General features: G+C 49.3%; 1 protein-coding gene across 1 annotated transcript; it reads left to right on the top strand.

Moving 5' to 3' along the window:
* Nucleotides 1-46,078: 46,078 nt before the first annotated feature.
* On the top strand, nucleotides 46,079-85,807 carry LOC116952492 (zinc finger protein ZIC 4-like). The gene is made up of 2 exons (XM_032971883.2): nucleotides 46,079-47,539; nucleotides 73,647-85,807. The coding sequence occupies exons 1-2, from the start codon at nucleotides 46,324-46,326 to the stop codon at nucleotides 74,171-74,173; spliced, it is 1,743 nt and encodes a 580-aa protein (XP_032827774.2). The 5' UTR covers nucleotides 46,079-46,323; the 3' UTR covers nucleotides 74,174-85,807.
* Nucleotides 85,808-144,179: the final 58,372 nt, after the last annotated feature.

Genomic DNA, 144,179 nt, shown 5'->3' with positions numbered 1-144,179 from the left:
CCAGTGACGATTATCTGAACCGATCCTGGGCCTCCTCTAGGTCGACTCAGCCTCGAATGAGTACCTGGTGCGCTATGTATACATCGCCACTGGGGAGACAAAGGCGGCCGGACGTGGTGTTGACCACCCACCCCCTCGTGTGCCGTGCCGGCCTTCGTAGGCGCTCGCTAACAACACTTGCCCGAACAGCCTGTTAATGCTGTACGGGGGATCTTTGTCATAGTAATAATGCTGCTGCTGTTGATGATGAAGCTGGTGCTGCTGATGATGCTGATGGTGATGATGGTGGTGCTGATGATGGTGGTAGTGCTGATTATGATGGTGATGATGATGCTGATTATGCTGACGGTGATGATGGTGGTGCTGATGACGATGGTGGTGCTGATGATAATTGTGTTGATGTTGATGATGCAAGATGATGGTGGTGGTGCTGATGATGGTGGTGCTGATGATGATGCTGATTATACTGACGGTAATGATGATGGTGGTGCTGCTGATGATGATGGTGCTGATGATGGTGCTGATGACGGTGGTTGTGGTGCTGATGATGATGGTGCTGATTATAATGATGCAGATGATTGTGGTGGTGCTGATGATGATGGTGGTGCTGATGATTCTGATGGTGGTGTTGATGGTAGAGAGGCGAGCGCGGCTCGCGAAAGGGCGTGGTAGGGATGAGCGATGCGAGCGCAACGCGCGGGCATCCCTCGGAATTTGCTGATTCCGTCTCCGTGTCGGAGTCCCACGCGGCTTTGGGCAGCAGACAAAGTTTAGCAGCTCCTTCGCACGCAACCCTCGCCTACTCGTGTACCCACTAACACTCGTGTACCCACTAACACTCGTGTACCCACTAACACTCGTGTACCCACTAACACTCGTGTACTCACTAACACTCGTGTACCCACTAACACTCGTGTACCCACTAACACTCGTGTACCCACTAACACTCGTGTACTCACTAACACTCGTGTACCCACTAACACTCGCCTGCCCACTAACACTCGCCTGCCCACTAACACTCGTGTACCCACTAACACTCGTGTACCCACTAACACTCGTGTACTCACTAACACTCGTGTACCCACTAACACTCGTGTACCCACTAACACTCGTGTACCCACTAACACTCGTGTACCCACTAACACTCGTGTACTCACTAACACTCGTGTACCCACTAACACTCGCCTGCCCACTAACACTCGCCTGCCCACTAACACTCGTGTACCCACTAACACTCGTGTACCCACTAACACTCGTGTACCCACTAACACTCGTCTACCCACAACACTCGTCTACCCACTAACACTCGTGTACCCACTAACACTCGTCTACCCACTAACACTCGTGTACCCATTAACACTCGTCTACCCACAACACTCGTGTACCCACAACACTCGTGCACCCACTAACACTCGTGTACCCACTAACACTCGTGTACCCACTAACACTCGCCTGCCCACTAACACTCGTGTACCCACTAACACTCGTGTACCAACTAACACTCATGTACCCACTAACACTCGTGTACCCACTAACACTCGTCTACCCACTAACACTCGTCTACCCACAACACTCGTCTACCCACTAACACTCGTGTACCCACTAACACTCGTGTACCCACTAACACTCGTCTACCCACTAACACTCGTGTACCCATTAACACTCGTCTACCCACAACACTCGTGTACCCACAACACTCGTGCACCCACTAACACTCGTGTACCCACTAACACTCGTGTACCCACTAACACTCGTGTACCCACTAACACTCGTGTACCCATTAACACTCGTCTACCCACAACACTCGTGTACCCACTAACACTCGTGTACCCATTAACACTCATCTACCCACAACACTCGTGTACCCACTAACACTCGTGTACCCATTAACACTCGTCTACCCACAACACTCGTGTACCCATTAACACTCGTCTACCCACAACACTCGTGTACCCACTAACACTCGTGTACCCATTAACACTCGTCTACCCACAACACTCGTGTACCCACTAACACTCGCCTGCCCACTAACACTCGTGTACCCACTAACACTCGTGTACCCACTAACACTCGTCTACCCACTAACACTCGTCTACCCACTAACACTCGTGTACCCACAACACTCGTCTACCCACTAATACTCGTGTACCCACTAACACTCGTGTACCCACTAACACTCGTCTACCCACTAACACTCGTCTACCCACACCACTCGTGTACCCACAACACTCGTGTACCCACTAACACTCGTCTACCCACAACACTCGTGTACCCACTAACACTCGTGTACCCATTAACACTCGTCTACCCACAACACTCGTGTACCCACTAACACTCGTCTACCCACTAACACTCGTGTACCCACTAACACTCAAGAGTCCCTGACAGAGAGTGCGCGCGATTCGCTCGTCTTGCCCCCACGTGTGTGGTGTGTTCATGTTTCATACTCACGTGGTGTGTGTGTACATGAGTGTGTACGTGAGTGTGTGTACGTGAGTGTGTGTACGTGAGTGTGTGCACGCGTGTATATGTGAGTGTGTGTGTGTGTACGTGAGTGTGTGTGTGCACGCGTGTGTGTACGTGAGTGTGTGTGTGTACGCGTGTGTATGTGAGTGTGTGTGTGTACGTCGGTGTGTGTGTGTACGCGTGTGTATGTGAGTGTGTGTGTGTACGTGAGTGTGTGTGTGAGTGCGTGTACGCGAGTGTGTGTGTACGTGAGAGTGATTGTGTGTACGCGTGTGTACGTGAGTGTGTGTGTACGTGAGTGTGTGTACGTGAGTGTGTGTGTGTACGCGTGTGTACGTGAGTGTGTGTGTACGCTAGTGTACGTGTGTGTGTCTATATTGTGGGGAGCGGTAGTGTAGTGGTTAGCGCGCTGCGCTATGAACCCGGCGACCCGGGTTCGATTCCCGCTCACGGCCAACACCGGTGACGATGATCTGAACCGGTCCTGAGCCTCCCCTAGGTCGACTCAGCCTCAAACGAGTACCGCACTTTGTGCGGTGTGTAATAAACATCGCCACTGGGGAGACAAATGCGGTCGCGCGTGGTACTGACCAACCACCGCCCTTCGTATACAGTCTCGCTAACAGCACGTGCCTCTCTCTGTACGTAGCGGGGAGTCGAAGAATAGTGGTCAAGAGGCACTGCGCTTCAAACCCTTCGACCCAAGTTCGAATCTCGCTCAAGGTCAAGATCACAGACCCCCGCCCGCCCCGCCCCCCTGGCATCACGCATCCTCACACCGAGTGATGTGTGGGAAACAAAGGCGGTCGGGCGTGGTGCCACGCCACACCACCCACGTGTTTAGTTCGCCATTCCCTGGCTTTAATAGGTGCTCGCCAACAAATAATTTTCTACGGAGATATCTGCTTTTGTGTTTGTCGTTGTGTCCGCGTGTCCGTTTGCGAGTGTTTGTGTGCGTCTGTGTATAAACCGTGTCTGTGTCTGTGTCTGACTGTGTGTGTGTGTCTATGTGTGTGTCTGTGTATAACCCGTGTCTTTGTGTGTGTCTGTGTGTGTGTATAACCCGTGTGTGTGTGTGTGTGTGCTGTGGGGAGCGGTAGTGTAGCGGTTAGCGCGTCGCGTTACGAACCCGGCGACCCGAGTTCGAGTCCCGTTCACGGCCAACACCGGCGGCGATTATCTGAATCGGTCTTGGGCCTCCCTTAGGTCGACTCAGCCTCAAATGAGTACCTGGTGCGTTGTGTAAACATCGCCACTGGGGAGACAAAGGCGACCGGGCGTGGTGTTGGTCACCCACCCCCCTCATGTTGCCGTTCCGGCCTTCATAGGTGCTCGCTAACAGCACTTGCTCCAACAGTCTGTTGTTACAGGCTATACGGGGGATCTTTGACTTGCTATGTGTTTGCAGCTGTAAATAATCAAACCCAGAGTTTTTTTTATTCATCCGAGCATTGAAGGGGTGCTGGCCTCTAGTTTACAGAGCCCTGAGCCCGTGGAATAAATTCCACATTCCTATGACGGGGAAGGAGTCTTTACATAGCACAACGACTGTTGATTCTGCTGCTTTCCACCATAAAGTGGTACTAATTTATCGACCCCCGAAGTCAACCCCCAACACCCTTCTTGCTGTGTGTGTGAGTGTGTATCTGCGTCTATGTGCGTGCGTATGTCTGTGTGTTTATGCGTGTGCACATATGTTACGTGTGTTTCTCTATGGCTGGTAATGCGTGGTATTCGTGTGTGCATGCGTCTGTGTGTGTACACGTGTGTGTCTATACACAGCGATGTGGATGCGTATGCGCGTGTGCGTATGTATTTAAATATATGTGTGCTCATGCGTGTACCGTACACGTCTGTGTGTATATGAGTGTCCGTGTAGGTGTTCGCTAACAGCACTTGCCCAAAAAGGTTGTTAAGTCTATACGGCTGATCTTTGTGTGTGTATATATATATACACGCGTGTATACGTGGATTGCATACGCATTTGTGCCTGCATATACATGCAGAAAATGGTTCACATATCTGCACGTGTGTACACACTATACAGACACACCAACACAAAGACCCCCCACCCCGTATAGACTTAACAGACTTTTGGGGCAAGCGCTTTTCGCGAGCAGCTACGAAGGCCGGCACGGCACACGAGGGGGTGTTGGTAACCAGCACCACGCCCGGCCGCCTTTGTATCCCCAGTGGCGATGTTTACTACACACCGCACAAAATAAAGTTCTAATTTGAGGCTGAGTCGACCTAGGGAGAGGTGCAGGAACGGTTCACATACCCATCACTGGGTGTTGGTGGCCGTGAGCGGGAATCGAACTCGGGTTGCCGGGTTCGTAGCGTAGCGCGCTCACCGCCATACACACACAAAGACAAAGATCCCCCGTGTAACCTTATTAACAGGGGCAAGTGCTGTTAGCGAGCACTTAAGAAAGCCGGAACCGTACACGAGGGGCTGGGGAAGCCAGCCACACACACAAGGCGCGTGGAGCTGCCGCTGTATATATAGAATTATACCAATGCCTGCATACTCTGTATCAACATTAGCATTCGTGCCCACACGCGCCAAATCTTTTGTTTCCGAAACACAAACACAGCCAGGAGAGAGGGAAGAGAGAGAGGGAGGGAGAGTCTGTCTCTATTGACGGACTTCCAGAACCTCTCTCCTGTGCGTCTGGGTCGCGGACCAGGGAGTTTTTCACACGGGATTTCTCATCCCCTCTTATCCCCTTTTGCCACACCGTAAGTCGCGGGTCCCGTATGCCTCCCCCACCCCCTCCGCCGAGCGAGAGGGTACAGAGGTTGGAATTTACGATGTGTGTTTTGCAACAACAAAAATATAATAATCGTAAAAGTAAAATGTTGGGGGGGGGGTGGTGGGGGGTGGTGAGCATCGTTCGGTTGAGCGGACCGAAGATGAATAATTATAATCACACAACACGATCGAGTCCACATCTCATCGTGCGTAAACTCACACCGCGCGCGCGCTTAACGACAACGCGCGTGGCTCACATCTGCATAATCACCGCGACGGTGTGTGTCCGCGCGCGTGCGTAATTGTGTATGTGGGCGTGTGCGTTTGCGTGCGCGTGCGTGTGTGTCGAGGGGGGCTCTCGCAATGTACGTACGAAATGTCGTACTTAATTTGTCGTAATGTTAGTTAAGCGATCGTTCATCAATCACGTTTCGTTATACAGTACGGCGCTGTGTGTACACTGGGGAGACAAAGGCGGACGGGCGTGGTATTGGCTGCCCAGCCCTCTCGTGTGCCGTGCCGGCCTTCATAGGTGCTACTCGTCAACAGCACTTGCCCCAACAGTCTGTTACAGGCAATAAAGGTGGGCGGGGGATATTCATCTCTGTCCTTGGTGCACTGCATTCGCCGTCATCTGAGTTGGAATATCTGACAGCGCTAACATCATTGGCGTACGCATCCCCTTTAGGAAACTCCCAGCCACCCTCCCACCCTCCCTTCCACCCTCCCACCCTTCACCATCCCCGCAATGACCAGAGTGGTGAAGTATGCTAAATCAACTACCTCGTCTCCTCGCCCCACCAAAGCCTCCCCCACGCCTTGGCAGTCAGTGCGGAAGGCCTTCATCCAGTGGTGGATTGGCATTGATTTACATGTGTATATCAATCTGTCACTTATGTAGATTTTAGTTAATTGAGATATTGAAACACGCGGTCCTAATTAATTATATTACCGACCCTCCTTGAGCTGCGGCAGTTGTTAAAACTGCTCCGGTAAATATTTAATTCCATGCGATTAAAAGCATGTCTTCTTCACATATCTCTAGAATTGTTGGCGTTGTTATCTATAAAACGGTACACACACACACAAGACTATTTAACATCATTTTTCGGCATTGTTATTTAATGGCAACATATATGGATAACCACGGACGGCCTAAAGGCTGAATTTGTAATAACTAATATTTGAACAATAATTTGTTATATATATGTGTATGTATTTAAAAAAAAGTCTGGTTTGCGATTGAAAACGTGTTGCATTGTATCACCACGGACAGGCCCGTTTGATATCGCTATCCGAATAAAACTAAGCGCTCAGACACACATACACACACGCGTGTTCACGGATACTTACACGCACTCCCCGCACCCAACCAACACGCATAGTCATTACAGACGCACGCAAGTTAGCGGAAACAGCACACACGCATATGCTGTAAATACACACGCGCATACATATGCGCGAACAACCCCTTCACACAGAGACACACGCGTGTGGCCAGGTGTGCACATTCACACTCAAAGCACGCACACACACATACGAAGACAAAGATCCCCCTTACAGCCTTACGAGACTGTTGGGGCAGGCGATGTTGGCGAGCACCTATGAAGGCCGACACGGCACACGAAGGGGTGGGTGGCCAACACCACGCCCGGCCGCCTTTGTCTCCCTAGTACTGATGTTCCCACACACTGCGCCGGGTACTCATTTCAGGCTGAGTCGGCCTTAGTGGAGGCCCAGAACCAGTTAAAAATTGTTGTCACCATTTATTGGTCGCGAGCGGGAATCGAACTGCGGGGATTCGTAGCGCGGCGCGCTAATCACTGCGCCACCGCTCCCCACACGTGCACGCGATGTGGTCACCAGACCCCGACTCCCTCGATCCTCGCCGCACCCTGGGAACGGAGAGCGGGGGGGGGGGCGGCGGAGGAAAGGAGAATAGCGGAGCAAAGGGGGGAGAAGCCGTGAAATCTGTGAGAGAGGATAGCGAGGATCGGATATGGAATGGGCATCGGAGAACAGCAGAAAGCGGAGAGTGGAGAGGAGAGTGGAGGGCTGTTGAGAGAGGAGAGGGAACGGAGCGAGGGGAGACGCGAGAGAGAGAGAAGGGAAGAGAGTGAGAGAGAGAGAGCGGGAAGTCGGGAGTGAGTGCGGGAGGCGACCCCTGACCCGCGTGATCCCCCCTCTCTCCGGGAGCCTCTCACCTGTGAGTCTCCACGCCTCGATCGACAGCGAGCGGGATAATTACCGCCGGCGAATGACCGCGCCGAACAGCGTGGCCCATTTGTTTAAGCGTGGCAGACCAGCGTGGCCCACTTGGATGATGGAACGGGTTTCCCTCCACCGCGTTTCAGTCACCCGGCTACACGCGTTCCCCGTGTTGAAGTTCGTTGTCCTTCGCCGATCGGTTACGTGCGGTGCGAAAGAAGTTCGCCAAACAGGCGTACGTAAACATCTACGGGCAAAGGCGAAGATTCCACCGCCGCCCTCTCCGTATCGCTTTTTTAACGGGCTGTTGGGGGGGGTGAAGTGCTCTCAGCGAGCACGTGTGAAGGCCGACGGGGTGGATGGCCAGCACCACGCCCGACCGCCTTTGTCTCCACAGTGGCGATGTTTACACACCGCACCAGGTACTCATTTGAGGCTGAGTCGACCTATGGTAGGACCAGGACCGGGTTCAGATAGTCGCCACCGTTATTGGCCGTGAGCGGGAATGTAACTCGCATCGCTGGGTTCGGAGCGCAAAGCTCTTAACCACGGCACCAGCGCTATCCCAGAGGTTACACACCCGCCTTGTAGGTTACACACACAGCTACGTACACACACCCACACACCCGCGTTATAGATTACACATAGATACACACACGCGCACGCACTATAGGTTACACAAAAGGCAAACACAAAGATCCCCCATATAGCCTTTAACAGACTGCTCGGGCAAGTGCTGTTCGCGAGCACCTATGAAGGCCGGCGGAGCACACGAGGGGGTGGGTGGCCAGCACCATGCCCGACCGCCTTTGTCTCCCCAGTGACGATGTTTACACACCGCACCAGGTGCTCATTTGAGCCTGAGCCGACCTAGGAGAGGCCCGGGACCGGTTCAAATAATCGTCACAAATGTTGACCATGAGCGGGAATCGAACCCGGGTCGCCGGGTTCGTAGCGCAGCGCACTAACCACTACGCTACAGTTCCCCACATGGACTACAAAGACAAAGACCCCCCGTATAGCCTCAACAGACTGTTAGGGCAAGTGCTCACACAGCTACACACGCGCACTGTGGGTTATACGCGTATTCAAATCCCATCGCAATTGCGACTTATCCACTTTCCAATCATATGCCGTACCGTTTTAATATAACTTCGCTTTTTGCTGCTACTGCTGTTGTCAAATCTGTACGATGATGATTATTTAAATTTTGTTCTTTCTGAACTTTGCCAATTTTTTGTATTTCCACTCGTGTCTGTTTTAATCGTAGCCATGTATACACGCGGCGTGTACGCATGCGCCTATAAATGTACACGTACGCACGCACGTGTTCACTTTGACACGTCTATTGGGCAGCTCATTGAGCGATTTGAAGAACAGAGAACAAATTACAGTCGATGAGAATTTCTTTATGATGTAACAATAATATAATAATCACGCAATTATATTTTGCTCGTACTTAATTTTTAGCTTGAATGTAAGATTTAAAAAATACATGTTTTTACATGACAAAAAAAACAAACCTTGTATATAAATATTTTTTACTGTGGTTATTTTGAGGGTCGTCATTTATGTTTAAGTGAATACTGCGGTTTGTATGTGTTGCGGTGCACGTAATAGCGAATCTGACTGTGAACCACGTAATTTGCAATTCCTAATGCGCGTGACTTTTTTCTTAACGCACTGCTGGGTTAAGGTCGTGTTTTTCCATGGGAGGCCGGTGGGGGGTTATTTGACCATACTTCACCATGCTGGTCGGTGCATGTTGGTGAAGGGGGGCGGGGGATGGTGGGGGGAAAGGCAAAGTTCGCCACCGATGTGAGCCATCACCTCGGATTTGAACTCAGATGCCGGGGTCATAGAGCAGTGCGCCAACCGCTGCACCACCGCTCATCGCGAGTCTGTTAAATTATAATTTTTTTCCTTAAACAAAGACAAAGATCTCCGGTATAGCCTCGACAGACTGTTGGGGCAAGTGCTGTTAGTGAGCACCTACGATTGTCGGCACGAGACACGAGATGGGGCCCGACACCACGCCCGGCCGCCTTTGTCTCCCTCGTGGCGATGTTTGCACACCGCACCAGGTACTCATTTGAGGCTGCGTCGATCAATGGGAGGCCCAGAACCGTTTCAGATAAGCGCTGGTATTGGTGGCCGTGAACGGGACTCGAACTCGGTTCGCCGGAGCAGCGTAGCCCTAACCTCTGCACCACCGCTCCCCACACACACACCCACACTACCACACCAACAACCTTGCATATTGTGTGTAATATAGCTGGCACGAATTTTCTTGACAAACTGTCTGCAATATAGTCAAGAAATAGGTTAATCGCTCGCCTTTTTTTTATTAGCTCCAGGAAAATTAATTGCATTCCATAAATAATGCAACTTTGACGTGTATATATTTATTAATCAAACGCTGCAAGTGTTTGCGTGTTTTTATTAATTAATGTGGAAATTAATATATGATGATGATGAAGAATATAACGATTGATATCTGTGAAAGCATATATTAGTTAATAAGTGTGTCTGTATGTGGCTGTGTGTTTGTGCGTCACTTTAATAGGCGCTCGCTAACAGTACTTGCCCCAAAAGACTATTAGGGTTACAGGGGGAATCTTTGTCTTGTACGTCTATGTTGTTTATATCCGTGCCTATGTAATGCGTCTTCTTGTGTCTGTGTGTGTAAGGTCAACATCGGTGACGATTATCTGAACCGGTCATGGGCCTCCCCTAGATCTACTCAGCCTTAAATGAGTACCTGGTGCAATATGTTGTAAACATCGCCACTGGGGAGACAAAGGCGGTCGGGCGTGGTGCTGGCCACCCACCCCCTCGTGTGCCGTGCCGGCCTTCATAGATGCTTGCTAACAGCATACCGCCCTTAGTAGTGCTTGGCCCGGCATTCTGTTTAAAAAGGCTACACGGGGGATCTTTGTCTTTGTGATGTGTCCTGCTATGTCTATGGAAGCGAGCACGTGTGCGTGTCCACTGTATATATATTCGCGGGTATGTGTATACGTGCAGGTGCATCTAACTTACTATATCTCCATGCGCGCGCGTGTACATATATACACAAAATCTCACCGTTATCTACACGTACAATTCATTATCAGCCATGATCGATACACTGCTGGATGAACCCCCCCCCCTCCCCCCTCCATGGTGCCACCGCCTCTGACGATCTGGCGATTCGACGATCCACTCATCAGCAGCTGCACACCGAGATGGCTTCACCTCTCCATCTCTCCGAAGCGGCACGCGTCCTCTCTAACGACACGCATACACACACACATATATGTCACGTGAAAATAAAATCGAAATGTGAAAACGCGCACGTTGTAATGACTCGAGAAACTCCGTTCTTTACTCTTGAAAGCACGCACATATATATGTGCAGTATATTTAATGAAACGCTTTGTGCGGATTTTAAAATGTCCCCCCCCCATATAGCCATCACACCGGCGTGGTGAAGTATGAACAAATATCCCCCGCCCCCCGCCGCCGCCGCCCCTCAATAGCGATACGGCGTGGGGAGGTCTTCATCCAGCAGTGGATTGACAGTGGGGCTGTGAATTAATAACATTAAACATAACGGGAATTGTTAATAATATGAGTGTATGTGTGTGTTTAAGCGTGGGGAGCGGTAGTGTAGGGGTTAGCGCGCTGCGCTATGAACTCGACGACACGAGTTCGATTGAACCGGTCCTGGGCCTCCCCTAGGTCGACTTAGCCTCAAATGAGTACCTGGTGCGGTATGCAATCATCGCCACTTGGGAGTCTGTTAAGGCTATACGGGGGGTGATTTATCTTGTATATAGGCGTTCGTATACGTTGTATATTAATTACAAATGCGAAGACGAAAGATCCATCATGTGACCTCTATGAGCTCCTGCGGGCAAGTGCTGTTAGCGAGCACCTATGAAGACCAGGAGGGCACACGAGGGGGTGGATGGTCACCAACACGCCGGGTCGCCTTTGCCTCCCGAGTGTCGATATTCTTTTTTGGCGTCGGTGTGTATAAGTCCGTGCTTAAACGTACACGTGTGTGGAGGTTTACGGTGTGTCTGTACATGATTAGGTATGTGTTTGTGCACGTGTGGCTGTGTCGACTCAGCCTTAAGTAGGTGCGGTGCATTCACAAAACCGCATCCGCACTGGGGAGACGAAGGCGGTCGGGCGTGGCACACCACGCAATCCCCCATTCGTACACCGTTCCGGCCTTCATAGGTGCTCGCTGACAGCACCTACCCCAGCAGTCTCTTGAAGGCTATCCGGGGAACTTCTGTATTTCGTGAGCGCGTGGTGGTCGCCTGCGACTCGCAGCCGACACCCGCGCGCTCACCCACACAGGTGAGCGCTTGCACGCGCTCACCAACGCAGGTGAGCGCTTGCACGCGCTCACGCGCGGTGTGGCAACGTGACGCGCTATATAGGCGGCACGATGTCTCTGTGCCGCTGTCTGCGTGCTAGCGTGCCACTTGCCCCAACAGTCTTGTTGGAGGCTACACAGGGTGCGGTGTGGTAAAAAAAAATCAGTACTGGGAGACAGGCGACTGGGCTTATTGTTGCTCACCGATCCCCTCGTGTACCGTTCAGGCCTTAATAGGTGCTCTCTAACAGCACTTGGCCCCAACAGTCTGTTAAAAACTACATTGGGGGATATTTGTCTCCGTGTATTCGTGACTCCCAAGTTGCATCAATATACACACGAGCCACTTGCGGGACGTAAATACCCAGGCACGCACGCACATTTGCACAACTGCGCAGACACATGCCAGCGTATATACACACACACACACGCGCACACACGGACTCGTACGCACACACGCACACATACCCATACATAGACACGCAACGTACAAAGACAAGACCCCACGCTCGGCGTTTAGCTATCACAGAATTTTTTTTTGGGGGGGGGAGGTAATTAGCGAGCACGTACGAGGCCGTCTTAGTCTCCCCACCGGTGCTGATGATTTTTATTTTTATTAAGCACCTCCAGCGGGTACACTTTGCAGGCTGAGCCGACCTCGGGGAGGCCCTGTGCCCGGTTCGGATATCGCTTGCCACTGATGTCAGCCGGGGCACTTGCAAGCGAACGAAAGTTAATAACAAGCTGCGTAGCGCCACCGCTGCCCCAGAGGCAAAGATCACCCGTATAGCCTTAAAATACTGCGGGAGGAAGTGCTGTTAGCAAGCACCTATGGAGGCCGGAACGGCACACGAGGGGGTGGGTGGGTGGCCAGCACCACGTCCGACCGCCTTTGTCTCCCCAGTGGTAATGTTTTACACATTGCACCAGCTACCCATTTAGAGCTGAGTCGACTTAACACATAACACACACATACACACGCACGCACGCACCACCAATACGTCAGGACTGCTGCAGTTGCATGCGTTGCCTGGGCATCATCATCATCATCTCGAAGGGCTATTACCAATGTAAACAATTAAGGCGGCTTTACGATCCCAAGCACCATGGGGTCATTTACCGCAGCATAATACCGCGATTTATGCCACAATCAGCGCGCAGCGATATTTGCAAAGGGAAGAGACGCTCCTGCTCCTGCTGCTGTTGTTGTTATTGTTGTAGCTGTTAAATAATGAACGCTGTCTCGAAATTGGGTTTTGTTCCACGCGCGTTCTCACCCTCGAGCACTCACTCGCTCAAAGACAAAGATCCCCCGTATAGCCCTAACAGCCTGTTGGGGGCAAGTGCTGTTAGCGGCACAACATACATGGCGGCGCGTGTTTAAGCACCACGCCCGACCGCCTTTGTCTTCCCAGTGGCGACGTTTACACACCGACTCCAGGCGAAGGCCCAGGTCCGGTTCAGAAAATCGTCACCTGTGTTGATGGCCGTGAGCGGGAATCGAACTCGGGTGGCCGGGTTCGTAGCTCGACACGCCACCCGCTACGCGCCCGCTCTCCCAGATGTGGACGCACACGCACACAGAGGCAGGCTTCACCTTCCTCGGCTGAAAATTTGAGACGAGAACAATCAAACATTCTCACATCCCACCCCCTTCTCTCTTCTTCTGTGCTGTGAGTCCTACAAGAACAACAACATTACACAACCCCCGCGAGCGAGTTTACGCATTAGTCCAATCTGCCTAAATGTAACTTAATTAGACCCCATCCCACCGTACGAGTCTCGTTCGTACGGCGAAGAGTATGACACACGCCAACACACCCCATTAAAATGCAAAACGCAAAAGATACCGCCGTATATCCCTCAACAGAATGTTGGGGGGCGAACGCTGTTAGCCGATGAAGGTCAGTCACGGCGGTTCACGATGGGGTGGGTGGCCTAGCACCACGTCCGGCCGCCTTTGTCTCCCCTCGTGACGATGTTTACAGCACCACGTCCGGCCGCCTTTGTCTCCCCTCGTGACGATGCTTACAACACCGCAGCCAGATATCCATTTGAGGTTGCACCCCGCCCCCTCCCCCCAGGTGTGACCGGCTTCGATAATCGCCACTGGTGTCGATGACCCTGAGCGGGAAATCGAACTGGGATCTCTTTCCCGACTCGTGACATTCACGGGGCATAGTCCAGCGACGCATCCGTTGCGCCAAACCGCGTGGACGTCTACACGACAGCGTTGTTCGCACGAACTTGCTCTTGGCTATACTCTTTGGTTCTTTCGGTAAAGTCGCGTAGGTATGAAATAAAAAAAATAAAAATCACGACGTTTCGGGCGCAACACAAGCGTCCGTCATCAGGTGGGAAAGCATTGGTCTGCTGCCGATGCAGACTGTTTTAAAAGGTTTGAAATGGGTGTAGCCCAAGGGTCATAAAGAAATGAAGATTGCTCTTGACTGCCGCCATACACCGGTGTCTAAGAGTGTATTTGTTTGATCCGCGTTTCCACGCAACTCCGCTAACCGCTACGCTACCGCTGCCCCCCCCCTCCACCACCCACACACCCTACACCTATGGCACATATCCATACAGCAATCGCCGTTCGCCACTAAGTGGCGGCGACCTCACCGCGGAGCTTGTGCCAGGCTACGTGCACGTTGAGGCCACGTTAAATGTCGAACGCCCGCTGGCAGGAGGTCACGTGGCAGATCCAGCAGGTGCCATGGGTCGACTGACGGAGATGCCTGGCCGATGCACCGCCTCTGCCCAGGAACATGCTACACACATACCAACCAATACCCCCGCCATTCGCCACTAAGTGACGGCGACGTCACCACGGCGCCTGTGCCAGGCTAGGTGCACTTTGAGGCCACGTGAAGTGTCGAAGGCTCGCTGACAGGAGGAGGTCTCGGGACAGACCCTGCAGGTGCCATAGGTTGGCTGACTGAGATGACCGGTAGATGCATCACCAGCTGTACCCCCCTACTGTGCCAACTTGCTGTGTGCCGTGCCGGCCTTTAAAGGTGTTCGCTAACAGCACTTGCCCCTACAGTCTGTTAAGGATATACGGGGGATATTTGTCTTTGTTGCAAGTATACGTCGCGTTTGTATTCGTGTGTGTTGCGTGTGAATGTGCGTGTGGAGTATGTGTGAGTGTAAATGCGTATCATTCGTGCTCGTGTGCACTTTGGCACACGATGTGCGTCTGTGTAATATTCAAGCATGCGTCTGTGTTTAATGAACCTTGTGGCGGTACCCCGGGATTCCACAGTACCCCGGCTCTCGCACAATGTCCGTGATGCAGTCACTTTTAGTCTGTTGATGGTCGGCGATGCGGCAATCGACTCATCTCGACGAGCTGTGCACGATGCAACTATCCAAAGTTGCATTTTTCGATATCGGATTTTGTTATGCTAAAATGTTTGGCGTTTCGACATCGCGGAGTAGCACTGATTGCGGATTGATTGGTACCACAGTCGCGGAGATAAGTACCACCACTGGGAAAAAAATAGTGTCCCAGAAATAAAATATTTAATTTCCTCGGCCCATTTTGTATTATTTTATACCCCGGGGTACTGCCATGAGGATCAAATATGCACGTGTCTGAATGTGGACGGACATATGTTTATATATGTGTGTCTGTATGTATCACAAGTGCATAGGTACGTGTGCATATACCTAAATATGTGTATGTGTGCGTGCAATAACGACCGCCGTTCGCTATTAAGTGGTGGTGACGTTACAGGGCGCTTGTGCCAGGCTAGGTGCACTTTGAAGCCACGTGGAGTGTCAAATGCATTTGCAGGGGGTCACGGGACAGACGCGGGTGCCATGGGTTGATTGACTGAGATGACCGGCAGATGCTCTTCACTGTTCCAACTTGCTACGTTTTATCCGCCCGGCGCTCCGCTCGTTGTTGTGAGCGTCGCTTCTCCGTCTCCGTTGTTGCTGGAGGGCGACTGCCTCCAACTGCCCAGCAGCAGCAGTAGCAGCGTCCTTCACGAGCCTCCTCCTCCACAGAGGCCGATCTTGACACCGCTGGTAGCAGTCCATACAGGTCATCACAAAAGATAAAAAGATCACACGTATAGCCTTAACAGACTGTCGGGGCAAGCGCTGTTAGCGAGCACCTATGAAGGCCGGCACGGCACACGAGGCAGTCGGTGGCCAGCAGCACTCCCGGCCGCCTTTGTCTCCCTCGTGGCGATATTTCACGCACCGCACCAGCTACTCACTTGAGTCGAGCACTCACTCACCCTCTGACTCACCACACCTGCAAGTTGCAGCAACACGCCTCACCCCCACTCGCCCCCCCCCACTCACTGACCCACTCTTCCCCCCCCCCCCCACTGACCCACTCGCCGACACCGCAGCTAACCTCACCTCCCTTTGCGCATCTTCTGTTCCAAATCGGCTCGTTCCCCACGTGCCCACTACAACAACCCTCAACCCCTCGTTTGGTGCAGCTTGTTGCTGGCGCTCTGCGATGCTGCGTTTGGAACTCTGGCTCCGTAACCCATGATAATAATGATAATCGTAATAAAAACAGAATTATATACGGCCCTCTCTCTTTCACCCTCTCCAAAAGCGGGCACGAAGTTCCTATACACCCCTTCCACCGCACAAGCAAGCACGCGGGGTGCAACAGAATTGCTGGACAACAAACTGTGCACGGCGTGCGAGATGCACTCATGCTCGTGTGATGTGTTCTCTGCGGACGGGTTCGTTGTCATAGCGCACGCACACCTTCGCATTGTGCATATATGCGTGTTGTAATAGGCGACGTTTCGGGCACTGGACCTTCTTCATAGCGTGTGCTAGGCTTCGGGCACTGGCACGTCTTCGTAGCGTGGGCATCCAGCCGTGGATTGGACATGGCTGATGATGATCATGATGATGACGAGAATAATCGCGTGTGACTGTGATTCTAGCCAGTGAGTGTGCGTGTACGTGTATGTGTGTGTTTGTGTACGTGTGTGTGTGTTTGTGTTCGTGTGTGCGTGTGTGTGTGTGTACGTGTGTGTGTGTGTGTGAGGAATGTGCTGAGTGTGGCGGTCATCTTAAATAGCGGGGTTTTTTTGGGGTGAGATCGCGTAAAAATAAATGTGTCGTTAAACCCGCCACCACCCGACACGGCCAACTAGTAAGGTTTGTCACTTGAGCAACACATGCCAATTCGTCTCGAGCACAGCACACCGGTGTGTTGGAGAGTAAATCCACAACATTTGCAATTCAAGTACGACGTTTCGCCAGCAATTACAACGGGCATCATCAGGTGACAGGCAGATTTGTGGTGGTATGATGATGGTCACGATGGAAAGACGAATGCCGATGGTTCTGTGTGTGAGCTCACGGCCAATGACGGGGGTGAATATTTGAACCGGTTCTGGACCGCCCCTAGGTCGATTCGGCCTTAAATTAGTAACTGCTGCTGGTGGAGACAAATGCGAACGTGCGTAGTCTGTTGAAGGCTACACGTATGCACTCATGCGGGTGCATGTTTAAATATACATATATACAATGTACGTATGTGTCTACTCAATGTGTGAACAAATCTCTATTTGAATGTTAGTTCATTTGTGTGTTTACATATGTCTATATATAGTACAATGAACAGCACTATTCAAGATGTATGTATGCTGAACTTCTTTCGCACCGTACACAGCCAACCGTGCGAATCGGAGGTGCGGGGGAGGGACAGCAAACTAAACACACGAAAAAAAACAGTTCCCAAGATGCAGTAATAGATAAGAGTTGCCACGTTTAATTGAATTGAGCGTTGTCATGATTATTATTGCCATCATCATCATCAGATACTTGCGAATGGAGACAGCGGGGAGGGACTTAGCCAAGCCTCTACGTCCGTGCATGTATATTTGTGCGGGTGTGTGGGGAGCGGCAGCGTAGCGGTTAGGGCACTGCGCTACGAACCCAGTAACCCGAGTTCGACTCCTGCTCACGGCCACCAACACCAATGACCATTATCTTGACCCATGTCGCGAGCTTCCACGAGGTCGGCTCAGCCTCAAAAACGAGGACCTGTTTGCTGTGTGCAGACCTATGTTTGTTGTTTATATATCAACGATGGGGGGTGGCGATGGCTTGGGAAGGCCTTCATCCAGCGGTGGATCGAACCTGGCTGATGTTGACGATTCATTGATTATACTCCATATCCCGTTAAGTTGTTCTTCTCAAAGCATACCAATGGTGCATTTCGAATGACATCTCTCTCTCTCTCTCTGCATATATGATCCACGGCAATCTCTCACGGTTCTGCGATGCATTTAAAACAAACCTAAAATCCAGCGAAGTGTTTTAATCGCTCCATCTCCCAGACTAAGGTCCTCTCTGTCTCTCACACAGACGCGCTCCATTCCTCTCCTGCACTCCGCTATTAATCTTGACCATTGCCCATCATCATCGATCATCATTATCATGATACATCATCAATCATTCATTATCAATCATTATCATCAATCATTAATAATCATCAATCAGCATCAATCATACATCAATCTTCATTAATTATCAATCATCATATGTCATCAATCATTCATTATCAATCATTATCATCATCAATCATCATCATTAATAATCATTAATCATCATTCATCATACATCAATCATAATTCATTATCAATCATCAACATCATACATCCATCATCATCAATCGTCTTCATCATCATCCATCATCATCAATCATCATCATTAATAATCATTAATCATCATCATCATCTCTTCCAAGTCACGGCTCGTGCCCCTGTCCAAGCCCTACCGACTTTTCTCAAAAGTTTTTGACGACTTCACCGCGTCTGGCTGTGTTCTGTCATCCGCGTGCTTCTTCCATTGATGTCGCTTAATGCCGTTTTAAACGCGTTTCTCTCTATCTCTCTATCTCTCTCTTTCAAAGCTTCTTTGCGTACTCCTCAGCTTGTCTTTTATAAACAGGTTCCATGGCTTCGTGCGATTTCGGTCCGTGCGGTTTCGCGCTGTGTATGCGTCTAACATATTTCTACCCAAAAAGTATCTGCAGTATGCGGTTTGAATTGACTCGACATGCGGTTCTGTGGTGTACTGTGTGTGTGTACTGTGTGTGTGCACTTTGTACTGTGTGTGTGCTACTGTGTGTGCTACTTTCTGGGGAGCGGTAGTGTAGCGGTTAGCGCTCTGTGCTATGAACCTGGCGACCCGGGTTCGATTCCCGCTCACGGCCAACACCAGTGACGATTATCTGAACCCGTCCTGGGCCTCCCCTAGGTCGACTCAGCCTCACATGAGTACCTGGTGCGGTGGATAAATACATCGCCACTGGGGAGACAAAGGCGGTCGGGCGTGGTGCTGGCCACCCACCCCCTCGAGTACCGTTCTGGCCTTCATAGGTGCTCGCTAACAGCACTTGCCCCTTCAGTCTGTTAAGGCCATACGGGGGATATTTGTGTACTGTGTGTGTACTGTGTGCGCTACTCGGCAGGCAACTGGTTCCTCGTGCGATTTCGATTTATGTGCCCCTTATTTTTGGAACGCATCTACCACTCCTGCTACCCACATGAAGCAAGGCGCCCGTACACATTGATTATATATCTCGTCAATGCATTTGTGGCTATTTATATACACACACACGTTCGTTTTGTGTGTACATATCGAGTGAGAGCCGAACGTGCGTCGCCAAAAAAATGAATGATGAATTTGATTGCGTCACTTCAAGAACCGCGGCTGAGATTGTTCCAGGAACATGGGGCGAGGGGGGGCTGGCTGGTGGGGGGGGGGGGGCTGGGGGGGGCTGGCAGGGGTTGGCTGGGGGGGGCTGGGGGAGGGCTGGGGTGGGGCTGGTTCTGTATGGGAGCCGGCATCCTTTCATCATCATCGTCATCAAGGAGCAGCAGCAGCTTTTTAAACCGCGTGTGGTCATCTCAACAATGCGCGCTCCTAATTGTCGTAATGAACTCATATCCCTTTAAATGACTTTAACCTCTCGCTGATCCGGCCCATTGATTGAGCCGCGCGCCTCGAAGTAGTTTTGAGGAGCAGGGTGGAGCAGGGTGGAGGAGGGGGGAGGAGGGTGGAGTGTGAGAGATGGTGGAGTGTGAGAGATGGTGGAGTGTGCGCTACGGGCAGTGAGTGAGTTGATAAGGTCAATGCGAGTGAGTGACTGTTGGGGCAAGTGCCGCCTTTGTTTTCCCAGTGGCGATGTTTACACACCGCACCGGGTACTCATTTGAGGCTGAGTAGACCTAGAGGAGGATCTGTACAGATAATCGTCACTGGTGGCGATGTCCGAGAGCGGGAATCGAACTGTGCTCGGCCGTAGTTAGTTCACAGCGCAGCTAACTAAACACACTACCGCTTCCCACACACAACAGACACACAACACACACACACACGTGGGCACATGTACACGCGCTGGAGACACGCGTTTAGAGCATTTAGCTGCTCTAAATGTCCACGTGTTGATGAGCTGCTTGGTTCAGCTATCATCTCTGATGGCGAGGTCGCTTCTGTGAACGTGTTCAGTGGGGCCTTACCTGAGATCGGCTGAATAACAATGCTGGCCATCGCCGTCTCGCACCTTTACGATTCGCGCGGTTGGCGACGTAAGGTGCGAAAGAAGTTCTACGCGCACAGCCATCATCACACCACCGATTAGTAGGGTTTGCTACGTACGGCGCGAACGAAGTTCAAGGTACCTCGGGAGATGGGCAAGAGAATGGCCGGAGAGGCATTGGAGGTTGCTGTACCAGATGCCAGAGATGATCGTTTCAACCAAGATCCCCCGTGTAGCTTACACAGACTGTTGGGGCAAGCGCTGTTAGCGAGCACCTATGAAGGCCCGACCGGCCCCCCGGGGGTTGGGTGGACTACACCGCACCGGGCCGCATTTGTCTTCCTAGTAGGGACGTTCACGCGCCACGCCAGGTACTCATTCGTGGCCCAGGACCGGCAGGAATATTCTCCACTGTTATTGGGTCGCGAGCGAGATATCGAACCAGAGCTCGCCGGTGTTGTAGCGCAGTGCGCTAACCCATCACGCCACCGCTCCCCACGAGGATCGTCACACACACAACCCTCGTCACACACACAACCCTCGTCACACACACACTCACACAACCCTCGCCACACACACACAACCCTCGTCACTCGCACAACCCTCGTTACACACACACACAACCCTCGTCACACATACACACACACAACCCTCGTCACACACACAACCCTCGTCACACACACACTCACACAACCCTCGCCACACACACACACAACCCTCGCCACACACACACAACCCTCGTCACAAACACACACAACCCTCGTCACTCACACAACCCTCGTCACACACTCACACAACCCTCGTCACACACACACACAACCCTCGTCACTCACACAACCCTCGTCACACACACACTCACACAACCCTCGTCACACACTCACACAACCCTCGTCACACACTCACACAACCCTCTTCACACTCACACAACCCTCGTCACTCACACAACCCTCGTCACACACACACACAACCCTCGTTACACACACACACAACCCTCCTTACACACACACACACAACCCTCGTCACACATACACTCACACAACCCTCGTCACACACACACAACCCTCGTCACACACACACACAACCCTCGTCACACACACACACAACCCTCGTCACACACACAACCCTCGTCACACACACACTCACACAACCATCGTCACACACTCACACAACCATCGTCACACACACACACAACCCTCGTCACACACACACTCACACAACCCTCGTCACACACACACTCACACAACCCTCGTCACACACACAACCCTCGTCACACACACACTCACACAACCCTCGTCACACACACACAACCTTCGTCACACACACACAACCCTCGTCACACACACACTCACACAACCCTCGTCACACACACACACTCACACAACCCTCGTCACACACACACACTCACACAACCCTCGTCACACAACCCTCGTCACACACACACAACCCTCGTCACACACACTCACACTCACACAACCCTCGTCACACACACAACCCTCGTCACACACACACCTGCCGCACACAACTGGCTGCACACCCCGGCCGCACACACCGGCCGCACTGCAGTGAGACATTTTAATTGAAGTTGCCATCGGTGGAAGGGCCTGCGGGGAGGGGTGGGTTACGTTGTTTTAACTGCGAAATCTGCAGGGACGGTCACTGAAAATCCTAAGCCCTCAACGACTCCAAACTCTAGGACCCTGTACATACAGACGACGATCTGGAGCTTTAATTACGATAGTTTTATTTTCATGAGAGAAATACACATAGAGAATTTTCATAATACTTACGTTACTATGAGTAACAGAGTTTAATCAGTTCAGGTCATAGGCGGGAGTTTGACTTCTATACATGTGGGGAGGGGGGGGGGGGTGCGGCTGGGGGGTGAGGCTGAGGTTCGCTTTGTACTTCACATTAGGAATCTGGGGTGCATCTTATTGATTGAGTTTAAATCTCGATTATAAACTACTGAAAAAGACATTTATAGGTGTCCAGTTTGGGAGCAGCATTGCTCCCCTCCCCTCGTGATCCCCCCTCTCGTGACCCCCCCTCGTGACCCCCCCTCGTGACCCCCCTCGTGACCCCTCCTCGTGACCCCCCCTCGTGACCCCCCCCTCGTGCCCCCCCTCCCCAAACTGCGGCCATGCTTCAGGTAGCTTCGCGCGTGGGTCCATTGCAGGAGCGTGAACGCTGAGCGGCAGCATTGGAAGGCCGTCATCCAGCAGTGGATTGACCATGTCCGATGACGATTGGTAGAAGCCATTAGTATATATGTATGTAATATCGACGCAATTGTTGTTAAGGTTCTAGGAAACAACAACAAAACATTTAAATGTTTTGTTAACGCCATCAGGCCTGGGTGACCAAAATATGTATGAAGTCTGTTTAATCACAAACATTATGTGTTCTCACGACACATATATATATAAAATGAAGGCATATTTCATATATTTCTGTGCACCTTATAAACGTAGACTACAATTGGGCAAATTTCAGTAGTCTAGTCCTTCTAGAACATCGTTAGAATTTCCGTGGTGAAGTCACTCAGGTCATTAAAACCCCGGTCTATATCCGTTAACAAAAAGAATCAACACATTCGTCAATACCAAAAGCGCCGCGCGCGCGTGTGTGGCCTTAAAAGGAAGAACGATGAAAATAAATATAAAACATACGGTAATAGGCGACGTTTCGAGCAACCGTCCTTGTTCAGAAGCACATAAATCACTGTGCGTATTAGATCGCCACACCCCACTCACTTTGACGAGGCCGACGCATCCCGCCGCAGCAGCAGCAGCCTGCGCGTGACACAAATACCGACGGAAAAAAACCACCATGTACCACAAGCCGAAATGCAATCAAACCAACGAGAAATTATTACGGAAACAACAACAACAACAAACAAACAAACAACGTAATTTTATCGACACTTTGTCGATCGGAAACTACGACGCCGAATTGTGCCCGCCGCTAAATACAAAACCCGCATCGACGTCTCGCCGCGCATTGCTTCGTCGCTTCGTCCCCTTTGCAAATTCTCTCCCACCAACCCCCCCCTCGTCGTTGCCTCTGTGGCCGAGTTTCGAGGTCACAAAACCCGTGCAGGCGCGTCCCGTCCTCATCCGCTGCCGAGGAATACAACTCCCACGAGTCATCAGAACGTTGCCGGCATTGCGCTCAGCCTAAAACGCGACGATGCAAAAGAAGCCGAAGGACGAGCTGAACATGCAAACAAACAAAAGAACGCACACGATACGAATCTCACTGCCCCGATGAACTTCACCGCTGCTAATCACTGTGGGTCGGAGGTGAGCACCGTTTTGGGGGGGGTGGGGGGGGGTGGTGTCAGATGCGCGCGGTGTCCCACGTCTCGCCACGTGCGTCATCCACACACACCCAGCTGACGCCACGGCGCCTCGCTTGACGGGAATTGATGGCGCGTTGTGTTCCTAATTAGCGGTTGACAACTCCCATTTGCTGATAATTCAATTTAACGACTCGCGACCGCCTTCATTAACCCCGCTGACCCAACCGGGGCCACGACGATTTATGTTGTAATTTTGTACCACCACCACCACCACCACCCAGCACCACCACCCAGCACCACCACCACCACCCAGCAGTAGCACCACCACCACCACCACCATCATCATCATCATCATGGCTGCCACCCTGAATATTATCTTCATCATCATGCCGGCTATACTCGTCTTCGTCATCACCACCACAATCAGCATTATCATAACCATCACTAAATTCATTGTCATCAACATAATCATCATTGCCACGAACATTTTCACTAAAATCATTATCATCAGCGTCATCACCACGATCATCACCACCACCATCACCACCATCGTCCTCATCACCCCTGATATCATCGTTATCACCACCACGATCGTAACCAACATCATCATCATCAATCAACATCACCACTACCACCACCACAATTGACATCAACCGTTAATGCCATCATCACCATCGAGGCCAAGAGCTCCGATGTCAAAATACCGCGAGATCCCAATCCACTCTTAAGCCGTGCGTTTCCAGCTCAAAACCCCACCCCGTAGCTCCTCCTCCACCTCCTCGCTAAATCCTCGCTCACGGCCTGAGTCAAATACAATTGTTGAGTCAGGCGTAATGGATGGAGCTATTGTGAGCGATGCAACTTGAACTTCTACAAAGAGCCGTTCGGTTGAGCGCCCGTAATAGCCAAGCCACCACCCCCTCCCCCCTACCCCTCGGGGGGTAGGGGGGAGGGGGTGTGTGGGGGGTGGTGTGCGACCTCAAAATAAAAACCTCGACCTTGAACCCCGAGGAGCCAGAGGCCGGGTAAACTTATCCTACTCGCACAATCGTCGCCGCCACCGCTATTGATTACGGCGGACATTTTTATTGTAGCGATGAATTGATGTTCAACTGATCCCTGTCGCTCCCGCATAAAGGACAGCGCCGATTAAACTGTGTGGGTGGATGTGGATGGGGGAGATGCTGGGATGGTGGGGGGGGGTGCGTGGGGAGGGGGTGGAGATGGGGCGGTTCGGCTGAAATTCCCCACACGGACAGGAAACTATTAAAACAAAAGTCCAAAAAGCAACGCATTCTTGGCCTGTGAGTGATTTCCCCCTGGATCAAACGGACATTGGTTGCTCATCTCATGTTTATAGGCACCCGCAGAGCCAGTTGCATGCAAAGGACACCCGCTGTTGACTAACCCACAACGTGGTACTAATTTTATCGACCCGGGTGAGATGATGATGATGATGATGGAGGGCTGAGTCGAGCAGGATTTTGGACTCGCGACCTTGGGCTCACGTGGACAATTTATCGAGGGCAATAAAATAGTGCAGCCTCGTTGCTAACGTTTCAGGCGACGATGCTTTTCCATTGATACGCAACGTAAAATGTCCCAATTATAATGGTGCGTTGCAATGACGGTGATGATAATAATTTGTCAATCAACTGCTTTGATGAAGATCTCCCACGCCACGGAGGTTGCGTGTCCACACAACACCAAGGTCCCCCGTATACTCTGCTGTTGGTCGCTCTATGCGAGCGAGCGTTGTCACAGGGCAAGAAGTACAACCGAGTCGGCATCACACCCGGCCGCCTTTGTCTTCCCCAGTGGCGTTTTTTTACTCATAGCGTCACGTACTCATTTGAGGCCGAGTCGACCTACGCGAGGCACAGGACCGGCTCAAGTAATCGTCATTGGTGTTGATGGTTAGCCGCGAGCGGGAATCGAACTCCGGTCGCCGAGATTCGTAGCGCAGCGCGCTAACCCCTCCCACGTACATTACACACACACGTTACAAACACACACGCGTGTTATACACACACATACGCACGTTACACACACACACGTTACACACACACATACGCACGTTACACACACACATACACGTTACACACACGTTACACACACACACGCACGTTATACACAAATACACGTTACACACAGGCACGTTACACACACACGCGCACGTTACATACACATACACACACGCACGTTACACACACGTTACACACAAACACGCACGTTATACACATATACACGTTACACACACGTTACACACACACACGCACGTTATACACATATACACGTTACACACACGCACGTTACACGCACACACACGCACGTTACACACACATTCACACGCACGTTACACACACACGCACGTTACACACACACATGCACACGCACGTTACACACACATACACACGTTACACACACACACACGCGTGTTACACACACACACACACGTTACACACATAACACGTTACACACACACGCGCGTGCGTTACACACACATACACACGTTACACACATACACACGTTACACACACACACACGCGTGCGGTACATCTATGCACACTCGAACTTGTTGGCTGTGGAGGCTGATGATGGATTTAACACCAAACTTGTTCGCGACGCCCACGGGTGTTAATTGCCCGCGCGTGCATAATTAACGACGCGACAAACACCGACAAACACGGCGAATCATTCGCCACTAATGCCGCATGGCCACTTCAGGTGAAGCTCCTCTGGTACTTTTTGTTGTTGTTGTTGTTGCTGCTGCCATCGATCGTTTTGCACCGCGCGATATTTAAACAATTAAAGGAGAACGCAGTCTGAAAGTCTTCCGTTCGATCACACACCACGCGTCTGTACGCGCGTGTGTCTGTGTGTGTACGGAGTGGTTCGAGTGGGGAGCGGTGGCGGAGCGGTTAGCGCTACGCTGCGCGACAAACCCTGCGAGCCAAGTTCGATTCCCGCTCACGGCCACCAACACACCAGCGATGATTATTTGAACCGGTCCTGCACCCCCCCCCCCCGCCCTCTAGGTATGCTCAACATCAACTGAGTACCTGGTGCGGTGTGTACGCGTTGAGCGAACTCGCTAGTGAAAAGGCGACGAAACAATCCCCATACTGCGACCTTTCGTAGGTGCTCGCGAACAGCACTTGCCCCCCCCCCCCCCTTCCTCGGCAGCCTCTGCAGGCTACACGGGGGATCTTTGTCTTTGTGTACACAGCCACCGCGTCCAGACAATGTCACTTCCACGTGGAGGTAGGTGGTGGGGAGGGGGGTCTTTAACGTCGGCTTTTGCCGGGGAAGCTTTGCTCTCCGTGTTTTAACACGTGGTAGACTTTGGCGACCAATATCATCCATTATACAGGTTGTTATTTTTTGTGCTTGGGGTTAGATCGCGCAAAATATATAAATGTTTCGTTAAACCCGCCACCACCCGACACAGCCGATTAGTGCACCGGTGTGTGTTGGAGAGCATTTAGAATGTTGTGGCTTGGTGTGTTGGAGAGCATTTACAATGTTGTGGCTTGGCTCTCCAACACACCCGGTTAGTGGTGCACCGGTAACGAATTGTACACGTTCTGTTTACGTGACAAACCTTACTAATCGGTTGTGTCGGGTGGTGCTGGGTTTAACGACACATTTATATATTTATGCGATCTAACCCAACTCCCCCCCCCCCCGTATCCTCTGTTATTTTTGTTGTTGTACGAAAGTGATTAGGCACAACAATGGTTGAGATCAATACGCGCGGTCGAGGTTTTGACGGTCGTGGTGTCTTCACGTCGTGCCCCTTGACGTCTTCATCCGAAGACGCACATTCATAAGACAAAGATCCCCCGTATAGCCTGTAACAGACTGTAGGGGCAAGTGCTGTTAGCGAGCAGCACCTATGAAGGCCGGCACGGCACACGAGGCGGTGGGTGGCCAACACCCCGCCCGGCCGCCTTTGTCTCCTCAGTGCCGATGTTTTCTACACACCGCGCAAGGTACTCATTTGAGACTGAGCCGAGCTAAGGTCAGGCCCAGGACTGTGACTCGTTCAGATAACCATCACCAGCGTGACGCAGGTCGCCGGATTCTGAGCACAGCGCGCTCACCACTGCACTATCGCTCCCTAGTCATGCCACGCACACTGCTACTGGGTGTGCTCATTGCGCTTATATCTATACATATAAGTGAGGTCGGATATGCGACGTTTTGCTGTTAACTTTATTATCGATCTGGTAAGAGCCTGCTGATATTTTCCCCGACAGTCTGTTAATGTGTATGTGTGTGTGAGTCTGTGTACGTGTGTGTGTGTGTATGGGCTTGTGGGGAGCGGTAGTGTAGCGGTTAACGCGCAGCGCTACAGACCTGGCGACCCGTGTTCGATTCCTGCTCACGGCCAACCCCAGTGACGATTATCTGAACGGTCCTGGGCCTCCCCTAGGTGGACTCAGGCTCAAATGAGTACCTGGTGCGGTGTATAAAGATCGCCAATGGGGAAACAAAGGCGGTCGGTCGTGGTGCTGGTCACCCACTCCATCCTGTATCTTGCCGGCTTTCTTAGGTGCTCGCTAACAGCACTTTCCCCAAAAGTATGTGAAGGATATACGGGGGATCTCGAATGTATTTGTAGATTTTTTTGTGTTCCATTTTCAGTGAAGCATTGAGCGCAGTCTCGAACTATCTTACCTTTTTGTTGATCTCGTCAAGGAACATGAAACACCATCACGCGAACTCCGGTTATAGTCATCCTTGCAGCAGCAGCAGCTGCTGCTTTGGTCACTGCATCGGGCGGCGCTTTCAGATGCGCTTCTGCGGCCGTCTGGAACGCTCTTCCCTTCCGATATCAGGAAGCCGATGGAGCTGCACACTTTCAAATCATCATCTAGATTGACAAACTCATTTCTTTCGAACCGCTTTTTTTGTGTTTAGTTTGTTGTCCTTCTCCCGCACCTCCGAATAGCACGCTTGGCTACGTACGGTACGAAAGAAGTTAAAATACTTACGTGCATTTGTCGGGCAACCGTGTGTGTGTGTGTCTGTCGTGGTGGTGTTTAGATTTTAAGGCTACACGGGGGATCTTTGTCTTTGGTGTGTAGCTCCAGTGCCGGATGAAACTAGTGCGGGGCCTGCAGCATATGTTGTTATAAAGGGGCTCTAAATAAATAAAAACATAAATATTAAACACATTAATTTTTTACTTGCATAGTAAAGTAATTGTATTTTTTTATTTGCTATACAACCAGATAATACGACAAATCGCTAACCTTAAACACCCGGTCGTTCATACAAGTTGAAGGCGGTATAGTCCTATACTAATAGAGCAAAGTGCAGAATCACTGAACCGGAATTGATAGCTTGAAAGCAATTAGCGCGGGGGCCCTTGAAAGTGCGGGGCCCGTAGCTACTACATGTGTAGCTACTAACTGCGTAGCTACTTGTGTAGCTACTTTTGCTACGAGGATAATCCGGCACTATGTAGCTGTCGATTTATATCGGCGTTCAAATATCCGACACATTCACGTATCCGTCTGCAGGCTCGGCAAAGCCGGGCATGCGACGTTGTGCTTGTAACCGACTCGCTACGCGCATCACACACGGGCAGAAGAAGTGGATTTGCCATCATTCACAATCACCGTTACAATCTCCGTACTGTGGTCAAGTTTAAAGTATGTGTGTGTGTTAAGACATTGCTCGATACTTTAGTGTTAAAGCGACAACAAATACATCTCTTTGGCGAAAATTACATAAACTAAGAAAACCACGTTACGTGTATGTCAAATAATAATTTCACAATTTGCAATTACATTTCACGAGCATTTTGGCTTGCGGTCTGCCATGCGCATACAAAACTCGACGAATCTGAATCTATATGCACACTGGAGGAATCTGATGAGCTATAAAGCTCTTTTTCACAGATGTCCATTCCCAAGCCTACAGAGGTTGGAAGTTGTGCTGCTGTCACGGCCAACACACTCGATCTCTCGGCGCGGCAGGAAGAACATTGTGTAAATTTTCCTTAAATTCTTCCCGCCCACCCCAATCTCTGCCCCCCCCCCTCCCACGTCTATACTCTCACGCGTATTCACCAACCCACGCTGACCAGAGTGGTGAAGTATGGTCACACAACCTCCGCGAGCCACACGGCGTGGGGAGGCCCTCATCCAGCAGTGGATTTACAAATGTGCTGCGTCGCGTGCGTATGTGTGAGTGTTGAACTTCTTTCGCACCGCACGTTATCGGAGGGGGTGCGGGTATAGCCCGTGTCGTGATCTGCGCGTTAGGGGGGGTGGGCAGGGATTGGCGTAGTTGCGACACACTTGCCTCACAGCAAGGAGGGTCTGGGTTTGATTCGAGACTCGGGCTGCCTCTCCACGTGGACTGTGTGTCTGTTATCGAGCCCTATACGGGTTCCTCAATCTTTCATTATTTCACGTGCCAATGTCGCCCTCAATAAAGTAGTGCCTCGGTGCGCAACACTACAGCGGGACGGGAGCGGCGCAGGAGGGGACACGGAGCAACGGGAACGAGGAGAGAGAAACCCTGTCACGACCTAACACCGCGAACGAAAATATATATACGCACAGAAAAAAATAAATCACGCAGAGTAACTGACATTGGCCAAACAAATATCCATGCATCGTTTGTTGAACATTACCTCCAAGTTTCTCAATTGATGCTGTTCGTTGGCTCGGCACACAGTGAAAACTCTAATAATAATAATACGTTGGAATTACACGCAGCAGTATCGACATCTTGCCCCAACTGCAAAAAAAGAACCTGGCAAGGACCCTCTTGAAAAGTAGTCCTGAGGCTCAGCGAGGCTTTCCCGGGCAACCGAGGGTAGTAGCGATGAGAATCAAAATTACAACCATGCATTGTGTGTATGATGAATCATCGATCTGTGCCATCATCGAATTCAATATCCGTGTTCAGACAGCGCCTCGGTGGTGAGACAGACAACAGCAGGTGGCTAAGGATGCATCACATCATCGATTCATTTTTTTAATGTTTGATGCCAACAACTCACGCAATCACCTGTCGAATCGCTTGTGTAAGAATCATGTATGCTGCTGTTATATTTAGGCTGACATAGCGACCACGCTACTCCTCACCTGCTTCCCCAGTCAGTCATAGAAAGCTACCCTCACCTCCAGCCACCCGTGCTGCTGACTCCCTGTCCCATAATTCCCTTTCACTGCCTCGTCCTCGCCACAGGAGTGTGTGTGGCGAGATACGAACTACCTCGCCTGGTATGCAGGAGGTCGCAGGTGCCGTCCCGATCCTGATACCTGCTGTATATTTGGATGATTTGCATTTTCTCTCCGTGGTCGCGTGTATTTTTCCCCGGGTTCTCCGGTTCATCTCTCCACATTTAGAATCAACGTCACGCGTTCAGAGTATTTGGTTGCTATACATTTCCACGCGATGACAAGCCACTTCGTTGAGCTATCATTTGTGGCCAGGTTGCTTCTAAAAAAGAGCTGCATAGCTCTGTGGGGCCTTACCTTGTTAAATAATAAATAGCTTACTTCAATAGATTCCTCCAGCATCTAGAGACACGGTCGCATCTTTCGGCGCTACATTTACTGCTGCAAGTTAAATACTGCACAGGGCGTGGGCTGTTAAGTAGCCAGTGTGGATATTTGATGGTCGGATATGCGACGTTGCAATGTATATACAAAACCCACACTTGAAGCGTAATAAAACGAACATAACAAAAGTCTGCCTCTCCACGTGGACATAAACATAATAATGATTTTATCGCCCCGACAGCAATGATTGGCCCTCTGAGCCATTGCTATCCAGTAGCACGTGGGCCTCTAATTGGTCATGCGAACCATTGCTATCCTGTAGCACGTGGCCCTCCAATTGGTCCTCTGAGTCATTGCTATCCAGTAGCACGTGGGCCTCCGATTGGTCTACTGAGCCATTGCTATCCAGTAGCACGTGGGCCTCTGGTTGGTCATGCGAGCCATTGCTATCCAGTAGCACGTGGGCCTCCAATTGGTCCTCTGAGCCATTGCTATTCAGCAGCACGTGGGCCTCCCATTGGTCATCTGAGCCATTGCTATCCAGTAGCACGTGGGCCTCCGATTGGTCTACTGAGCCATTGCTATCCAGTAGCACGTGGGCCTCTGATTGGTCATGCGAGCCATTGCTATCCAGTAGCACGTGGGCCTCCGATTGGTCTACTGAGCAATTGCTATCCAGTAGCACGTGGGCCTCACATTGGTCCTCTGAGCCATTGCTATCCAGAAGCACGTGAGCCTCCAATTGGTTCTCTGAGCCATTGCTATCCAGAAGCACGTGGGCCTCCAATTGGTCCTCTGAGCCATTGCTATCCAGCAGCACGTGGGCCTTCGATTGGTCTACTGAGCCATTGCTATCCAGTTGCACGTGGGCCTCTCATTGGCCCTCTGAGGCATTGCTATCCAGTAGCACGTGGCCCTCCAATTGGTCCTCTGAGCCATTGCTATCCAGTAGCACATGGGCCTCCGATTGGTCTACTGAGCCATTGCTATCCAGCAGCGCGTGGGCCTCCCATTGGCCCTCTGAGGCATTGCTATCCAGCAGCACGTGGGCCTCCGATCGGTCTACTGAGCCATTGTTTTCCAACAGCGCGTGACCCTCCAATTGGTCCTCTGAGCCATTGCTATCCAGTAGCACGTGGGCTTCCGATTGGTCCTGCGAGCCATTGCTATCCAGCAGCACGTGTTTGTTTATATCGACCAAACTCAAGACCGGTTTCGACCTTCGAAGGGCTCATCAGAAAATCTATCCTGAAGCAGAAGATTCGTGCTGGATACGGTAGTCACATTTGCAAATGTCACTTGTAACTTTGATCATTACCTGTGTATCGATAGTTCAATGTTGATGTGCCATTATATTGAGGGACTACGACTAAGTGGTGTCATGTCGGTGTGGTCTGGGAATGTGTTGTTGCTTTTGTTGCCTTGCCCAATCTTGAAATGAAATTAAATAAATAAATAGGTGATTCGACGTCACCATTTTCTCAACTTTTTCACTCCTATCGGTTATTTTTGTATTGTTCGCTGCTGTAACTTGCTCACCCGCCCCGACTGGACATCTGTGAAAAGAGCTTCATGCCTAATCGGATTCCTCCTCCTCCTCTTCCTCCAGTCTAAATCGAGATTCTGACTCGGATACGTGTGTCCTGAGCCGTGTTCGCCCGTGGCTGATCAATGCCATGCGCGGCTTGTCCCCCACACAATTGAATGCTCTGCAAGTAAATAAAAAAATAAAAATATATAACAGGCGACGTTTTGGGCAATGGCCCTTCTTCAGAGGAGAGAGGAGAATAATTAGTATTGTCCGAAAGGTCGCCAATTATATAAATACAGTACTTTAGTTTCCCTCTTCGCGCTTTGTATTTGAGTTGTGTTTGGGTGATAATTTTAATCCGATAGGTGCGCGTACGTGTGCGTGTTGAACTTATTGCGCTACGAACCCGGCGACCTGAGTTTGATTCCCTCTCACGACCAACACCAGTACATGATTATCTGCACTGGCCCTGGGCATCATCTAGGTCGACACAGCCTCAAATCAGTAACCGACGCGATGTGTAAATCATCGCCACTGGGGAGACAAATGCGGCTGGGCGTGGGTTCTGACCATTCGTGTGCCGTGTCGGCCTTCATAGGTGTTCGCTCACAGCACTTGCCCCAACAGTCGAATAAGGCTATGCAGGGGATATTTGTCTTTGTGTTTGCGTGTGTGCCGTGGATCGTGTGCGGTTAATTGACTACATAGTAATGGCTCAACATATGAGTAACGTTGTGCATCGTCAGATTACCTGTCATGGGTGAGTGAACTCACCTGATCATAACCACCAATGACATCGTCTCTCCCGTCGTTAAACTCGTGCGATGCAGCAACGCAGTCTCTCCCACAGACTCTTTGTATTGTTTAAAAAGTTATTTCCACTCCAACTGGGCATCTCTTGTTTCATCATCATCATCACGATCCATGGGAAGATAGTCCCTAGGTGTCCACTGCAACATTTCGCCATTCGTGTTTTGCACTTTCCACTTGCGCCAATAGGCTCAAATGGTGCGCCATATATTTCTGACACCATCTCTTGTTCACAGCCCCGCGATGCCAATGGCAGCAATTCCACGTTCCTATGACGGGGGGGCAAGTGTGGCCATATGTACTGCCGGGTGTTCGGATCATTACTGTTGTTGCTTTTTTTTGCTCGCCATTTTGGTGACCCAAGGCTACTCTCTAAAATGAGACTATGGTGCCCAATTTTATCAACCACACGAGGTATGATGGGTCGAGTCAACCCCCCCCCCCACACACAGAAAAAATAAGTCGCAACTTTTCCGATCGCGAAAACCTTCTTGCACTATATCGCCGAGCCACCCGTCCCGTCTTTTTAATCACTATCATTGAATTACGCTCAACATGAAATGTGGGGAAACGTGAGCGCGTGATGCCCTCTCCCCGACAACTGAAACTTACATCCCAGCTGATCGCCTCGTGGTGGTCGTGGTGGTCGTGGTGGTGGCCTCACCATAGCGCAGATCACACAACGCTCTGTCTGATGACAAATTTAAGAATCTAGGCTTTGCCCATTCTGGCAATAAAAAAGGTGTTAAGATGTTCAAACACCGCGTATCTAACCCCCAAAAATGTTAAAATATGAGTCATCGGTGAATAAAAAAAACAACCTCTCTGACTCTTATCTATGAGAGAGTTTGTGTTAACAGTGCTGTTAGTTACTGGCCGCTTGGCCTTCTGTTTGTGCATTTTGGATCTCTGCGCTTAGCAATTACGATGTAAGAAAAAGCCACGCAAATTGCATTTTTATTTCACTTGAAAAGTAGTTACATTTAACATTTTTTATTGTGCGTGTGTATATATATACTGATATATGATCAGCGCAAGTACATATATATGCCTCCTACACACACGCTGTAATAAATCCCCCCCCCCCACCTCAAACGCTCCGCTTACGACCAAAATAAATACGCCACAATCCCCCGTGTAACGTTTTTATGCTCCACCGTCATTTACGGCTAAAACGTCGCGCCTAAACGTTACCACGACTACTGCTGTTGCTTCTTACATGGGAGTTACATATCAGGCTGGCACGGCACTAACTCGTGATGAGTGACTCACAACGGCACTCCGTGATGTAATTGCACACTCGGGTCCACAAACGTTTACACACACACACGCAAAGACAAAGATCCGCCGTATAGCCTTAACGGACTTTTGGAGCACCTATGGAGGCCGGCACGGCATGCGAGGCGGTGGGTGGGTGTCCAGCAACCACGCCCGGCCGCCTTTGTCACCCCCACCCCCCCCCCCCCATTGCTGTTGTTTAAACACCGCATCAGGTACACATTTGAGGCTGAGTCGACCTAGGGTAGGCCCAGGACCGGCTCGGATAGCTGTCACTGGTGTTGGCCGTGAGTGTGAATCGAACTCGGGTAGCCCGGTCCAGCGCTGCGCTACCGCTCCCCATATCTACATACACGCGCATTTACACACGTAAAATTAAGGACAGGTGAAATATTCGGGTCTCTCCCGGGTTCGCATCTCAGTCCGTGTATATTTACACACACACGGACACACACACCAACAACCATTCGCCACGGTGACGTCACCACGATGCTTGTGCCAGGCTATGTGCACCTTGAGGCCACGTGAAGTGTCGAAACGGACACACAAAGACAAAGATCCCCCTATAGCCTTAACAGACTGTAGGGGCAAGTGCTGTTAGCGAGCACCTATGAAGGCCGGCACGGCACACGAGGGGGCTGGTGGCCAGCACCACGCCCGACCGCCTTTGTCTCCCTAGTGGCAATGTTTGCACACCGCACCAGGTACTCATTGGAGGCTGAGTCGATCTAGGGGAGGCCCGGGACCCGTTCAGATAATCGTCACTGGTGTTGGCCGTGAGCGGGAATCGAACCCGGGTCGCCAGGTTCATAGTGCAGCGCGCTAACCGCTACACCACCGCTCCCCACTACAGACACACAGACTCACACACGGAAACACACACACGCGCGCGCCTTCATACAGCAGCACCGCGTGTAAATGCCACAATAAGTAAAACTGCTGGCGCGCGTGATTTACGATGAAAGTTTGCAGTGAATTTCTAAAATACTGCAGCAAAACACAAAGGGGGCAGAGAGCAGCAAAGACAAAGATCCCCCGTATAGCCTTAACATACTGTAGCATCTATGAAGGCCGGAACAGTACACGAGGGGGTTGGTGACCAGCACCACGCCCGGCCGCCTTTGTCTCCCCAGTGGCGATGCTTACACACTGCACCAGAGGCAGAGCGCAGCACACACAGACACACACACAGACACACACACAGACATACACACACAGACACACACAGACATACACAGACATACACAAAGATAAAAGATCCCCCATATAGCCTTAACAGACTGTAGGGGCAAGTGCTGTTAGCGAGCACCTATGAAGGCCGGAACGGTACACGAGGGGGTGGGTGGCCAGCACCACGCCCGACCGCCTTTGTCTCCCTAGTGGCAATGTTTACACACCGCACCAGGTACTCATTTGAGGCTGAGTCGACCTAGGGGAGGCCCGGGACCGATTCAGATAATCGTCACTGGTGTTGGCCGTGAGCGGGAATCGAACCCGGGTCGCCAGGTTCATAGCGCAGCGTAGCGCTAACCGCTACACTATCGCTCCCCAGACACACACACGGACACACACACACAAAGGCCGATCAGCAGTTTCCAAAGCGTTGTAAAATACGTAAGTAATATACGCCGTATTATTCTAGGGTTTGTCATAAACATTCCCATGTGCACATTTTTTATCGAAATGATATATCGACATTTATACACGGGTCGACGTATTTATAGGATGGCGCAAACGGTTTTCGCTCTTGGATGAAAGTTTGTGCACCCTCTCGCCCGTTCATATTCCTACTCACACGCGTCTTTACAAGTGTACATGAATATAAACGTTCCACACGTATATATATATTTTTTATACATTTGACGCGAGGTGCGGTGATATTTGATCTAGGTTTGTCGCGCGTGGAGATATTTTCGCGACCGTTAAATAGAAAGTGTAAATATGCAGCACTATTGCACGTTTTAGCCACTGACATATTCGGCCCATGAGGGATTGTTTTTGTCTTAACGTCTTCTCAACGTTTACGTATTCAGCATACACGGTAATACCCCGGTTTGCGTCAGGGATGCGTTCCTGAAAGGTGAGACGAGGAATTGATCGAAACGACGTAAAACGAAGCGATCAACAGGGTGCTGTGGTGAGAGGCGACGCATAACGGGAAAGGAAGGGCAAAGATGCCGCTGTCAGCGACGTAAGTGCGGGTTTCGAGGCGACACAAATCGGATAGCGATGTTAATGATCAAAGTGACGACGTATATCGAAACGACGTCAATCAAAGCGATGTACAGGGTGAATGGTGGTGGAGGCGAAGTGCCGAGAGACGACAGATAACGGGAAAGGAAGGGCGACGATGCCACTGCCAGCGACGTAAGTGCGGGTTTCGAGGCGACACAAATCGGATAGCGATGTTAATGATCCAAGTGGCGACGTATATCGAAACGACGTAAACGGGGGATGCAATAATCGCGGTATTACCGTGCGTATAAACACACACGCGCGCGCGCGCACGCATTGGTAAGTGGGTGCTTTCTATCGGCTTCACCCTCACACTCGGCGGCGTGGCAAATTACTCGGTCCACCCACAACAAGGGACTGACTCACTGCAGGGGTGTTGAGCGTGAGACTCGGAGCAGCCATCGTGGATCTGCCTGCTGAATCCCCCACACCCCCCCCCCCCCAACTCTCGAATACATTGAACCCCGATCGCCCATGGCTCCCGAAAGCTTGAGAATGTGAGCCTTCAAAAAGGAATTCGTTACAGATGTTTATATTCGAGCGTTCGTTTTTTTGTATTTCTTTAGCCGGTGTAGAACGTCGTGATATTTGAAGCAAGTTAGTCGTTAACGAGGAAACTTAAGCACACACGTCAATGAGACTGCCTTGAAAGGGAAAATTATAAAACATGCGACGTTTCGGGTGAAAGTCCTTTTTCATAGCACGTAGATATACAGTGGATAACAACCGATCACTACCAATTATATTATTGGATGCCGTTCCGGCCTTCATAGATGCTCGCTAACAGCACTTGTCCCAACAGCATGTGAAGGTTACACGGGGGATCTTTGTTTTTGTGTCTTTGTCTGCACGTGGGGAGCGGCAGTGTGGCGGTTAGCGCACTGCACTACGAACCCCAGCGACTCAAGTTCAATTCCCGCTCACGGCCAACACCAGTGACGATGATCTGAACCGGTATTGAAGCCTCCCTTACGTCGACTCAGTCTAAAGTGAGTAAGAATTCTGGTTGCGGTGTTTATTAAACACCAGCACTGGGGAGACAAAGGTGGCCGGGCGTGGTGGTTGACCACCTACTCCATCGTGTGGAACTTCTGGCCTTCATAGGTGCTCGCTAACAGCACTTGCCCCAACAGTCTATGTAGGCTACGCATGATATCTCTATGTGTATAATTGATTCTGTTTATATATGACTGTCATATACTTTATGTATGCATGTATGTATGTGTGCGCACACACTATACGCATATAGTTATTAATATTCCGTACATGTGTGTGACTGTGAAGAATATATGCATATACGCATGCATACAAGTGGAATGATGCCTCGTATAGATATTAAAATGCCGTATATCGTATTCGTCACCATCATGCTCAATATATATTTTGTCACACGGAAAGTCGCACGTAGCCAGTTGCCCAGCTAGCTTCCAAGGGAGATCCGTGGCGTGCATCGGCACATAACGTGGCGTGGGGAGAGATCGATGGAGCGTTGCTGTAAAGGAATTATGTGGCGTGGCAGAACAGCGAAATCACCCCGGCGTGTTGAGGTGTGATGTCGCTATACGACGCGAAATCCACCACAACCACCACCAGCACCATGCAGCCCACGCGTCACCGTTGTTGTGGCTGTATTTGCGTGTTGTTGTTGTTGTTGTTGTTGTTTTCGTTACTGTTGATCAGTGATGTAAGAACGAGAAGTCACAAACAACAATTACCTCCTCTTTCGCCCGCCTCCCCCCCCCTCCTTCTCAAAGACCAGACGACGTCGCTTAAGGTCCCTTGCTCCGATCTCCAGCCGTGAATCTCGTGGACCACAGTCCCTGAATCGACCGCATCATCCGCACTCAAACCACGGCAGCGGCAGCGGCAGTAGCAAACGTGGACTCGTGGTGATGATGATGATGAGAGACAAATGGGAGATGAAGAATCTCTCCGGGCAGTGTGCGCCCACTGTGCTCGTCACCCAGAACGGACAGCACCGTGGCACTTAGAACGTCGGACTCAATGCCCGATTCACAGACACGGAAGGAGGTAGGCATTATCATCATCATCGTCAGCATCATCATCATCATCATAGTCAGCATCATCATCGTCAGCATCATCATCGTCAGCAGCATCATCATCACCACAGCAGCGATGATTCACCTCTCCGCTAACGCCTCACTCCGCATTCCTCCGGCTCAGCAACCACCTCGATGCGACGTCACAATTGTTGCCCTCCACGACCATTAACCACGTGACCCACACGCATCAGGTCGGTGGAGAAGCGAGGCAGCGTTGGATGATCGTGATGGTCGTGATGGTCGCGATGGTCGCGATGATCTTCATGATGGTGGTTCGTGGTGGTCGTGGTGGTCGTGGTGGTGGTCGTGATGGTCGTGGTGGTGGTCGTGGTGGTCGTGGTGGTTGTGGTGGTTCGTGGTGGTGGTCGTGGTGGTGATCGTGGTGGTGGCTGAGCGAGATGGCGGTACACGTGGGGAGCGGTAGTGCAGTGGTCAGCGCGCGCTGCGCTACGAATCCTGGCGACCCGAGTTCAATTCCCCCCTCACGGCGAAACATCATTTGTCGATTGTTTGAACCGGCCTTGAGCCTCCTTTGAGGTCGACTCAGCCTCAGTTGAGTACCTGGTATGAGATGTAAACACATTGCCACGAGAGACACAAAGGCGGACGGGCGTGATGTTGGTTACTACCCCCACCCCTACCATCCTGTGCCATTCCGGCCTTCATAGTTGCTACTCGCAAACAGCACTTGCCCCAACAGCCTGTCAAGGCTACACAGGGGGTGGGGGGTCTTTGTCTTTGGTGCACGTCAACACGATGCCCCCCCGTGACAGCGCCGTTTACGATCTCAAATCAAGGGCGGTGACCATCGTCGTCTCGATGACCGCTTATTTCGCGCGCGTGATTGCAAAACCTCCGTCTCGCGTGCTGAGCGTCATCTATTTATTATTATTATTTGTATTGTTGTTGTTATTATCCGAGCGGGTCGCGCGACTGCCCGAGAGGGTCGATCGGCCTCGAACGAATGCCCGGCGAGGTGTGTGGACATCGCCGCTCACGGAGACACAAAGACGGCGGTGGGGGGGGGCCCGTGTTGTTCGCTGCCCAGCCAGCCCCCTGGGTGGACTGCTCGCTAACAGCACTTGCCACCCCCCACCCCTTCCCCCCGACACTCTGTTGAAGCTATGGGGGGGGGGGATCGTTGTCTTTGTCAATGTGTAGGGAGCGGTGGCGCAATGGTTAGCGCACTGGGTTGCGAACCCGGCAACGCGAGTTCGATCCCCTGCTCACCGCGTCGACGGTGAATGTTTTAATCGGTCTTGGGTATCCCCTAAGTCGGCTCAGCCTCAAATAGGCTACCTGAGGCGGAGTGTAATTATCGGCAGTGGGAAGACAAAGGCGGTCGGGCGTTGTTCTGGCCACACCTACCTCGCCGTGTACCGTTCCGGCCTCCAGAAGCGCTCGTTGACAGCTCTTGCCCCAAAAGGCTCTACGGGGGAACTTTGTCTTTATTGTTGTGTGTGCGTGCGTGCGCGTATATCATAATCAGCCATGGCCAATCCACTGCTGGATGAAGGCCGTCCCAAACCTCCACAATATCTCACGATCCTGCGCTGAAGTTTATAATCCACCTCGCACCTGCACATTCGAACGATCTTCCTTGCTCCATCTCCTCGGCACGCGTCCTCCATTGCGTTTAATGCTCTCAACACATTCGTGACATTAACAACAAAACCCCGGACATGAACATGCCCCTGCTCATTTGCGCGTATTGATCACTGGAGTAATTACGTCCGAGAGTAATTTATCGTCCTCGTTTATGTCTCCTCTCTCCAGCTCCACCAGGTCCCCCCCCAGCAGGAGAAGCTCAGGTTGTGTCGTCACCGCCACCACCACCACCACCACCACCACCCAACCGCGCGCCATCACTGCGTCCGGGGTGGTGACTCTCTGTGACAGACGGTGTGTCTCGTGATGCTGGACGTCTGAAGAAGCAATTAACTTAAACCAAAAATAATCAGTCGACCAGCCAGCTAACCAGTCAACCAGCTAACCAATCATCCAACCAGTCAACTAACAAAGCAACCAAGCAAACAATCAGCCTGTCGGCCAGTCAACTAACAACTATCTAGGTAACACATCGACCATCCAAACAACCAACTACCCAGCCAATCAAATGAAACATCAAGCATTCAACCAATTAACCACCCAACGAGTGAGCCAATTAAAAATTCAACCAGTCAACTAACTAACCAGTTAACTAACTAACCAACCTCTCAACCAACCAGTAACCCAATCAACCAGTTAACCAACTAACCAACCTCTCAACCAACCAGTAACCCAATCAACCAGTTAACCAACTAACTAACCTGTCAACCAACCAGTAAACCAGTTAACCAACCATTACAACCAATCCGCCAAGCAACTTTCCAAACAACCAAGACAGCGAACGAGATAGCTGCTCGCGGTCCACGGCCGTGCAGTGGACTCGTCTCACTGCACTCGCAATTTGACGACTCTTCGTCGACCCAAATGTCGCCGCGCACGCCGGTACGGGGTTGAGTGAAATAGTTACCCGGTGCCGGATTTGAGTCACCCTTCGACAACTGATGTGAGCCACTGTCCACGCACCCATCGCCGAGGCTCGCGGCGAAAAGCTCCTCGAACCGTCGCGCCTACCGCTCCACAGCGGTCACGTTGTGCCCCCCGTGAAATGTGTAAAGGATGCATGTTAAAGTCAGCGCCTGGGCTGGAGAAAATAAAGACAGAGCGTGAATACTTCCGCGGCAGCGTGTAAGCACACGTTGCGTATCAGATATTGTACCGAGAAATAATGGCCGTTTTCTCCGGATTGTAAGACGCAACCCCCCCCCCCCACCACACACACACAAACTCGTGCCGTGTGTGTCAATAAAGTTATACGGCTCTGATTATTCACACACGCGCGCGCACACATCTACCTGATTATAAGACGCACCCCCCCCCCCACCACAAACTCGTGCCGTGTGTGTCAATAAAGTTATACGGCTCTGATTGTCCACACACGCGCGCGCACAACTACCGGATTATAAGACGCACCCCCTCCCCCACTCCTCATCACCGTTTTAAAATAGAGGGAGGTGAGGCGAGGGGAGAGAGTGCGTCTTATATTCCGGAAAATACTGCAACTACGGAACCCCCCCCCCCCCACAATTATGAATAAATTGTTTTCGTCATTGACGCCGGTTTGCAAAGCAGTCCGGAAGGTTCCACCATCAACCAAATTCTACTCGGACACAAATCGCGTTGTGATGCTGTTGCTGCTACTACTGCGTTGGAGGTGGTGCCGTACAAACACAATTAACAACAATAACAACAACTTCAACACGTCTCAGCGCAGGGTGTGTGTGTGTGTGTGTCTGGGGGGGGTCCTTAAAATAATATATAAATATAATACGCGACGTTTTGAGTTACGGGTCTCTTCTTGAGCGTGAATTTGCTATGTGCATAACCCAGCTGGCATTAATTGCACAATAATTGTCACGCAATTCACCGTAGTTTGTCACGTGCAAGGAGACGGAACCGCGAAAGTTAAATTGTTCACTTAGCGTGCCACCGGTCGGGACTCGTGGCGTCCCAGCAACCGCCGATAAAACACTCTGGAGCTAACTTTTTATTATTATTATTTACAGTTACTAGCTCGACATGCGAATATACTCGACACGTGCGGAACGAGGCATTTAAAATATTGGCGATTAATTCCGCCTGGGTAAATTCATTGATATAGATGCGCCTCGTTAACTAAATAATGGTGCGACCTTTTGAATGCACCGGTGAGCGACGCTGGTGAGTGTGAATATATTTGACAAGACACTATGTTTGTTTTTTATTCATGAACTTTTAATCGTCGTACTGCACGGTGTAAAATATGACGAAATTTTCAATGAACCATTTCTTTGTTTACAATATTAATGGCAAGTTATGAAGTGGTTTTAGTGTGAAATGGTAGTTACGAAGGCTGGGAACGACATATTCGTAGTAGTAATATTTCTAAATTATTCAGTAAACGAACTTTCAATATGTGAACGAATCTCCAGGAAGCCATCTACTTCGTATAACGAGGTATTTACTGCATCTACAGAGACTGAATTTCGTCTTCTGTATATATATATTTACCTTATGTAATGTGCGATGGGTTTGTTTTTTTGTGTTTCAATTGTGAAGGAATTTTAATTGGGCTGTAAACATGGGACAGATATATACGCACGAGCAAATACACACACGTGCGCACGCGTGTGTTTCATTTATTAATGCGTACATTGCGTGTGAATGGAAATGCAACTCCAAAGAGCATTGTATTGTAACGAATGCTGCAATATTGTAATCATACCAACATTGTAGTACGAATACAAACACAACCAGTATTGCTGACCCCGCAATGGATACGCTATTGATTGTTTATAATTGGGATGGGATTTGCGTTGTAAAAAAAAACACAAGATAGTCATCGATTTTTAGCTTTTTTTCCCCTCTTCTGGATTTTCGGACGATGTTTAAAATGTGCGTCTTATTTTTTGTGTTCTTTGAGCGGGCGCCCCACGTGATTACAAAAGTGACGTCACACTGCACGCCTGCGCGTCACGCATCCCATCCGCGACACAAGTCACGCCGCCTCCCGTGACGTCAGACATTTAGGATCGATCCTAAACGCAACAACAACAAAATGTAAAATAAGCAATAAATGTTTATATGTAAATTAATAGATAATACCCGCGAATAAAAGCGCGCTATAACGAATCAGCGTTGTAGGGGACTGCGCTCAGAGATTTACACAGCATTCAGATCATCCGTAAATGTCGTCGCTTGCAGGCCCGATTTTCGATTCTTCTTTTTGTCATGCTAACATGAGTGACGAATTGGCCACGTTCTGTTTACGTGACAACCCTTACTCGTTGGCTGCCCGGGAAACCCGTGTCTAGGTTAATACCAAGTTGCTCTTTGCGTTGCTGCTACTGCTGTTGTTGGTCACTCGGGGATATGCGTCTTGTCGACGAAGCGCTGACGTCTGACAGAACCAACGTGACTTTGTGTGACAAAGCCTGGCTCTGCTGATGAGACCCAGAGGCGGGGAGGGAGGGAGGGGGGGAAACCCACTTCTGAGTTTTAGTTTTGTAAACAATGTTGCTGCTGCTGCTGGATAATGTTGATCCGACAGGCTCGCAGGCTAATAACCAGAGGCTGATGAGCAAAGCAAATGAGAGACGCACTTTTCGTGCTTGTGTGTGCGTGTTGTATACATAGTTGGGGAGCGGTAGTGTAGCGGTTAGCGCGCTGCGCTGCAAACCTGGCCACCCGAGTTCAATTCCCGCCCACGGCCAACACCGGTGATGATTATCTGAACCGGTCCTGGGCTTCCTCTAGGTCGACTCAACCTCAAATGAGTACCTTGTGCGGTGTGTAAACTTCGCCACTAGGGAACACAAAGGCGGCCGGGCGTGGTGTTGGTCACCCACCCCCTCGTGTGCCGTGTCGGCCTTCATAGGTGCTCTCTCACAGCACTTGCCCCAACGGTCTGTTACAGGCTATACGGGGGATATTTTTGCTAATCTTTGTATACATAGCCACTGGGGAGACAAAGGCGGCCGGGCGTGATGCTGGCACACTCACACCACTCGTAATGACGTCCCGGCCTTCATAGGCGCTGCTACTCGCTCCGAACGGCGCCAGCCCCAAGAGCCTGTGAACAGGCTACACGGGGCACCTTTGCTGATGCTTTGTATTCTACGATGCCGATTTAAAGGAACGCGTCCTGCGCTTTGCGTGTGGGCGCGCGAGCTTCAAATAGCAGCCGCAATAGGCGACGTTTCGGGCAAGGGGCCCCCTTCCTTTAGTCGCTTGTTATTGTTGTTGTCGTCTTTATTTCGCTTGGCCAAACTTCTTCTGACTCGGCGTGTGGGCGCGCTCCGCTCGACAAGATCGTGGTCACGTCTCCTCCCCTACGCGCGCGTCTTCTCGTCTCGTGCGCGCGAGTTTCTGTGAGCGCGCGAATTAATTCCCCCACGAACGGACGCGATTTGTTTGTCTGTCTGTCTGTTGTTGTTATTACACACTTGTAGTACTGTGCGTGGGGAATCACGTACAGTCGTAGAGCGGTTGACACACGCACACACACACACAACGTACACGCGGAATACTGTACGTAGCGTGTTGGTGGGTGCGAGAGTGGGACGCTGAGAGAGAAAGGGGTAAGGGAGGAGGTGGAGGAGGAGGGAGGAGGAGGAGGAAGGGCGGCGATGGGGGGGGGGTGCTGAGTTGGGGGAGTAGGAGGAGAGGACGGGACAGCGGGAGGAGGTAAGAGGGAGGTGGTTGGGCCGAGGGAGCCGTGTGGAGATTGTGATGAGGACAAGGGGGGTGCTGGGTGGGGTGGGGGGTTGGGGTTGGGGTGATGAACGGGGTGGGTGCAGGGTTGCAGAGGGAGGTGATGGCAGGGGGTTGAGGTTGGGTAGGGTAGGAGAGGGGTATGTATGGTGGAGGGGGGGGGTGAGTGGAAAGAGATGGGGGGGGGGTCACAGGGTGGGGGCGGGGGGGGGAGCTGTCAATCACCGAGCCGCTGCCCAATCGCGTGCGTCCGTCGAGCAGAAGTGAATGTTGGTGCGGTGACGTCACGCGCGCCAGGTGTCGCGCGCGCGCGCGCGCGGCCGCCGTCCCCGCTCGGAGCGGCGCTCCTATTAAGATTGGGGCGAACCTCGTGGAGTGGAGAGTCGGGAACCACAGCGGAGGAGGAGGAGGAGAGAGAGAGAGAGCTCCAACGCTCTCTCCACTCCTCTCTCTCCACTCCTCTCTCTCCACTCCTCTCTCTCCCGATCTCTCTCTCTCTCGCCGCTTTGCGTCTCGCGCTCCGAGCCGACCCTCGCCTGTTCACTCCATCCCGCTCAATGATGCGCTCCGTAACTTTTCTTGTCGTTGGTTAGGTAACTTAGCGGGGTATTGCAACGCGAGTTGGGGGGGGGGGTGGGTGGGTGGTGGAAGGGGGGGTGGTGGTGGGTGTGTGGAAGAGGGTGTGGTGGGGGGAGAGATTTGTGGGTGGGTGGTGGTGGGGTTTAGGAGGAGAGAGAGTGAACTCAAAAAGGAGGGGGGTGGTGGACATCACCCCCCCTCCCCTCCTCCACCACCGGAAAAAAAGACGCAAACGAGAGCTGAGCCGCGGAAAGAAAGCAAGGAAACAGCGGTTAACCCAAAAAAAATCCGCGAAAGTGTTCAGAGAAGGCTACGAACATCAACAACAACAACGACGACAAACTCCTTCCTTCTCCGCTCGAAATGGAATCGTCGGCCGCGGCGGTTAAACGAAACCAGGCGCTGAGGCTGGTGGACCTTGCCGTGAGCCACCAGCACGCGTGCCAGACCCTCGCCGGCTCAGCTTTCAGCGACTTCGCCGGCTACCCGCAGTCGCAGCCGCTCACTCACCCCTCCGTCGACGGCACAGCGGGGGGGTCCCAGGCGCCGTCGCACGCATTCGGACCGCCCGGGGGAGCCTCCGGAACCGCCCTTAAATTAAGCCCCCCTCCCCATCTGCCGGGACACGCCGATCTCCTGACGGGGTCCCACCACCACCACCACCACCACGCCACCACCACCACCGCCGCCGCCACCACCGCGGGTGGCTTTAGTGCTTCTGTCGCGGGCGGGGTGGACTATGGGAGTCCCGTGGGACGTGCGAACTACTCCGGCGGACGAGACTTCATCATACGCCAGAACATCACGGCAGCGGCGGCGGTGGCTGCCACAACAGCGATGCCCGGCCTCAACGACCCGCTCGGAGACGGCGTGATCAGCGGAGGAGGAGGAGGGGGAGGAGGAGGAGGAGTTGGTGGCGGTGGCCAAGGGCACAGGGAGCAGGCGCCGCACGGAGGCGGTCACGGACTCAACGGGCAGATGCGGCTTGCGCTGCCGCTCGACGTTTACGCGCGGCATCACCACCACCACCATCACCACCACGCAGAGTACGCAACGCAGCTCGGTCGCCCCACCGACCCCTTCTCGGCTGCGGCGGCCGCGGCAGCCGCGGCTGCGGCGGCTGCCGCGGCCGCAGCGGCCGCGGGATCGTCGCTCCACGGATTCAGTTCTGGCGCCTTCTTCCGCTACATGCGTCAGTCCGTGAAGCAAGAGCTGCTGTGCCGCTGGGCAGAGAGGGGTTCTGTCCCGTCCCTGCAGCAGCATCATCACCATCAGCAGCATCAGCAGCAGCAGCAGCAGCAGGGAGGAGCGCCCAAAGCTTGCGGGCACACGTTCGCGAGCATGCACGAGTTGGTGGCGCACGTCACGGGAGAGCACGTGGGTGGGCCCGAGCAGGCCCACCACGTGTGCCACTGGGACGAGTGTCCCCGCGAGGGGAAGCCCTTCAAGGCCAAGTACAAGCTGGTGAACCACATCAGGGTGCACACGGGCGAGAAGCCCTTCCCGTGCCCCTTCCCCGCCTGCGGCAAGGTGTTCGCTCGCTCCGAGAACCTCAAGATACACAAGAGGACGCACACAGGTAAACGACACTCCGCTCGCGAGTGTATGTGTGTGTGTGTGTGTTTTTAGGTGGGAGTGTGTGCACACGTGTGTGTATGCGTACACGTGTGTGTAACGCGAGTTTGTGTAACGCGAGTTTGTGTGTACATGTGTGTGTGTACACGCGAGAGTGTGTATACACGTGTGTGTGTACACGCGTGTGTGTGTACACGCGTGTGTGTGTACACGCGTGTGTGTGTGTACACGCGTGTGTGTGTGTGTGCACGCGTGTGTGTGTGTGTACACGCGTGTGTGTGTGTACACGCGTGTGTGTGTGTACACGCGTGTGTGTGTGTGTACGTACACGAGAGTGTATGTACACGTGTGTGTATGTACACGTGTGTGTGTATGTACACGCGTGTGTGTGTGTACAAAAGTATGTACACGTGGGTGTGTACACGTGGGTGTGTACACGTGTGTGTGTGTACACGTGTGTGTGTGTACACGTGTGTGTGTACACGTGTGTATGTGTACACGCGAGAGTGTGTGTACATAAGTAGGTGGGGTGGTTGATGGGATGTGATGAGTGGGAGGATGCCACGGGGGGGGGGGGGGGTTATGGTTGGGTCTACGGGAGGGAGAGTGCTTGCTGGACGGGTTTTCTGGATGGGTTTGGGATGGGGTTGCTGCTGCGTTCGCCAAAGTAACGCGTCCCAAAGTAACGTCAAAGTAACGCGCCGCAAAGCAACGCCCCCCAAAGTAACGCTTTGTTGCGCGACCAACGGACTCGAGCACGCGTTGAGCGAGAGTTAGATGTCTGCCTCGGGTTTCCAGCTCTCGTCTCGAACATTCATCGTCGTCATCATTGTCACCGTCGTCATCATCACCATCGTCATCATGACGACGATGACGACGGTGACGATGATCACAAGCGACGGCGTGCTACAACGCATATCAACAAACACATCCAATGCGGAACGTCAAACTGCTCGTCCGTCTATTATCGTGAAGCTATAACGGCAATGCACAGTCGAGTGTGCTTCGTTTGCCCATCGGAGGCAACAAGAAGTCTCTCACTCGACGCTCTAGCTAATACGGTAGTTTCGGCAGGGTCACGCCACACCGGGATTGTTTGGCCCTTTGGATGCAATCAATAGATTAAAGTATGAGAAACCGGATGAACCACAAACTACCCCTCCAGCCCCCCTCCTCCTCCAGCACCGCGGATGTCTGTGCGGTCCACGAGTTTGCTTGACCGTCTCCGCATGTTGGGAACCCGGCTTTGGGATCATCTCGAGGTAGGGGTGGTGGGGAGGCGGGCGGGGGGAGGGGGGGCAAGGAGTGGGGGGGGGGTGGAGAAGGGGGCCTTATCGGTGGTACTCGTTTCAACCCGTCAGGTCGTCTGTACTGGAGCCGCTGTTGGGTCGGCGCTGCGAAGGTCGGAGGGGCTCACGATCGGGTTGGGAGTCTCATGGGAAGGGTCAAGAGTCGCGTCTAGAGCGACCGCCTACCCGCTAGAGTGACCGTCTTCTACCCAGTAGAGCGACTCTCTACCCCGGCTAGATCGACTCTCTACCCGTGTAAAGCGACTCTCTACCCGGCTAGAGGGATTCTCTACAGGCACGAGTGAATGTCATCTACCCAGTAAAGCGACTCTCTACCCCGGCTAGATCGACTCTCTACCCGTGTAAAGCGACTCTCTACCCGGCTAGAGCGACTCTCTACCCGCTTGAGTGAATGTCATCTACCCAGTAGAGCGACTCTCTACCCGTGTAAAGCGACTCTCTACCCGGCTAGAGGGATTCTCTACAGGCACGAGTGAATGTCATCTACCCAGTAGAGCGACTCTCTACCCCGGCTAGATCGACTCTCTACCCGTGTAAAGCGACTCTCTACCCGGCTAGAGCGACTCTCTACCCGCTTGAGTGAATGTCATCTACCCAGTAGAGCGACTCTCTACCCGTGTAAAGCGACTCTACCCGTGTAAAGCGGCTCTCTACCCGTGTAAAGCGACCGTGTAAAGTGACTGTCTGCCACTGACTGTCTTCTACCGGGTAGAGCGACTGCCTACAGCACAGAGCAACTGTCAACCCGGGTAGGGCGACTGTCTACCAGATAAAGCGACAGTCTACCAAGTATAATGGCAGTCAACCCAGCATAACGACAGTCTACTCAGTTTAACGACAGTCTACTCAGTTTCACGACAGTCTACTCAGTATAACGACAGTCTACTCAGTATAACGACAGTCTACTCAGTTTAACGACAGTCTACTCAGTAGAACGACAGTCTACTCAGTTTCACGACAGTCTACACAGTATAACGACAGTCTACTCAGCATAACGACAGTCTACTCAGCATAACGACAGTCTACTCAGTTTCACGACAGTCTAATCAGTATAACGACAGTCTATTCAGTGTAACGACAGTCTACTCAGCGTAACGACAGTCTACTCAGTGTAACGACAGTCTACTCAGTTTCACGACAGTCTATTCAGTGTAACGACAGTCTACTCAGTTTCACGACAGTCTACTCAGTTTCACGACACTCTACTCAGCATAATGACAGTCTACTCAGTTTCACGACAGTCTACTCAGCATAACGACAGTCTACTCAATATAACGACAGTCTACTCAGTTTAACGACAGTCTACTCAGTATAGCGACAGTATACTCAATATAACGACAGTCTACTCAGTGTGACGACAGTCTACTCAGTTTAACGACAGTCTACCCAGCATAATGACAGTCTACTCAGCATAACGACAGTCTACTCAGCATAACGACAGTCTACTCAGTTTAACGACAGTCTATTCAGTATAACGACAGTCTACTCAGTTTCACGACAGTCTACTCAGTTTCACGACAGTCTAATCAGTATAACGACAGTCTACTCAGTTTCACGACAGTCTACTCAGTTTCACGACAGTCTTCTGCGTAAGTCATCCACGTACTGTCAGCCTTCAGCCTTGCATACTGCTCGCTCTAAGTACTGCTCAATCTAAGTACTGCTAAATCTAAGTACTGCTCAATCTAACTACTGCTCAATGTAAGTACTGCTCGCTCTAAGTACTGCTAAATCTAAGTACTGCTAAATCTAAGTACTGCTAAATCTAAGTACTGCTAAATCTAAGTACTGCTAAATCTAACTACTGCTCGCTCTAAGTACTGCTAAATCTAAGTACTGCTAAATCTAAATACTGCTCAATCTAAGTACTGCTCGCTCTAAGTACTGCTCAATCTAAGTACTGCTAAATCTAAGTACTGCTAAAGTACTGCTAAATCTAAGTACTGCTAAATCTAAGTACTGCTAAATCTAAGTACTGCTAAAGTACTGCTAAATCTAAGTACTGCTAAATCTAAGTACTGCTCAATCTAAGTACTGCTCGATCTACGTACTGATCGCTCTAAGTACTGCTAAATCTAAGTACTGCTAGCTCCAAGTACTGCTCAATCTAAGTTCTGCTAAATCTAAGTACTGCTAAATCTAAATACTGATAAATCTAAGTACTGTACTGCTAAATCTAAGTACTGCTAAATCTAAGTAGTGCTAGCTCTAAGTACTGCTCAATCTAAGTACTGCTAATCTAAGTACTGCTCAATCTAAGTACTGCTCAATCTAAGCACTGATCGCTCTAAGTACTGCTCTCTCTAAGTACTGCTCAATCTAAGTACCGCTAAATCTAAGTACTGCTAGCTCCAAGTACTGCTAAATCTAAGTACTGCTAAATCTAAGTAGTGCTCGCTCTAAGTACTGTTCAATCTAAGTACTGATCGCTCTAAGTACTGCTCTCTCTAAGTACTGCTCAATCTAAGTACTGCTAAATCTAAGTACTACTCGCTCTAAGTACTGCTCAATCTAAGTAATGCTAAATCTAAGTACTGCTAAATCTAAGTACTGCTAAATCTAAGTACTGCTAAATCTAAGTACTGCTCAATATAATCACTGATCGCTCTAAGTGCTGCTCGCTCTAAGTACTGCTCAATCTAAGTACTGCTAAATCTAAGTACTGCTCAATCTAAGTACTGCTTAATCTAAGCACTGATCGCTCTAAGTACTGCTCTCTCTAAGTACTGCTCAATCTAAGTTCTGCTAAATCTAAGTACTGCTAAATCTAAGCACTGATCGCTCTAAGTACTGCTACATCTAAGTACTGCTCAATCTAAGTACTGCTACATCTAAGTACTGCTCAATCTAAGTACTGCTCAATCTAAGCACTGATCGCTCTAAGTACTGCTCTCTCTAAGTACTGCTCAATCTAAGTTCTGCTAAATCTAAGTACTGCTAAATCTATGTACTGCTCAATCTAAGCACTGATCGCTCTAAGTACTGCTCGCTCTAAGTACTGTTCAATCTAAGTACTGCTAAATCTAAGTACTGCTAAATCTAAGTACTGCTCAATCTAAGCACTGCTAAATCTAAGTACTGCTCGCTCTAAGTACTGCTCAATCTAAGTACTGCTAAATCTAAGTACTGCTCAATCTAAGCACTGATCGCTCTAAGTACTGCTCGCTCTAAGTACTGCTCAATCTAAGTACTGCTCAATCTAAGCACTGATCGCTCTAAGTACTGCTCGCTCTAAGTACTGCTCAATCTAAGTACTGCTCATTCTAAGTACTGCTCGCTCTAAGTACTGCTAGCTCCAAGTACTGCTAAATCTAAGCACTGATCGATCCAAGTACTGCTATCCATGGGTGATGTCAACCCTACGTTCTGTTATCCCTACGTTCTTAGCCCTCTTAACTGTTCGTCATTACGTATCATCATTATTATTGTTAAGAAGCATGAGTCAGGAGTTGCGCGACTCTTCCTCTCAACTGAGACACAAAGCGCGTATTTTTACCGGCCCTGTATTTCTTTCTTTTTTTTAAAGCAGGGTGGGGTGGTGGGGGGACTGCGTCTTATAATCCGGTGGGTGCGTGTAAGTAAGTGTGTCTGTGCGTGAGAACAGATTTTGCTGTTGTTGCGTGGACCCGTTATTGAAACCGGGTAAACAAAAAAAACCTGGAGCGGCGTCTTTAATTCCGGAGAGTTTTCTAATCTGGAGAATTCGGTACCGATGTTTTTTTTTTAGGTTCGTGTCCGCGCACGGTTTGCAATTCATTCCTGTCTGCTTTATTGAATCTATCTGTGCGGAGTTTTGGATATCACCCCCCTTGTGTGTACCGCGCGTGTCGCCAAAACTCTCATCGTGTAATGGAATTGGCCGAACAGCCCAATGGTTAGCAGCAACCTCCTGTACATGTAGTCTTGAGACTCAGTGGGGCGTTCCTGAGTGAATCAATGGCATTGTAAGTTATTGTGCCAATTTTATATCGGTGATAATTTCAGTGTCCCTTAATTAAAGATATGATGTCGTGTAGAAAGTCCACTCGCACTCACGAAAAGTCGTTGTGTGATGATTTTAATGATTACATTTTAACCACCCACTCACCAACCCACTCACTCACCACACTGCACGTCACAACAACACACTCACTCACCAGCCACTCACACACAAACTCACCCTCTCACTCACCACACTGCACGTCAAAACAACACACTCACTCACCAGCCACTCACACACAAACTCACCCTCTCACTCAGCACACTGCAGGTGACAACAACACACTCACCCTCTCGCCCACTCACTCACCCACTCACTTACCCACTCACCCTCTCGCCCACTCACTCACTCACTCACCCTCTCGCCCAATCACTCACCCACTTACTCACCCACTCACTCACTCACTCACCCACTCACAGTCTCGCCCACTCACTCACCCACTCACCCTCTCGCCCACTCACTCATCCACTCACCCTCTCGCCCAATCACTCACCCACTCACCCTCTGGCCCAATCACTCACCAACTCACCCTCTCGCTACCCACAGTGCAGGTCACAACAACAACATTCACCTTCTCGCCCACTCACTCACCACTCACTCACCCACTCACCCTCTCGCCCACTCACTCACCCACTCACCCTCTCGCTCACTCACTCACCCACTCACTCACCCACTCACCCTCTCGCCCACTCACTCACCCACTCACCCTCTCGCCCACTCACTCACCCTCTCGCCCACTCACTCACCCACCCACTCACCCTCTCGCCCACTCACTCACCCACGCACTCACCAACTCACCATCTCGCCCAATCACTCACCCACTCACCCTCTCGCCCACTCACTCACCCTCTCGCCCAATCACTCACCCACTCACCTCGCCCAATCACTCACTCACCACACCGCAGGCCATATCCACTCCCTCTCTGATTCTTTCCCGTGCACCGCTCCACTCTATAATTCAATGTCCTCCCATCATCGTCATCTCTTCCCTCCAAGTTGTATATTTACACGGTCAAAAACACAACGTTGCTCATGATTTAAAATATCATACACCGAGCAATTACAATCTGTTTGTCGCTGGCAGTTTGGCGTATTTCATCGCTTATTTTGGCCCTGTGGCTTGGCAAAACCCCGGGATACTGTATCACGAAACAAGATTGTCAGTCTAATACTCGCCAGCAAAGTTAGGTTCTCCTGCGGGGCATAGCTGCTACCCTTGCCAGCAACTCGTGGCGCTTGTAACCCTAACCCAGGAGGTCGCCAACGAAACTAACGACAAGATAATTGTTTTGTTGTTGTTCGAGGTGAGGTGGCCTCCTTAATAAGTAACTGTCACCAAGAAGCAGCAGTCCTTAACCAATGAGAGAGCCGCGTGTGTGCCGACGTTCCGTAATCCGAAGGTTGCCGAACCCGAGTGTACACATTGCACAATAGCGGTGGCGAGCCGGGAGATCGCTCAAGTTCACAGACCCCCCTCCCCCCACCCCGCCCAGTTTAATATGAACATCATCGATACAATCGACACACGGGAGAGGCTCACAACACTTGAGCGCACGCGTGAACGTTGAACTGTTTTCGTTACCGTGCCGAGCCAATCGCGCTAATGGAAAAAAAAACACGACCGCCAGTCTTGTCGAATAATCGTCGCTTGCTTGCGTATTGACGGGGATAGCGGGGCGTGAGTATCAGACGCAAACGATGTGAAACAGTAACGCTCTCACGTGTTCTTTGTTGATATACTGAACGACCCACATATATGCATGCACCCTTGTTTAGTACATTTTATACTGTACTGCGTATGCAGGGATGTACGCGTGGAGTTCTTTCTGTTAATCCACTGCTGGATTTGGGGTCTCCGCCTTCAACTTCCCAACTCACTCACCTCCGCGTCGACACCCCCCACACCGCGCGGACCGTGCGGATTATTTGACCATATTTCACCAGCCTTGGATAATCAGTGGTGGTTGCTCACCAATGTGTATATATCATCATCATCATCATCAGATATCACCTGTCATGGTCAAGCCACTGCTGGATGAATGTCACGATCCAGAGATGTAAATATCCACTCGGCCACTTGCACGCCCCGCTGATGTTGTACATTCTGTACTATGTGAAATACAAAGATCCCCCGTATAGTCTACACGGTACGGCACATGGTAGGGTTAGGGGGTCAGCACCAGGCTCGGCCGCCTTTGTTTCCCCAATGCTGATCTTTACACACCGCAGCAGATACTGATTCGGTGTTTACACAACCGCATCCGGTACTCATTTCAGGCTGAGTCGACCTAGGGGAGGCCCAGGACCGGTTCAGATAATCGTCACCGGTGTTGGCTGTGAGCGATGATCGAACTCGGATTGCCGGGTTCGGAGCGCAGTGTAGCGCTAACCACTACACTACCGCTTGTACGTGTGTGTACACACACACAAGCGGTGTGTACACACACACACATACACAATTACACATATAACTAGAACGAACAATATATATTTAAGTGCATGGCTTTGTGTTCAAACAATGTTTTTTTTTGCCACGGATTTATGTCCGTAACAACTGTCTTCCCCGTAAGTCGAGGGAGCCGTCAGCGCACCGCACTTTGTAAGCGAAACGTGAAACCAATGCCGCTGAAGCCATTCACACAAAACACGCGGTGGATTTTCACGAGCATCTGTCTCGGATTCCGGAGGGTTTTTTTTTTATATTTTTTACGAAGGTTCCTTTTCGTGGAAAAAAAAAATTGAGATACAATTGAAAACATGTCGCGGTGTTTTTTTTTGCACGCCCCTCTGCTTCGACGGACACTGTTTGAAACGGTTACGGGTTTTAGTCGTTTTGGTTGTTGTCTATAAATGTGTAAAATAAACACGAATTATTTACGGCGCAATTGTGTATCGTTAGTAAAGGACTCGTTGTTGTCTGTCCGTGCCCGCGCCTCCGATTAGCACGGGTGGCGACGTACTGTGCGAATGAAGTTCGACTTACACACGTGCATTGCATTCATAATTGCGTGGCGAATTCTTAAAATATTGGCATATTTTTACGACTATTATCATTGTGACACGTCATTAATAAAATATTTTGACAAATTTAATTTACAGCGCTTTAATTAACGAACCAATATATATATTTTTAAAATATATTATTTTATGTACGGATGCGTACTTTGTATAATACTCGCTTGCAAAGAAAAGTGTAATAATATGAAATGTAAGTGAATTAAAATATAATGAACCTATAACTTTTTCAAAATAAAAAAACAAATGCACTAAATTCATAATTAATATTGTTGTCTATTTTACAATGTATTAAATACATAGTGACGTTTCGGGCAATGACCCTTTTGCAGAGTTAGACTTTTTTTTACGGATAATGGCCATTGCACGCATAAATAACCTATTTACATTTTTGAAAGGGTTATTCGCGTACGTGAAATTACAAACACAACAGAAACAGATTATATATTTGTGTATTTTATTAAAGTTGAGACTTTTTATTGGAATAAACTATAGGTTGAGAAGGCCACAGTAATGTACATGCTGTTGCAATACTTCGGAATTAGAATTTAATTTATTATTGGATATCTCGCACTGACCAGCATGGTGACGTATGGCCAAATGACCCTCACGATTACCATTGCAATGGATTTACATGATATACTTTATAATATACAAAGATCCCCCGTATAGCCTTTAACGGACTGTTGGGGCAAGTGCTGTTCACGAGCACCTATGAATGCCGGCACGGCGCAATAGGAGGTGTGGTGGACAGAACTACGCTCGGCCGCCTTTGTCTTCACAGTGGTGACGTTAGCACGCCGCGCCAGATACTAATTTGAAGCTGAGTCGACCAAGCGGAGGCTCAGGACTGGTTGAGGTCGTGGTCACTGGCGTTGGGAACTCGAGTCGCCGGGTTCGTAGCGCAGTGCGCCAACCACTGCACCACCGCTTTGAACACAGACACAAAACAAAGATCCCCCGTATAGCCTTAACATAGTGGTATAGGGCAAGGGCTGTTAGCGAGCAGCTATGAAGGCCCGAACCGTACACGAGGGGGTGGGTAACCAGCACCACGCCCGACCGCCTTTGTTTCCCCAGTGGCGATGTTTACACACCGCACCAGGTACTCATTTGAGGCTGCGCCGAGCGAGGGGAGGCCCTGGACCGGTTCAGATAATCGTCACTGGTGTTGGCCGTGAGCGGGAATTAAACCCGGGTCGCCTGGTTGATAGCGCAACGCGCTAACCGCACAGACACGCACATACACAGACACACACACACAGACACACACACACAGACACACGCACACACAGACACACGCGCGGGCAGATAATGAGTCCGTTAATTCTCACTTTCAATAAACCACATTTCCGGCAATTAAATCGCTGGCAACTTTTACCTATTCCAACATTGCTGGTCTATTTTATCCCCGCACGGGTAACATACACACACACACACGCTCGTAATATTGTTTCCAGAAGCAGTTGGCAGAAAGAGAAACAGTTGCCACATGAAAGAGGAGATGCACTGCCTGTGCGCACACACAGATGGGGCTCGCTCCCTCACGAAGACTTCCGATGTTCGGGGTGTGTGGGGAGTGTGGGGTGGGGTGCGTGTGGGGTGTGTGTGGGGTGTGTGTAGTGTGTGAGTGTGGGGGGTTGTGTGTAGTGTGTGGGTTGTGTGGGTGTGTGTGTGGGGTGTGTGTGTGTTGTGTATGTGTGTGTGGGGTGGGTGGGGAGTGTGTGGGGTGTGTGTAGTGTGGGGTGTGTGTAGTGTGTGTGTGGGGTGTGTGTAGTGTGTGGGGTGTGTGTGTGGGGAGTGGGTGTGTGTGGGCTGTGTGTGTGTGGAGTGTGTGTGTGTGGGTTGTGTGTGAGTGTGTGTGGGTTGTGTGGGTGTGTGGAGTGTGTGTGGGTTGTGTGTGTGTGGAGTGAGTGTGTGGGGTGTGTGTGTGTTGTGTATGTGTGTGTGGTGTGTGTAGGGTGTGCGTGTGTGGGTTGTGTGAGTGTGTGGAGTGTGTGAGTGTGTGTGTGTTGGATGTGTGTGGAGTGTGTGAGTGTGTGTGGGTTGTGTGTGTGTGTGTGGGGTGTATAGTGTGTGTGGGTTTTGAGTGTGTGTGTGGGTTGTGTGTATGTGGGTTGTGTGTGTGTGGGTTGTGTGTGTGTAGTGTGTGTGGAGTGTGTGTGTCTGAGTGTGTGTGGGTTTTTTGTGTGTGGAGTGTTTGTGTGAGTATGTGTGTGTGAGTGTGTGTGGGTTGTGTGTGTGTCGGGAGTGTGTGTGAGTGTGTGTGGGTTGTGTGTGAGGTGTGTGTGTGGAGTGTGTGTGGGGTGGGTGTGTGTGTGTGGGTTGTGAGTGTGTGGAGTGTGTGTAGAGTGTGTGTGTGTGTGTGAGTTGTGTGTGGGGTGTGTGTGTAGGGTGTGTGTGAGTGTGTGTGCGTGTGTGTGCGTGTGTGTGTAGTGTGTGTGGAGTGTGTGTGTGTGGGTTGTGAGTGTGTGGGTTGTGAGTGTGTGTGGAGTGTGTAGTGTGTTGTGTGTGTGCGGGGTGTGTAGTGTGTGGGTTGTGTGTGGGTTGTGTGTGAGGGTGTGTGGAGTGTGTGTGTGGGGTGTGTGTGTGGGTTGTGAGTGTGTGTGGGGTGTGTGTGTGTGTGGGCTGTGTGTGAGTGTGTGTTGAGTGTGTGTTTGTGGGGTGTGTGTGTGGGTTTTGAGTGTATGTGGAGTGTGTGTGTGGGGTGTGTGTGGGTGGGTTGTGAGTGTGTGTGGAGTGTGTGTGTGGGGTGTGTGTTGAGTGTGTGTGTGGGGTGTGTGTAGAGTGTGTGTCTGGGGTGTGTGTGTGGGTTGTGTGTGGAGTGTGTGTGTGGGTTGTGTATGTATGGGGTGTGTGTGTGTGGGTTGTGTAGAGTGTGTGTGTGGGGTGTGTGTAGAGTGTGTGTGTGTGTGGGGTGTGTGTGGGTTGTGAGTGTGTGTGGAGTGTGTGTGTCGGGTGTGTGTGTGTGTGGATTGTGTATGTGTGGGGTGTATGTATGTGGGTTGTGTGTGAGTGTGTGTGGAGTGTGTGTGTGGGGTGTGTGTGGGTTTTGAGTGTGTGTGGAGTGTGTGTGTGGGGTGTGTGTGGAGTGTGTGTGTGGGGTGTGTGTAGAGTGTGTGTGTGTGTGGGGTGTGTGTGTGGGGTATGTGCGTGGGTTGTCAGTGTGTGTGGAGTGTGTGTGTGGGGTGTGTAGTGTGTGTGTGGGGTGTGTAGTGTGTGTGTGGGGAGTGTAGTGTGTGTGTGGGTTGTGTGTGTGGGGTGTGTGTGTGTGGGGTGTGTAGTGTGTTTCTATGTGTGGGGGTGTGTGTGGTGTGTTTAGGGTGGGTGTGTGTGGAGTGTGTGTGCGTGGGGTGTGTGTGAATGTGTGGAGTGTGTGTGTGGGGTGTGTGTGTGGTGTGTGTAGGGTGTGAGTGTGTGTGTGTCTGAGTGTGTGTGTGGGGTGTGTGGGTGGTTGTGGTGTGTGTGGGGAGTGTGTGAAGAGTGTGAGTGCAGGGTGTGTGTGTGTTACAGTGAGGGAAAAAAGTATTTGATCCCCTGCTGATTTTGTACGTTTGCCCGCTGACAAAGAAATGCTCAGTCTATAATTTTAATGGTAGGTTTATTTGAACAATGAGACAGAATAACAACAACAAACTCCAGAAAAACGCATGTCAAAAATGTTATAAATTGATTTGCATTTTAATGATGGAAATAAGTATTTGACTCCCTCTCAATCAGAAAGATTTCTGGCTCCCAGGTGTCTTTTATACAGGTAACGAGCTGAGATTAGGAGCACACTCTTAAAGGGAGTGCTCCTAATCTCAGCTTGTTACCTGCATAAAAGACACCTGTCCACAGAAGCAATCAATCAATCAGATTCCAAACTCTCCACCATGGCCAAGATCAAAGAGCTCTCCAAGGATGTCAGGGACAAGGTTGTAGACCTACACAGCGCTGGAATGGGCTACAAGACCATTGCCAAGCAGCTTGGTGAGAAGGTGACAACAGTTGGTGCGATTATTCGCAAATGGAAGAAACACAAAAGAACTGTCAATCTCCCTCGGCCTGGGGCTCCATGCAAGATCTCACCTCGTGGAGTTGCAATGATCTCGAGAACGGTGAGGAATCAGCCCAGAACTACACGGGAGGATCTTGTCAATGATCTCAAGGCAGCTGGGACCATAGTCACCAAGAAAACAATTGGTAACACACTACGCCGTGAAGGACTGAAATCCTGCAGCGCCTGCAAGGTCCCCCTGCTCAAGAAAGCACATATACATGCCCGTCTGAAGTTTGCCAATGAACATCTGAATGATTCAGAGGACAACTGGGTGAAAGTGTTGTGGTCAGATGAGACCAAAATGGAGCTCTTTGCCATCAATTCAACTCGCCGTGTTTGGAGGAGGAATGCTGCCTATGACCCCAAGAACACTATCCCCACCATCAAACATGGACGTGGAAACATTATGCTTTGGGGGTGTTTTTCTGCTAAGGGGACAGGACAACTTCACCGCATCAAAGGGACGATGGACGGGGCCATGTACCGTCAAATCTTGGGTGAGAACCTCCTTCCCTCAGCCAGGGCATTGAAAATGGGTCGTGGATGGGTATTCCAGCATGACAATGACCCAAAACACACGGCCATGGCAACAAAGGAGTGGCTCAAGAGGAAGCACATTAAGGTCCTGGAGTGGCCTAGCCAGTCTCCAGACCTTAATCCCATAGAAAATCTGTGGAGGGAACTGAACGTTCGAGTTGCCAAACGTCAGCCTCGAAATCTTAATGACTTGGAGAAGATCTGCAAAGAGGAGTGGGACAAAATCCCTCCTGAGATGTGTGCAAACCTGGTGGGCAACTACAAGAAACGTCTGACCTCTGTGATTGCCAACAAGGGGTTTGCCACCAAGTACTAAGTAATGTTTTGCAGAGGGATCAAATACTTATTTCCCTCATTAAAATGCCAATCAATTTATAACATTTTTGACATGCGTTTTTGGGATTTTGTTGTTATTCTGTCTCTCACTGTTCAAATAAACCTACCATTAAAATTATAGACTGATCATTTCTTCGTCAGTGGGCAAACGTACAAAATCAGCAGGGGATCAAATACTTTTTTCCCTCACTGTATGTATGTAAGTGTGTGTAGTGTGTGTGGAGTGTGTGTGAGTGGGGTGTTGGTGTGGTATATGTGTGTGAGGTGTGTGTGTGGGGTGTGTAGTGTGTGGGTTGTGTAGTGTGAGGGGTGTGTGTGGTATGTGTGTGAGTGTGTGTGGGGTGTGTGCTGTGTGTGGGGTGTGTGAGTATGGTATGTGTGTGAGTCTGTGTTGGGGGTATGTGTGTGTGGTATGTGTGTGAGTGTGTGTGGGGTGTCTGTGTGTAGTGTGTCTGTGGGGAGCGGTGGTGTAGCGGTTAGCGCTACGCTGCGCTACGAACCTGGCGACCCTGGTTCGATTCACGCTCACGGTCAACAGCGGTGACGATTATCAGAACCGGTCCTGGGGCTCCCCTAGGTCGACTCTGCCTAAATGAGTACCTGGTGTGGTGTGTAAACATCGCCACTGGGGAGACAAAGACGGCCGGGCGTGGTGCTGGCCACCCACCCCCTCGTGTACCGTTCCGGCCTTCATAGGTGCTCGCTAACAGCACTTGCCCCTACAGTCTGTTAAGGCTATACGGGGGATCTTTGTCTGTGTGGCGTGTGTGTAGGGTGTGTATAGTGTGTGTGGTGTGCGTGTAGTGGCGTGTGTGAAGTGTGTGTTTAGTGTGTGTGCAGCGTGTCTGTGTAGTGTGTGTGTAGTGTTTAGTGTGTGTGTGCAGCGTGTGTCTGCAGCGTGTGTGTGTGTAGTGTTTAGTGTGTGTGTAGTGTTTAGTGTGTGTGTGCAGCGTGTGTGTGTAGTGTGTGTGTAGTGTTTAGTGTGTGTGTGTGCAGCGTGTGTGTGTGCAGCGTGTGTGTGTAGTGTTTAGTGTGTGTGTGTGGTGTTTAGTGTGTGTACTGTGTGTGTAGTGTGTGTGCAGCGTGTGTGTGTAGTGTGTGTGTAGTGTTTAGTGTGTGTGTGCAGCGTGTTTGTGTAGTGTGTATGCAGCGTGTGTGTGTGTAGTGTGTGTTTTGTGTTTAGTGTGTGCGTGGTGTTTAGTGTGTGTGTGCAGCGTATGTGTGTGTAGTGTGTGTGCAGCGTGTGTGTGTGTAGTGTGTGTGCAGCGTGTGTGTAGTGTGTGTGTAGTGTGTGTGTCGTGTGTGCAGCGTGTGTGTGTAGTGTTTAGTGTGTGTGTGCAGCGTGTGTGTGTAGTGTGTGCAGCGTGTGTGTGTAGTGTGTGCAGCGTGTGTGTGTGTAGTGTTTAGTGTGTGTGTGCAGCGTGTGTGTGTGTGTGTAGTGTTTAGTGTGTGTGCAGCGTGTGTAGTGTGTGTGTAGTGTGTGTGTGCAGCGTGTGTGTGTGTAGTGTGTTTGCAGCGTGTGTAGTGTGTGTGTAGTGTGTGTGCAGCGTGTGTGTGTGTAGTGTTTAGTGTGTGTGTGCAGCGTGTGTGTGTGTAGTGTGTGTGTAGTGTGTGTGTAGTGTGTGTGCAGCGTGTGTGTGTAGTGTTTAGTGTGTGTGCAGCGTGTGTAGTGTGTGTGTAGTGTGTGTGCAGCGTGTGTGTGTAGTATTTAGTGTGTGTGTGCAGCGTGTGTGTGTAGTGTTTAGTGTGTGTGTGCAGCGTGTGTAGTGTGTGTGTAGTGTGTGTGCAGCGTGTGTGTGTAGTATTTAGTGTGTGTGTGCAGCGTGTGTGTGTAGTATTTAGTGTGTGTATGCAGCGTGTGTAGTGTGTGTGTGTAGTGTGTGTGCAGCGTGTGTGTGGTGTTGCTGATGTAGACATGAACAGAGCGGCATGTTGACTGCGCGCGACAGATGCGATTCCAATTACGAGTCGTCCCATCGCCAACCCAACTCGCCCACTACCGCTGTTGATGACTCCATCCGCGCTCATCCTTCTGTCTCCTCTCTGTCTCTGCTGCTGCGGGACCTCCCCTAGGTCGACTCAGCCTCAAGTACAATCGACGGCAACAAACTCAAACACATTCGTCAATAAACAACGCCGTTTATTGAGCGGTGATTGTCGCCGTGAGCGCGCCGCGCTGCGAAACCCGGCCACCCGGGTTCGATTCCCGCTCACGGCCAACGCCGGTGACGATTACCTGAACGCGGTGCTGGGTCTCCCCTAGGTCGACTCGGCCTCAAATGAGTACCTGGTGCGGTGGGTAAACATCGACCGCTAGGGAGACAAAGGCGGCCGGGCGTGGTGCTGGCCACCCACCCTTAACAGCACTCTCCCCGACAGTCTGCTGAAGGCTATACGGGGGGAATCGTTGTATTTGTCTTTGTGTGGCCTTTAAAAGGAGAAAAACAGATAGTTAATAGGCGACGTTTCGGGCAATGACCCCTTTCGTGACAGCACGTGTCTTGTGATCAAACACGACACTGCATTCTTCCCTCCCAAGCGCTCGTGTGCCACATTGCTACGCTTATCTGTGATTACAACTTAAGCAGTGCTGTTTGTTACTGGTCGCTTTGCGTGTTGGACCTTTGGGCCCATGCTCAGCAAGGATTATATATACATCACACACATATATATATAACAATAATGTGTGTGCGTATTCGTATTCACTGACACGTTTTAATTAAATACAGAATTACGCATTCTGCTATGTTTTTTGTATTAAATGCATAATTATCGTAATGATGAACCACCGTTTTGGGACCGGTGGCTTAGTATTAACCCGGCGACCTGAGTTCGATTCCTGGCCACGGAAAACTGAGATCAGAGGCGAGTGATGTTGTGATTCTGTTCTGTCCTCACGTGGGGGTGGTGCAAGGCAGGCTTAATGTAGCAGTGCATTCACATGCGTTACACCTATATCATTATTATTGCTGTTGTTGCATCATTAAATGATGATCAAATTGCACGCACCCCCATGTGGATAGGATGAACAGCGGATGCATCATGCTACGCGATGAACCCTTTATCAGAGGGATGGTCACAAAGTTTTGAGAGAGAGAGAGAGACGATTTGAACGTAATCCTCAGTGACTCAATGCTCAGAATCAGAATATGTATTCAGACTGGAGGAATCCGATGAGCTACGGAGCTCTTTGGTCATGTTGCGATCAAGCCACGTGTTTATTTTGCGACGTCAATCGCGTGCGCTGCCGTGATCGATAGAACGTCAACACAGAAAACAAATAGAGTTGACGTGACGGGCAAATGGCCCTTATCTCGTAGCAGAGAGATCGAGGGGCCAGAGAGACGCAATGATAGTGAATACTAGGGGAATGCAATATCAATTGCTTTGGCCTCGGTACCTTTATACCACGAGGGTCCGTTGCCCGAAACGTCGCATAGTCACGTGTTCTTCTCAGTTGCAGTGCTATTGACGAATGGGTTGAGTTTTTTTTTGACATTGACGAATGGGTTGAGCGGTTTGTTGACTGAGTTCGTGGTAGCATCACGAGACGTACTTTGTTTTGCGGATCGGTTTGGCTGACTTCACAGACGACTTACTAATAACAACAATGATGATGATAAGGGATGGGTTATTTACTTTGTAATTAACATTCTGCACCACCACTCCCGACTGGGTGGTTTGTGTTCTGTACGATGCATCTGCGTTTGTCGAATACGCACCCGAATTATTTACTCTGGCCTTAAAAGGAGCAGTATATGATAGGCAACGTTTCTGACGATGACCCTTCTTCATGGCACAGTGAAGCACCTTGCCCAAATATATGTTGTCCACCCCCCGCACCTCTGATTAGCACTTTTGACTACGTACTGTGCGAAAGAGGTTCAACATGCATAAACATATACACCTTGCATGTAAAACATCTGGCAATTCACCAGCATTTGTTCAGGCAAAGCCTGAATGCTGCTGATGAAACACTGAATGTCGAAACGGGTCCGGCGTTGTCTTTAAAATGACATCGATGCTGCTGCTGAAAAAAATACTCCCAGAAGATTGTATTTCTGATGGAATGCGTAAAAAAAATACTGATGTGGAGAGATAGATGAGGCAAAGACTTTATTACAGTATTTGGTTAAGAATAATAATAACATCAAAAATAATGATTTGTGTTCTTCATTCTCAAAACGTTTTCACGATGAACGCGTTAGCCAGGACTCACGGCTAACATCAGTGGCGGTCCTCGGATCGCCCACCAATCCTTCGCGAACCAGCGTGGTGAAGTATGGTCAAACAACCCCCCACGATCAACACGGCGAAGAAAGTCTTTCATCCAGCAGTGGAATGACAAAGGGACTATACATTGTAGACGCGTTGGTAGTATTTTTTTAGATTAAATACCTTCCATAGAGTGGCTCTTTGGAACTCCCTCTAGTGGAGGTCCTTCCACCAGCAGTGTCGGGGGCGAGCACTTCCAGGGCTGCGCCTCTACCCAAGCGAACGCAGCAATTAACATTGGCGAGCAGTCGCGAGGCAGCTGTTCTATGGATGTACATGCCCCCGTCATAGATACGTGGAATTTAAACCACCGATTCAGCACCGCTAAACGCAGCGTCGTACCGCCAAATAGTGATTGTCATAACCACTGCTGTATTAATGCTACCCCGCACACTGTGGGTCATGGGGGGAGGGGATTTTGACCATACTTCATCATGCTGGTGTGTGTGTGTGTTGAACACGGTGGGGAGCGGTAGTGTAGCGGTTAGCGCGCTGCACTATGAACCTGGCGACCCGGGTTCGATTCCCGTTCACCGCCAACACCAATGACGATTCTCTGAACCGGTCCCGGGCCTCCTCTAGGTCGACTCCGTCTCAAATGAGTACTTGGTGCGATGTGTAAACATCGGGAAACAAAGGCGGCCGGGCGTGGTGTTGGCCACCCACCCCCTCGTGTGCCCCTACAGTCTGTTAAGGCTATACGGGGGATCTTTGTTTTTGTGTTGAACAGGGTGGGGAGGGGGGAGGGGAGTGGGAGCAGTATTGGTACAGATCAGAATCAGAATCTTGATTTAGACTGGAGGTGGAATCCGATGAGCTATGAAGCTCTTTCTCGCAGATGTCCAGTTCGGGCGGGTCAGCAATTTACAACAACAAACAGTGCAACACACACGATAGGAGTGCAACATAGAGAAAATGGTTAAGCAAGTGACTAAATATAATTAAACAATTTTATAAAGCAGCACAAACAACAACAATAAACTGATGTCACTAACCACTGCAGATGTTAACCCTGGCCTGGAAATCGAACTCATAGCGCGGTGCGCTAACCACTGGGCCACCGCTCCACCCTGGGTCAGAGAATTATGGTATTTGTGATTTGGGGACGCGGGAATAATAATCGGACAGAAAATCAATATTCGTTACCACCAACAACACCAACAACATCTCAATCAGGCCTTTTACGCATATGTGTGTGTGTGCGCGCGCGCGCGTGGGGAGCGGTGGTGCAGTGGTTAGCGCACTGCGCTTCGAATCCGGCGACGCGTGGTCGAATCCTGCTCACCAACAATGACAGCGGCGGTTATTTTAATCGGGCATGGGCCTCCCCTAGGTCGACTCAGCCTCAAATGAGTACCTGGTGCGGTGTGTAAGCAACTCGGCAGACGAAGGCGTGCCGGGCGTGGTGCTGGCCACCGCGCCCTCGTGTGACGTGCCCGTCTTCATTATGCGTTCGCTCACAGCACTTGCCCCAAAAAGTCTACGAAGGCTATACGGGGCATCTTTGTCTTTTGTGTGCGTGTGTGCACGTGTCTGTATGGAGCGGCGGAGGTGGGGGGGGTGCAGTGGTTAGCGCACCACTCTACGGACACAGGGACCTAGATTCGATTGGCGGTCACGGCTAACGTCAGTGGCGGCTGATATCTGAACCTGTGCCGAGCCTCGCCTAACCGGGGTCGACTCCCCTTTAAATCAGTACCCGGTGCAGTGTGTAAGGACCAGCAATAGAGAGAGAGAAAGGTGGGTGGGTAGCAGGTCTCGCCGCCTGACCCCGTCGTGCACCGTGCCGGTCTTAATAGGCGCTCGCTAACAGCACTTATACCAACAGTGGGTTCAAGGCTATATGGGGGATCTTTGTCTTTTGTTGTATGTATCTTTGTGTACACGTGTTTCTGTGTATATATGTGCATGCGTGTGTGGGGAGCGGTGGTGTAGTGGTTTAGCGCGCTGTGCTACGAACCTGGCCACCCGAGTTCGATTCCCGCTCACGGGCAACACCGGTGACGATTATCTGAACCGGTCCTGGGCCTCCCCTAGGTCGACTCAGCCTCAAATGAGTACCTGGTGCGATGTGTAAACATCGCCACTAGGAAAACAAAGGCGGCCGGGCGTGGTATTGGTGTTGGCCACCCACCCCCTTGTGGCGTGCCGTCTTTAATAGGCGCACGCAAACAGCACTTGCCCCGACAGTCTGTTGAGGCTATACGGGCGGTCTTTGTCTTGTGTGTCACGGGCAGCGAATCGTACCCACCCATCCTGACTTCGGTTCTCCGGGCCACGGCTAACACCAGTGGCCAGTTGCGTTCGAACTTCTCGTCCCGGACCTACCCTAGGTCGACTCAGCCTTAAATGGGTTCCTTGGTGCAGCGTGTGTTTGTAAACATTAGCACTGGTGTAGAGACAACAACAACAACAACAACGGAGAGTCGGAACCAGTCGTGGTACCAATCCACACGATAGGACCCCGCAGCCTTAACAGGTGCTCGCTAACAGCTCTACTCCTGCCCCCCCCCCCCCCCCCAACACACGTGGTAAGTACGAGACGGCGTGCACGCGTTCGACGCGCGCGTCTTTTTATTTGTTTAATCCGAGAGCAGTTCGGCCGGCCTCGGCGCGCCCATCCGAGTCTCGATAGAGGGAGTCCTCGGTCGCTAAACAACCCCCCGGATCATCCCGCCGCGGCTCGTGATGGATAATTAAGCAAATAAATAATGGCGACATTCGGCTCTACGCGTTTTTGTAAGAAAATAATAATTTATAATGACAAAACATATATATGTGAATACAACTATTTAAAAAAAACTTGGTTTTTACTTACCGGCTAAGGCCCACTGAGCTATATAGCTCTTTTTCATGAACGATAGCTCAACGTAGTGGCTTATCGCGTGGAAATGTATAGCAGCCGAATACTCTAAACGCGTGTTGATTTCAAATGTGGAGGGAAAAACCGGAGGATCCTGAGAAAAATCCACACGACCACGTGCAGAGAGACACGCAAACTCCAAATATACAGCAGCAGGCGTCAGGGTCGGCATCGAACCCACGACCTCCTGTACACCAGGCGAGGTAGTTAACATCTCGCCACCGTGGTGCCCGATTTGGCTGTGAATGCCGCCGCAGTTGAATGAACGACTGGCAATCGTAGAGGGTACGAGTTCAAATCCTGGTCGGGGTGGGGGGTGGTGTCGACTCGACTCCATCAACAAAATCGAGCATCACCTTGTGGGCAAGTCGACAGCGGTTGTCGATTTCATTACAGTGTCCTCGCACCCGCCATAGGAACGTGGAATTTTCTCCCGGGCCTATGAACGGGATGTTGAGCACCAATGCCTCGATGTTCATTTCAGCGAGAAATCCCTTTGACTTGAAATACATAAATGCAGCCCATCGTCATGAAACAATAATATTGTATAGTAATATCTGCGAAATAATGTGAATGCCACTGCTGGATGAAGGCCTCCCCCACTCCTCGGCTTTATGAGGGTTGTCTTGACCATACTTCACCACACCGGTTAGTGCGGGTTGGTGGAACGCGTTGGGGTGGGGTTAGGGGGGGGGGGAGGTAGTAAGATGGATCATAACCGATTCAGATATCCCTCGCCGTAGCCGGAGTCAAACCCAAGAGTGTAGGTTCAGAGTGCAGTGCGTTAAGCACCGCGCAACTGCACCACGTAAAACCCGAACACAAGAGACAAAGATCCCTCGTGTAGCATTAACAGACTGTTGGGGCAAGTGCTGTTAGCGAGCACCTATGAAGGCCGGCGCGAGTTAGTACCGGTCATTAGTTGCGATTCTCACACACACCGCTCCAAGCTGGTGGCCAGAGGCTCATCGATCTCGAGGTCCGGTGGGCGACTTTCCCTCCGCTCGTGGGGGGCTGCTGCGCTGGAAGGTGGCCGCGTCGAGACGCTGCCGGACACGCGAGCGCGTTCAGTCTGTCACGCACGGAGTGGGGGGGGGGGAGGCGCACGGCGTCAAAATTGAAGGAGAAACAAACACACACGCTCGACACATTCGTCAATAACACCGTGGCCTCGACAAGGAGGCGTATAAATAGGCGACAACTCAGGCAATGGTCCTTTGTACGTGCAATTTCCTCTTAAGGTAACGGTGTTATTGACGAACGTGCTGGGATGTTGTTGTTGTTGTTTTGGTAATTGTGCTTTGTGCGCCACTCACTTGCTGACTGCCAAACAAGACGCAGCAGCGACAACAGCGGCGGGAATCACCAGAAAACTGGGAGCAAGGGACGATCGAGGCGAGGCATCTCGGCGATTACACACAGACAATGACAGGGGCGCCACGGTGGAGAGATGTTAACTACCTCGCGTGGTGTACAGGAGGTCGTGGGTTTGATCCTGATCCTGACGCCTGCTGCTGTATATTTGGAGTTTGCGTGTCTCTCTCTCTCTCTCCCCCGTGATCGCGTGGATTTTTCTTCGGGTCCTGCGGTTTTTGGCCTCCACATTTAGAATCAACGTCACGCGTTTAGAGTCTTTGGCTGTGATAAATTTGCACGTGATGATGATACGCCACTTCGTTGAGCTGTCATTTCCGGTAGCCGGGTCACTTCTGAATAAGAGCTATATTCCTCAGTGGGCCTTACGTGGTACACGACAAAAAGACAGTTTATAGTTTCAATAGTTTATCTCACATGAGCATCACTCCGCAACATTAACAACAATCACATCAACAACAACATCAACAACTCGTGAATTGATGTCACACCCTGGTGGTGTCACGTTGTAACGGAGTCACGTGTAACGTCCCCTCGAAGTCCAACGTTGTTCAAGTCCCACTAATATTTTTAATTAACGATTTAAATTAATTCGGCTGGTTTTTTTTTTGGGGGGGGGGCAAGGCAACTTCAGCATTTTTTAAAATTTATTTTTTAAAACGCCAGTTAAGAGAGAGGCGACCGTCTTGAGCAACAGCTTTCTTGCAATTGTAACGAAAGTCCCGTTGTATAAGCAGAACTCGATTCTGTATCTATACGTGTGTATAATTACTGTATATGTAGAATGAAAACAATGACACGCATTAGTCAATAACACCGTGGCCTTCTTGAAAGAAAAGCATCGTATCAGAGGTGACGTTTAGGGTAATGGTCATACTTCCTAGCGCATCAATGAATGGCCTTTTCCCGAAACGTCGCCTATTTTTATTTATTTTTATTTAAAGGCCACAGTGTGATTGACGAATGGGTTGAGCGTTATTAATTGTGCTTGTACACCGCAGGCAACGCGAAGTCACAAAACAACAAAGGCACGATAGCGTTGCTTCGTTGTTTTACAATTCACACACCGTGTCGATTTTAACAAAACAAAAAAAACATTTATGGCTGAGTCGACGTAAGGGTGGCCCAGGCGAGGTTCAAATATCTCTTCATGATGATGGTGCGTTTTAGCCAGGAAAAACAAAACAACGCACCATCTTCCCTCCAACCATAATAGCTGCTCGCTAACGACCGCCGTGCCTCAAATACACCATGTGTTGACGTGTCTTTTGTGGCGTGTGTCTGAACAATTGTGTTGCGTGTGTTTACGATTGTGTGTATGTCTGTGCACGATTCGGTGTGGCGCTCTGATTGTGTGGCTGCGTATGCTTGTGTGTGTGTGTTTGTATACGCTTGGGTACGTGTGTGGCTACGTTTTTGGGTGTCTGACAGTGTGATTGCCTGTACGGTTATGCGTGTGATTGTCTTCGTGCTGTATGTGTTTAATAGTATGATTGGGCATTTGGCTCTGTGCGTGTTATTGTGTGTGGCTTGTCTCATTGTGCGTCTCTGTGTGTGGTTGTGTGTCTGTATGTACAAGCGTGTGCTTTTGAGATTGTGTATTTGCGTGTGTGTGTGTGTCACAGTGTGTGATATTATATCACACGCATGCACATACAGACACGAGTTCGATTCCCGCTCACGGCCAACACCAGTGATGATTATTTGAACCAGTGGTGGGCCTCCCCTAGGTCGACTCAGTCTCGAATGAGTATTTAGCGCGGTGTGCAGTAGACATCACCACTGGGGGAGACAAAGGCGGTCGGGCGTGGTGTTGGCTACCCACCCCGTCGTGTGCCGTGTCGGCCTTCATAGGTGCTCGCTAACAGCACTTGTCCCTAGAGTCCGTTAAAGCTATACGGGGGATCTTTGTCTATGAGGCTACTCGCAGCACCTGCCCCAAAAGTCTCTGAAGGCTATACGGGGTATCTTTGTCTTTTACGTGACTCCGCGTGATTGCACGTGTGATTGTGGTAAATGGGTGTGTGTGTGTGTGGCTGATTGTGTGTGTGTCTGTTTGGGGATGTAGCGGTTAGCGCGCTGCGCTACGAACCTGGCGGCCACCCGGGTTCGATTCCCGCTCACGGCCAACACCGGTGGTGACGATTATCAGAACCGGTCCTGGGCCTCCCCTAGGTCGACTCAGCCTCAAATGAGTACCTGGTGCGATGCGTAAACATCGCCACGAGGGAGACAAAGGCGGCCGGGCGTGGTGTTGGCCACCCAACCCCTCGTGTGCCGTGCCGGCCTTCATAGGTGCTCGCTAACAGCACTTGCCCCTACAGTCTGTTACAGGCTACACGGGGGATATTTGTCTTTGTTCATGTGCTTATTTGACGGCGTAAAGGTCAACTCGTTGCGATACGAACCCAACACTTTCAAATTAAACATTCGTTACACATTTTTTTGGGTTACCACCACTTGCTATGAACCGCTTAATGTATTTAAGTACCGTAATAATTACGATACGTGTGTGTGTGGTTGGTTGGTTGGGGGTGACGTTTGGGAGCGGTGCAGTGGATCAGTTTGAACCCCGGCGAGCCGAGTTCGATCCCTGGTCACAGCTAACATCAGTGGCGACTAACTGTTATTGCCGTGTATAAATATCAGGACGGGGGAGACAAAGGCGGCCGGGTGTGGTTCTGGTCACGCTAGCCAGTCGTGCGCCTATTCTGGCATTAGGCAGAGAGGCTCGTTAACAGCGCTTGCCCGAATAGCCTTTTGAAGGCTACACGGGAGATCTTTGCCTTTGTATAGGTGTGTCAACGTTAAATTGTATGTGTGTATCTATTTGTGCATAGCTGTGCAGGTGCGTGTGTGTGATTGTGTACGTGGCTGTGTATGTGTATTTGTGTGTGTGTGATTGTGGTGGCTTTTTGTATTTGTGTATAGTTGTGTAGATGTGTGTGTGTGTGATTGTGTACGCGGCTGTGTGGTTATATGTCTCGTTGTGGATGCGTGCGGGCGATTGTACGATTATGTGGGTTCGTGTCTGTTTTTGTGTGATTGTGGGTACATTATTGGGTGATTTCATGTGTGACTCTGTGATTGTGTGACTGTATTTGTAATGGGTCTGTGTGTGTGATACCGTGGGTGTGTGTGTTCACGGAAAACACCAGTGACGATTATCTGAACCGGTCCTGGGCCTCCCCTAGGTCGACTCAGCCTCAAATGAGTACCTGGTGCGATGTGTGAACATCGCCGCTAGGGAGACAAAGGCGGCCGGGTGTACCGTGCCGGCCTTTACAGGTGCTCGCTAACAGCACTTGCCCCTACAGTCTGTTACAGGCTACACGGGAGATCTTTGTCTTTAATTGTATGATCTTCTATGTCGGTATGTAATTGTCTGTGTAGGTGTGTGGATGCTTTGTGCATGCATGTCCATCGGTACAACTGCAGCGAGTCACATGCTCATATTAATTGGAGTTGTAATGCGATATTACACATACTATGAGTGTCTATCTTTTAGAATTGTCTATATTCTACGGTATGCTATGCTCCCCCCCCCACCCCCCCCCCCCCCTTAAAGTTCTATACAGTAATGCATTGGCTTCCTTTAAAGGAAAACAATATATATGATAGGTGACATTTCGGGCAAAGAGCATTCTTCAAAGCACGCGTCCTCTGCATTTGCGTGCTAAGAAGGGCAATGGTTATAATCTTTTCCTTTCAAGGCCACACGTTGATGTTGTTGTTATTGACGAACGCGTTGAGTGCCGTTGTTGTTGACTGTACCTTTGCACCGCTGCCAAAGCACCACCACCACCACCACAATTCGTGGCAGTGCGAGCTCGGTTTGCTTGATGCCCTGAACGCCGCCAAATTGGTCGGCGCTTCGTTGAGAGGAAGTAAGGAGAGGAGAGACGTCACAATCGTCGCAGACTGACGATGCATGGGTTGGCCCAGTGACGTCACAATCGATTGTGCACAGGCGGTGCAACTGCACAGGTGGGGCCACGTGGCCCCCCACGCTTTCAACACCTAGCCCTCCCTCACCTCCCTCCCTCACCTCTCTCACCTCCCTCCTTCCCTCACCTCCCTCACCTCCCTCCCTCACCTCCCTCACCTCCCTCACCTCCCTCACCTCCCTCACCTCCCTCCCTCACCTCCCTTCCTCACCTCTCTCACCTCCCTCACCTCCCTCACCTCCCTCACCTCCCTCCCTCACCTCCCTCCCTCACCTCCCTCCCTCACCTCCCTTCCTCACCTCCCTCACCTCCCTCACCTCCTTCACCTCCCTCCCTCACCTCCCTCACCTCCCTCCCTCACCTCCCTCCCTCACCACCCTCCCTCACCTCCCCGTGCACCCCCCGCCCGCCCCCCCCGCCCCCACCGACGCAGGCGAGAAGCCGTTCAAGTGCGAGGTGGAGGGCTGCGACCGCCGCTTCGCCAACAGCAGCGACCGCAAGAAGCACATGCACGTGCACACGTCGGACAAGCCCTACCTGTGCCGTGTGCGCGGCTGCGGCAAGTCGTACACGCACCCCAGCTCGCTGCGCAAGCACATGAAGGTTCACTGCCGGCCCTCGGGACACTGCAGCGACACGGAGCCCTCCAGTCCTCCCAAGGGCACGTCTGGTGGCGGCGGTGGCGATGGTGGTGGTGGTGGTGGTGGCGGTGGCCGTAACCACCACCACCACCACCAAGACCATCAGCAGCAGCAGCACTCGCTGCTTGGGCGAGTGCTGCACGCGCACAAGCAGCAGGAGCTGAGTCTCCAGCGCCAGCTGCATTCGCTGGCGCAACCGCAGCCCCAGCACGCTGCTCGTGCCGCTAACATGAATGAGTGGTACGTGTGTCAGAGCGCCGGAGGTGGGGTCGGGTCGCCGTCTCCACGGCAGCCTTCGTCTTCACCGGACCTTCAGTGAAGGCCCCACCCCCCACCCCCCACGTACTACCAACACAGCCGCCCCTCCCCCCAACCCACACACACACCTACACACACCCACCCACACATACCCACACACACTCACACCCACACACATCCACACACACTCACACACACTCACACACACTCACACACACCCACATACACACACACCCACACACACTCAAACACACTCACACACCCACATACACACACACACCCACCCACACACATCCACACACATCCACACACACCCACACACATCCACACACACCAACACATCCACATACACACACACACCCACACACACTCACACACATCCACACACCCTCACACACACACACCCACACCCACACACACCCACACACACTCACACACTGACACACACTCACATACTGACACACACTCACACACACCCCCACACACACATCCACACACACATCCACACACACATCCACACACACCTACACACACTCACACATACCCACACACACTCACACCCACACACATCCACACACACTCACACACACTCACACACACTCACATACACACACACACCCACACACACCCACACACACTCACACACACCCCCACACACACATCCACACACACATCCACACACACATCCACACACACTCACACACACACACACACCCACACACACACATCCACACACACATCCACACACACACTCACACACACCCACACACATTCACATCCACACACACTCACACACTCACACACACCCACACACACTCACACATCCACACAAACCCACACACACTTACACACACACACACCCACACAAACACACCCACACCCACACACCCTCACACACACAAACACACCCACACCCACACACCCACCCACACACACCCACACACACGCATCCACACACACTCACACACACTGACACACACTCACACACACACATCCACACACACTCACACACACTGACACACACACACATCCACACACACTGACACACACTGACACACACACACTCACACAAACCCACACACATTCACACACCCACACACACTCACACACACACACATCCACACACACCACACGCACACTCACACACACTCACACACACTCACACACACACATCCACACACACCCACACACACCCACACACACTCACACACACCCACACAAACTCACACACACATATCCGCACACACTCACACACAACCACACACATTCACACACTCACACACACACATCCACACACACACCCACACATCCACACACACACACCCACACACAGACACAACCACACAGACACACCCACACACACCCACACACACCCACCCACACACCCACACACACATCCACATACAGACACACCAACTCACACACACCCACACACACAGACACACCCACACACACCCACAGACAGACACCCACACACACACCCACCCACCCACCCAAACACAGACACACCCACACACAGACACACCCACACACAGACACACCCACACAAAGACACAACCGCATACAGACACACACACACATACCCACACACAGACACACCCACACGCAGACACACACACACAGACACACACACCCACACACAGACACACCCACACGCAGACCCACACGCAGAGACACACACACAGACACACACACAGACACACCCACACACAGACTCACACACACCCCTGCGCCCCACCTCTCCCACACTCACCACGACTGCTCCACTGAACTGAAGCTCCGCACGAATCATTAAAACAGAAACCCCGACCGCTTCAGTGTCGCGGCAACGATCGTCTGTGGTGGTGGTGGTGGTGCTGTGATGGTCGGTTTGGTGGGGTTCGGGTTATATTTATTTTGCTGGTTCATTGCTTTGTTTCGTTTCGGGGCGAAGTACATTGACAATTGAAGACTGTCTCGTTAAGAAGCGGGCTGCTTGGTTGATTAGACGGTAGGCTGCTGAGTTATTTGGTTGACAAATCGGTTGGCCGTAATGGCTGGTTGGTTGATTCATTGTCTGCCGCTAAACTGACTCACTGGTTTGTTTGACTGGTTGGGATGGTGAACAGACTACAGGCTGGATGGCTGGTTAGCTTATAGTGTCGTTGGTTGGCTGTGCGCGTTTGGCTGTTTGGTTGGTTGCCTGACTGATTGACTGGCAGGCCGGCTGGCTGCTTGACTGTCCGCTTGGCACCGCTGTGTGGACGTGTGGCTGCTTTATTGGCGAGTCGGCGAGTTAGTTTGGTTGGTGGAGGGCGTAAGAGGAGGTGGAGATACAGAGCGAGAGAGAGAGAGAACGATGAGCTGGAGGAATGTGCGGGACCAGTACGCATCATCACCACCATCACTACCATCATCATCACCATCATCATCATCATCGATCCGTGTGTTTGACATCACTAAACGGCGGCGGCGTAGGAAGTGCACGGTGCCCCTCCGTCCGCCCGCCCGCCACCTCGCTCGTGAATTCATTAATTTCGTTCATTGTACCCCCTCCCCCCACTCGTGAATTCATTAATTTCGTTCCTCGAGCCCCCCGCGCGTTGCCATTGGGGAGTGGAGTAGAACAAAAAAATCCCCACAACAACGTCGATGTGTGGGGGTCGCCCACACCTGAGCGATCAGTTGAGCGACTGTGGTTGCATGCAACTGCATTGCGCCATGAGTAATAGCATCAATAAATGTTCAATTTATTGATGCTAGTACATGGCATCATGTAACAGCAGCAGTAGCCAGGCGGTGAAACCGGCGTGACCAACTATTTCCCAAGCTCTGCTGTCCTCTACATACACACACACATATACAATGTGTTCACCCATTAAACGAGTGTTTATACATATGAGAATGAAGCCGGAACACCTTGCGTGCGATAGGGCAACCAACTCTATCCCACACAGAGGGGAGAGATGGAGAGTAGTCTGCACATCGCTGCACCGCCTCCTCCTGGCGAGCCAGGGTACAGCACCTCGTCGACGCCCCAACATGAAGGGGGATGAGATGGGATGGGGGGGGGATCACAACATTTTTATTGCGGTGATCCACAAATCCTCCACTGCTTCACCTAGCGCTGGATTGCAAGCCACGTGCATCACAGCCACTACCGCCCAGCAAGATTGGCACGTCTCCGCGGCCGGTTGCGAGCGACTTGCGCGGCCGGTTGCGAGCGACTTGCGCGACCAGTTGCGAGCGACTTGCGCGAGCGGTTAACAGACTCAGCTTTCAAGCATCGATGCGCCCGGCGAATTGGCTGCAAATGCGCCTGACACTCTCGATTTGTCGTTACGCAATCCTGAACGTCGCCGTTTAAATGTCCTTGTTGCGCAACTGTTCGCTCGGACGTGGGCAAAGCAGTTCGGCGGGCGACGATTGATTGAGTTGCGTGATTTCAAAAAGAGGTGATTTAAGATGCGCGTTGCCGAATCGCTCTGGGGGGGGTTTGGGACCCGGCGTAATGAACAGGTGTGAGCGTGTTTACATCTGCATCTATAAATAGTGTAACTATTTCACGTTCGTGAACACGTGTGTGTGTGTGCGTGCGTGTGTGTGAATGTATAGCATTGCAACGGACGTGATTTTGTCTTCTAAAATTCATCTTCGCGACTTTAAATATTGACCGAGCACATGTGTACATAATACTGTAATGCTGTGGTGTGATTTCACGAAAAGAAACTAAAAGAGTGGGTTAAAAAAACAAACTCAAACACATTCTTCAATAACACTGTGTGACCTTACAATCAATGAAACATATAATTGGCGACGTTTCGGGTAATGGCCCTGCTTCATAGCACGTCAAAGGAGAGTCAGCAGAGACACAGAGTGAACGACGCAAGTTGGAGACAGCACTTGATTAATATCACAATTATTTTTACGTATTTTTTTTCTCCCGATTAAATAGGCAATATGCGAATAGCTACCGGAATCGTAGCTATTAGGTGATAGACAACCTGCTCAGTAATCGCGAAAGCGTGACGGCTGAAGAAACCCTTTTACATGAAAAATGTTTAATTATAAAATGTTGGTGACACGGTGATATTGATGAACGTGTGTTGAGTTGTTGTTGTTGTTAATTGCTCGTTGCGCTGTGCACTACTGCCAGCAGCAGCATCACCGACATTTGTTTTGGTTTGATAAAATAGAGAGTTCGATTGCCAGCCTTTCTTTAAACGTATTGCGACAGACCCCCACCCTACCCACCCCCCCCCCCCCCCCCCCCCCCATTTGAATCGGTTCGGTTTCTAAACCGCAAGTAAATGAACTTAGCAGCGACCAACACTCCCACGTGACCGCACTTTTCAGCAAGGATGACGGTCAACATTGGCCGTGTGGTCTATCCACTGCTGGATGAAGGGGCCTCTCAGGCGACGCAAACGTTGATTCGTCTCGGCGCACGCGCGCGAACTTAGCGCTGCATCATCGCCTGGAAAGGGCGCGCTACGTTCCGTGTTTAGCCTCGGACCGCCGACCATCGCCCGCTGTTACGGGACGCGTCGTGCCCGCGTCCACTTGGCAGAATGAGAATAAGGTGTCTTTCCAGAGTACAGCTCATTGAGAGCATCATCATCGTCATCGTAACGGTCCATGGGCGAGATAGTCCGTAGGTGTCCTACTGCACATATCGTCATTTGTCTGCATCCTTTCTCCGTCTCGTGCCAATATGCTCAAAAGTAGCGGCCACATCTTTCTGGCACCAATCCCTTACTTCGTCGTCAAGCCATTCTCTGTAAGGTCTTACTCTCGTTCCCGTTGCTTCCATTGTGGCGAACAACTACACACTTTACATTTTCCTGTTGTCCATCCTATATTGAGCGAAGCAGTTATTTTTCAAGGGGGGGGGGGGGGGGGTGGTGGTCACTCGCTCGGCCGGCAGACAACACCAAAGCATTCCGCAATTATACACCCACCAACACACACTACTCGCTGGCCTACTCACACACTTACTCACCCATACACTCACTCACACGCTCACTCACTCACCCACACACTCATTCACTCGCTCGTCCACTCACTCACTCACCCAATTACACACTCGTCCACTCACACACAAACTCACTCATTCACTCATCCACCCACTCAACCAATCACCCACCCACACTTCTAAATATAACCTCACCCACGCACTTCAGGACCTGAATCAGAAGTTTATTTCCCAAGCAAAGCCTGTTGACCTAAGAAATAGATATTTCTTAAGTGCGACTCGATTGGCAGACAACATCATTTTATTCAAGCCAATATGATGTCTCTAATTTGCGCGCGTCCCTCCAATTAATTGCCTGCTCTTCTGTCCCAGCATGCACCTCTCCCCCATGGGTCTCACTCACGTGCACTTCTCACTTCTTTGTTCCGTTTTCGCTTTTGCGAGTGTCTTGGTGTTTCTGGCCCACGTGTCATACATATATCACGCGATTACATATGTACACGGTAAGTGCTCGCTTAACGCGTGTTCACACAACACGGTTCTTGCATTAGGGAACACTTTTCGCACAACGACCCCCGTGAAAACGCGGAACCGCGCACCGTTATAGCGCGATCTATGAGCGGTCGACAAAGAACTACTTTCTTGAGCTGTGCGGCTGAGCGGTACGATACAATACGCGGACTGATACAGTAACGCGGCGGTTTACCCTCCGTTATTTGTCCCGCGTACAGCGTATATCTCGCCAAACTCTGACGTTACCTTATTTATGGGGATATTGTTCCCACTGAACGGGGCACTTTTTTGGATCGCATCTACCGCGACTTAATTAAATCGCAATCCAAACTCCGACTCAATCTGAACTCTTTATTGATATTATTATAGTCGTGCGCCGCTGTGGGAAAATTTACCAATAAACGTCCATGTTTAGGAATATTTTCTACATATTACGAATCTATGTTTTGTACTTATAAATCGTTAAGCTAACTGGCTGTACATGTCTCAAAGGCCAAATGATAAATTATCAACAATTATTTTCGCCTTGCGCAAAATAACAAAACCTGAACAAACATCCTTCAATAGCACTGCTTTTAAAGTTAAAAAACCTATTATATGCGACGTTTCGGGCAATGGCCCTTGTTCACGAATGGTTGATTACCATAACATTGTGTTTAGTCTACCGTATACAGTAATTAATTAGCGGTTAAATTAATGAACACACAATGCTGGTCTGAATTTTTTTTATCAACACGGCAATCAGAGCTGGCTTCAGGTCACCGTAAGTGCGGTAATGGGAGAGTTAGATGAGCGGGTCATAATTTCATTTTGAAGATGGACGTCTGTGAAAAAGAGCTTCATGGCTCATCGGATTCCTCCAGTATAATTATTTCTGATTCTAAGGTCCTGTTCGGCGTTAACTCAGCCCAACATTCACCTGAGTGGTCACCCTCCAACTTCGTGGTTCAAGTCAACAGTGATGTCTCATGGATAGACTCGCCCTCGCCATAGGAATGTGGACTTTCCCCCCCACTGGCGAAGCCACCGCCTGGACGCTCATTTTGAGCGAGGGGATTACGTTGACTTTGGACGGATTGCGTCCGAGTCGCAATATTTGTTCCACCAGCAAAGCCAATATTTGCACAGAATGCTTTACGGTGGCGTGGGTTGATCTGTCGATTGGTATCGATGACGAATGCTAACGGCACACGTATCCAATCACGGCTGTCAGATTCGATCATTTTCAACGGATGCAAAGTGTTCGGCACGTGGTTTTCCGAGGCTATATATTCATTTTACACCGTTTAAGCGAAACGAAAAAGAAAAACACACGAGGCATGGAAAGGAGACACAATAGAAGCGAAGCGGTGAAAACGACAACGCAGATCGGGGGTGGTGGCGTGGGAGGGGGGTTAATCGTATCTAGACAACGAATCGAGAGGTTGAGTTGTGGACTTGATGAATTCCCTCTGACGCTGTTGTGAGCGTGATCTCAACTTAGCGCGAGTTCCAGCCCAGAAATCCCCCCCCGCCCCCTCCATCACTCTCCCCACCTCCTCTACGATCTTTGACCTCAATATCTCAGCTCTTCACTTCCGCGTCCTTCTAAAACTCCCGCAACGCCCTCTCTCATCGCCTCCCCCCCGTCATCACTCCACACCACTTACATCACCCCCACACCACTCCCCTCTTCTCATAGCTACACATCACACCCTCCCCATCACTCCACACCACTCTCTCTTCTCAACACTGAACACCAACCACTCCTTCCCCCAATCACTCCACACCACTCCCCCCGTACACATCCACTCCGCCACACCCACCTGGTCCAACCATGTCACAGTCATCCCATCACCAACCCACGTGTCCCCATCACTCCAAACCTCCCCATCGCTCCCCCTCTCTCCATCACTTTAAAGTTTAAACACGAGGCAGCGTCGTCACGATTGTGAGACAACCAATCACGTGCAAGCGAATGCACAAGCACGTGGCGAAACACGTGCTGACAAATCACGGAGTAGATCGACGCGAGGACGTCGACGCTGCCTCTTAGCCGAGCAACTGCTTGCAACTCATTATGAGACCTCCTTTGCCAGTAACAAGATATAGTAATAGGTTTTTTACCCTTTTAGCTGGCACAAAAACTGACACCTTTATACAAGGGATCATGTTTGCAATAACCACAACACAAGCAGTCAAAAATCTCAAACAAAAATAAACAACTCTGATAATGATATGCACTGTCCTTGAATTTGATGTGTCATCTGGTCCAACACCAGTGGAGACTAGGCTCTAAGAAAAGCCGTCTCGGGTGTGGACCAATCAAATTCAAGGACAGTGCATATCATTATCAGAGTTGTTTATTTTTGTTTGCATTTTCGACTGCTTGTGTTGTGGTTACTGCAAACATGATCCCTTGTATAAAGGTGTCAGTTTTTGTGCCAGCTAAAAGGGTAAAAAAAAACCTATTACTATATCTTGCAACTCGTTGCGGACGTCGACACAAGCGCGATTTCAGTTGCACGCAACCGAAAGTTGCGCGACCCATCGCTCAGGTGTTGCACCACGGCGGCAGCGTCGCCCCTCCACTTCACCCCCTTCACCACCCCGCATGGCCGAATTCCTCGCCGCTTCCCGCCAGGTGAACCAGCGACGCGCGTTCGTACAGGCTACGCCTTTGCTGGTGAGACACCGAACAGTCGAAACCGGGCCAGGGATAACCAATAGCCCCTTGAAAACAAACACCGCTGGGAGGACGTTGGTATGATAATGAATCTTAACGAGTTTTGTTTTTTTAGTAACTTGGTTCTCGTTTGTATTGTTTTAGACTTGTATCCGTTGCATGCTTTTTGGCCTACACGTTACGTCGAACTGAGCCTGCATATTATTTCCATGTTATTTAAACAATTCGAAACAAAACCGGAGCAATGAGATGGGCTCGTGTGCGGCTGCTATAGGGTAAGCGTGGGCTTTCCGTGTGCTGTGTAGAAGAAGAAGGGCCATTGCCCGAAACGTCGACTATAGTTTTCTTTTTTTAAGGCCGCATTGTTATTGAAGAATGTGTTGGGTTTGTTTGCTGGTCGTGCACCACTGTCAATGAACGCAGCAGCAGCATCGCCACCAAATGTATTTGTTTAATTTACACTCGGGTAAAGAGGTTGAAGTTAACGTCTTCATCCAGCAGTGGATTGACAAACGACTAAGTTATATTATTTAATACCCATCAGGCATCTCATGTTTGTCATTGTATATCACTGCCAAAGCAGTCTCCTGATTTTTTTTGTCTAAGGCTATTTCATGTTTACAAAATCCCATCTCGATCCTGAATTCCAAGCCATTTATTTACATCATGCATCCCATCCTTAAAATACACATATATATACACCTCGAATAATCCCTGTAATTTTCTTCTAAGTTGTGATATCGTGGGATTGTATCCATTCAGAACCATCATAACGTCCCGCGGAAGCAGCTAAGACAGAACTACTGCCGAGATCCATCCATGTGGTATATATATATTGTTCACACACGAGCATGGGCACACTTTCGCACACGCTCTGCTACAGAAAAACAAATATTAGTCGCATCCCATATTTTCAAAGTGTTAGCCTACTTAAGTGGCACAACACACATTAAAAGATCTTCATCATCGTGTTGTCTATGGTGACCTAGACCATCGAATGGTCTAGGTCGTGATTTGTGGGTCTCTAACCTCACATAGGTACTCCCATAAGGCTCACGGAGGTCCGTAGACTCACAGAGACGCCCGCAGGCTCGCACTGATACCCACAGACTAAGACAGAAGAGGGAGATACCCAGAGAAATAAATCCTGTCGGTATCCCACGTTCCGTTCTTAAGGTGGTCTCTTCCCGTTCACCCGTCGGCGTTCGCTCACGTGGAGGCCACTCCAATCAATGCCTTGGTCACGGTAGCCAGCCCGATGTCGGCAAACGCGCGTGAGATCTCTCCGTATCGTCACCGTTTGATGCTACAGCCCGATGCGAATCCACAATCTTTCAGTATTGGCGACCGAAATATACCGTTGGTGTCTCAGCCACCGGGGCGCTCTATCCTAAATGTTGTACTGTACTGACCGAACCCCTCCTCGCCCCCCCCCCCCAGTCATTGCCGTGTATGGGAAGTGCCGCGCGCGACGCGTGCATAGCCCATTGTGTCGGGTCGGGCGTGGCTGCATCCGATTGGTTGGTTCGGAGACATCGAGACGAATGTCCACGTTACCATGGCGAATTCGATGGCTGACCAACCGTGGCTTTAAAAGGGAACTACTTTTTTATTGTTGTTGCTCCGCCTCTACGCTTTCCCGGCTGAAATTAATTGTAACGCAGCTGCCTTACAAAACGGACTACTTCTTTGACATCGGCGTACGTCTTTCTCCTCGTGCGTCCCACGGTGTTGTTGGTCCAAACCTGCGCTGTAGGATTACAGATTTAGTTTGGGGCTTGTGGGTCATACATCGGCAATTGCCAAACTTGAAGATACAACAATGAATTGATTGAACGCGATGAATACATGCGCGGGTGCGAGTGAGTGGGGGTTGGGAGGGGGGTCAGGATCGGGAGGGGTGATTAAAACAATAACGGTATTCAGTAATCCGTGGCTGATGTATTTTGTAAACCTCTCCTCGATCGACTAAAATTGTAACAATAAAAAAAACTCCACGCCGCGCTCAGCGTGGTGAGGTGGTTGGCGTAACGTTTGAGACACGCGAACCGTGTAATGAATAATACCCATAATAGGTGCTCGCATACATCGCACGGTACTTCACGTTCGTCCACCAAGCATGCTGTGAATGCAGCCTCGAAAACCATGTCAAGAGTGCGCGCGCGCGTGTGTGCCACCCATGTGCCCGCGCGCGTGTGCGCACGTGCCCGCGCGCGTGAACATGTGTGTGCACGTGTGCCGCGTACGTGTCCACGTGTGTGCGCGCGCCCGTGTGTGCACGCGTGTGTGTATGTGTGCGTTACACGTGTGTGTGTGTGTGTGCCACACGCACGCGATTATATTTGGTAAATTACAGCGGGCGTTTTTTGACAGTAAAAATAAAACGGCGCCTTTGATAAAATGTAACTAACCACTGCAGCAAAGACAATAACAACAGCGAAACGACAAGAGCACACACCCACTCGAATGACAGCAACACCAACAATAACCTCGTAATTTGCACTCTCCCCTACGCGTACTCACCCATGTGCAAAGGCGTACACGGTATAGGTGTGCATGTCAGTCGATAGCATACGTGCAGGTGCGTGTGTGTGTTGTACATGTGTTTTCCACGTGTGTTAGTAACAAGGATAGCGACAATTGTGATCCACGTGTCTCAACTTATTCCTCATCCTGCATGCAAGAACGCGTGTATATGTACTCACACGCGCGCGCGTGTGTCTGTGTGTGTGCGTCCTTGGGTGTAACGGGGAGCGCTGGTGTAGCGGTTAGCGCAACGCTGCGCTAACGAACCCCGGCGAACCGAGTTCGATTCCCGCTCACTGCCAACGCCAGTGACGAGTATCTGAATTGGTTCCGGGCCTCCTCTAGGTCGACTCAGCCTCAAATGAGTACCTGGTGCGGTGTGTAAACATCGCCACTGGGGAGACAAAGGCGGTCGGGCGTAGCGCTGGCCACCCACCCCCTCGTGTGCCGTGCCAGCCTTCGTACGTGCTCGCTAACAGCACTTGCCTCAACAGTCCGTTAAGGTTATACGGGGGATCTTTGTCTTTAATGTTGACACCTCCCCCACTCGAAACCTCCCACCCCAACATTCGAACGGATCTCAGAATAGGACATTTACAAATGCATATGTATACACTAGGCGGTGGTCTGTATCGGAATCGGTTGTGTACATGTATAGAATTCTAAATGTGCGTGTGTCTCATTTGTTATCGCGGCTTTCTCGTTGCTTGCGGGTGTTTCTTGGCATGCGTATATTTGTATAAATTTGTTCTGCTCATCGATTGGAACAAATAAAAAAAGGGGTCTTGTGTGTACTTTTTTACATTATTTATTTCGGACACGACATATATATAAAACAAAAAAACTTACAAACAACAACTAGAACGTTCAAGCCTTTGTATTGGGTTTTTTTTTTGTACGGGAAAACCAAAGAGGTGTTCTGTATTATAAACGAGAGGGGGAAAAAAAAAACCACGTGGGGTATAGATTTGTAATTGATGTGCAACTGAATTGTGCCGTTCTGTTTAGCTAAATAAATGAGACGCCTCTTAAACGTACACATTATACAAGTGTGGTTATTATTTGCTTCTGCGGTGCGTCTGTGTCAGTAGAAACTACGTGCAGAAGACAAAGATTCCCCACCCGGCGTGTAGCCTTGACAGACTGCTGGGGCAAGTACAGTTAGCGAGTAGCACCACCTACGAAGGGGGTGGGTGGCTAGCACCATACCCGGTCACTTTTGTATCTAGAGTTGGTGATGTTTACACACCGCACCAGGTACTCATTTGAGTCAGAGCCGACCAAGGGGAGGCCCAAGACCGGTTCGGATAATCGTCTCTGGTGATGTTGGCCGTGAGCGGGAATCGAACTCGGGTCACTGGGTTCGTAGCGCAGCGCGCTAACCGCTGTGCCACCGCTCCCCACGGGGTGCGTGTCTCCTCACTTCTCTTGCCACCACCACCACGATGGTCAGGATTAGCGGATTATAGAACGCTCTAGGAAGTAAGATTCACTCCAAACATGTCAGTGACCTCTTACAATAAAAATTTCGAAATGTGGTTAAAGGCAAAGACCCCCCCCCGCCCCCCCCCCGAATGTCCTGAAAATATTTTTGGGGTAAGTGCTGTTAGCGAGTAGCAACTATGAAGGCAGGCACGTCACACGTGGAGGTGCGTGGCCAGCACCACGCACGGGTGGTGATGTTTACACAGCACCAGGTGGTGATTTGGTGGTGATATCTTACATACACACACACACACCTACCGGACTGATTACAAGACGCACTCCCAACGTTTGCTTTAAGCTGCAGTGGGAAAGGAAGCATGCGTCTCCAGAATTATGGCGTTTTTCAATCTGTTGTGTTTTCAATGTTGTTGTTGTTTTCTTCATCATAGGGAAAACAAAATCAGTGGACACACGATTCGGTGGTTGATGTTCATAAACGTGACATGTAGTTTTGCTCGGCAATTTTTTTTGGTCCAGGGTGAAATGACATTGTTATGATAATTATTATTGGTTTGTCAAAAAAATGTGCCAAAAGATTGATATATATATTTGTTTTTTGCAATACTGCCCACATGAAAGAATGTTCACATACAATAGTGAACAATCATCGGAAGATAAAATACATTTTTTTGTACAGATTCATGTTTTGTTCTATTCGACACCTGTACACTGTCTCTAGTCTACTAGACATCTTGTATATGTAAAACTATATATATACGTATACATGAAACCTCATGGCATTTTATAAACAAAATGAAATACGTTATTTGCTGGTTCTATTTGAAAACTAGTAATCGAAAAACATTTATAAAAATGTAATTCCCATAGGGCCCCCATGCTGGCCTCCACGACTGAACATCTGTGAAAAAGAGCTTCATAGCTGATCTGATTCCTCCAGTATAAATACATAATCTGATTCTGTAAATAAGTTTGAGTTTCCATCTCCTATTATTCACTTTGTCTCTCCAGCCTCTCTGTTTACATTCCATTAAGTCGGGCCTTTGCCCGAAACGTCTCCTATTAGCTATATATTTTTTTTAAAGGCCACACAGTGTTGTACTAGTGTGTGCTGTACTAGTAACAAATTGGCATGTTCCGTTCACGTGACAAACCTTACTAATTGGCTGTGTCGGGTGGGGGCGTGTTTAATGACACATTTATATATTTACGAGATCTAACCCAGAAAAAAACATGCTATGGATGATATTGGTCGTTGAAAGCCGACGTGTTAAACTGACTTAAATTTGTAAACAACGCACATCAGGGAGAGTTATTTTTTTAATTCTCGCTTTCCCCAAGCTTTTACTTTGACAAATGTGGATCCGACGACCGTTTGTCGATTGACCATCGATCGCGCTCGCCACACGCGCGCCTCGAGAGAAGCGAGTCCTTTCCTTATGACGTCACCACGTGCCATTGCGCGTCATCGCTCCGTCATTTGAGCCTCGCAACCACTAGAGGCGCTTCAGGAAAATGACAGAGAGTGAGCTAGAAAAAAAAAACTCCGAATTTTAATCTTCAATTTTGTGTAATGCAGCACTCAGAGACGCTGTCTTGCTCAAGTTATATTTTTATTATATATTACAGTCCACCCGACTATGACATGTTATTAGGTGGACACAGGTTGACTATATATAACTGGGTGACTCTATGTAGCTGCTACACGACGTTCACTATATAGCTGACTGACTACTATATAGGAGAAGATATATAACTTCCTTCCCAGCCTTCCAAGACGATGAGGGCGATCCCCCATGATGACAGCGGCGGCTGTCCGGACCCCAAATCCTCACAGCAGCCCCGAGCCCCGCTCTGCGCTGCCTTTTATTTCCCCTCGGCTCTGCCACGCCCCTTTTCCCGAACTCTCTCCTTTGCCTCACTATAGCACCCCAGGGGATCCATCTCTACCCCCGCGTTGACTCCGCACCCAGTTACCTCACCTGACCCTGCCTGTCCTCATCGCTGCAATCATTATTTACGGCCACTAGGCCCTGTACTGTCCTTGCACCTGCATTGAATCGCGTGACCCTCAGTCACTGACAGTTCAGCCGACTCAGAATGGGTCTGTGGATTGGCGGAACTACGTCGCAAGTCAAGGGATTCAGCGGTTGGGAAACATGTCCCCCCGGCGAGAGCCGATTGAGGACTTGCAAATTCCATTGGCAGAGGACAACCGCACGGTAACGTGCGAACAACTCGGCCCGACGCAGAGACGTGACGTGCGTGTCGACCGAGTTTAAAGCGCCCCATTCGTCGGCGCGAGTGAGTGAGCGTAGCACTGAGGTTGCAAAACGCAGCGCCGTCGCCAGGGTGAAAGATATGTAACCTCTCTGGTTCCCGGTTAGTGCGGCCGAGATACTGGCAGCAGCGACGGATGAATGTCGTTGGGCGCCGTGTGAAAATAAGTTGTGGGTTGTATGTGAATTTAAGTTTTAGGGCCGTTAAAGTTTTGGGCCATTGAATTGATATGCATTGACTGTGTAAATTGAGTGCATGGACCATGTGAAATTAATGCATGGACCATGTGAAATGAATGCATGGACCATGTGAAATGAATGCATGGACCATGTGAAATGAATGCATGGTCTTGGTGAAATGAATGCATGGACCATGTGAAATGAATGCATGGACCATGTGAAATGAATGCATGGTGTTGGTGAAATGAATGCATGGACCTGCTGAAATGAATGTTGAGGCTGCGTGCCACCGTGGCTTCCTCACCGCTGCTCTAAGTCGCCGTGCGTTTCAACTCTCTCGAGTGCCGCGTCCCCCCACCCCTCCAGCCGGGAGGCCCAGGCCTCGCCAACGCGCGACGCCACCAGCGCCACCAGCGCCACCAGCGCCACCGGTGCCACCGGCGCCACACGCAATCACCAGCGCGGTGTTGCGACGACAAAAACAAGGTGAGATGGGACGGCTGTGGCGTCCCGAAATAATAAAGCCCCGGAGCAGCGTTCCGGACTCCTTCTCGTGGAAATTAAGCGCCGGTCGCGGAGCGCTTGCTCAGCTTCGTCCTTCGTGCGCGTGTCCGCGACGGTTAGTCGAGACCAGCGATGCTGAGCCAAGGTCCCTCATCGACGGAGCGTTGAACCGCCACGTGCAGAGCGGCAGCACGAGAAGGATCGAGGGTAGCAGGCGACCACGATGCCAACGCTCGTCAACACCATCGCCGGTTCACGGTCTAGCCACTCCGAGCCGTAGCCGCGTCTCTACGGTGCCGCGGGCTTCGACCGGGCGTCCGGCGCGCTGATTCACACGAGCCAATTTTAATCATTCCGTCCCCGCGGCCGACGGCGCTGTTTTCGCCGCCTCCGTGGGCTACCACTCCGTCGTTAGTCTCGGCCGCTGGCCCATCGGTTCCTTCTGGCCGTGGCGTGTGCCCTGCGCGCCGCCCTACTACTGCGCCTGAGCGGTCAACGTGGTGTCAGGTGGACGACACATCACGTCCCTCGAGTGGAGAGTCGTCACCCAGTAGGCGTTACGCCTTGCAGTGAGACACGCGTCGCACGGAGCGAGACGTGCGTCGAATTAATACTTTTTGTTTTTTTAAACACGCTCGCGAAAAAAATATTTAGGTTCGTTTACTTGTTCTTGGGTCTTTCGGTAAAGTCACGTAGATAGGTTAAAAAAATAACAAAAAATAACTAAAACATTACGTTTGTGTTGCGATCGAAACGTCGTAGCTTTTTTGTTATTTTTTGTTATTTTCTTTGAACCTATCTACGTGACTTTACCGAAAGACCCAACGAATATTAATTCCTGAAGTCACGAAATCTTTAAGTCAAGGTTCGTTTGCTGTTGGTTTATTTTTGAGAAGCTCGACATTTTTGTCGTATTTCTATGTTTTATTGAGTTTTACCTTCACATCATCCTAAAGTTTAGCCGTTGGCAATTTGCGTCAAGAAAGAAACAAATACCATGGGGGAAAATCTGAAACATTTGCCGATGTGTGAACACCACCACCACCACCACCACCTCAGTCACCACCAAAGACAAACATCCCCCGTGTAGCCTTAGCAGACTTTTTGGGGCAAGTGCTGTTAGCAAGTAGCACCTAATGAGGCCGGCACGGGCACACAAGGAGGAAAGGGGATTGGGTGGATCGGCATCAGGCCCGGCCGCCTTTGTCTCCCTCTTGGCGATGTTTACACAAACCACACCAGCTACTCATTCGAGGCTCGGTCGACCTAGGGGAGGCCCATCATCAGTGCAGCTAATCGTCACTGGCGTTGGTGGCCTGCGATAGGGAAGATGTGATTGTGGCCCGGTGTCTTAGAAACGCCTCCAACGTTACGACATTTAGATGGAAGAAATACATCCGCGCCACGATGGCTGTAACCGAATACGCCGGAGTGCGAGTGACATCGGGATGAAAGTCCCTGGCATCACTGCATACGCAGTCGGTCGTGACCGCGTATATGTGCGGATGTCAGTGCTTGTTGTGGTTCTGCTTAGATTTCGGGTTTGTCCGCGCGGTTTTGTCCACGTCGCATTTAATGAACGGGAACTGAAATAACGTTTGGCTTCGTCTGCTGGTGGTAAAACTGTCAAAGGGTAGGAATCGAACAGACAATGAGCCTCCACCCCCCCACCAAACCCCAAATGATTAGAGACCCTCGCCCCCCCGTAAAGTTTAAAATGATCCTACTCTGTCCGTCATTAATTAGCAGTTTTCATGAACACGGAATTTTTTTCATGGCATTTTTTTGTTCTACATTTTTGTTCGGTGACAAATGGCTAAACGGCCGTCATTTTTGGCTCGTGGGCCTTTGGTAGTTTGCATATACAAAGAAAGAAAACGTCGATGAAATATTCATGGAACAACTGATTATTTGGTTGTAAATTTAAAAACAAAACTTCAAACATTTTCAAGACACTTGTTTTGGTTGAAGCAGATGGCCATATAGTTATTCAAACAAATATAAAAGGGTTAGAGAGGACAGAAAGAGCAGCGACTGAAGAATCAACGTGAGTGGGGAGGGGCCAATGTAGCAAGTTAGCGCTCTAAAGCCGGCGACCCGAGTTCGATTTACACCCATGACCGATATCAGTGGCGAATATCCTAACTGCTGCAAGGTCAACTCGGCCTCAAATGAGTACCTGGTGCACTGTGTGTAAACATTCGCACTGGGGAGACATGGTCAGCCGGGCGTGGTGCTGTTCACCCACCCCCTCGGTGTGCCGTGTTTGGCCTTCATAGGTGGTGCTCGCTAACAACCACTTGCCCCGACAGTCTGTTAAAGCTATACGGAGTAGACGGGTGGAGATGGGGAGGGGGGGGTGGATCTTTTTACGTGACGAATGTCTGTTTATATTGTGAATGATGCGTCTAATTAATGACCACCAAGTCAGATTGCTTTCCCGAGTCTACGACGGCTCTGCGTTGGCCAGACGGCGGTCGACACTGATCACGGAGTGACAGCCAAAGGCGGGAGCACGCCCCCGGGGGGATGACGTCGGAATCGGCTGCGTGCCCAGGAGCTCCGTGGAGTGTTTGGCATCGCACGACTGAGAGAGTGACGGCGGTGGCTTTTTGGAGGTCGTCATCCAGCAGTGGAGTGATCATCCAGGAGTGGACGGATCATCCAGCAGTGGGTATTATGCTTGTGTGTGTGTGTGTGCACGTGTTTGAGTGTGCATGTGTTTGCTTGTACGTATATGTGAGGGTGTTTGTGTAAAGTCTTTCTGTTAATGTGTGTGTGTGTGTTTCTGTAACTGCGTGCGATATGCGGTGTACATAATTGTATTTATGTATGTGCTTGTGTTTATGTAATTTATGTTCATATTATGACTGTACGTATGTTGGTGTGCGTGCGTTTTAGTGTATCTCTGCGTTGTGTCTGTACACTTTATGTATCTATTTTATGTCGTTGCTCTATGGTTACCTACCTACGTGTACGTTTGTGTGTACAGCATATTCGTGTCTCTTTGTTGTGTGTATCTATAGATTGTGTGTATTTGTGCACATACGCATCTGTATGCCGAGTGGGTGCACCTGTGTGGATATTTGCATTGGTGTCGTGTACACGCACATAGTGCACGTGCATGCCTTTGTGTACGTGTGTGTGTGTATGTGTGCACGTGACTTTGTGTATACAGTATGTGTATATATTTGCCCTGTTCATGAACTGGCCACATATTTCCATTGAACCACAAAACTAATTATAACATAAAATTTTGCCGTAAACAAATAACGTCACATTATTACATTTACTTCGAAATGCATTAAATGTATGACCGATAGTTTTGATATTTGCGGGTTTGGCCAATTTTCTAAGACAAAATATATTGTCAATTCATTACTGCCATTATTTATTCAACATATTTGTTTTCATTGCCTTGTGTAGATCAGTAATTTAAAATTAATATCAAAATATAAATCACGATTCTTTTTTGACATTCCCACCCACAGTATGGCGCAAAATTTATGGTGCTTTTAAAAATTATTATATCTTTTTTGCTAAACATTCTGTGTCAATTAATTTAACGATTTGGCAATTTGTGATGTTTGTAAAAAAATAATCACAAAGTCAAATTTTTTGGCCCAATTATGTTTTAACTCCCCTTCCACCCCCGAAATGTGGAATGTAATCAATGTTAACGTATGCTAATGTACGTTATTATATGTTTAATGTGTTTCAAGTTCATTACTTACTGCATATGTATATTATTACAAAATTATTCAGACATCACATTACACATATTAAGGCAAGTTCGTAAAAAAGATATTCGTCAAGGATGTCAGAGCTTCTTACGGAAAATATTACAGTAACATTCCTCCTTTACGCCCTATATTCATTACATGACGGTGTGGGCGCATTAATTATGTATGGATTTGAGAAAAACAAACATTTAAACGATAACATTTCAGTTTAGCACGCAGGCTCTCCAACACACCGGCGTGCTGAACCAGTAACAAATTGGAACGTTTTGTTTACGTGACAAACCTTACCGATTGGCTGTGCCGGGTGGTGGCGGGTTTAAACGACACATTCATATTGACGTGATCTAACCCCAAAACATGTTTTATCATTTGTAATATTTAATCTAAATTCTGAATGTTAACTTAGCTCACGGCGCGTGACGGAGCCCTGGGACGTGCTCGCGGGCCCTTCCGCGAAGGTCCTTCTGCAGCAGCAACGTGGGCCGAAACGTCGGACTTCGTGCCGATCAACCCGACGCGAAACCCGAGAGGTTGTGTTGTACACGAGGCCAACCGTGAAAATCTACGCGACATGGTTAGTTCCGATTATCTACGGCGTGTTTGCATCCGTTGTTTGAAGTTCACGTTTGTATATTTTGATTTAAAGCTTTCGTGACTGCAGGGATTCGTGGTTCTTTCGGTAAAGTCACGTAGAAGGGAAACAATAAAATAATTAAAAAATTTAAAACAATACAATTATCACGACGTTTCGACTGCAACACAAGCAATCATCATCAGGTGTGAAAACCACAGCAATATTTTTTTTTGAAAAGTGGCGGTTTTTGTTTTACGTTAGCACCACGGAGAGCGATTTGACAGTTTGTTCAGATGGACGAGTCCATCTATGTTCGGGAAAAGAGGAGGGGGGAGACGAAAATAATGGATGCGGTCTTGAAGCCACCTTAAGCGTGAACAATCAATTAAGACCCGAAATGGTTTATGAAATCCTTCCAATGATTGCTAAGCCAGAATCCATCTTCTCGGTTGAAATTGTCTCTGTGTTTGTATATGTGGATAGCCTCATGAACGAATCTCTCATGGTAGCCAGATGGCTTGCAAAGAACCTCTGTCTTGGAGAAGTCAATGTCATGTGAGCCTACTGAATTATAACAGTGATCTGCCACGGCCGAGGTGTTGGTCCTACCATGTTATAGGACTGCTCTGTGTTCACGAATGCGATCCGAGACATGTCGTTTGGTTTCTCCAATGTAACTACTACCACAGAGGCAACTTAGTTTGTAGACGCCAGGGTACTCTATGTCCGGAATCACATATTTTACAGACGGAACCAGATCACGGATTTTATGTAATGTGTTGAATCGGACCTGGATCTTGTGTTTATTCAAGATTTTGGAGATCTTTTTTGTGATTCCCGCAATGTAGGGTAAAGTGATGGTTTTGAAAGGCTCCTCAAGAGGGTCCTTCTTCATGGTTGGAGTGAGAGCTTTGTGGATTGTGTAGTCGGAGTAACCATTAGCCTTAAGAGCTTGGTGTACTGCTTGAGTTCACTGGCTATGTGTTCCTGGTCGGATATGCATTGGGCTCTATGGTGCAGAGTCTTGATAAGGGAATTCTTCTGGGATGGATGGTGGTGGGAATCCGGTTTCAGGTAAGCATCCGTATGGGTAGCTTTCCTGTAGACACGAGTGGCTCATTGAACCATCAGGTCTCTTTTCTGTCAGATGTCTGTGGTTGTGTCACTTCGCTAGATGTATCTGGTTGTCTCACTCTGCCAAATGTCTCTAGTTGTGTCACTCCACCAAATGGCTCTGGTTGTGTCACTCTGCCAGATGTCTCTGGTTGTGTCACTCGACCAAATGGCTCTGGTTGCATCACTTTGTCAGATGTCTGTGGTTGTGTCACTTCGCTAGATGTATCTGGTCGTCTCACTTTGGCAACATGTCTTTGCTTGTGTTACTCCACCAAACGTCTCTGGTTGTGTCACTCCACCACATGCCTCTGGTTGTGTCACTCCACCAGATGTCTGCGGTTGTGTCAATCCGCTGGGTGTCTCCTATTTTATCACTCTGCCAGAGTGTAGATGCAGAGCAACAGCTGCAATTTCGCATTCAGCTGGTCAAGCCAGATAACCACTGCGTCACGAGCAGTGGGGTGGTATCGCTGTGGTGATGTCTCCTTCATATTTGTGGATCGGGCATTGCATCGTTATATGCTGTGTGCGGTCTGTTCTGGATGACCACAGTCGCACACGACTGGACAGTTTTTAATCTTTCATTTGTGCATCAGGTATCCGCATCTGCTGCCATGGTTTGTGCAGTGGATGTGGTTTAGGGTGGACCATGAGCTTCATGGAAGATGAAACCCAGGGATCTTCCGCGGTTGGTTCTTTCACAAAGTGTTTTCGAGTTCTTTTGAACTCCATTCAACCCTGCAGGCTTCATCGGTGCTGAACTCGCATTGTTGTAAGGTTAAGGGCTTGGCGTGATTTCATGCGATAACGAAGGATGTTTATGCGTTCCTGATGAATGGCAAGGCGACTCTTTTCCTTGATTCGCAGGAGTTCCTGGAGGGTTGCAGCGTTGCGTCGGATGGGTGGGTGGGTGGGGGGGGGGGGATGTGTGACAGCACGGGCAACCAGGGTGTTGGGGTCGACTTGAGGGTTCCAAGGATGCAACGCATTGTGGTGTTCAGTTGGACATCGACAAGTCGACTTCTGGTCCGTGCTGGTGCACAGTATTCGGCTAAAGACTACACAAGGGCCATCGTTGATGGAAAAAAAAAGAAACCACAGAGCGATCATTGCACACTGTGGAAACCCGGCAGGACTCTCCTGGAAAATAGCCATGAGGCTCCACCGAGGCCTTCCTGGGTGTAAAACAGGCAGAAAATAAATAACACAAATAAAACATATCCCGATGGGATGGGACGGCAACAACAACCGCCGCACGTCCAAAGCAGCAGCGTGGAGGGAAGAGATCACGGATCGTGGGGTGAGACGGGCAAATCCCGGGGGGTTAGGGGATCGCGAGGACAAGCACAGATCAGCGCAGTGACGACGTTCGTGGGGGGGAAGTAAAACGTGGAGGCGCCCGTCTGCCGTGGAGATGGAATCACGAAATCGGCCCCGGGCGCGTGTGTCACGCCCGAGGCCGATTGTCGCGTCGCAACGTCCCGAGAGGTCGCTGGTGGCTTGGAGAGCTTGCGAAGCCTTCATCCAGCAGTGGATCGATGAGTATCTCTCGTTCCCCCCCCCCCGCCGCACCTCCGATTCCTTCCACCGCACCTCCAGTCTTCATGGGGCCTTCTGGCTTGTGTTGTCACGGTGCAGCTGTACCGCCCGCATGCACTCAGTGGCTCGCTGCGCTCGGTTCGTGTTGGGATTCCGATCGTTGGATGTGTAACGGCAATTATGGTGAAAAAATAAAGGGCTCTCTACCCCCTTTCCGGCAATAATACAGGAGGTGTTAAGGTGTCCAAACACCAGATAAACGCAGCTATTGCAAGGCGTCATCAAGTCCGCATTGAGCACGCGTCATGCTTTGTGGTAAACCATGCCAAAAAAAAAACTTGCTCTTATAATATATGCGTTGTCCTTGAAAACGGATTGGCCTCCACCGTCGATTTTAAACGCTTAAAATACTTCCGTGGCGTTGTTTGTATTGACTTTGATGATGTTAATTTTGTGTTTAAAATGTTGGGTTTACTATGTCGGGGCGGGGGAGGGGGAGGGGATTGGGATTTTCATAAACTACAAATAAAACAAAACACCACAATCATCAGCGTCATTGTCGTTATGAAGATTATGCCACACACATTTTTTTTTCCGGCGTAAGCAGTTTCATTTGATCTCTAGCAGTCCGAAAATGCCACTGGCCACCCCACCACATCCGTCTCGCCTTACGTTGGTAGGATAATAGGAATATATAGATTACAATTGTGTATCGGATTAGTGATATTATTGGTAGGCATACGATGTACTCCAGTGGCAGTGCCTTACGTCAGTGATTGCTACTCGGAGCCAGCGTTCGAGTGAGAATTTGAGCTTTGTAAAGCAGAGAGAGAGAGAGTCTTCACGAACCATCGCAACGAATACGAAGACAAAGATACACCACCCCACAGCCCAGTCAGTGTTTCTTCTTAACCTGGGGTGCACGCTGCACCCACTGGGGGGTGCGAGACATGGCCAGATTACATTTTTTGAAGGTGAATCATCGAAACACCAATTTAGCACGGGCACGTAAGTACACAACTTACTTTGTCTCATCAAACCCCTATGTATTCATTAACATTTTTTTTTTGTTACGATTCAGAACCAAAGGGGGGCGCAAGGCTGCAGTAAAGGTTAAGAAGCACTGCAGTATAGCCTCGACAGGCTGTTGGGGCAAGTGCTGTTTGGCGAGCACCTCCTGAAGAAGGCCAAACAGGGCGCACAATGCGTCTCGTGGATGAGTTGATAGCGACGTGATTCCGCCGATTGTTACATTCTAATTGCATCTTTTTTTTGGATTATTTTAATATTGATTTAATCTTTTACTTGTTTGTTTCGACGCCCGGCTGTACTCGTCAGGCTCACACACCCCGTGCCAGTGACTCACTCGAGGCTGAGTCGACCTCGAGGAGGTCCGGTTTAGATATTGGCCATTGATAAATCGGTCGTGAGAGGGACTCGAACTCGGTCCCGCTGGCCTCGTGGCCTCGAATCACGACCACCCCCTCCCATTCTCATTCGCCCTCCAACACCATCACTACAGGATCAGTAGTAACGTCCCTACACTCTTCTCCACACACACACACACCTGGTGTGTATACATCGAAGTCTGTAGGTTAACCCCCCCTCCCATCTCCCTCCCTCCCCCCCCTCTGGATACGCAGTAACGTTGCTAATGGATTGTGCGACACGCGCCAGGAGCGCGCGCTGCGGAATCACGGATACAACATCAAGGGAGGCTACACCATGCATTATTCACCACGTATGCCACACACCACACACACCGCACAACATCTCCGTCCGCGTGCAGATTTATAAACCACAGGGCCAGATGCTGCTCGTGGGCGCATGCTAAGGTCGACCCGAATGGCCCAATGATGACGTTGTATGTTGTATGTATGCTGAACTTCTTTCGCACCGTACGTAGCCAACCGTGTTAATCGGAGGTGCGGCGAGAATACAACCGCTTCCTCGGCTCGGCCGCCTTTGTCTCCCCTTGCCCCTGCTCCCCCCCCCCCCCCCAAGGTTGATGGATACACACCTAAATCATCAGTTGCTTGCTTGAACGGATGAGTTTAACACGTAGGCTTTCGCGACCAATAGCATCCATAATAGAGGTTTTTGTTGTTGTGGCTTGGCTCTCCAACACACCGGTGTGCTGTACTAGTGACGAATTGGCCACGTTCTGTTTACGTGACAACCCTTACTAGTTGACTGTGTCGGGTGGTGGCGGGTTTAACGACGCATTTATATATTTACACGATCTAAACAAAAAAAACCCTCTAGTATGAGCTTTTAGTGTATACAGTCCTCGTTTGTGGTACAGCCTGACAGGGAATCTGAGGGCTTCAGAATCGTTAAGCACTGTTAAAATAAATAAATAAACTTCCGTTTTAAAGCTTGCTTTGAATGAGGATGTTCTTAATGTGTTATTATTTTATTATGTCTTTGCTACAACTTTGTTACAACGTGATTTTATTTTGTCTACAATTTGACTGTTATTGTTCATGCATTTTTTGCACGAATAGTGCTATACAAATAAAGTTTGATTGATTTAACTTAATGGGGGGGGGGGGTACAGGATCTGTTCAGATATCATCTCGCCACTGAATGTCGTGATGTCAACCGTGGCCAGGACTCGTGACACAGGTCGCCACGAGGTGCACAGAGCACAGCGCTACCCAAGGGCGCACGAGGGCGTTTGCGGCCAACACCACGCCCGGCCGCCTTTGTCTCCCCAGTAGAGCTGTTGACACACCGCACCAGATTATGGACTCACTTCAAGCTATGTTCATCTCGGGGGGGGGGGGGGAGGGAGGGGGTCCTGGTCTTGGTCCGCATAATCGTCGCTGGTGTTGGCTGCGAGCGGGAATGGAACTCCCGTCGCCGCGTCGGTATCCCAGCGCGCTCACCGCTGTTCCACCGCTCTCCACATATCCACCGCCAAGTGATGGTGCAGGGCCCGAACACAATGAGCAAAAGCGGATGGGGCCCCCTAGCAGCTCAAGGGACCATGGAACCATGAAACATAGACGGGTGCGCCAATTATTATCAACTCGGCTTCAAATTATGGTATCCGTCACAAGACAATGACATCATCTAACGAATATCTCGTATCTCTCTAGTCTGCATCCCTCCCGTCCCATCTCGCTTCATCTCCACCCTTTGAACCTCTTCTTGCATTCTCATCACACCTCGATATTTGATATCAACTGCAGATATTGTCTATATCGCTTCTATTAAACCCACTCACTGCATCTCATCTGACCAAACGCATTTGTCAGCAACACTTCTGTTGTCTCAACGCATCCGCTATCTCGCCCGGATTGCATTCATTGGAAGCAGTTGCGTGGAATTCGATAATAACACCACCAGCAGCAGCGGCGGCAGCGGCAGCAGCATCACTCCTGGTCGCGTCCCCGTGGCTCGATCCCCACGGAGCGGCGCTCACAGCTGCTCCCTCCTCAACACGAGGAGGAGGTGGAAGAGGAGGAGGAAGGAAGGAGATCTGGGACGTGGAACCTGGGAGCGACCTCGAGATGGCCTCTCGATCTCACGTGGAGGCGACACGGCGCGCCTCCCACGGGAACAACGTGATACACGGAGCGAGGAATGCAGTGGCATTAAGCCGATGAAATATCCCGAGCGGGCCCGAGTAACCGCTCGCATATGCCCCCAATGAATGCTCGAAGCAGATGCGAATTACAGTGGTCACGTGTGCGTCACTCTTCGTCCACGCGATTGGCGCGTAAACAAAGATAAAGGTTCCCCATACGGCCTATATCAGGCTGTTGGAGCGAGCGAGCACACGAGGGGGTGGTATGGCCATTACCACGCCCGGCCGCCTTTGTCTTCCCTACTGGCGATGTTTGCGCACCGAACCGGGTTCCCGTTTGAGGCTGAGCCGACCTAGGGGAGGCCCATGGTTGGGTCAGATAATCGTCACTGGTGTTGTCAGTGAGCGGGAATCGAACCCGGATCGCCGGGTTCACTTAAGAACGCAGTAACGTGCAGGACTGTGTGTGTGTGTCAACGTGTGTGTGTGTCTTTGTCTGTGTGTGTGTGTGTTTGTCTTTGTGTGTGTGTGTGGTTCGCGGTAGCACAGTGGTTAGCGCACTGCGCTACGAACCAGAGTTACATCTCTGCTCACGACCAATAGTAGTCACAACGATATTTGAACCGGTCCTGGGACCCTCCTAGGTCGACTCAGCCTTAAACAAGTACCTGGTGCGGTGCGTGCAAACATCGCCACTGGGGAGACAAAGGCGCCTGGGCATGGCGCTGGCCACCCACCCCCTCGTGTGCAGTTCCGACCTTCATCGGTGCTACTCACTAACAGCACTTGCCCCGACAGTCTGTTGAGGCTATACGGGGGGATCTTTGTATTTGTAGGTGTCTGCAAGTTTGCGTCGATGTGTACACGTGTGGAGACACACAACAGAGTTGTGTACACGTGTGGAGACACAACAGAGTTGTGTACACGTGTGGAGACACAGCGGAGTTGTGTACACGTGTGGAGACACAACGGAGTTGTGTACACGTGTTGAGACACAACAGAGTTGTGTACACGTGTGGAGACACAGCGGAGTTGTGTACACGTGTGGAGACACAACGGAGTTGTGTACACGCGTGGAGACACACGACGGAGTTGTGTACACGTGTGGAGACACAACGGAGTTGTGTACACGTGTGGAGACACACGACGGAGTTGTGTACACGTGTGGAGACACAACGGAGTTGTGTACACGTGTGGAGACACAACGGAGTTGTGTACACGTGTGGAGACACACGACGGAGTTGTGTACACGTGTGGAGACACAACGGAGTTGTGTACACGTGTGGAGACACAACGGAGTTGTGTACACGTGTGGAGACACACGACGGAGTTGTGTACACGTGTGGAGACACAACGGAGTTGTGTACACGTGTGGAGACACAACGGAGTTGTGTACACGTGTGGAGACACAACGGAGTTGTGTACACGTGTGGAGACACAACAGAGTTGTGTACACGTGTGGAGACACAACAGAGTTGTGTACACGTGTGGAGACACAACATAGTTGTGTACACGTGTGGAGACACAACAGAGTTGTGTACACGTGAAGACACACAACGGAGTTGTGTACAAGAGAGTAACATAACGAGAGATAAGATAAAGCAACAACGACCACAACGATTCTACTTTTGCGCCACGATGACAGACGGTTATAAATGTCAGTGATGACGATCATGAACATTGATCAAATACTTATTATGACCGATTACTATTGGTTAGATTATGTTAAATTGATTACTATCGATTGGATGACAACGATTTATACAGATATATACCAATGATAAAAATTATTACTGTTTATTGGATAACGACGATTACATTATTACTATTGATCTGACGATGACGATATTAATTATGACAACGCTTCCGATTGATTCGATGACGATCATTGATTGGATCACGATAAAAAAAGTGTTCCTATTGATCGGATGAAGACGACAACGACGACGATTAAAACGATGACTATTGATGCGATGACGATGAATTAAACGGGCACCCTTGGCTGGATGATGATCATGACGATGATATTGTTTGCTCGTGGTGCTTCACCGCTCGCCTGATGTGCACATTTAGTCCACGGCCTCTTCCCCGGGCCCACGAATTGGCTCCAACGCCCGCTCCTTCGCTCCGTGGCTGGCGTCCCGAGCGACCGCCTGTTTCCATGGAAACGCGGATTATCACATAATCGTCATCGTCGTCATCATCATCGTCGTCGTCGTCATCATCATCGCCATCATCATCGTCATCATCATCGTCGTCGTCATCATCGTCGTTGTCGTCATCGTCATCATCATCGTCGTCGTCATAATCGTCATCATCGTCGTCATCATCATCGTCGTCGTCATCATCGTCATCATCATCGTCATCATCATCGTCGTCATAATTATCGCCGTCGTCATCATCGTCGTCGTCATCGTCATCATCATTATCGTCATCATCATCGTCGTCATCATCGTCATCATCGTCATCATAATTATCGTCATCAACATCATCGTCGTCGCGATTATCATCTTACCGGTCCCCTCCGACGGCAATTATCACCGCCGAGTTTGTATACCCGGCAAGGGCTTCTGCGAGTGTCTCGACGCATTTTCGGGACGGTCGTGCCACGCTGTTTTCGCAGTCCTGGGGCGACGGTGGCGGCCGTGTGTAAAGAGCCCCGATATATTTATTAAGGCAGATCTGGACTACCACGGCAGCCGCACGCAATGGCCCGCCGTGATTGCGCGCGGTGTGTGGCTTTACGGACGAATGCACCCGCACCATTAATCAGCGCGGCCGCCGTGGTTCGAACCGCGAACCACGAGAATGTGAGAGATCGACACGACGGGAGATGATCGCAAGTGGTGATCGTAAGCATCGAATGTCGATGGGCACCCAATAACGCTCCATCGCTCCCGATGTGAGATACAAATCAGCAAATAAAAAAACATCACGACTCATCGGCCCCACGGTTTTCTGTGCGGCATTGCATTTGACCGCAAGCGATATCTGTACCGACCAGTTTCGGCAAACAGCTGTCTCATCAGCAGTGTCAGGCTCGCTTCAATCAACGATGGTTAACCGCCGCATGTCATCGGCATTGACCTTCCCTTTAAACTCTCGGTCCTGGGTGATGCGTCTCTAAATGTACATTGTTGTTGTTCACATCAAAAAGTTCAACACACACACACACTCTCAACGCGCAATTGTGTGCTGCATTTTTATTATTGTTGTTTCAAGCTGGCCGGTACGTTCAAGAACAATTATCGCGATGGCATTTATCGATGCGATTCTTACTAAATTAGATCGATTCTTACTGAATACGTTTGCCTGGTTCCGCTGGTTGACTCGGCACGTGTCTGGCAGTCAACATCCACAGCGAGAGTGGGAGGAGGTTCAGGCGTGGAAGCCAGCCTTGCTTACACAGCTGCGAGTTCCGTATAGCCTCAGCAGGCTGGTGGGGCAAGTTCTATTAAGGAGCAGCACCTAGCAAGGTGCCGGGCCGCCTTTGTCTCCCAAATGCCGAAGTTTAAACACCGCAACAGATACTCATTTTAAAGCTCAGTCGACTCAACAGCAGCAACAACAACAAAGCGACGTTCGCCACTAAGCGGCCGCGATGTCACCACGGCGCTCGTGCCAGGCTAGGTGCACCTTGAGGCCGTTCCGTGAAGAGTCAAAGGCACGCTGGTAAGAGCTCGAGGGACAGACCCAGGTGGCGCGGATTGACCGACTGAGATGACTGGCAGATGCACCACCTGTGCTCCCCACTTGTGCCAACACAGAAAAAAAAACAACGCTCCACCCCCCCCCCCCCCACCACCGCCCCCCATAGCCTTCATAGACTGCTGGGGCAAGTGCTGTTAGCGAGTACCACCTCCTAAGGCCGGCACGGCACGCGAGGCAGTGTGTGGCCAGCACCACGCCCGGCCGCCTTTGTCTCGCTCGTGGCGATGTTTACACAGCGCACCAGGTAACCACCACCACACACACACACAAACACGCTCGCTGGCCGGACATCGAACAGTGGCACACACACTGACAAAGATCCCCCGTATAGCCTCTCACAGACAGACCGTCCGAGCGCGCGACGCACGAGTGAGATGAGTAACACGAGCGCTGCTCGCCACACGATATTGAATGACCCTTTATTCGTTCCCGTCCCCCTCGCTCTCTTTAGAGAGCGAGAGGGAGCGTTCGGCACCGTGTTTGGAGGCAGCTCGGCACCGCACAAAGGCGCTACAACCCGATCGGTCACGGCCGCGAGTTCAAAGGAAACCGCGCGGCGCCTCCGTAGCGCTCCCTGTGAACGCGCAGCGAGAAGGGCGGAATTCGCTCAGACAGAATCCTCGCGTTATGCCTCCCCCCCCCCACCGCCGCCGCCGCCTCCCCCTCTGTCCATTAAGACAACACCACAGTGTCATTGAGTATGTCCTGCACGCCTTATTAGCACTGTCACCAGCTCCCCATCTCGCATTCCCGCGCCTCTCACGGGCTCTCTCTCTCACTCACTCGCTCTCTCGCTCGCCCCTTTTTAATGGAAAAGTTATCCGCGACCCCTCTCTACTGCATGACCCCCCTCCCCCACTCCACCACTCCACCTTTGGCCCTCTCTCATCCCTGCGCGCGTATTCTACTCTCTCGCGTCTCTTCATCTCGCTCTGTCTCCTATCTCTAAACCAGTGGTTCCTGTTAATCTGGGGTGCACGCACCCCCTGGGCCGATGCGAGAAGCTCTTTCTGGGGTTGTGCGAGACGTGGCCAGATGTTCTGAGAAGGTAAATCAGGGAAAACACAAATTGAGCACGGGCACGTAAGTACGACTGCTTTTTTCATCAAAACTACGGATGTGTTCACATTGTACAATTTTTTTACGACTGAGAATCAAACGGATGCAAGGCCGCAGTAAAGGTTAAGAACCACTGATCTAAACTCTCTCTCTCTCGTTCTCTCTCTTCTCTTATGGTTTCGACTCTCTATCTCCCCCAATCTCTTCCCCCCCCCCCCCCACTCTCTCTCTCTGACTCTTTTCCCACGCTCTCCACTCTTCCCACTGTCTCTCTCTCTACCCTCACTGCACCGACCCCCTCTTACTCTCTCTCTCTCCCCAAAACTCTCCACTCTCCTTGCCCTCTCCAGGCAGCTCTCATAATCGCTGCATGCGCAAACCTTGGTGCCCTCCAACCCAGAGGCGTGCGGGAGACGTGGCGACACGGAATTGTAACACACTGCCAACGTGCAAGTGGCACACAATGACAAATATTAGCCCGGATAGCCTCTCACAGACTGTTGAGGCACGGCACGCGAGGGAGCGGTGTGGCGAGTACCATGCCCGGCCGCCTTTGTCTCCCCAGTGGCGATGTTTGCAGATCGCACCAGGTACTCATTTGAGGCTGGGTCGATCTAGGGGAGGCCCAGGATGAGTTCAGACAATCTTCGCTAGTGTTGGCCGTAAGCGGGAATCGAACTCGGGAGGCCGAGCTCGTCGGGCAGCGCGCTAACCACTGCACCACCGCTCCCCATACCCACATAGAAACCACTGCACCACAGCTCCCCGTACCCACACACACACTGACCACTGCACCACCGCTCCCCATACCCACACACACTAACCACTGCACCACCGCTCCCCATACCCACACACACACTAACCACTGCACCACCGCTCCCCATACCCACACACACACTAACCACTGCACCACCGCTCCCCATACCCACACACACACTGACCACTGCACCATCGCTCACCATACCCACCCACACACACACTAACCACTGCACCACCGCTCCCCATACCCACACACACACTGACCACTGCACCACCGCTCCCCATACCCACACACACACTAACCACTGCACCACTGCTCCCCATACCCACACACACACTAACCACTGCACCTCCGCTCCCCATACCCACACACACACACTGACCACTGCACCACCGCTCCCCATACCCACCCACACACACACACATGAACTCCCTCCCCGTGTCCCCGTGGCTCCCCTCTCTCCCCTCTCCTCCCCTCGCTCCGTCTCTCTGCGCGCTGGCGCGCTGCTGTAATTCGCATTGTAAGCCGGACAGACGGGACAATGGCGAGGAACCAATCGGACACAAAGCGCGGCGTTTTCCGACTCGCTGGCGTCGCCGTGGCCACGAGCGAAGCTGCCCCCCACCCCCACCACCACCCCACCCACAACTCTAGCCCCCCCCCCCTCCACCCGCCAACCCGCACCAGCGCCGAGCCACACTTCAAAGCCCCCCCCCCCCAACACGGCAGACTCAAATGCGCGCGGCACAATGCGCTCACTCCGCGTTCCCTTTCCAGGAGCCGTGTTTATCTTTGCGCCTTTCTTCGAGCCGACCGATCATTATTGTTGCTACGTAGTAGTCGTCGTGTGTGCGTGTTGGGGCGGCGGGCGGGGCGATGGTGGAGGGGGGGGGGTTACGTGAGTTGCTCGCTAACAGCACTTGCCCCCAAATGCATGTTAAGGCTACACGGGGGGATCTTTATCTTTGTGTGAGTTCGCGCGCTGCACTATATGCGAACCAGGGCCACCCGAGTTCGATTCCCGCTCATGGTCGACACCATTGACGGATATTTTAACAGGTCCTGGGCCTCCCCTAAGTCGACTCAGCCTCAAATGAAAACCTGGTGTGGTCTGTCAACATCATCAACAAGGGAGACAAAGGCGGCCGGGCGTTTGCTGCCGGTCACCCGTCTCCTGGTCTGTGCCATTGCCAGCCTTAATAGGTGCTCGCTAACAGTGCATGCCACGAAAGCCTGTTCAAAGGATACACAAGGGAATCTGGCTTGTATGTGTGGGGTTTATATATATTCTTGGTTCTTTCGGTAAAGTCACCACGTAGAAGGGAAACAATACAATAATACAAATATAAAACAATAAAATTCTCACGACGTTTCGGCTGCAACACAAGCAATCATCATCATCAGGTGTGAAAACCACGGCAAGAAAATTTTGAAAATTTTTGTGGGGTTTGTCTTGTGTGGGGTTTGTCTTGTATGGGTATGTTTGTTTGCGGGAGCGGTGGAGCAACGGTTAGCGTGTGTGCACGTGATACATTACAAGCGGCACTCCTTTCCGTATCTCCACGTATGAGGATAAGCGTTAGTGTCCCTAACCACCTCCACCAACCTGTTTGGCATTTCAAATCGGCAATTATTATCATCACCTGTTTGTATTTTTTATTTTTAAATTATATCTTAAAGCTATTTTATATTCGATATTTATTCAATTTTATATACTTCAGCCCCTTGGTGTTAGTTAGACTTTTAACCCTTATTATTACCGTACGACTTGTTTCAAACTTATTTAAGATTTTAGATTCCTATATGTTGAATGTATGCACCATCCTGCCAAAGTAAATTCCGTGTCGGTGTGAACTTTCATGGCGAATAAAACCCTTTCTGATTCTGATTCTGACCATTGTTACCAACAGCTCTGTTGAACGAATGTTAGCAAATGTTATTTGACACGAGCGCTCCGTTTAAACGAAGGGCCCTCGATATATTTATGTTTTAGCCAAATTGCTCCACATCAACGCATCCATGAGTTTATATTTATACGAAGGCTTGCGCCCTCAATAGTATGATTCGCGATTAGGTTACCTTCGGGTTATATGATCGTTTAAGTTTAATGCAAATCCTCAGAATATTGATACTGGAGGAATCCGATGAGCTATAAGGATCTTTTTTAACAGATTTTATTTGGTTTTGTTGCAAAACCGGAGGAGGCGTTTAAAAAAAAAACAAGCGACACTGGCAACTGAACACGAGAGACGAGAGCTGAGCATCTGTTCAACTCTACTGATGATGCTGGTTGCAATTTCCAGCGAAACGTCGGACAAAAATGACAATTATTGTATTCATCTTTCAACGTTCCTCCTCCGCTTTGCTGATAATTAACGCACACGAGTCGCAGGCAACATACCACGTGAGTCGCAGGCAACATACCACGTGAGTCGCAGGCAACATACCACGTGAGTCGCAGGCAACATACCACGTGAGTCGCAGGCAACATACCACGTGAGTTGCAGTCAACATACCACGTGAGTCGCAGACAACATACCACGTGAGTCGCAGGCAACATTCCACGTGAGTCGCAGGCAACATACCACGCGAGTCGCAGGCAACATACCACGTGAGTCGCAGACAACATACCACGTGAGTCGCAGACAACATACCACGTGAGTCGCAGGCAACATTCCACGTGAGTCGCAGGCAACATTCCACGCGAGTCGCAGGCAACATACCACGTGAGTCGCAGGCAACATACCACGCGAGTCGCAGGTAACTACAGAACCGCGCCACGCGACTTGAACGCGTTTTTTGATGCAAACAACAACAACAATTATTGAGAGACCCATCGCTCGGAATCGACATCTTAAAGGGAAGGTCGCTTGCCTATTACAGCTGACATTTCACCAGCGTTGTTGACTCAAGCAAGCCTGACACCACTGCTGATGCGACAGTGTATGTCGAAACCGGTCGGGACAGATACCGCTTGCACTGAAATCAATGCCACAGAAATTATGAACTTCCAAGAAATCCGTCAAATAGATCTACCAGCCACTAAGCTATCATTTGTTTTTGTTATCCTACCAGGTAAGGCCCGCTTGAGCTATATAGCTCTTATTCAGAAGCGACCTGGCGACCACAAATGTCAGCTCAATGAAGTGGCTTATCGTCACGTGGACATGTAGGGCAGCAACATACTCTGAACGCGTGATGTTGATGCTACATGTGGAGGGAAAAAACCCCGGAGAAAAAAAATCCACGTCACCACGGGGAGAGAGACACACAAACTCCAAATATACAGCAGCAGGCGTCAGGGTCGACATCGAACCCACGACCTCCTCTATACCAGGCGAGTGAGTTAACATCTCCTAGCCACCGTGATGATGATGATGAGAGAGAGACACACAAACTCCAAATATACAGCAGCAGCAGGCGTCAGGGTCGAAATCGAACCCACAATCTCCTCTATACCAGACGAGTGAGTTAACATCTCCTAGCCACCGTGATGATGATGAGAGAGAGACACACAAACTCCAAATATACAGCAGCAGGCGTCAGGGTCGGGATCGAACCCACAACCTCCTGTATACCAGGCGAGGTAGTTAACATCTCGCCACCGTAGCGCCCAATTATATTTATGAATACCTTTGGTTATGAATGCCATCGAGTGGCTCAGCGGTTGGATGAACGTATCGACTCGGTTCCATCATCCCGAAGGGGGGGATGAACAAAATTGAGTACCACATTGTAGCGGGGGGGGGGGGGGGGAACCGGAGGACCCGGAAAAAAATCGACAAGACCCCGGGGCAGAGAGAGAGAGAGACAGCGAGCGAGAGCACGCAAACTCCAAATACACAGCAGGCACTACTTGGAAGCCATTGCAGGGCTGCGTCTCTATACCCCGTGGGGACGATTCGATCTCCCGTTACGCGCGACGTGAAGGCCTGTAATAAACAGTGGGGGCGTCTCGGCGCTCACATTTTAATTGACTCATTGGTGATTAGCGGAGCCTGTTTGCTCAGATACATTTAATAGCCAATTAAAACTCGTCTGCGCGCAATTAAAGCCGTAAATAAAAATGCGGCGGCGGAGTGGGAGTGCGTCTTCTTGAAAGAGTGCACACTCTCACGTAAACACTGAGAAAGGAAAAAAAAAACCCTTGCATGCTTAATGTCTGTCTTTAGCATTAAAATAAAAGTTTATGCCTTTTTCAAGTATCCAACTATAAGTTGATGACGGTTTTAATCTACGGCGCATTTTCAGTCCACTGCCGGCTCTCGACAAAGATAAAGATAATCCCGTATAGCCGTCACAGGTTGTTGGGGCGACTGCTGTTAGTGAGCACGTAAAGGGGGTGCGAGTGAGAGCACCTCACGCTGCATCGGGTGCTCGTTTAAGGCTGAATCGACCTAGGGGAGGCCCATAACCCGTGCAAGTGGTGAGCGGGAATCGAACGCCGTCTCGTCGAGATGAGAGCTCAGTGCGCTAACCATGACAACAACCAGCCTGCACGCAACAAAGACAAACCCCCCCCCCCCCCCCGTGTAGCCTTAAGATTCTTTGTGGGGCTGGTTGCAGTTAGCGAGTAGCAGCACCTATGACGGTCGGAACTGCACACGAAGGGGTGGGTGGCCAGCACCACGCTTGACCGCCTTTGTCTCCCTAGTAGCGATGTTTAAACACTTCACCAGGTAATCATTTTGAGGCTGAGTCGACCGATTGGTGTGCTACGACTGGTTCAGATAATCATCACAGGTGTGGGTGGTCGTGAGTTGGGAATCGAACTCGGATCGCTGGGTTCGTAGCGCTTCGCGCTAACAACTGCGCCACCGCTCCCCATATGAAAACACATGCACACAGCAACACACACACACACACATCAACACACACACACACATCAACACACACACATCAACACACACGCACACATCAACACACACACATCGACACACACACATCAACACACACACATCGACACACACACACATCAACACACACACACATAGACACAGACGCATCAACTCACATACATTAACACACGCACACATTAACACACATCAACACACATACACACATATTCTTGGTTCTTTCGGTAAAGTCATGTAGAAGGGAAACAATACAATAATAAAAATATAAAACAATAAAATACACACATCAACACACATACACACATCAACACACACACACACATCAACACACACACACAGCAACACACACACATAACTTCACGGCCGCTAATAAGATCAGTCAAAGCTTGAGAGACGCTAGTCGCACATATTTCCTTATTGTGCCTCCGTTCCAAATGAGTTTTTTTTTTAATATATATGCGGGAGTGGACGGTTACGTCCGCTATAAATCTAGAGTGACACTCTAAAAGAAGGGGGGGAGTGGGAGGGTGAAGGGAGGGGTGGGATAGTGGTGGGGGTGGGAAGTTTTTGGTCCTTCAAGCCGAACTCGAGGCTAATTTAAACGGGGAGTCAAAGCGATAAATACACGCGTTGCACGTACCTACAAAGACAAAGATCCCCCGAGTAGCCTTAACGGACTGTTGGGGCAAGTGCTGTTGAGCGAGCACCTATGAAGGCCGGCACGGCGCACGAGGGGGTGGGTGGCCAGCACCACGCCCGACCGCCTTTGTCTCCCCAGCGCCTATGTTTACTGCACACCGCACCAGGTACTCATTTGCGGCTGAGTGGACCTAGGGGAGGCCCAGGACCGGATTCAGATAATCGTCACCGGTTGTTGCTCGTGAGCGGGAATCGAACCCGAGTCGCCGGGTTCGTAGCGCAGCGCACTAACCGCTACACCATCGCTCTCCACTACACACACACACGCACACAGACGTGCACACACACACGCGCACACAGACGTGCACACACACGCACGCGCGCGCGCGGTTTAACCAACAGTAGCAATCAAAGGCGGTCGCTCTATTTCCACTGTGCTGAGTTACAAGGAAGCTGTCCATTTCTTTATTTTGCCGCCAGCTTTGATTGCGACCGTCGCTTTAAGGACGGCGCCGGGGAAGTCAACTCATTAGCACCAAAATGCGAGCGTTTCACAAGGGCTCGCCTTCATGTTTACTCGCTTTGCTCTTGACTTTACTCGCTTGGCCGCCGAGGACAAACGGGTCTGACGAATTGACGGACGAGCGCACGGAGGCTTACGTCTCTCCCCAGAGCCCTCCCAACGCCGTCTCGGCCGATGACAGAGGATGGACGGGACCGCATGTCCGGTGTCACGCGCGGACAGGTGAACAGTTTTCAGTTTTTCATTTTCATTTATTAGGTATCGTCAACCCTGTTAGCCATGCGGCTAACAGGGTTGACTCGGGTGCAACCGCAACAAAACAAAAACACGAACAAAGAAACGTCTTGAAGTTACTTCTGCACGCAACAGAAACATCCTGAAAAAAAAAAAACCAGCAAAGTCTTCCAGAAAAAAAAAACACCGTATTTCAACGCCGTGTTGCAAAAATCCCAGTGGGATGCAAGTCAAACACAATAACAACCATAAGACGATTTATATTACAGGCGCAGACCGACACGAGGACGCACTGACTCACTCTCACTTGAAGGAAGGATTGGTGAATGAGCAACAGGGTCGACTCACTTAAAGATGGACGGACACGTGTGGATGGACGCATCGCAAGAATGCCAGCACATCACAACGCCTTGTTTGTTGTTGTTGTTGTTTTGTTTACAAGAAGCGCTTTCACTCGGGACGCACAGACAGATAGACAGACACAAAACAAAGACAAATATCCCCCGTATAGCCTAAACAGAGTGTCGGGACAAGTGCTGTTAGCGAGCACCTACGAAGGCCGGCACGGCACACGAGGGAGTGGGTGACCAACACCACTCCCGGCCGCCTTTATCTCCCCCCGTGGCGATATTTACACACCGCGCCGGGTACTAATTTGAGGCTGAGTCGACCAAGGGGAGGCCCAGGACCGGTTCAGATAATCGTCACTGGTGTTGGCCGTGAGCAGGAATCGAACTCGGGTCGCCGGGTTCGTAGCGCAGCGTAACGCTAACCGCTACACAACCGCCTCCTCAGGCACACAAAGATAAAAAAAGATCCCCCATATAGCCTTAACAGACTGTAGGGGCAAGTGCTGTTAGCGAGCACCTATGAAGGCCGGAACGGTACACGAGGGGGTGGGTGGCCAGCACCACGCCCGACCGCCTTTGTCTCCCTAGTGGCAATGTTTACACACCGCACCAGGTACTCATTTGAGGCTGAGTCGACCTAGGGGAGGCCCGGGACCGGTTCAGATAATCGTCACTGGTGTTGGCCGTGAGCGGGAATCGAACCCGGGTCGCCAGGTTCATAGCGCAGCGCGCTAACCGCTACACTATCGCTCCCCATAAAGTCAGGCACACACACACACACAGGCACACACACACACACACAGGCACGCAAGACAGTCATCTCATTAGCACTAAAATGCCATCGTCTGGCTCCAAAGGCGCCAATCTCTCTCGCAACCACAATGCACGCACTATCCGAACGAACGCGTGCTCAATTCGGGCAGTCACTCACTCATTCACTCACTCATTCATTCACTCACTCACTCACTCCTCTCCACCACCCTCCCAAAGCACTTTCAGAGCCGAGAGGACAAACTTAATCCGCGCGCGTCAGCCTCCCTTTGTCGCGTGGAGAATAGCGGCCGCTTTGAAACGGTCAAGCGGCCGAGTGTCGAACGTAGCGACACACGTGCGCGCGTGTGTGTGTGTGTACGTGTCCGCGTGTGTTATATTTGAGTGAGTGTGTGTGACCGAGTGAGTGTTTGAGCGCTGTTTCAGCGCGTTGCGTGTGTGCGTGCTATATGTGTGTGCGTGTGTATGCACGTGTGTGTGTGTGTGAGTGTGCCGGTGAGCGGTAGCGTAGCGAACCCAGCAAACCCGAGTTCGATTCCCGCTCACGACCACCAACAGCCAGTGACGATTATCCGAACCGCTCCTGGACCTCCCCCTCGGTCGACTCAGCCTTCAAATGAGAACCTGGTACGGTGCGTAGTGAACATCGTCACGAGGGAGACAAAGGCGGCCGGGCGTGGTTCTGGCCACACCACCCGCCCCACCCACTCGTGTGCCATGCCGGATTTATCACAGCGCTGGCGCCCGACGTCTGTGAAGGCTATAACACGGGGGGGGGGGGGAGGAGGATCTTTGTCCTTGTGTGAGTGTGTGCTTAGGGTCACACTCGCAAAGGACAAAAAGAAGGAGGATCTGCTTGGCCCCGATAGTCTTTACGAGAGGGATTGAGAGGGCACTCTGAGAGAGATTTCGAGAGCGGGGTTTAGTGGGAAGAAGGGGGAAACACCCCTCTTGTAAGCCACGAGTGGCTCGCGTGGACGATGTTTTATAAAGGTGCGATAGAGACTCGCAGTTCAATTGACTCTTCCTGCGTACTTTATTGAACCGCAGGGATGGAATTACAAAAAAAACAATCCACATTGAGACGCACGAAACAGCATCGCCTCTCTGAGTGTGCGAGTGTGCAATCCCCTAGGTCGACTCAGCATTGAACGGGTACCCTGCAGAACATCAGCGCTGGGGAGACAAAGGCGGCCAGGTGCGGTGCTGACCACGCACCCCCTTCGAAATGTAGAACCTCGTTCGCACCTTACGTAGCCAGCGGTGCTAATCGGAGGTGCGGGTGAAGGACCACAAATTAAACACAACAAAGCAGCTCGCTAACAGCACTTGTCCCAACAGTCTGTTAAGATGACATGGGGGATATTTGCGTGCGCTTCACACGCATGTATACACAAGACGCAATGACTTACAGACAGACAAGGCAATTCCCAGGTCCCCGAGTGACGCTTATAAGCTACACGTCCGCTTATTTTAATTAAAGCCGTAATTACATAAATGAAAATTCCGCGTTGCATCAATTATTCATAGCCTCCTTCAATCATGGGTGTCCGTCTCTGTCAGACTGAATGTTTTGTCTGACCCACACCGGGTTGGCTCACCAAACCTGCAGGTTACAACCTAAAACACTCGCTCACTCATTCACGCTCACCCCACCCACACCACTCACTCACACTCACCCCACACACACCACTCACTCACGCTCACCCACCCACTCACTCACCCCACTCACACCACTCACTCACGCTCACCCACCCACTCACTCACCCCACCCACACCGACACCACTCACTCACCTACCCACTCACTCACAGCCACTCAAAGACAACGATCCCCCGTAGAGCAACCACGCCCGACCGCCTTTGTCTCACCACACGAGTTTCAAACAAAGATTCCCCCATGTAGCCTTAACAGACTTTTGGGGCAAGTGCTGTTAGCGAGCGCCTATGAAGGCCGGCACGGCACACGAGGGGGTGGGTGGCCAGCAACACGCCCGACAAAAACAGCTCTACAGCTCAGTGGACCTTACGTGGTGGAAACTAATTAAAACTACTTGGAACAATCATTTCAGTGCGCCACGGTCCAAATTCCCCCCCCCCAATTCTAAAACGACACCACAAATGACTCGATTGGGATGACACGTAGCAAGCATTGCCCCCTGCTGACAGTTCGATACCCCCCCCTCCACCCCCCGGGTCACTCTTGCAAATGCGACTCCCATCCTGGTATCTTTGAGTTCTCTGGCGGTGAGTCAAAAGTCGACTCGAAGTTGAGGCCAGACAACGGTTTGCGCTGGCAATGTTATTTCCCGTCGACGGGGCAGCAAGCGAACGGGACGATTCTGGCCGCCCCTCTCTGTCTGCACGGCGTTAGTTGGGGCACGAACACATCCCGACGGAAGGTCAAGTGAGCTTTGGGCACTTGCTGTCTTCCTTCCTGTGCACTTTACATGCTGTAAAGTTTGCGCGAATTACGCTACGAAGAAATATATCGGCATCACCACCATCATCATCGATTAAAACAAACGATAAACCAACCAAGAAGCTAGGCAAACGCGTGGATTCCGTATCGCGGTTATCATCCGAAATGTTTCATCGGAGATAATAAATAACGCGACCTTTCGAATCGGAACACACACAAGCAACCACTAAGGTCTGAACAACAACAACAACACACAAAGGAGGAGAGGGGAGAGGGGGGGCTTCATCCAGCAGTGGATTGATCGTGATGATGCGGTGAGAGTTATAAGGCAGTGAGCACCGTGTGGATCGGTGTCAGCTTGTCTCCCCGCTCCCGCGCTAATCGCAGGCGCGCAAATAGTCACAAACCTGAAGTCACTGATTTTCAAAAGTCATCGTGAACATGTGTAGCTAGGTACAGAACAGCACAGCGGCCGGCCGCCTTTGTTTCCCCGGCGCTGATGCTTACAAGACCGCTCCGGGTACTCGTTTAAAGGCTGCATCGACGTAGGACTCGGCACATTTCGGACCATTTCAGATATTTGTGACCGGTGTTCGTATCTGCCGTGGTCGCAAAATCGAACTTAGAGGTCGCCAAATCCGTAGCGCATTGAGCAAACCATTCACCCACGACACTTCCGCTACACATGCGTGTTCAAAAAACAAAGACAAAGATCCTCCGTGTAGCCTTCAACAGACTGTTGGGGCAAGTGCTGTTGGTGAGCAGCACCTACGAGGGCCGGCACGGTACACGAGGGGGGTGGGTGGCCAGCACCACGCCCGACCGCCTTTGTCTCCCCAGCGACGATGTCTTCTGGACACCGCACCAGTTACTAATTTGTCGACCACACGAGTGTACACACCCAACACACACACGCACACTCAAGACACACACGCACGCGCGTGTGTGTCTTGAGTGTGCGTGTGTGTTGGGTGTGAGAGCGAATCGAGAGTAAATGATGAGCGTTACGCTCTGTTTCGTTTTACCGGATCGAAGAGCGTTCCTTGCGCGACGTTTCGGGGCAATAAAAAAGGCGGGCAATTGTCCGAAACGTGGCCTATTAAAATGTTTCATTTTAAGGGCACACACAGCGTCATTGGCACGAAACGTGTCCAGTTGTTGTTATTGTTTGTGCACCATTGCCAACGCAGCAGCGACATCGCCAAATATTCGTGTTTACCGTACTGTGTGTGTATATATTAGAGATGTCTATGAGGTCGGAATATTACACGACTGTTCATGCAGAATAGAGAGCATCTTTAAGATAAAGGGAAATACGTATATATGCAATGTTTAGACATTTCGATATGTTTTGTATTGTGTGTGATAATGATATTCTGTATTTATAACCAGGGCGAGAGACTAGTCAGAATGAACGTGCGATTAAGTGAAGACGTAAATAACATTAATATAAGCATAACAACTGTATGGAATAACAGAATAGCAAGTAACGACGGTCAATAACAATGTTTTACGAATAGCGCAACTAATTAAACAAATTACACTACGGCATATAATCTTCACATATATAAACGGATTTTAATCAGAATGGGGTCGTATCACTTAAATGATGTTTTGCACATCCGCAAAATTTCTATACATATAAAAAAATACATGTGGTATGTTTGTCAAAAAAACATAATTGAAGGACCATTGCCTGATATGTTGACTGCTATGTATTTTGTATAAACACATGTTCGTTCCTGATGGGGCAGTGTTATTGACAAATGTGTCGGGTTTTTTGCAAGATTGTGTATTTCTATACATATATTTTTTTGCTTTGGCAAACTAATTATATGCATGTATGTTTATAATTTAAAAAAAACAGCAGCATCAACAACAACAACGACGAATCGAAGATTTCAATTCTCCTGCGTGAATATTCACGATGCATATCGCAGGATCGTGATGGACAGCAGCGACGGCTTGGGAAAACCTTCATCCAGCAGTGGATTGACCATGGATGATGATGATGACGATTACGTGATTAGCCAAGTCGAGAAGGGTGTTATATATATACCGCATACAATATTCACACGTGGTTATACCGCATACAATATTCACACGTGCATATACCACGCACGATATTCACACGCGAATATGCCAAATGTAATATTCACAAACGGACATACAGCATGCAATATTAATACACGAACATCTATAAATATAAGAGCAATCGTGAATAATAGGACCCAGCTACTGACGATGACGGGGATGACGACGGTGATGATGAAGGATGATGATGGTGGTGGTGATGATGATGATCAAGAAGTGTCTCACTAAGAATCGCAGAACAAAAACCAACCATGTCACGTATATCAATATAACAAACAATACGTATAACGAAAATACTAATAATGAACGTAGACATAACAAGGATTAATAGCAATGCGAATAATAACGCCACAGATGATGACAATATACGAAATAATACTAATAATAAGAACAAAATAAATACTAACAATCGACATAATGTAAATAACATCGATTGGTACGATAATGATACACGTAACAAAAATGCAAATGATGACAATACAAATTACAATACACACAATACTAACATAAATAAGACCAATATTAATGATACAAAGAATTATACAAATTCTAACAATACGAAAAGTAGTGTTATTATTCTTGTGATAAAATTCGTCATTGTAGTCCTCTGGGTTTACTTTGTTCAAAGATACCGCCGCGGCATCATCTAAGGCGACAGCGATTTTCACGGGTGGGGGGTGGGGGGATAGGGGTGGGGGGATAGGGGTGATGGGGGGCCCGAGTCGCCCCGTTACAGACGACTCACAAACCCAGCCAATGTTCCGCTCCATCGCCGCCAACCACAAAAGCCCCTCGCCACCCCCCCCCCCCAAACTCCACACACCGTACAATGCCCCACCCCCCACCACTCTCCACACCCCCACACACACCACCCCACACACCACCCACCCGCTTCTCTTTGTTGACTTTTAAATCAAGTCCATGCGGACTGCGCCTGCTTGAAAATATCGTTGCGAGACAAATAAACAACTTCGTTAGATAGATGGGTTGATTGACCATACTTCACTACTATGGTCAATGACGGGGCGTGTGAAAGAGCGTGGTGCCCCAGGATTCGATGGTAGCTTGGCGTCTGCCGTGGCCGAGGAGTCGAACTCAGGTGCTGGCAGATCCCGCACCTCCGATGAGCACGGTTGGCTACGCACGGTGCGAAAGAAATTCATCATCGTCACGACCCACGGGCAGTTAGACCGTAGGTGCCCACTGCACACTTAGTCACGTGTTTCCACTTTCCTCTCTGCCGCGTACCAATATGGTCAAGTAGTGGCCACATCTTTCTGGCACGAACCTCTTCATAGTCGTTAAGCCGTTCTCTGTTAGGTCTTTCTCTCTCTCCGATTCCTTTCATTTTCCGAACAACGATACACTTTTTTAAAAAAAATTCTGCTACACGTGTGTCCAAATAGTGCCAACATACGTACGCACAAATAGCGCAAGTGCGCTAACCACAGCGCCACCACTTCACCCATTCCCCCCGCTGTGTGATTACTGTCGGCAAAACGCATGATTGTTGTTGTTGTTGTTATTATTGTTGTGCTCGTTTAACCAGGCCGGCCTCACCGATTCTCAAGAAACATTTACAGGAGGGTCCTGACATGTTGTTTGCAGTAGGATGCGATGCCGTTCACTGTAGAAACATTAATTCAGATTTTTTTTAGATTGTTTTACCGCGATACATTTACACGTGATAAGCCACTTTCCTTGAGCTGCCATTGGTGGCCATGTCGCTTCTCGAAAATAAGCTCACAGTTCGGTGGACTTTATCTGGTAAGATGAACACCATTTTTTTTATTTGCATTTATTTTTGTAGGTAATTTGTTTTAACGTTACCTATACTTTGCAATCCTATTGTGTGTTTTTTTTGTATTGATAGTTGCTGTAGCGTTCTTTGTCCGCCCCTATTGGACGTCTGTCAATACTTCATAGCACCAGTATACATACACTTTCTGATTCTGTAAAACCCAAATGAGTAAGTTTGCGGTGGGATCTTCTCCAACATTGGCCAATTTGGACCGTGACGCGGGCACACGTAATGTGCCGAACTCTGCCGCAAAAACCAAGGTCCACGTCTCTCACTTCGTCTACAAATCATGGGGTTTGGGAAACCTCTCATTGGCGTGGAAAATGTAAAGGGTGGAAAATAAAAACAAGCGTGTTGGCTCGGAAAAAAATGTAAGGAGCACGGAAGGAGAGGAAGAGTCCGCAGAAAATTACTTGACGACGACGACGTAAGAGATTGGTGCCAGAAAGACGTGGCCACTTCTTGAGCAAATATTGACACAGGACAGAGAGGAAAGTGGAAACGGATGACGAAATGTGCAGAGGACACCTACGGCGCTATCTGCCCCATGGGACGTGATGATGACGAGGGCTCACCTTTACAGGTGAGCGAGCACGCTACAATCATCATCAGTGTTGGTGCCAGGTCATATATATATATATATAAACTCCACCCCCCCCCTCCCCCCCCCCCGAGTACTCGATTAGTGCGGCTAAGATGCTCGAAGCTTTTGATTAAAATCGTTGCCCGGTGCTGTCTTCAAAGTGGCTGGCCGAGTGATTAATTTCAGCCGGAACGGTCAGGCCCACAACACAGCACCGGGAGTTATTTTTGGCACTCAGCCACATCCATCTCGCCTCATTGTGTCCGGACGATACTATATTATCCCACCCTACATTCCTATAATCCCATAAGCCCGTTCATAGGATTATAGGAATATTAAGCGCAAATTATCGGAGCATTATGGATAAGGCATACCCCGTGTTCTAGCCGTGAGTATCCTTACACGGAGAATCCCTACTCCGAGCCAGCCTAGCAGCGTTCGGAAAAATATAGTACATGAAGGTGAGAAATTAAGTCCGCGGAAGATCTTTTATCTGGTCGGTGGGTCGTGTGAAATGAAGTCACGGGACGTGCTCAGCCCGCGGGTCGTATGTCCCTTCGTAGGAAGGTGGCGAGGAGGGAGGTTGGGTGGGGGGTCTGAGTGAGCAGAGGGAGTTGCGAGTTGTGTAGGACGGTGTGGAAGCATGGGGTCGTGGGGCAGGTAGATTAGCCAAAGCTTCGGTGACTCCGCAAGCGTGGGTTGACTTCTCAAATCAGGTCAGAATCTGAATATGTATTCCTACTGGAGGAATCAGATGAGCTATAAAGCTCAAAATACATGACCCCCAGCACCCCCTCCTTCTCCCATGTCCGTATCTCAACATACAGCACAATATTTTACACAAACCCCATCGACCGCATGGCCCCGCTGAGGGATCATCTCATCGGCAACATTGCATCAATACAAACAACAACAACAACAATACCTATCCGGAACAGTTTCGACATTGGGTGTGTCATCCGAAAAGTTACGCTTGCTGGAACGATGGACGAGCGAAACTGCAAGCTATTTAGGACGCACTCGGCTGTCGCGACCAACATGATAAATAATTAAGGTTTTCTGGGGGGAGTTAGATCGCGTAAATATGAATGTGTCATTAAACCCACTGCCAGTCGACACAAGCAATGGGTAAGGTTTGTCACGTGAACAAAACGTGTCAATTGGTTACGAGTGAAGCGCACCAGTGTATTTTGCGGAGTAAACCCACGACACTTATAATTCGAGCACGACGCATCGCTGGCGACTCTCATCTTACCCTAAAGGGATTCATATCACGCCTTAACCAAGGAGCTTTACACGGAGATAACAACGGTAGATGCGAATGCGACGGTGGAGATGAGGTGAATGAAATTGATGAGAGGAAGCAATGGGGGCGAGTCTGAGATGCCTGAATCCGGTGGAAGGGAAATTTATGAACGGATTGAATGAATGGGAAATTCGTGAAAGCCATACTATGAGCATGTGAAGAGGGAAATGTAACGGTGGTGGTTAGGAGGGGGAGATTAAGGGGGTCGTGGGGTAAGCTAGGGGTAACAATAAGTGAGCTTTGAGTGCGGAGTGGAAACTAGTGAGCGAAGGTGACTGCTTAATGTGGAAGGGGAAGTTTGTTCCAGTGAAGGGGGGGGGGGGACGAGAAGAGAAAAAGAGCAAAAGTGTGGATTGAGCACAAGGAGAAGGAGGAAGAGAGAGAGACAGCAACGATTACTACAACCAGTTTCATCAGAGAGACACAGCAACGATTACTACAACCAGCTTCATCAGAGAGACACAGCAAAGATTACCACAACCAGCTTCATCAGAGAGAGACAGCAACGATTACTACAACCAGCTTCATCAGAGAGACACAGCAAAGATTACCACAACCAGCTTCATCAGAGAGACACAGCAAAGATCACTACAACCAGCTTCATCAGAGAGACACAGCAAAAATCACTACAACCAGCTTCATCAGAGAGACACAGCAACGATCACTACAACCAGCTTCATCAGAGAGACACAGCAAAGATCACTACAACCAGCTTCATCAGAGAGACACAGCAAAGATCACTACAACCAGCTTCATCAGAGAGAGACACAGCAAAGATCACTACAACCAGCTTCATCAGAGAGATACAGCAACGATCACTACAACCAGCTTCATCAGAGAGACACAGCAAAGATCACTACAACCAGCTTCATCAGAGAGAGACACAGCAAAGATCACTACAACCAGCTTCATCAGAGAGACACAGCAACGATCACTACAACCAGCTTCATCAGAGAGACACAGCAAAGATCACTACAACCAGCTTCATCAGAGAGACACAGCAAAGATCACTACAACCAGCTTCATCAGAGAGAGACACAGCAAAGATCACTACAACCAGCTTCATCAGAGAGACACAGCAAAGATCACTACAACCAGCTTCATCAGAGAGACACAGCAAATATTACTCCAACCAGCTTCATCAGAGAGAGAGAGCAAAGATCACTACAACCAGCTTCATCAGAGAGACACAACAAAGATCACTACAACCAGCTTCCACAGAGAGACACAGCAAAGATCACTACAACCAGCTTCATCAGAGAGAGACAGTAAAGATCACTACACCCAGCTTCATCAGAGAGACACAGCAACGATCACTACAACCAGCTTCATCAGAGAGACACAGCAAAGATCACTACAACCAGCTTCATCAGAGAGACACAGCAACGATCACTACAACCAGCTTCATCAGAGAGACACAGCAAAGATCACTACAACCAGCTTCATCAGAGAGACACAGCAACGATCACTACAACCAGCTTCATCAGAGAGACACAGCAAATATTACTACAACCAGCTTCATCAGAGAAAGATAAAACAAAGATTACTGCAACCAGCTTCATCAGAGAGACACAGCAAAGATCACTACAACCAGCTTCATCAGAGAGACACAGCAACGATAACTACAACCAGCTTCATCAGAGAAAGATAAAACAAAGATCACTACAACCAGCTTCATCAGAGAGACACAGCAAATATTACTCCAACCAGCTTCATCAGAGAGAGACAGCAAAGATCACTACAACCAGCTTCATCAGAGAGACACAACAAAGATCACTACAACCAGCTTCATCAGAGAGAGACACAGCAACGATCACTACAACCAGCTTCATCAGAGAGACACAGCAACGATCACTACAACCAGCTTCATCAGAGAGACACAGCAACGATCACTATAACCAGCTTCATCAGAGAGACACAGCAACGATCACTACAACCAGCTTCATCAGAGAGACACAGCAAAGATCACTACAACCAGCTTCATCAGAGAGACACAGCAAAGATCACTACAACCAGCTTCCACAGAGAGACACAGCAAAGATCACTACAACCAGCTTCATCAGAGAGACACAGCAAATATTACTACAACCAGCTTCATCAGAGAAAGATAAAACAAAGATCACTACAACCAGCTTCATCAGAGAGACACAGCAATGATCACTACAACCAGCTTCATCAGGCGACAGCCATAATTGTGCAGAATTTTTCCTGTTTCCATCTTAAATAGAGGGGGGAGGAGGTGATGTCATCACCGTGGCCCTATCAGGATGGGGGCCGGGCGGCTTAATGTAGCCGTATAAGTTACAATGGATCGTGTTCATCTAAGAATATTCCAGACCCTCTGTCTCTCAGTAGAAAGATACCACGGGTCCCGGCTCTCTATAATTTACTTTAACACGTAGACTTTCCAGACCAGTATCATCCATAATCCAAGTTTTTTTTGGGATAAATTGCGTTAATAGAAATGTGTCGTTAAATCCAGCACCACCAGACACAGCCAATTAGTAAGGTTTGTTACTGAAACAGAACGTGCCTATTCGTTACGAGTACACCACACCGGTGTGTTGTAGAGCAAATCCACAACATTTGCAATCTGAGCAATTACAACCAGCATCATCAGGCAACAGCCAGATTTGTCGAGAAATCCCGTTTCGTTCGTTAAATAGAGGGATAGATGTAATGACGTCACTTGTGAGCCCTTCACGTGCGAAGGGGGGTGGGGATTAATGAATGCATGTAAATTACAATCGGTATCCATTGGCGTTTGGGTTATTCATACGGATATCAACGTACATTATGCATGCACATTGTTATTGTACCTCCAGTCGTTTGTGTGCAATGAAACAGCAGACCTGTATAGGCACGCATTTAAACAATGCGTTATTTGATGATTCGCTTCCAAGCAGCACTAAGCCTGTAGCTATCCGAACGGTAAACAACAGTTTTTATTTCTCTCAATTTCTATAGATTATCGAATTAGTCTTGGCCAATAGTAATTAGCATCGCACAGAAATGCAATATTATCAAAATCAATTGTGTTTCCTTGTTGGACACGCGTGTTCTGTCACTGCCGACAGTTGTGTTTGGGTGTTCTTTTAGTCTCGTGATGATCATTCCTCCTGTCTGGCCAACAGAGCTTTTGCCAGAAGTGCAATTAATCCGCTATGCGCCTTCTGTTGATAGCTTCGGTCATACATCTTTAGTACCAGGTATTAAATTTTGATTTAAAGCGTTCGTGACTGCAGGGATTCATATTCTTGGTTCTTTCGGTAAAGTCACGTAGAAGGGAAACAATAAAATAGAAAAAAAATATATATATATATACCAGGCATTAGTTTCTTTATTTTATGTACCGTGCCAAATCTGACTCGGATGCTTTGTTTCCACCCCCCCAAAATATGGCTAATGTACGGTAATTCTAGATATAAAGTTTTTGTGACTGCTAGGATCCATACTCTTTGGTTCTATTGGGTAAAGTCACGTAGGTAAAAAATAAAATAACAAAAAATCACGACGTTTCGGCCACAACAGAGCATATACATGAATGTATATATATATTTTTTTATCTCTGAATGTATATGCTCTGACTTTAACATAGCTATTTCTGTGACCAGTTACAAGCTAATCACTCAGCTATTTCAATGCTAAATTCTATGCTAATTCCTTTGTCAAGGGGTGCCTCTGCGGATGTGTATACATTAACTTAGCTATTTCAATGAGCCATTTCAATGCTAAATTATATGCTAATTCCTTTGTCAAGGCGCTTTGTTTCTTCTCACACAGCTTAAAGGTCGTGATCTGAGCGTGGCTTTTTAACTCCAGCGCTGTCCTCCAGACAGTCTCGTCCCTTCACCTGATGAAGGCCGCTTGTGTTGTGGCCGAAACGTCGTGATTTTTTGTTATTTTATTTTTTGCCTACGTGACTTTACCCAATAGAACCAAAGAGTAATGTACGGTATTTTAATCACCATGTCATCGACATGTCATCATCATCACCATGTCATCATCACCACCATGTCATCATCACCACCATGTCATCATCACTATGTCATCACCATGTCATCACAATGTCATCACCATGTCATCATCACCACCATGTCATCACCATGTCATCATCACTATGTCATCACCATGTCATCACCATGTCATCACCATGTCATCATCATCATCACCATGTCATCATCATCACCATGTCATCATCACCATGTCATCATCAACACCATATCATCATGACCATGTCATCATCATCACCATGTCATCACCATGTCATCATCACCATGTCATCATCAACACCATGTCATCACCATGTCGTCATCATCACCATGTCATCATCATCACCATGTCATCACCATGTCATCATCATCACCATGTCATCATCACCATGTCATCACCATGTCATCATCATCACATGTCATCACCATGTCATCATCATCATCACAATGTCATCATCGTCAGTCAACATAACTCGGTGTTTGGACAACCGTCACTCGTGTGATGTCTACAAACTTTGCACATCATCACAACAACCGCCATTCGTCCACGCAGTGGCGGTTGACGTCACCACGGCCCTCGTGCCAGGCTACGTGCACTTTGAGGTCACGAAGGCTCGCTGGCAGGAGGTCACGGGACGGATCCAGTGGGTTAACTGACCGAGATGACTGGCAGATGCACAAACCGTGCACCCTACAGTGCCAACTCGCAGCGTTTCAGGCCCCCGGCGCTCCGCTCGTTGTTGCGAGCGTCGCTCCTCTGCCCTCCGTCGCTGTTGCTGGAGGGTCACTGCCTCCAGCAGCAGCGGCGTCCTTCACGAGCCTCCTCCTCCACAGAGGCCGACCTTGACCCCGCTGGTAGCAGTCATCGACAAGTCCACTCAGCCCCGTAACCTCCTGTATCTCCTGTACCACGTAATTCTATACATCATCACAAGGGGTTGACGCACGGGTAAAAGATGAGTCGGGGGGTTGTGGCGGAGGGGGGGGGGTAGCCCCCCCACCCACGATCCACGACATCGACTCTCCAGGAGCCTGAGGAACAACGCGTGGGCTACGTGATGGATGTCGCTTCTAATTGGACATGGCATCGGCTGAGCCGAACGTAGCCTCCCCTGTTTTCATCTCTCTCTCTCTCATTCGCTTCGTTTGGCCGTGCGTCCGTCCTAGGAGGGGACAGGGCGTGAACGATTCGGCCACGAGGTTCGACGGCTCACGCCGCTATGCGTGATACGAGGTGGAAAATTGGTGGTGCGTTGAAGACGATTCACGTGCCTTCATCGTCATTATCGTGGTCAGTCATGGTCTATCCACTGCTGGATGAAGACCTTCACAGGCCGCCGTCACTTCTTCTCCTGCCTGGTGGACGTCCTCTGGGACGCGTTCCACACCCTGGGTGCTGTAGTTCCTCTCTTCGTCTCCAATAGGGGCTGAACGATTTGGGGAAAAAAAAAATATCTCATTGCGGATTTTCTGACAGATATTGCGATTTGTGATTTGTCATTAAAAATGTTTAAGTCAAGCTTCAGTTCAATATTGACTGTGTAATAGATTTAAAACACGTGATGGAGCATTACCACGTGATACCATCAACAATATGAACCGCTCTATATATTCTAATGCAAGCATGAGAACTTAAAAGATATTACCGTAATTGCTTCCAACATGTATTTATTAACAAAAAATAATTGAAATAGAACAATCAAACATAGAGCAATTGTTAAGTTAAATCAATAAAGTTATAATGAAACAATAAAACAATTCCAATAAAAAATGGACTTTTCAAATCGCAGCCTTTGGTGTTTGCTAATCGTATTGTTTCAAATTGCGATTCCGATTTGGTTCATATTGTTTCGTTCTTACGGTAAAGTCACGTTGCGACTGCTTGTGTTGCGATAGAAACGTCATTGCTTTTAAAAAAAAATATTTTATTGTCATTATTTTCTCTATCTACGTGACTTTACCCAAATGCGCCCGACTTGCTCACCTCTCGCTGCTGCTCAATCTGCTTTTGTTGTTGTTGTATCACTCACTGAAGATGGTGAGAAACTGCTCGTAAGGCAAACGTGATTGCAGGTCGGAGACATGGAGTAGACTATTCAACTATTACACGAGTTCTTTAACCAGGCAAGGCCCCACACTGAGCTATGTGGCTCTTTTTCAGAAGCGACCTGGCAAACCTCCGATTAGCACGGTTGGCTACGAACGGTGCAAAAGAAGTTCAACGTACAGATGATAGCCCTAAGAAGTGGCCGATCATGCAGACGTTTGTCGCAGCCAAGCACTCTAAAAGTACGTTGATTCTAAATGTGGAGAGAAAAACCGGAGGACCCAGAGACAAATACACGCGGCCGCGGTGGGAGAGAGAAATGAAAACTCTTAATACACCGGAATCAGGGTCCACATCGAACCCATGACCTCCTGCATACCAAGCGAGGTAGTTAACATCTCGCCACCGAGGCACCCACATCAACGGTGATGATTCCCAGAAATGACGAAGCGGGTGTAAAGATCTCTCAACACATATTCTTGTTTTTTTCGGTAAAGTCACCACGTAGAAGGGAAACAATAAAATAATAAAAATATAAAACAATAAAATTCTCACGACGTTTCGACTGCAACACAAGCAATTATCACCTGATGATCAGATCATCATCAGATTATCTCATCATCAAATGCTCAGATGATGATTGCTTGTGTTGCAGTCGAAACGTCGTGAGAATTGTATTGTTTTATATTTTTCTTATTTTATTGTTTCCCTTCTACGTGGTGACTTTACCGAAAGAACCAAGAATATGAATCCCTGCAGTCACGAAAGCTTTAAATCAAAATCTGTCAACACAGTCAGAAATAAATAAACACATTTGCTTATATATCGATAAAATGATAACACTTACAATAGATGACGTTTCGAACAATGGCCCTTTTTACAACACGATAAGGGCCATTGGCCGACACAACGCCTAACAAATGTTGTTCCCTTTAAGACCACAAACACAGTGATGCTATTGACGAATTCGGTGTATTGATGTTGTTGTTATTGTTGTTGTCTGTGCGTGTGCATCACCGCCAGCGCAGAGGCAGCAGCGTCATTAGTCAATTTGTTTACCACAGAGCTCTCGTTCTGATTCTGCCGTTCCGTTAAAACAATACATTTTGGATGCTATCGAGTGGACGTTTCTACAATCAGCTCCGCAGACGATGGTCAACAAGACGGACACCAACGTCTCCATCGTATACGGCGACCTCCATCCCTCCGCGTCATTTTATTTTTGACGCTTTCCGTCCACCACCGCTGCCTCCTGAGAGTGCACAAGTTTCAGCAGCGTCCGTTCAATGCAAGCAAGCTCGTGAACCGCACACCACGCGCGATGCGGTTGCGTCGACCAAATTGTTGCGTCGACCATGTTATTGCGTCGACCAAATTGTTGCTTCATCCAAATTGTTGCGTCGACCAAAATTGTTGCGTCAACAAATTGTTGCGTCAACCAAATTGTTGCATCAAACAAATTGTTGCGTCAACAAATTGTTGCGTCAACCAAATTGTTGCATCAAACAAATTGTTGCGTCGACCAAATTGTTGCGTCGACCAAAATTGTTGCGTCAACAAAATTGTTGTGTCAACCAAACCACGTTGCGCAAACCGGGCAACTCGGCCTACGTGTTAAACTGCGCTGGAAATGTTATTTTGTTATTAGATGCGCACGCTCTGACGTTGCAAACCACGTGCACGCGATTTAAGTTGCGTTGCAACAAAGTTGCCCCTTCCGACCGCTGCAATTTCATCGGTGGAACGTTTCGACAGCCAATCGTAAGAGCCTTTTTCTCGGGTTACAATGCACACGAGGTCCCAACAATGCACACGAGGTCACAACACTGCACACGAGGTCCCAACACTGCACACACGAGGTCACAACACTGCACACACGAGGTCACAACACTGCACACGAGGTCCCAACACTGCACACACGAGGTCCCAACACTGCACACACGAGGTCACAACACTGCACACACGAGGTCACAACACTGCACACGAGGTCACAACAATGCACACGAGGACCCAACAATGCACACGAGGTCACAACACTGCACACGAGGTCACAACAATGCACACACGCAGTCCCAACAATGCACACGAGGTCACAACAATGCACACGAGGTCCCAACAATGCACACGAGGTCCCCACACTGCACACGAGGTCCCAACACTGCACACGAGGTCCTCACAATGCACACGAGGACCCAACAATGCACACGAGGTCCCAACAATGCACACGAGGTCCCAACACTGCACACACGCGGTCCCAACAATGCACACGAGGACCCAACAATGCACACGAGGTCACAACAATGCACACGCGGTTCTAACACTGCACACGCGGTTCTAACAATGCACACGAGGTCACAACACTGCACACGAGGTCACAACAATGCACACGAGGTCACAACAATGCACACGAGGTCACAACAATGCACACGAGGTCCCAACACTGCACACACGCGGTCCCAACAATGCACATGAGGTCCCCACAATGCACACACGCGGTCCCAACAATGCACACGAGGTCACAACAATGCACACGAGGTCCCCACACTGCACACGAGGTCACAACAATGCACACGCGGTCCCCACAATGCACACGAGGTCACAACAATGCACACCAGGTCACAACAATGCACACGAGGTCACAACACTGCACACGAGGTCCCCACAATGCACATGAGGTCACAACACTGCACACGAGGTCCCCACAATGCACACACGCGGTCCCAACAATGCACACGAGGTCACAACAATGCACACGAGGTCCCCACACTGCACACGAGGTCACAACAATGCACACGAGGTCCCCACAATGCACACGAGGTCACAACACTGCACACGAGGTCACAACACTGCACACGAGGTCCCAACAATGCACACACGCGGTCCCCACAATGCACACGAGGTCCCAACACTGCACACGAGGTCCCCACAATGCACATGAGGTCACAACACTGCACACGAGGTCCCCACAATGCACACACGCGGTCCCAACAATGCACACGAGGTCACAACAATGCACACGAGGTCCCCACACTGCACACGAGGTCACAACAATGCACACGAGGTCCCCACAATGCACACGAGGTCACAACACTGCACACGAGGTCACAACACTGCACACGAGGTCCCAACAATGCACACACGCGGTCCCCACAATGCACACGAGGTCCCAACACTGCACACGAGGTCCCCACAATGCACACGAGGTCACAACAATGCACACGAGGTCACAACACTGCACACGAGGTCCCAACAATGCACACGAGGTCCCAACAATTCACACGAGGTCCCAACACTGCACACGCTGCCTGTCCTCTCCTGCAGCAGATGAAGGACCTCTGATTGCCATTCTTTCTGCATTCACAGCATTGGATTGAATCTCTATTTATTTTATATTCGTATTCGAGCTTGCACAGTGGTTCTGAACCAGCCTCTTAAATTCACCAACATTTTGTCTAACGCCAGAACAATAGAGTAATCGAAAATACACGAGTGTTGTTTAAAGATAATCCCACATTGGTAATATTGAATTCGGTAAGGAGGCCTCTTCATTATACATCACGCGATGTTTGAGGTCGTATGATGTGAAATGTTCCAATTCAAAGAGGATTTAGTTTCTTTTTTTACGTTTGTGCAGTTAATATGATCGCAGAAATGCAGTTGTGTTTTGGGTGGTATGTATGTCCTGCATGTGGAACTTCTTTCACACCGTACGTAGCAAACGCTCTCATTGGAGGTGCCTATGCAGTAGCGCATTCCCCAATTGTTGCTGCAGAGAGGTTTGCGGTTCCAATCCAGCAGCCGCCCCTGATTAATACTCCGGCGTGTGGAGTAACCCCGCAATGAATACAGCGGTGTGTGTACTAACCCCTGATTAATACTATAGTATATGTACTAACACTGATTAATACTACAGTGTGTGTACTAACCCCTGATTAATACTATAGTATATGTACTAACACTGATTAATACTACAGTGTGTGTACTAACCCCTGATTAATACTATAGTATATGTACTAACACTGATTAATACTATAGTGTGTGTACTAACCCCTGATTAATACTATAGTGTGTGTACTAACACTGATTAATACTACAGTGTGTGTACTAACCCCTGATTAATACTATAGTGTGTGTACTAACCGTGATTAATACTACAGTGTGTGTACTAACCGTGATTAATACTACAGTGTGTGTACTAACCCTGATTAATACTACAGTGTGTGTACTAACCCTGATTAATACTACAGTGTATGTACTAACACTGATTAATACTACAGTGTGTGTACTAACCCCTGATTAATAACACAGTGTGTACTAACCCTGATTAATACTACAGTGTGTGTACTAACACCTGATTAATACTATAGTGTGTGTACTAACCCTGATTAATACTACAGTGTGTGTACTAACCCCTGATTAATAGTATAGTGTGTGTACTAACCCTGATTAATACAACAGTGTGTGTACTAACCCCTGATTAATACTACAGTGTATGTACTAACTCTGATTAATACTATAGTGTGTGTACTATCACTGATTAAATACTACAGTGTGTGTACTAACCCCTGATTAATACTACAGTGTGTATACTAACCCTGATTAATACTATAGTGTGTGTACTAACCCTGATTAATACTATAGTGTGTGTACTAACCCCTGATTAATACTACAGTGTGTGTACTAACCCTGGATAATACTACAGTGTTTACTAACCCTGATTAATACTACAGTGTGTGTACTAACCCCTGATTAATACTATAGTGTGTGTACTAACCCTGATTAATACTACAGTGTGTTTACTAACCCGGATTAATACTACAGTGTGTATACTAACCCTGATTAATACTATAGTGTGTGTACTAACACTGATTAATACTACAGTGTGTGTACTAACCCCTAATTAATACTACAGTGTGTGTACTAACTGTGATTAATACTACAGTGTGTGTACTAACCCTGATTAATACTACAGTGTGTGTACTAACAGTGATTAATACTACAGTGTGTGTACTAACTCTGATTAATACTACAGTGTGTGTACTAACATTGATTAATACTACAGTGTGTGTACTAACTCTTATTAATACTATAGTGTGTACTAACACTGATTAATACTACAGTGTGTGTACTAACCCCTGATTAATTCTACAGTGTGTGTACTAACCCTGATTAATACTACAGTGTATGTACTAACACTGATTAATACTACAGTGTGTGTACTAACACTGATTAATACTACAGTGTGTGTACTAACCCTGATTAACACTACAGTGTGTGTACTAACACTGATTAATACTACAGTGTGTGTACTAACCCCTGATTAATACTATCGTGTGTGTACTAACCCTGATTAATACTACAGTGTGTGTACTAACCGTGATTAATACTACAGTGTGTGTACTAACCCTGATTAATACTACAGTGTGTACTAACCCTGATTAATACTACAGTGTATGTACTAACACTGATTAATACTACAGTGTGTGTACTAACCCCTGATTAATACTACAGTGTGTACTAACCCTGATTGATACTACAGTGTGTGTACTAACACCTGATTAATACTATAGTGTGTGTACTAACCCTGATTAATACTACAGTGTGTGTACTAACCCCTGATTAATAGTATAGTGTGTGTACTAACCCTGATTAATACAACAGTGTGTGTACTAACCCCTGATTAATACTACAGTGTATGTACTAACTCTGATTAATACTATAGTGTGTGTACTATCACTGATTAATACTACAGTGTGTGTACTAACCCCTGATTAATACTACAGTGTGTGTACTAACCCTGATTAATACTATAGTGTGTGTACTAACCCTGATTAATACTATAGTGTGTGTACTAACCCCTGATTAATACTATAGTGTGTGTACTAACCCTGATTAATACTACAGTGTGTTTACTAACGCGGATTAATACTACAGTGTGTGTACTAATCCCTGATTAATACTATAGTGTGTGTACTAACACTGATTAATACTACAGTGTGTGTACTAACTCTGATTAATACTACAGTGTGTGTACTAACTGTGATTAATACTACAGTGTGTGTACTAACACTGATTAATACTACAGTGTGTGTACTAACAGTGATTAATACTACAGTGTGTGTACTAACTCTGATTAATACTACAGTGTGTGTACTAACACTGATTAGTACTACAGTGTGTGTACTAACCCCTGATTAATAACACAGTGTGTACTAACCCTGATTAATACTACAGTGTGTGTACTAACACCTGATTAATACTATAGTGTGTGTACTAACCCTGATTAATACTACAGTGTGTGTACTAACCCCTGATTAATAGTATAGTGTGTGTACTAACCCTGATTAATACAACAGTGTGTGTACTAACCCCTGATTAATACTACAGTGTATGTACTAACTCTGATTAATACTATAGTGTGTGTACTATCACTGATTAAATACTACAGTGTGTGTACTAACCCCTGATTAATACTACAGTGTGTATACTAACCCTGATTAATACTATAGTGTGTGTACTAACCCTGATTAATACTATAGTGTGTGTACTAACCCCTGATTAATACTACAGTGTGTGTACTAACCCTGAATAATACTACAGTGTGTTTACTAACCCTGATTAATACTACAGTGTGTGTACTAACCCCTGATTAATACTATAGTGTGTGTACTAACCCTGATTAATACTACAGTGTGTTTACTAACCCGGATTAATACTACAGTGTGTATACTAACCCTGATTAATACTATAGTGTGTGTACTAACACTGATTAATACTACAGTGTGTGTACTAACCCCTAATTAATACTACAGTGTGTGTACTAACTGTGATTAATACTACAGTGTGTGTACTAACCCTGATTAATACTACAGTGTGTGTACTAACAGTGATTAATACTACAGTGTGTGTACTAACTCTGATTAATACTACAGTGTGTGTACTAACACTGATTAATACTACAGTGTGTGTACTAACTCTTATTAATACTATAGTGTGTACTAACACTGATTAATACTACAGTGTGTGTACTAACCCCTGATTAATTCTACAGTGTGTGTACTAACCCTGATTAATACTACAGTGTGTGTACTAACCGTGATTAATACTACAGTGTGTGTACTAACCCTGATTAATACTACAGTGTGTACTAACCCTGATTAATACTACAGTGTATGTACTAACACTGATTAATACTACAGTGTGTGTACTAACCCCTGATTAATACTACAGTGTGTACTAACCCTGATTGATACTACAGTGTGTGTACTAACACCTGATTAATACTATAGTGTGTGTACTAACCCTGATTAATACTACAGTGTGTGTACTAACCCCTGATTAATAGTATAGTGTGTGTACTAACCCTGATTAATACAACAGTGTGTGTACTAACCCCTGATTAATACTACAGTGTATGTACTAACTCTGATTAATACTATAGTGTGTGTACTATCACTGATTAATACTACAGTGTGTGTACTAACCCCTGATTAATACTACAGTGTGTGTACTAACCCTGATTAATACTATAGTGTGTGTACTAACCCTGATTAATACTATAGTGTGTGTACTAACCCCTGATTAATACTATAGTGTGTGTACTAACCCTGATTAATACTACAGTGTGTTTACTAACCCGGATTAATACTACAGTGTGTGTACTAATCCCTGATTAATACTATAGTGTGTGTACTAACACTGATTAATACTACAGTGTGTGTACTAACTCTGATTAATACTACAGTGTGTGTACTAACTGTGATTAATACTACAGTGTGTGTACTAACACTGATTAATACTACAGTGTGTGTACTAACAGTGATTAATACTACAGTGTGTGTACTAACTCTGATTAATACTACAGTGTGTGTACTAACACTGATTAGTACTACAGTGTGTGTACTAACTCTTATTAATACTAAAGTGTGTGTATTAACCCTGATTAATACTACAGTGTGTGTACTAACCCCTGATTAATTCTACAGTGTGTGTACTAACCCTGATTAATACTACAGTGTATGTACTAACACTGATTAATACTACAGTGTGTGTACTAACACTGATTAATACTACAGTGTGTGTACTAACCCTGATTAACACTACAGTGTGTGTACTAACACTGATTAATACTACAGTGTGTGTACTAACCCTGATAAACACTACAGTGTGTGCACTAACTCTGATTAATACTACAGTGTGTGTACTAACCCCGATTAATACTACAGTGTGTGTACTAACCCTGATTAATACTACAGTGTGTGTACTAACACTGATTAATACTACAGTGTGTGTACTAACAGTGATTAATACTACAGTGTGTGTACTAACTCTGATTAATACTACAGTGTGTGTACTAACCCTGATTAATACTACAGTGCGTGTACTAACCCTGATTAATACTACAGTGTGTGTACTAACACTGATTAATACTACAGTGTGTGTACTAACAGTGATTAATACTACAGTGTGTGTACTAACTCTGATTAATACTACAGTGTGTGTACTAACACTGATTAATACTACAGTGTGTGTACTAACCCTGATTAATACTACAGTGTGTGTACTAACACTGATTAATACTACAGTGTGTGTACTAACACTGATTAATACTACAGTGTGTGTACTAACCCTGATTAATACTACAGTGTGTGTACTAACAGTGATTAATACTACAGTGTGTGTACTAAGTCTGATTAATACTACAGTGTGTGTACTAACCCTGATTAATACTACAGTGTGTGTACTAACCCTGATTAATACTACAGTGTGTGTACTAACACTTATTAATACTACAGTGTGTGTACTAACAGTGATTAATACTACAGTGTGTGTACTAACCCTGATTAACACTACAGTGTGTGTACTAACACTGATTAATACTACAGTGTGTGTACTAACACTGATTAATACTACAGTGTGTGTACTAACACTGATTAATACTACAGTGTGTGTACTAACACTGATTAATACTACAGTGTGTGTACTAACACTGATCAATACTACAGTGTGTGTACTATCCCTGATTAATACTACAGTGTGTGCACTAACTCTGATTAATACTACAGTGTGTGTACTAACACTGATTAACACTACAGTGTGTGTACTGACTCTGATTAGTACTATAGTGTGTGTACTAACTCTGATTAATACTACAGTGTGTGTACTAACTCTGATTAATACTACAGTGTGTGCACTAACACTGATTAATACTACAGTGTGTGTACTAACAGTGATTAATACTACAGCGTTTGTACTAACTCTGATTAATACTACAGTGTGTGTACTAACCCTGATTAATACTACAGTGTGTGTACTAACCCTGATTAATACTACAGTGTGTGTACTAACACTGATTAATACTACAGTGTGTGTACTAACAGTGATTAACACTACAGTGTGTGTACTAACTCTGATTAATACTACAGTGTGTGTACTAACACTGATTAATACTACAGTGTGTGTACTAACCCCTGATTAATACTACAGTGTGTACTAACCCTGATTAACACTACAGTGTGTGTACTAACCCCTGATTAATATTATAGTGTGTGTACTAACCCTGATTAATACTACAGTGTGTGTACTAACCCCTGATTAATACTATAGTGTGTGTACTAACCCTGATTAATACTACAGTGTGTGTACTAACCCCTGATTAATACTATAGTGTGTGTACTAACCCTGATTAATACAACAGTGTGTGTACTAACCCCTGATTAATACTACAGTGTATGTACTAACTCTGATTAATACTACAGTGTGTGTACTAACACTGATTAACACTACAGTGTGTGTACTAGCCCTGATTAATACTACAGTGTGTCTACTAACTCTGATTAATACTACAGTGTGTACTAACCCCGGATTAATACTACAGTGTGTGTACTAACATTGATTAGTACTACAGTGTGTGTACTAACTCGTATTAATACTAAAGTGTGTGTACTAACCCTGATTAATACTACAGTGTGTGTACTAACCCCTGATTAATTCTACAGTGTGTGTACTAACCCTGATTAATACTACAGTGTATGTACTAACACTGATTAATACTACAGTGTGTGTACTAACACTGATTAATACTACAGTGTGTGTACTAACCCTGATTAATACTACAGTGTGTGTACTAACACTGATTAATACTACAGTGTGTGTACTAACCCTGATTAACACTACAGTGTGTGCACTAACTCTGATTAATACTACAGTGTGTGTACTAACACTGATTAATACTACAGTGTGTGTACTAACCCTGATGAATACTACAGTGTGTACTAACCCTGATTAATACTACAGTGTATGTACTAACCCTGATTAATACTATAGTGTGTGTACTAACCATGATTAATACTACAGTGTGTGTACTAACTCTGATTAATACTACAGTGTGTATTAACACTGATTAGTACAACAGTGTGTGTACTAACCCTGATTAACACTACAGTGTGTGTACTAACTCTGATTGGTACAACAGTGTGTGTACTAACATCGTAATGAATACAGCGGTGTGTGTACCAATCCCGTGTGTACTAACCCCGCAATGAACACCGGGTCGTAGATAATTATTAATATTATTGTTGTTATTATATACAAAGGACGTGTTTATTTTTTCATTTCTCGACACAGGAGCCACTCGGCGAGTCGCAACAGGGCAGCAGCATACTAAAGTCCCGTCTCTGAAAAAGGACCATTGCCCGAAACGTCGGCTATTCTATATATCCTTTAAAAAGCCACGCCCTGTTATCGACACATATGCCTGTTTTGTTTACATACACGAATTATTTGGTGGCCATTACCTCCGTTGCACACGGAATTATCTTGCCCACACAGACAAACACACACACATCCATCATTGAGAATATTGGTCGCGAAAGCCTACGCGTTAAACACACACACACACGTGTACACACACACACGTGTACACACACAAACACGTGCACACACACCCGTGTACATACACGAGTACACACGTGTACACAAACACGACTACACACACACGTGTACACACACACGAGTACAAACACGTGTACACACACAAACACGTGCACACACACACACGAGTACACACACACGAGTACACACACGTGTACACACACGTGCACAAACACGTGCACACGCACACACACACACGAGTACACCCACACGTGTACACACACACACGTGTACACACACACACGAGTACACACACACGTGTACACACACAAACACGTGCACACGCGCACACACAAACGCGCGTACACACACACTCTCCACACCGTGGTGTACAGCTTAATTTGTGTCATACAAGTCAAGGTTAATAGTTCTAATCACCCCATAATCTGTACGCTGTCAGCGAAATCATTCCCGCCGGGATTAGTAATATCACGTGCCCCATTCGCCCTGTCATCTGTTCGGCTTGTCAAGCGAGGCACATCACATTCCACGTTTGCCTGAAGACGTGATCCCCGTAGCCGTGACGTGCATACGCTAGAGGGTTCTCGCGGTTCGAACGCCCCGCGTCCTACCCTGGTTAATACTCCGGGGTGTTTATATAACCCCCAGCTTTTGTGTTTTTTTACTTTACTTTACAGTACCGGAGCGCCGTTTTTGCTTGCACAGCGGACGTTAACAAGTCCCCGTGGCGTCAATCGAAATATAATGAATCGGAAAGGCCACGTGCGTGAGTTTCATCTGCGTCTTGGTATAACGTTGAGAAAAATGGTTTACTCCCAAATGTTTTAATTGTGTCAAAAAAAAAACCACACAAACGCAACATCGCCCGTTCACCACCCGCACAGACAGCGTTCCGCTCCTGAGACCCTCAGCAGGACCCTCCTGAGAAGGAGAATTGAGACTCGGCGAAGCTATATGGTGGATAGGTAACGTCTCATTCAGAACCGTGGGAGTGGTGTACAGTGAGGGGAAAAAAGTATTTGATCCCCTGCTGATTTTGTACGTTTGCCCACTGGCAAAGAAATTATCAGTCTATAATTGTAATGGTAGTTTTATTTGAACAGTGAGAGACAGAATAAAAACAAGAAAATCCAGAAAAACGCATGTCAAAAATGTTATACATTTATTTGCATTTTAATGAGGGAAATAAGTATTTGACCCCTCTGCAAAACATGACTTAGTAAGTACTTGGTGGCAAAACCCTTGTTGGCAATCACAGAGGTCAGACGTTTCTTGTAGTTGTCCACCAGGTTTGCACACATCTCAGGAGGGATTTTGTCCCACTCCTCTTTGCAGATCTTGGGATTAGAATGGTGTTGCAGGTGGTAGCTCCACGTGCTGTGGTGGGTCTTGGGATTTGAGGGAGTTTGTTTGGTTTTAGTCCCCTCTGCAGCAAGGTGTGGTGTTGTACTTTATTTTCCCTTTCCTCCACTCCCCCCCCCCACATACTCCAGTCCCACGTCTCTTCAGGCCCGAAGTGAGGGGGGAGTGGTGGTCGGTCACGTTCCTGAGAGACTCTCTCCAAGTTGGTGTCCTGCAAGCCGACTGATAGGCAACGTCTCACAACGCCCTGGAGTTAGTACACACACTGCAGGATATGCGCACTCGATGGGGCTAAAGTCAGCGGTGATGAAAACCCACCAGGCCTTAATTCAATTCCTCACCCGATGTTTTTTTTTTTCCCGAACGCTGCTGTTAGATAGGCCGGATTCGAATAGGGATGATGGACGTAAGGCACTAGCACTAGAGTATAAAGTACACCACGCCCATAAGAATACTATAATAATCTTAGTTCTTTCAGTAAAGTCACGTTGAAGGGAAACAACAAAATAATAAAATATATATAAAACAATTAAAAATTCTCACGACGTTTCGACCATAACACAAACGGTCGTCTTCAGGTGTGTTGGTTTGTGTTATGGTCGAAACGTCGTGAGAATTTTTTATTGTTTTATATATATTTTATTATTTTGTTGTTTCCCTTCAACGTGACTTTACCGAAAGAACTAAGAATATGAATTACTGCAGTCACGAAAGCTTTAAATCAAAATTTTATACTAGAATAGTTTTCCCTTTATAAAACGATTAAACAAAACACAATTATTTTTGTACGTTACCAGGTAAGGCCCACGGACATGGGTGGAGTTTAGGGGGGGGGGGAACGCCCCCCCCACCCCTCCAAATGAACACATTTATTAATTTCGTTTGAGTATTCGTAGCTCTTTCGGTAAAGTCACGTTGAAGGGAAACAATAAAATAATAAAATATATATAAAACAATAAAAATTCTCACGACGTTTCGACCATAACACAAACGGTCGTCATCAGGTGTGTCATCAGGTGTGATGACGACCGTTTGTGTTATGGTCGAAACGTCGTGAGAATTTTTATTGTTTTATATATATTTTATTATTTTATTGTTTCCCTTCAACGTGACTTTACCGAAAGAGCTAAGAATATGAATTACTGCAGTCACGAAAGCTTTAAATCAAAATTTAGTTTGAGTAGTTTACAATGAATATTAAACATACATGAATTATATGCCCCGCGATTCCTAATGTGAGAGATGGGGATCATTCTCTTCTGGTTAGAACTAATAATAGATTGAAAGATAAAGGCGCAGTCCTGAAAGTTCCTGCTCAAGCCACTGCTGGCAGACGGGACTGCGCGAGAGACGGCTCGATCGAGTCTCTCTAATAGAGAACATTGACCTACACTCCTAACACACATTAAGGTGAGCAAGAGGCGTGAGGATTTAAGAAACTTGGACCATTGTGTCAACTGCCGCGCCAGGAAATCGAATTGCAGGCAGGTGATGTTTGCTAACCAGGGCTTGAACCCACACATCAGTTAGGATGTGTGTGTGTGAGAGAGACGCAACGCACTACGAACCCCGGACACCTGAGTTCGATTCCCAGCCACGGATAGCGTCGGTGGCTAATGGTCATCAGGAAAAATCCTCGTCTTCTCCAAGGTCGACTCATCCTTAAATTTGCTATCCGTGGCAGTGCGTAAACGACAGCAAAACATCACTGGAGAGACAAAGGCGGCCGGGCGTGGTGCTGGCCTCCCACCCCCTTCATAGGCGCTACTCGCTAACGGCACTTGTCCCAACAGTCTGTTGCAGGCTACACGGGGGAGCTTTGTATTGATGCGATCGCGACCTCCACGTTGTTTACACGGTTCGCGACAGTATGGCGAGTTCATTCACGCGAGCGGTAATTGCGCGTTTTGCCGACTTGTGTTTGTTTGTGTACGAATGTGTATTTGTTCGTGAATGCGCGCGTGTGCGTGTGTGCACGTATGTAAGTATGTTTGTGTGTGTGTGTACACGTGTGCGCACGGGGAGCGGTGGCGCAGTGGTTAGCGCACGCGCGCGCGTAACAAACCCGGCCGCCCCCCTTACAATTCGACTCCTGCTCACAGCGACGAACATCAGCACACCGGTCCTGGGACTCCCCTAGGTCACCTCGGCCTCAAACGAGTACCCGGTGTGAACACGTTAGCACAGGGCACACAAATGCGGCCGGGCGCGGTCACGACCACGCCATCCATCGTGTGCCGCTTCGTTCTTAATAGGTGCTCGCTAACAGGCATTGTCCTCAACATCCTATGCACAAATGCGAACATTGAGATATGCTTTATATGCGTCTACAGTGGAGATCGGTGGTGCACTGGTTAGCGCACTGCCCACCCATCCGTATGAGTTCGAGTCCTGGACACTGCTTACATTTGTGCCCGAGTGACATCCGAATCTGTCCTGGGACTCCATTAGGTCGACTGAACCTTAAATCAGCACTTGGTACTGCGTATAAACATCAGCAGTGGGGAAGACAAAGGCGGCCGGGCGTGGTTCTGGCCACCTTATTCCCTTGTGGCACCGTGCAGGCCTTCATAGGTGCTCGCTAATAGCGCTTGCCCTCTTTGGTTTATACGGGGAATCTTTGTCTATGTACATCTACGTGTATGTTTATGTGTGTGTACATGTTTGTCATTATACATGTGTGTTTGTGTGTACGTGTCTATGCACGTGTCAATCTATGTATGTATGTTTGCGCGTATCTGTTTATGTGTTTACGTATATTTTTGTATACTGAATAGGCGTGCCTGTAAGTGCCGATGTGTGTGTGTCTGTGTCTGGGGAGCGGTGGTGCAGCGGTTAGCGCTACGCTGCGCTACGAACCCGGCGACCCGGGTTCGATTCCCGCTCACGGCCAACACACTCAGTGACGATCATTTGAACCGGTAACGGGCCTCCCCTTGGTCGACTCAGCCTCAAATGAGCACCTGGTGCGCTGTGTAAACATCGCCACTGGGGAGACAAAGGCGGTCGGGCGTGGTGTTGGCCACCCACCCCCTCGTGTACCGTTCCGGCCTTTATAGGTGATCGCTAACAGCACTTGCCCCAACAGTCTGTTAAGGCTTTCGGGGCGATCTTTGTCTATGTGTGTGTGTGTGTCCACACTTGGTAATTGCTCAATCATCCCCCCTCCCTCCCCCCGCGATGCTGGTCGCAAAACCCCTCGACCCACATCCCTCTGCTGTCCCTCTGCAGCGTGTCCACGGCGTTCGCTTTTGTGCAGTCTGTGTGCCAACGTCCGCACACCGCCGTGGACACGTCCTTTAAACACTCCTCAAGGGAAGAAGGGGGAGAGTACGATGAAGACCTTTCTTTACAAAGCGCGACTTGGAAGGGTGTTGGGGGTCAGACCGGAGAAGGGGGGTGTGGGGGGGGGCGGAGAGGTTGAGGCGAGGGATGGCCGGGCGTGAGGGTCGCGGTGGTGAGTGCTGACCACGTGGTTAAATTGGTGGAACAATATAAAAGTGATGATGATGATGATAATAATACTCCCATTGCTGTTGTGGAATTCACTTTCCCACCTCCCCCCCCCCTCTCTCCTGTGTGCGATGGGAAGTTGACAATGAGCAGTCCGCACACGACGCAACAATAACAGCAACAACACAAAACACACGCACAATCGGCCAATGTGTTCAGTTGTGTTGCGTGTGAGTTGTGTGTTGTGGGGAGTGGGGGGGGTCCGCAACAATGGAAAGTAGGAAAGGAATGAGTGGAATTTAATTGTGGCCGGTGGGATGGGTGGAGGGGCTTTAAATGAACTGTAAGGAGGTACTTCTTTTCACCAATGAAGACATTTAGCGGGCTGTAGGAAACGAAGGCTGGAAACCCCCCCCCCTGCCCCCCCAGCCCCCCTGCCCCCCCCCCCCCCCATTGAAGAAGTGAAGCGAGCAGAAAAGAGCAAACAACACACCATTCATGACGCAGGTGCCAAGCGCAGTGCATTCAGCACCGCGCAGAGTGTGCGCGGTGTGTGTGCGGGTGGGTCCTCTCTCTAAGCGGGAATACCTTAATTACGAAATCTCTCCTATTTTCTGAGCCCCCCCCCCCCCATCCACTGCCCCCCCCCCCCCCCCCCCCCACACACGAACCCACCACTCCTCCTCCCCCTCTCTTTTTTTCCTATTCTGCGGTGTCGGTCGTGCGGGAAAGTCACTCGTCCGTGAAATAATGCCATTTCAAATAAGCCGGTTTCTCTCTCCTTTTTGTGTGTGTGTGTCCCACCCCCCCTCCACCCCCTCTTCACCCCTCCGTGTTAGTTGTAGGCCGAGGGGTGGATTCCTGTGCGTGGTGGGGGTGGTGGTGGTGGTGTCGGCTCCTGGGAGTGAGGTTTTTTGTTTTCCCCCGGGATTCCTTTTTCTTGCCTCCTTACAAGACGTCGAGATGTCGTAGAAGGCTCCCTGCCCCCTCCCCACCATCACCACCACCACCCACCCACCCCTTCCATCCCCCTAATCCGCGATATTGTCTCCACTCTAATGAACAATTCCGCGCGTAATTGAAACGTAACGCCAGTGCGTTGTTCTCCCCTCTCGTGTATTGAGCCATGCGCTATTAATTTAAGAGGAGAGGAGGCGAGGGGGTGGGCAGGCGAGGGAGTTGGATTATATCTCTTTTGCGTCTCAGCTCAAATACTCGTGGACCTGACCATTGTGAGCAAAAAAAATATGTAAGAATGTAAATGATCGTCCCCAAATCGTGCTCGCAATTCGCAATCCGCGAATGCGGATTATCGCCGCAACAGCGGCGGCGGGCAGGCTACAGGTTACTGTGGATAACTATTATCATGATTATAAGTACGGCGACACGTGGAGCGGTGGCGTTGTGGTTAGCGCACTGGCGCTATGGACCCAGGCCACCAGGAGTCTGTTTGGAAATACCCCCCCCCCCCCTCCCAAAGACAAAGATCCCCCGTGTAGCCTCTGGCAGACTTTTGGTGCAAGTGCTGTTCGCGAGCACCTATGAAGGCTGACACTGCAAACGAGGGGATGGGTGGCCAGCACCACGCCGAGCCGCCTTTGTCTCCCCAATGGCGATGTTTACACACAGCACTAGGCACTAA

This window comes from Petromyzon marinus, chromosome 47 (assembly GCF_048934315.1).
Source record: "Petromyzon marinus isolate PM22_M1 ecotype Great Lakes invasive population chromosome 47, UKy_Petmar_22M1.pri1.0, whole genome shotgun sequence".
Lineage (NCBI taxonomy): Eukaryota > Metazoa > Chordata > Hyperoartia > Petromyzontiformes > Petromyzontidae > Petromyzon > Petromyzon marinus.
Note: the sequence above shows the minus strand (reverse complement) of the source record. Positions and strands in the feature narration are given on the sequence as shown.

Coding starts and splice junctions, on each gene's coding strand:
- LOC116952492 (XM_032971883.2), top strand. CDS start 46,324: ATGGAATCGTCGGCCGCGGCGGTTAAACGAAACCAGGCGCTGAGGCTG. Junction 47,540..73,646: donor ACACAAGAGGACGCACACAG/GTAAACGACACT, acceptor CCACCGACGCAG/GCGAGAAGCCGTTCAAGTGC.